The sequence below is a fragment of the Lycorma delicatula genome, chromosome 5 (genome assembly GCF_047948215.1).
Source record: "Lycorma delicatula isolate Av1 chromosome 5, ASM4794821v1, whole genome shotgun sequence".
Taxonomy (NCBI): domain Eukaryota; kingdom Metazoa; phylum Arthropoda; class Insecta; order Hemiptera; family Fulgoridae; genus Lycorma; species Lycorma delicatula.
In genome coordinates, this window is record NC_134459.1 from 14,843,879 (window position 1) to 14,954,847 (window position 110,969).

Consider the following 110,969-nt stretch of genomic DNA (forward strand, 5'->3'; position numbering starts at 1 on the left):
ACACTACATTTAAAACTATTAAAATTTCAAAATGCCTCAAGCATTTTTTTTCCAAATAAAATTTTGCAAAATTAAAAATTCAAGGGTTTGCTAGGCCCCCACTATGCTTCAGCCAGGTCTTTGATTTTGTATTCACACATTAAAAAAGAAGCGTTACACAAATTTTGACGGAGCCTCAAATACCTAACCTAAAATGTTTAACAGGTCTCCTAATAATAGATATGCTTAGGATTAGTTAATACAATATCTAAATGATAAATGGTTTGGATAACAATGATCTATACAAGGTCAAAATGCAAGCGGAGGATATCAATATTTTAGTATTGTTTTTTGGTTTTAGTTTAGTTTTAGTTTAGTTTTTTTAGTTTTGGTTTTTTGGGGCCAATTTTGCACAAACTTTTTTCATGTTTGATTCGGTTGTCAAAATTTGATGGACTGTGTTACAGTTCAAATTTAATTGTTCTGCAATCATCTGACAGTTAATCATGGTCGTACCATATCAAGCACAACATCGCTCTGAATCGCCCAGTATTGTCGTCACTTCTTGATGTTAACAATCTTCCAGAGCATGGATCGTTTGCAACTGACTCCCGGCCCTCCGAAAATGCTTTAAACTGCCTAAAAACATAGGCTCGTGACCTTAACGTGAGCGTTTAACACAAAACATGATTGAACAATGTTGCTCATAATTAGTATCACTCATTTTTGTAATGCACAACAAAAACATTTCACGAAAAGTTTGTTTACATCTCACATGGTGACAATAGAATAAAAATATTAATATTTAATATAAATCAACTGTTCCTATAACCATATGTTTACTAGTAACTTTATGGTGTTGCCACTTTGGATGCCAAAATAATTTGTAATACATTGTAATTGAAATAATTTCACATTAATTCACAATTACCTTTTAATTATCGGTTATTTTTAATTCTGCAGGTTACTGTCAATAAAGGAAACATCGAGGGAAATACCATGAGTTGTATTACTTGTAAGAGATGCATGAATAATTCAGTAAACGATGGAATTATAAACAAAAAATCCAGTGAATGTAAGTGTGTATATGGCGATGTAACTATAAAAAATTTAGTCGACAATCTGACGTCTTTTAATCAAAGTTCTGTTTTAAAATAACATTTAAATATTCACGCCAAGGAGAAAAATTTTATTTGTAACTTTTTTCAAAAGTCACTTGATTTCAGAAGCGATTTTAAAATACATGTTAATAATATTCACACAAAAGAGAAAAATTAATTTGAAACTTCTACTAAAAGGTTTTTAATTATCTTTCCAATTCAACATGTATATTTATTTACTTCCCCAAGGGGAAAATGATGTACATAAATTTTGTCAAAAGTCTTTTAATTGCAGTTGTGATAAAAAACAAAAAAAAAATTAATTTCCATGCTAAAGAAAAGAATTAATGTTTGTAACTTTTTATCAAAAATCTTTTAATCAGTTAACGTTTTAAAAAGACATCATAATAATATCCTTATTAGAGAATCATTCTGACTTTTAAAAATCTTATATTAAGAAAATTGATTAAGGGAAAAAATCGATAGCATTCTTTCAAGTGTGCATAATCTAAAAAAAGTATAACAAAATTTATCTAAGGTTTATAATTTAACATTACATTTTTCTCATTTTTGTTGTTACAACTTCAGGCAGGGAGGTTTCTGAAATTAAAGAAATCACTTTTGGCTTATTTTTGGCTACAAAGTAGTACTACGATTACTGTTAGGTATTGCATCAGAGAATGGGATAACGTAGCAATTTTGTAGCACGTGAAAAATACCATGCCTGACCAGGATTTGAACGCAGGACGACCAGATGAAAGGCCGAGATACTATCACTCGCCACAGAGACCAGCAAGGCTACAAACTACTTAAAAAAAATTTAGATTTATATATTATATTCTAGTTTATAATAAGCGGGTGACGTTTATGAACATTTTAGGCCCAGAACAGATGTCAGTTTGGATGATTTGGTTGGTTCTAAGGAATTCCATCGGTTCAGAAAAACCGGTTTAGAGAAATGCGTGTAAAGTTCACAAGCGAGACTTGTTATAAAAATCACATGTTACATGTGTTTTTCACAAATAACACCGGTCTTGAATGAATGAATGAATGAACAAGAAGTGTAATCTGATATCTGTGCCTGTGATCAATATCGACCTCAAAATCTTTATCGGTGCGATTTCTTTAAAAATGTTTTCTTTTATTGTTATTTCTGGTCGTGAATTATTTTCCTCTTTTTTTACATCAGCAAGCACGATTAAAAATGCTCCAACCCCTTAAAATAAACAAAAACTAACATTTTTAAATGTACGACAGATCATTGTAATAGTCCTATTAAATTGCCAAATATATTCTGTTCCCTATAGAAAAAGGTTTTGGAAGGATAGAAGTCTAAAGAGGACAAAAACTTTAGATGCCAGGTCTTTCACCGTGCTCTGAAATTCTCTCTGCATCTCTGTTAGTTTAAGTTATAATTTATCAAATATTATGAATTTATACGTGAATATTTATAGACATATTTTTGAAAGTATACGCTGTTAGAAAATATAAAAAATGTTTCTCGTTTACCTAACGATGTAAAAAACCCTTCCTAAAAAATTAAGAATCTGTAAAATAAAAAAAAAAATACTCTATTGCCACCGATTTGTTCAGTTAAAAAAAGTTTATCATTTATGTCCATTTCTATCGGCAAAATCGCATACCTTTTAAAATGTAATTACATAATTCTTCTATTTCACAATTCTATCTCGGATTATAAATTTTACACAGACTACTTGTTCCACACAAAATCTTCCCTTTCTAACCACCCTGATGTATTCTCCAAATAGTTCATCGATGTCCTCTTCTATTCTCTACAACTTTTGCAAGATTTTATAGATTACTGAAAGAAGAGAAATTCCTCTGAAACTATTAACTTCCATTTTGTCTCCTCTTTTGTGTAGAAGGTGAATTAGGGCAGACTGCCCGTTCTTGTGAGATTTTTTCTGTCTCCCAAATGTTTTCAGATGATTTCTCTAATAGATCATATATTGATTATCTAATCATCATAATTTAAAAAATTGCATTGTTATTCTCACCAGGTGCCGTATTAATTTTTTAGAAATATGATTATATATTCTTTATTTGGGGGATTTGAGTTTTTTAGTCGAGTTACTGGTTTCAAAAAGTTGAACTTTTCTTTGGGGTTCTTTGCCGTTTCAATAGTTTTTCATAATAATTTACTATCACAAGTTATATGACTTAATTAAAAATATTTTTACTTAAATTTTATCTGCGATTAATATTTTAGAAATTCATTTTGTTTGTGAATAGACTTATTTTATTGTAATAAAAATCTCAGTTTAGTTAAATTCAGTTTTAGAATTACACATATAAAATATAAATTGTAATTCTTACGCGATGTTAATATCATTTTGTTCATAATGTAAAATATTTCAGAATTATGTAGTTTGATTTTTTAATATATCTGTGAAATTGAAACTTATGGATTAAATGATAGTTTATATGTGTTTATTTTATTTTAAAAGTTGTATTTCGATTAATTTTCAAATGTACATTCCAAGCGATTCATTTTTTAATCTAATAAACAAAGTTCCACAGAAAAGAGATTGCTTTTTTATTTAAAACATACACCGTTCCTTTTTGTAAAAATAAGTAGATTGTATTAGTGTGACTGAATGCAAGTTTATCAAAAAATATTTTGTATTATTATGATGATTAAAACTAAACCGAGCTACCTTTTTTGCCCGACCAACGTGGTGAAAGTGTTACTAAAGTGTGTGTACATCCAGGTTTGGATTTCTGTACTTAACCTTTCCATTTTAAATGTTTGATTGTTGTAAAATTACTAGTTTCAGTTAACAGTATAAATTTATCTACTGAACTGCTTAATTCCGTGACCGGATTTGTTTGTAATATCGTTTAAAATTGTACCGTTAAAGAATAATAATTCGCTTACCGATATTTTTTTTATACTGGAATCTTTTTACACAAATAGCAAGGATAAGAGGTAGAAAAAAGCAACTCTATAAAAGCTCTACCGAAGAGACGAGCCTACGTATATTTCTAAATTTTGCTAGTAGTTCAAAATTGATAAATATATGATCTTCCCTATTGCCAGACCTTGAAGGTCATTGAATTTTTATATTGATTTTTTTTTAATAATTAGAAATTAATACATTTATATCTTAAGTTTTTAATTTTTCAATCGCTCTGTGTGAATGATATAAATAATGTAAAATAGAGAAAATATTCTCAAAAAAAATTTGGTCTGTTGTTATGCTATCATCCGCAAATGTGAGTATTTACTCTGTTGATCAAAACTTAAAAAATTTGCTTTGCAGGCGAATGAAGACTATCCAGCAGTATGAAATCCACAGTTAATACAAAATATCAAATTAAAACAAATCCGTAGTTAACACAAACTTATTTTCTCCTCTACCACAATAAAAATGTTTTCCTGGCGGTCTGATTCGCGATCGAAATTAGCGCTGATTTGCTAGTCTTTGAGATGAAGGCGTATTTTCAACTAATGAAATCAGATTTTTTAAACATCAGTTTATAGATTTCTGCTTTCCACAAGTAATACGTATTACTACTGGAAGGCAGAAATCTGCTAATCGTTTGTTTTTGTAGCTTACAATTAACTCTGAAGTACTGTAAGTTTTACATTTATTTACAGCTGTGATAAAAAATCTGATGTAGACACCACATGACTTCCTTGTACGCCTATTAAATTACATATACGCATTTTTAAAAGTACATAAAATTTTATTTTACTAATAATTTTTATATTCTTTTTTTTATTTTTGAATTATTATTTATCGTAAACATTTTTTTACAATTAGGGATTAATAATTATTAATAAATCGATATATTTAAATTTAAAAAATAAGTTAAAAAAACCAGATAAGTCTGATTCTAACCGATGTGCCTTCCTCTTGTAAGATCCAAATATTTCATTAATTAAAATTTTATTTGGCTATAACTCCGGAACCGATGAAAATAAGTACCGCTGAAAATGATAAGTACATATGTAGTTGAAAAGCTCTCAATGAGGGCTTATTACTACAGTTCAAAAAAGGTCCAAAATCCAATTTTTTTGGATTTTTGGCTTTTTTTGACACTTTTGTTTCAGTTTCAACATCCTGCGCCTAATCGTTTTTGAGTTATGCGAGATATGTACATATGTACGTTCAGATGTCATGCCGAACTAATCAAAATGGATATTTCTGTTGAAATCTGAAAACCGAAATTTTTCACGATCACAATACTTACTTTACTTCTTACAAGGAAGTAAAAATAATAACTGTCCTAATGGACCGACACAAAATTCCCATCACGGGTCTGCAGGAAATAAGGAACACTGACCAGGACGGCGTGGAATCTCAAGGATATATAGGTTGTACAACAAAGGTATACCTGGGAGAATTATGAAAAATGTCCCAGAGTTTGGAACAGGCTTTTTAGTCAGCCTCAAAATAATAATATATAAATAATAAAAATAAATTAAACTTCTAGCATTCAGGAATTACATTCTCCGCGTGTACGATAAAGTTTAAACCTCTGGGGATTTTGTAAATTGGAAAACAGAATTTAGTACATTATACGTTTAAAGTATAATTCTTTCACGAGGAGACAGCGCTAAAGAGATGAGTACCGGTTTGAACTATTCAATTAATACTTTGACAAAATCGTATAGTATATACAAAAACTATTCTATCCTATATTCTCTGAATTTTAAGTAAATATCGGTAAAAGTAAAAAAGAAAATTTGATTTAAAAAAAATAATATGATTTAATAAAAAATAATTAGGAATAAAAGTAAAAAAGAAAATTTGATTTAAATAAAAATAATTAATAAAAATTTGCTTCGTGAACAACCGGTCGAGTAAATTAAATAAAATTTAAAAAATTAGAAAATTAATCGTTACAGTTGTTAGAGTTTTTAATATTTGTAATTTATTTTAATTTTATTGTAAAATATTACTGTATAATAACCAAAGAAGTGGTAATTAATAATCGCGCCAAAGTATATTTAATCGGCGTAAATGTATAATCACGTGTTTTGGAATAAGTTGTAAAACTTTTTCTCTTTACATTTTGTGTTTGACGTACTTGTCTGATGATACATTTTAAGTCGACTTCTTTGCTTCGTTGACCAAAATTTTAGTTACTGTAACAATATTTTAGTAGCAATCGATTTATAAAAAGAGAGAAAATGAAAAAAAATTTTGTAGTAATTATACGATAAAATTAAAATAAATGACGAATGTTACAAACCTTTAATAAAAAAACTTATACTGTAACATATGTTTTAAACCGGTCTTACGTACTTTTTTCTTACCTGTAATAAGAAAACCTCTTAAAATAATTTATAAACATAATTTAACGATGTACTCGTATTTTCGAAATAAAATTCTATACGCGTAATTTTTTATTACTACAAACGACGTTGGAACTTTTCTTCTCGTCGGGAAAAATCTTTGGATCAGAGGTTAAATTTTACGTAAACTTAATTTACGTAACCGTTTTTTTGTTATAATTACAACGAGAAATTTTAATGCTTTTTCACGAACGGAAACGCATTAATAAATTTAAAAAGAGTCGAAAACCTTAACGGTCAATTTTTTTATTACAAAATTTTTGTAAAACTGCACCTTGAGTGAGAAAATTGAAAAAATACAAATATGTTTAAGTAGCCTACCGCATACAGAGAGAGAGCGATTGAGGGGGAGAGTTGGAGAGGGCGCGAGTGACGACAGTGCGGGGTGAGTGCGAGAGAGTGGGTGGGAGATAGAGCGAGGTTGATGGAGTGGAATTGAGAGAGGGGAGATAGGGGATCAGTGAAGGCGAGGGAGAGGAAGAGAGAGAGAGGTGATGGAGAGTAAAAGCGAGGGAGATAGACACTATTAATACGGGTTAAACAAGTAAGCAAGATGAATACAAAAAATCATTTTTAATAAAATTTTTATTATTAATTTTTTTTTAAATTTAATAACGAATATTATTATTTTACTATTATTTAAAAAAAAAAAATTAAATAAATTAAAATCGTGTTAAATTCTCTATTTGACAATAAGGTTGTACTATTAATGAACTGATTTGATATTTATCGTTTATGTATTAGTGTTAAAAACTTAAAAATCATACTTGATAACTTTTTTGTTTATTTTAATTTTTATGTTGTAAATACAGTTAGTAAAATAATCAGTTAGTAAAATTTACATAAATTATTGCTTGTTTTAAGTACTCGAATTATCAGAGAGATTTTCTCGTTACAAAATTGTGATTCAAATTAAATATAATATGAGTTAATACTCATTAACATTAAGGTTATAATACAAAAGTTACACGCTTGGTTATAAATTTTAGGTTAATCGGCCGATAAATGATTAACCAAGGAAATAGAATTATTATTGCACAACCTAAAAGTAGTGTACTCGTGGGGTAAGCAAAGCAAAAAGCAAAATTATCTTTTAAAAACATCATTTATGATAAAATAATTTCTTCACTAAAAGTTTTAATAAAATTTATAAATTCGATGAGACGATAAACTTGAACGTTTAACAAATGTAGACTGGATTACTCTCCTCTCACAGTGAGAAATATAATTTTTGTACTTATGAAATAATGTCATATAGTGTTATACAATATTCAAAAAAATAAATCAGAGATTAGAATTAAATTTGATTTGGCTATATTTATTCCTTACAATATTAATTATTATTTTAAATAAAATGTAGTAAATATAAAATAATCGACAAATCTTGATTTAATTTAATTATATCGAACGTCTATAAAAGAAATGTCTTTATAAGAAAACGTCTATATTAAAATTGTACTCGCACAGCTATACACATACGTACGCACACATATACACCATATACGCAAGTTTACAGTTGTATTTGAATTGTATCGCGTGATCATTACTGTCCGACGGTAGCCAATCAGAACGAAGGAAGCCACCTGTGTTTTGTTCATTGCCCCTCTATCCCTCCGCCATCATCGCATAGTCACAGTGATAGTTCGTCTTTACTTGACACGTCATCCCAAAAAATTAAATAAAAAAAAAGAATTACCTCTAATATTCCTCTTAGCAAAAGTCCTCTGTCAGCGTATAAAATAAACAATTTTATAAATTATTGTATTATTTTCTTTGACTAATTTTTTTTGTTTATTATTATTAAAGCATTTGTTACTATAAGAAATTTGTTTTATTACATTTATTTATCAAATCACATTTCGCTTTAATCATCTGATTTTTTTTAAATCTAGCACAAATGATGTATTATAATAAATAAAATACCTTCAAAACTAGATTGAACTAATATACTGGTTGATGAAGCTTTCTATTATTTAATAAAATGTAATATTCAATCTTGATAAAACTATATATGTAATGTCTTTATCAGTAATGCAAGATTTCGCACGCACACGCGTACAAATGAAGAAATATGTTACTACATAATTACAATTTTTGCTTTTTAATTCTTATTAAAATACTAGCAGAACCGGCAATGCTTCGCTATTGCTAGATTTGAGAGTATATATATATATATATATATATATATATATATATATATATATATAGAGAGAGAGAGAGAGAGAGAGTTTAAATGAACACTATTGAAAATTTGATAAAAAAATTAAAAAACTGAACTTCACAAATTTTACCTTTCACTTATTCTCTTTTCCCCAACCCCGAGACGCTCGGTCTTTCATTCAGAGTACCGGGTTCTAATCCCGGCCAGATACGGTATTTTTCATACGCTACAAATTTCCATTTTCACGTTCCCGCTTTAGAAGTTTCTTTGTAAGATTTTGCGGTGAATTATTTCATCGATCGAAAAAATAAATAAATAAATGAACTATAAACATTGCATAGATAGACACGATGGTAACAGTGGCGGATTGAGCATCACGCACGGCTATCAGGAAGTTGTTTGGCATAGTCTAATGTTTGACATAGCTGAACTGCGGTTCAAATTCAGTAAGTCTATTAGTAAACAATAGTGAACCGTCTCTTTGTAATAGCGAAACCAAACGATCTGCTACTATGTACCTCATATTAAAGCGCAAACAAATCATGCAAATTTTGAACCGGCATGCTGGTTCAAAACTTTCTTTTTCTTTTACTTTTTTTTTGAAGCAACTAACAATGGAATAAAATTATTTTTTTCACAGGTTCATAAGTACGAAATTTACTTCCCCCCCCCCTCAAAACACTTTATCTTTTCTTTTTTGGGATTCCTCAGACATAAAACTTCGAGAAATTAAAAAAAAACCATACCCCATTTTTGACTGATAACCATACTTTTCCTTCTTGCAGTATACCTTTAGATCTATGCCAGGAAAATAGAATGAAAAATATTTTCGATCGGTTTATATATATATTCTGTGTATTTTTACATTAAAAAAATTATAATAAAAAGTCATTTAATAAAAATTTCCGAAAAAACTTATAATATGATCATTAGAGAGAATTTATCTTAAAAAATAAAAAAAACCTAAAAAGTGATCCATTTAGTTAATAATAAATAAATAATTCAAAATGCATAAAAAAATAGTTTCTTAATACACAGAAAGTATTGTGATCGCGAAAAATTTCGATATTCAGATTTCAACTGAATATCTATTTTGACCATCCCTGAATCCAATTTGATTACTTTCGGCGTGACGTCTGTACGTACGTATATACTTATGTATTTGGCATAAGTCAAAAACGATTAGCCGAAGGAAGTTAAAAAATTTTGTGTTTAGGACTGTTGTAACATCTCGTTGTGCACCTCCCCTTTTGATTGCAATCCACTGAACCAAAAGTGTCCAAAAAAGCCCAAAATCTTGTTTCTAACTGCAGTAATAAGCCCACATTGAAAGGATTTCAACGATTTATCATAAATGGTATTTATTTATTTTCATTTGGTCCAGTTATAGCCAAATAAAATTTTAATTAATGAAATATTTGAAAGGGGAGCACAGCGGTTCAAATCTCCTTTTTCATCTACATTTTTTTAACTATTGTTTTAATTTAAATATACTGATTTATTAATAATTATTACCTTTCATTATAAAAAAAAATTTCGATGAATAATTATTCAATAACAAAAAAAAAGAAAAAATATCTACAATTATTAATGAGATAAAATTTTACGTATTTACATTTTTAAAAAAAGTGTGAGTGTAATTTAATAGGCGTACAAAAAATCATGTGTTGTCAACATCAGATTCTATGTAGTTAAAAATTAATAATATTTTTACATTAATCATAAATTTATTTTTTTATTTTTTATTAATCATTTAATGGTATTAATTTGTAAATTTATTACAATTTTTATACTCATTCATTAAAACAAGATTAATTTTATCTTGTGGTTTATGTTCAGCTCAAATAAAAAAAATTAGTTTTGTATTAGTATTTAATGTTTAAAGAGCATTATTGTTTGAAATTTCCTTTTAATTTCATGGAACAAGGATTTTATTTTTTTGCACTGTGAGTATGAGTGTGTGTTTGTGTGTGTGTGTGTGTGTGTGTATATATATATATGAAATCTGTTATGAAATAAGAGAAATACATTTATCTGACAAATATTCGCTCCAGTGAATTTTATACGTGTTTATTCTCTCAAAGAATCGGACTTATAAAACATATAACAGTATCAACGCATTAGGAACAAATGGTAACATAACACACGCACACAGAAAAAAAACACACACACACATATATATATATATATCGCATATATATATATATATATATATATATCGCATCTTCGTTCGCGTTGTTTGGTTTACTTGTGTTTCCCGTCACGATCTTCAGTAGTTTTTAATGGGCGTTCATTATGAATGACTTACGTCATGTTTTTATGTGTGTGTGTGTGTGTATGTATATATATATATATATATATATAACAAGTATTATTGAAATCTGATACCGACTGACTGAAATGTGCTGGGGCTCCATCGTGGTGAAACCACATATTTCTTTTTAATTGGAGAGTTTCCAAAAAAATATGATAATTTTCTCCATTTAAACGATTTGGTAGAATGAAAGAAGTTTAGATCCAAAGTATATGCACATTAGAATATTTTACACGTGATTAAAAATCTGTTAAGAGAATTTGTAATGACTACTAGACAGTAAATGCCAGAATACTTGACGGTTGAAATTCAATTAACCACAGGTCTCGGGAATTGTCAGCCTGAGTCACCTCATTTATATGTTATACATATCATTGGGTCATGGAGGATTGCTTATTATTTACTCGTTGAACATATTGTAATGTACGCTTTAGGAGAAAAGAGCAAATTATACATTAGAATATATTTAAGAATTGCATTATAATAGGAAATGTACGTTACATAGACTATATTTATACTTAAGGTGTAAGTTAAGAAAATATTAAAAGCTTAGTACAAGATTTTTTTAAAATGAGTAGTTACACTAAAATATTTTACAAGTATTACAGATATAACTAAGATAAAATGTGGATGATAGTATAGAAAAAGTTATTTTATGTATTAATATTTAGTTGTAAGAAACATTTCATCTAGTATTACTAATTGTAATCAACATGTGGATAAATACAGGTTATTTATATATAAAGCGCACGCACACAACACACACACACACAAATATATAAACTAGGTAATTTGCTGCATTGAACTTTTATCAAAACCCGATTAATTTTATACTTACCTTACATACAAGTTTAGTTCTAATTACAAATTAATAGTAATACCACTGTTAAACATATTCCTGAATAATATTTCACATTATAATAAATATAATAAAACCAGTTTATGATGTTTCAAACGAAAGCAAGATTTAATAAAAATGTACATGTTTTAACGCACCAACAACGTCTAGAAAGGTTGTTGTTCTAACTGACGTTCGTTAATTTCCGCGTACATTCGTTCAAGCCCGAAGCTGGCTACATACGACATCTGTTGTTACATCAGAGTTCATGAACTGCGTCGGAGAGATATATTTACCGACTACCTTTTTATAAAGTAACATATTATAAAACGGATTTTTTAAGATTTATGCATTATTATTACAGATAAAATTTATCTTTATTTTTTTTTAATTACTTATTTTTTTATTTCATGAATTAATTTACTACGACGTTTTATAGAGAAGCTTATGTATGGGAATATGGAAATGGAAATTAGTAGCGTATAAAAAGTGCCATGCCTAACGGGAATTCGAACTTGGGACCTCCGGATAAAAAACCGAGACGCTACCACTCCACCACGGAAATCGATGGGTAAATATATATTTTTAAATTATATAAATAATTAAAATATTATTATTATTATTATTATAAGTATTATTATTACTTCGTTTATGTTATGTATTTGTTTGAAACATTATGACGCGTAAATTTTATTTACTTTTTTAGGGTTACTATTAGGTAACATAGAACCTCATTATTTGAGTAATTTCATCTGTGTCTGGGGTAATGTTTATAAAAAATAATTAAAGCCTCGAGCCAACACACAATTTAACCTAACTTAATCCACTTGTAACGCATCCAATGTAAATCTTTTTATTACTTATTACTGATTAAATAATAAGTTTTATTTACTTTTTTAATATTAATACAATTTATGAAACGAGCCATCTTAAGCGATTAAATACGATGTCTGATACATAAATACGGCAATGATTTGTGCCTGGTTAACCTGTAAATTTGTAAAATTACGTCTAAACTGAGAAACGAACTGAGGCTTCCAGTATATTCAATTGGTTATTTTTCAAAATTTCTATTATGAACTTCTTTACAGATGTTTCTTACGTAAATAAACTAGAAACATAATACGATTTTAAATTATAATTTTCAATTAATATTAAATAATCAGATGTTTCACGAACATCAATTACATATACACACATTTGTAACACCTATTAAATTAAATTTACACATTTTAAAAGTATGTAAAATTTTATTTCGCTAATAATTTTTTCATTTTTTTTTTATTATCATTGAATTATTATGTATTGTAAATTTTTTTTTAGAATCACAGGTTAAAGATCAAACTATTTTATATTTTTACGTCACGCCGAAACTAGTCAAAATGGATTCAGTGATGGTCAAAATGTATATTTCCATTTAAATCTGGAAACCGAAACGTATCGCAATCGCAATTAAAATAAGTAAAAAAATTTAATATTAGACAACGTATAATGTAAAAAAATTGATGGTGAATGAAACAGTCTGTAAACTAAATTTTAGATGGAATAATTTTTCATTATTTTTTTTTGTTTAAAAGTAGGGTAGTTGGAAGATGTTATCGGTGAAGATTGTTGCCGTACTGAGGTGAAGCAGAGAAAAGTGAATATAGAGAAAAAATTGATGAAATCCGACAACACTGTTGTCGGGAAGTCATGGTATATTACGCAATGCTTCCAGGGAACAGTGTTCCTAACTAATCCATTCGTAACCATCCAATTTACATATTTTTATCGAGATATTTATTATAACTGATTAAGGTGAGTTTATTTATATTTTTAATATAATTACAATTTTTGAAACGATAATTTGTATCCTTTGTTTGTATTATTCAAATAAAACATGACTAAATTAAATAATCTTTGTAACAGAAATTCTTTCGTAAAAGGGTTAGAATTACTGAAAAGACACGTACTGTAAATGAACAGCTAACTTAAATAAAATTTCAGACACCGAAGATTTTATTAAGTGCTATATTACACCCACATAAACACGATAAATAAACTACATGTCATTGTATTTACTAAATTAGTGTCTACTCAAATATTCCATTTTTTAAATATTTATTAGATTAAAAATGTTAGAAACCAGTTTACACTCGTTTATTTTTACAAAATAAATTATCGACTCCCAAATAGCTTACCGTTTATTACACGAAGATTAATTTTTACTTGAAAATATTCGGAACGAGCGTTAAAATATTTTAAATTCTATTCGTAACATTTAAAAAATATTTACCGATAATTTTTTAACTGAATTTTCCTTTTAAAGTGTATTATTCAGTAGGTCGACTGGATCAAACAACATGCTAACATGTCGAAGGTTCTGGTTTGATTCCAGGCACGAATTTAGCAATTCTTATCAGCCGTGATTCATCTAGTTAATTATGTGTTTAAGAAGGAATAAAAAAAAAAATATTGAGATTATCCAGGATAAACTAATTGTGTCTTCATATAACTTACATAATGGTGTAAATTAAATGTAAATCCAACAATTAATATGTAGACTGAAATTTTTTTCGTTACGATTTTTTAAATGAATCTAAGAGAAAAAAAATCACATTAGTGGTCGGGTTCTAGGGTTCTATAACAATCGTCTGATGTACTAAAGGTCCTGTGTTCGATTCTGAACTTGGGTTCGGTATTTTTATGCGATTACCATTTCATTTCATTCATTACATACAATAATAAACGACGCGGAATAAAAAAATTACAAAAAACTATGTTTCTTTGGCTGATCAAAGGAGCACTGAAATTAAAAACAAATTTGATTAACAATTTAACGATGTACTTGTATTTTCGAAATAAAATTCTATACGCGGAATTTTTTATTACTAAAAACGACGTTGTCGCTTTTCTTTTTAGTTCATCCGCTTTGCTAGGACTAGCCTGGCAAAAGAGCTTGAAAACCTTTTGAAGATTCTTGGAACGCCGTCTAGCTGCCTACCCGTGTGATTGGAATGCGATAAGCAAGTGTTGCATTTCTGGCTTAAGAAAAATCCCCAATAATCGGTTATTTTTATTAATCCTTAAGCTTAATGTCAGTAGCCATCCCCCAGTTTATGAAAAAGATACGAAAATCGTTGTACGGAATTGTGCGCTTCACAGTTCCAGCGGCGTGGTTGTTACCTGTTGTGCGCATGCGCACATAAGAAACTGCCAGGAAGAGAAAGCACTGTCGCTCCCGCAGAGCCCACCCTGGCGTGTCGGCGGAAGATAGTTTTTTTTACGCCACGTGTTTACGGAAACTTCCTTTTTCGTTCGCTTCTCTAATTCGATCATCCGCGGAAGGAATTCTAAAGTGTTTATTTGTCTTTTCAGTAGCGATCAGAAGACGGCGGAAAAAAAGGGCACTTTGATCGCCAAATCAGAAGGGCTAAAGAGAAGGTAATTAGTAAAAACTAATCACGTATTTGTTTCTGCGTACATAGAAATTGAAATTAACCACCGTTGGAGTATAGTGTTTTTAAGCGGACATTTTATCGCCTAATATTACTAAAAAATGTTATCTGTTGACATTTTATTATTTATTCGATTAAACCGAATACGCCTTTAAGCGTAATGTGCTTAGAAACGGTGTGCCGTATTCTTAAATGTAATAAACTGTAGAATTAGATTATTATCCTGTTTCTGCTATCGATTCATTCTTGTTTTTAATTTGTCACGATAGGTGTAAGAGGCAAGGAGGTATGGACCTTAAGGGTCCTGTATCTCAAAATTTTATTCAAAGGGCAGAAGTGTTTCCTAGCGAACATATTTTCCGGTATTATTCAATCCCCTATAAAGGGATAAAAATATCCTTTTTTCGGTTTCTCGCGCGGTTGGCGAAAGGACCTGTTGGTCTGCCTAAATTATATTGAACTAAATTTCGACGAAATAGACTTTTCCGTTATCGGTCGAGAAATGTTAATCGCTGAAATTACTTAATTTTTCATATTTACTTATAATTCTAACGTTACATATTTGTTAAACTGTTTACGCCGTATCAAAACAGTACATACTATGAATATTATTAAGCGACGTCAGGAACTGGGCGAAGCGAAAGCACGGTAACACAGGCTACGAATTTACCCGGCTCCTGTCTGGACATAGATGTTTTCGGGAGTCGTCGCTCCTCGATCAACCCCTGGGGACGCCTTCCGGTCATACGGATTCGGATAGTAGAGTGCCTGCGTGATCATGCAGGGACTGTACATACCATATGGCTTAGATCCGGGCCCTGCACGATAGGGGGGCTGGTTTTTTTAGCGGGGGAGAACCCCGCACTCCCCAGTGCTGGCCTGACGGCGGCTGGCAGAGATTTTTCCTCCTCCTACGGAAAGAGAAAAAAAAATGAATATTATTAAAAATACTGGTATCAACATTTTACTTTTATTAAATTTCAACTCGACCCGTATTCTATTTTCCCATTTTTGACAGCTGTTTTTAAACGCTGTACAGAGAAGTGAATACAGTATAATAAATTAATGAAACTTATAGTAAAATCCAATATAAGTTACGTAAATTAGCGAGCGATTTAATAAATAAACCTCGAAAATGAGAAAACTATCTCACAAGAACGCAATATTTTTTTTACATTTGGTAAATAAAATAGCATACAAATGCTGCATAATAAATATGTACAACTTTATCCCGGTTTCAAAATTGCCACAATAAACACTTAAATTACTTATATACGCTATTACTATCTCGTATCAGACATATATATATATGTATAGGTTATCCACGTTAAAAATGTACATTTATTCCTACTGTGGAATTTTTAATCCCCATAATAATACTAGAAAGGCAACAACATTTTTAAGAAATTATATGCATAATAACTTTTAAAATACGAGTAATACATAATTTCTTATTTTTTACCGTATTTTACGATAATTTATTCAGTTAACGTAGTTTCTCAAAATTTTTGGAACTCTGCTTCAGATCGTGCTTAAAAGAAATTAACGTTTCGTTAATTATTCCGTTATATTCAATAAACGGATGTAGAAAGTTTAAACATTTTAAAAGATTTATTACTTTTTTAACGGGATTTAAAAAACATTCGGTAGAATAAATCCAAAATACATCCGTAGATCGATTAACTCATTCCAATCAGGAAAAGGAAAGGTGGATATCGTTTTGATAATAACCGTAAATTAAAAGAAGATTTCCATCTTTGAGTTAGTGGAGTTTATATTTCTGTAAACTACAGGTACGTAAAACTGATAGGCGACGGTCGTAAACGTATCAAACAAATATCACACCTTTATAAAACAATGCAAGCAAAACCGACATCAAAATCCGTTCAGCACGCAACACCCGGTCGGTTTACCGAAAACGATTTGGATGGATTTCAATTAAACAACAGATTTTTCTTTGAAATTACGAACGGTAACGTATTCCTTATAAAATTATAATCATTTCTGTCTTCGTTTTCTCAATTTATCCACCATCGTGTCATATTAGTAACGTTTTCATCGGTTTATTATCGTCTGCGAGTAAACAGTAATTTTATTTGCAATTATTTCTAAATTCGGAAAAAAAAATTAGGTTAGAATTACGGACAAAATTAATAGGATAGCTGCCGTAATTACAATGAAGTTAAAGTTAAAATAGAAAGTAAATGTAATGTTTACAAGCCGTAATTTTAACGATAAATATTGTTCGAGCTGGTTGTAAGTAATAGTTTAGATGAAAAATTAGATATTATTTGTAAATTACCCGTCAAGATTGCGATTATTATTTTAAGATAGGTAAATCGGATTCATATTTTAAGTTTTTTTGTTATTTTTGCGTAATAAAATAAATTTTATCCGTTGAAATGTTAATTTTTGAAAAATGCTTAGTAAATTTAAGGAAGGCGTAATTTGTTTTTTTCTATTTCAAGAAAAATTGCCCGTAATAACGAATAAATTTGAGCGGTGCAAAAAAGTAGATTTCTTTGCTTGCGAATTCCGAGTTTTTATAAAATGTTTATAGCGCCTTAGAAATGAAAGAAATCTGCATATCAAACGGAAATATTTATAAAACAATCGAACTTTATGTTTCAACCTGGCTCGGTTCTCTTAATCTTGGAGGTGGCACTACATCGTATCTCCTTAAATTTATTATTTTTATTTATGTTTTTTTAGTAAATTAACCGGAGGCAGGTGCAATTTTTTTTTTACCTTCCTTCATCCCTTTTGAAAAATCTAAGTCGGTTGTTATTTATTCGCGTGAAAATTACACACATCAGAGATCCAATCGATTTACCGCTAAAAGAAAAATCTGAAAAATTATAAATACGGATTTTATTATTTATTGTAAAAAAATGTTACGCGCTTTTTAAGTGTGTTAACATTTTCCGTTGAAAATACATTTTTTTAAAAATAATAATAAACGTTCTTCTGGTAGCGAGTGATCTTTATTTAAATATTCTACATTACATTACACAATTAACGATTACTAAAATTAAAAGCGATAACAAAATTCTAATAGATATTTCACTAGTAATTTTTTTTTTCTTTTTAACAGGTGACAAATTAATTTTATCTAATGTTTTTAAATTTATATAAAATTCTGTGCGTCGAGACTTATCAAAACTTAGTTCATTAAATAATTTTGGATGCCCGCGACTTTTATCGCATACTGTGGGTTATTTATTTATATAATTTTACCGTTATTAGGATCGATAAGATATATTCCTTAAAGTGTTTTAGTTATTTTTTACTTATAATTTACAACTTTTATTTTTACGTAAAAGGAAGTATTGTAATCGCGAATAATTTCGGTTTTCAGATTTCAACGGAAATATCCATTTTCACTTGTTTTTGCGTGACGTCTGTACATATGTATGTGCGTACGTAATTACCTCGCGTAGCTCAAAAACGATTGGCCGTAGAATGTTGGATTTAAAACAGTTGTAACACATCTAGTTGTGCACCTCCCCTTTTGATTACAATCGGATGAACCAAAAGCGTCCAAAAAAAAGCCAAAATTTAAAAAAATTAGATTTTGAACTTTTTCTTAACTGAAGTAATAAGCTCTGATCGAGAGGTTTTCTACGATATATCGTAAGCGGTACTTGTTTTCATCGGTTCCAGAGTTATAGCCCCCAATAAAATTTTAATTAATGAAAGAAAGCGACCCCACGCACTCGTGGGTAAGACTACAGTTTCCGGGGCCCAGTTAAGGGTGAAATTAAAAATTCGATTATATATTTAATAATCTGTACATCACACGAATTTATTTTATTTGTTTTTCCAAGTAACATTAACATTTAAATTACGGGTTCGTTTATTAACTTCATGTAGTTTTTAACTCTTAAGTAATTAACCGTTTAAAACAATATCTTTTTCACGTGTAAAGAAGGATATATTTTAGGTAAGAGGGCCGTATTAAAACCACGTGTTTTCGCGTCCCTCAGTTTTCTGTTTTTTATTAGGTATTAGGACATAGAGTATATTTTTGTGAACATTTTCAAGTGGTTTGATCAATTTTAGGACGATTCTGTGATTTATTGTAGAATTTTACGGTTTTTAATTTTAATATTAATTTTTAATAGCCATTTAAATGATGAAGCTATCTTTCTCGTTGAGAGTGTGTGTGTGCTGCCAGGCCAGCTGCGCTTCCCTACTCTGTTGCTATTGGTGCAGATGGGACACGTGATGCGCCATGCTGCTCTGCGCATCTCAGTCATTGCTATGTAGTTAGTGCAAGAATTATATAAAAATAAAAAACCTAGACTTTAACGTAATATCTGTTAGAATTACTACTATTCCAGGAATACGCTTGCATTTGCTAAATACTAACTCCTCCTTCCCCCAAAAATACCCGGGAGCTGCTGATTACAATACAATACATAAATACGAGCCTTATAAAAATTTAATTCGCTAACGTCTAAAAATCTGGATTCCTGCAACTCTTTCTTGCGTAAAGTTGTGGGTTATTTCTATATAAAATTTACTATTATTGGGGTCGATGAGATGCGTTCCTATTCCTTAAAGTCTTTTCGTTATAGTTTCCTAATGTTCTGAGAGGATCTGATGGTCTGATAGGTTAGCGGTTACGAAAGATAAAAGAAAAACATAATAAATCGCATAAACGCTATTTAAAGTTTGTTAAATTTATAATTATATACCAGGATCGCAAGAAGAGTTTACGCGTCAACTATAATAAAGGAAAACAATACGGTAAATAACATTTACGCTGCAAGAACAGAAGACTAAACAGAAAATATTACACTCTGCATCGAAAACACATTACATTCGCAAATACAAAAATAATAAAATCTAATTTTACCTTTTTTTATTATATTCCGGCAATCCAGAAACAGCCGCGAACCGTAAGTAAGAATTAAATAAAATATTTATATAACTTAAATCTTGTAAAGAGCTTAGCGCGATAATTTATCGATAACAAAAGATTTACACTGCACAACCAAAGTTTACGTACTCGCCTCACGAACAATAATGCTCGATAGATTGGTAAGTTGTTTATTACAACGTTCACATTTGTTGACAAATTCTAGCCGGTATTGCAAAATCGACAAAACTGCTGGCGACGTTGCTGTCTGCGACGTGTGTCCTTGACCACAAAATCTAATAATTTTTATTTTTTCCTTTTGCGGCACACTTGAAAAAAAATACTGCATCTCTGTTATATCCGTTTAATTAAATTTTAATTAATATCTAAAGAAACATATTTACTATTCTTACTTGTGTATCGCTAGATTAAATAATAAAATCTTCACAATTTATTTCTCGATCGATATTATTTCAAATGAACATAAATATTTCCATTAATTTTTGTTAGCACTATATAGGGAATCTTGGAGAGCTGCATCAAACCAGTCAAATGACTGAAGACAAAAAAAACTCGATTTTCCTAATTCTAATTTTTGTTGATACTATTCCAGTCGCATAAAATATCAGTTACATATTATTCATACAGTCGATTATTCTACTCTCTTTTTCTAAATAAGATACATCCCATATATCGTTTATTTTTTGAATTTTTAGTACTCAAAATCGTATTTTAAAATTTTAAAAATTAACTGAGATTACTAATTTTCCCTACTCCAATCCTAATAGCCCAGTCAAAGTTACACACCCGAGCTCAACACTATATCGAACAAAAAGGAAAAGGAAAATATAAGCGGATTTTTCGAACACTTTTAACCAAGCAGCGGCTTGGTTTGACAGTGGCAGAAACACGTTTGACATTCGTGTATCCTGACGCGGTGAAGGACAGGATCTTAAATCGATTTTATTCTCGAGCAGTTTTAATTCCTATGGAGTTTTTCTGTCCAGTCGTATCGATTCTTTTTTCTACAATCGATGAACGATTTACCACACAAGCTTACAAAGAAGTTATTACGAACGAATGTGAAAGTGGAAATTTTTAGCGTAAGCAAAATGTTACACCTGACCGGTATTCGAATCCGGGACCTCAGGATGAAATGCCGAGACGCTACCACAAAGCCACGGTGATCAGAAGAGTGGTACGCTTAATTTATTATATCGGTATATTTTTTAAACCTTTGTTCGATTTCTAAACGGTTTTTTAATTTATTTTTTTTAATATTAATCTATTTTCTTTTTTAAATAAACCTTTATTTAGCTACTTAATTTTTTATAATAAATCAAAGTATTTATATATAAAATTAATTTTAAATTACGTTTAACGCTTTATATTAGCAGGTAGTTTTAAATAGACATTGAGTGTATCTGTGAGGGCGCGCGCACGTGTGTATTTGATAATAAAACCGTTAACTATACGTTAATCTATATTATATAAATTAGCGTCCTGTAATCATACACCGAAGATCTCCAATTGTACGCGGAGATTGACGATCATGTATAATTAACTTGGTCGACCATCTGTCCGCTTACTGTTACGTGCAATAAGGTGTAATAACGTTTCGTTAATGTGTGTTATTTATTTATACATAAGAATCGTCTTTATTTTAACATTTTGGTATGTTTTTTACACATAAGGATATTAATTTAAAAAATTCAATACGCATATATTTCATTTTTAAGTAGTCATACATGTTTCGCTTTTTAATGATATGGTTAATACAGAATATAATGTATTACGTTATAAAAAATAGTATTGAATAACTTGTTTCAAACCTGGGGTTGTGTGTGTGTGTGTGTGTGGGTGTGTTTGTGTGTGTGTGTGTGTGTGTGTGTGTGTGTGTGTGTGTGTGTGTGTGTGTGTGTGGTGTGTGTGTGTGTGTGTGTGTGTGTGTGTGTGTGTGTGTGTGTGTGTGTGTGTGTGTGTGTGTGTGTGTGTGTCCTAATCCTTTATAATAATCAAATTATAGTTGATTTTTGTGTGAGTTTGCGTGCGCGCGCACATCTGTGTATGTGTATGTATTTAATTTATTCTTAAAACTGATTGTTAAACGAATGGATTTCGACTTTTTTTTCATAAATCAAGCATACCTTAAAACACTAATCATGATATATTTTTCAGTCAACCGGTTGTAAATTTTTGTTTTTTCTTCAGTCATTTGACTGGTTTGATGCAGCTCTCCAAGATTCCCTATCTAGTGCTAGTCGTTTCATTTCAGTATACCCTCTACATCTTACATCCCTAACAATTTGTTTTACATATTCCAAACGTGGCCTGCCTACACAATTTTTCCCTTCTACCTGTCCTTCCAAAATTAAAGCGACTATTCCAGGATGCCTTAGTATGTGTCCTATAAGTCTGTCTCTTCTTTTAACTATATTTTTCCAAATGCTTCTTTCTTCATCTATTTGCCGCAATACCTCCTCATTTGTCACTTTATCCACCCATCTGATTTTTAACATTCTCCTATAGCGCCACATTTCAAAAGCTTCTAACCTTTTCTTCTCAGATACTCCGATTGTCCAAGTTTCACTTCCATATAAAGCGACACTCCAAACATACACTTTCAAAAATCTTTTCCTGACATTTAAATTAATTTTTGATGTAAACAACTTATATTTCTTACTGAAGGCTCGTTTAGCTTGTGCTATTCGGCATTTTATATCGCTCCTGCTTCGTCCATCTTTAGTAATTCTACTTCCCAAATAACAAAATTCTTCTACCTCCGTAATCTTTTCTCCTCCTATTTTCACATTCAGTGGTCCATCTTTGTTATTTCTACTACATTTCATTACTTTTGTTTTGTTCTTGTTTATAAACCGTAAAAATTAATTATTTTTTCTTATCAAACTTTGGAGGTATTGAATCGACTTAAAAAAAAAAACATACGTCGTTTAAAATTTCGGTTTTTCTACCGGTGGTGGGCGTGCGATTTAAAAAAATTTTTTTTTGCAAATATTGTTATTTTTTAATGTTATTTCTAATAAAACGCCGGTTTAGGTAAGTGTAGGTGTTGCGACATATACGCGTGAGGTAGAGTAGAACGTGAAAAAATTTACTTTCGTAAAATGTTTGTGTTATTAATGTACAAAATACCGTAAAAATTAAAAACGGTAATTAATTAAAAGCGGAGTTTGAATTTGTTATTTGCCGCGATGCGGAAAATTTAACGTGAAAAAGATCTACTTACTGTTACATAACACAGAGTTTGTCATAGAACAAGATATTAAGTCTATACTGTACTCTCCTACCGTCATCTTTTTCACATACGTATTACATATTTTTTTGCGTTATTATAATATTCGTGTAATTTTCATCGCGTTATTATAATATACCTTCACTTTGTATTCTTTTCTTTTCAAAATGTCGATCAGATATCCCGAGCATTAAAAAATCGCAAAACGATGCGTTATTTAGAAATTCATGAACATTAACGATGCGAGCGAATAGTAAACTTTTTTTGTGATCGAGGAATAAATGATATTAATGAAGTTTACAGCGTACACAACTCGACTTGGACTTGCAAAACAGGAAGGCTGCAAAATGTTCTGTTTTATATGTATAAATTAAAAAAATATCTTATATTTATTTCAAGTACATAAAATAATTATACATCGTAGTTAGTAAATGCTATTAGGAATAAAAAAAAATCTTTAGGAAATAGTAAAAAAAACCCAAATACGTAACGCGAAAGAAAAACTATTAAAGTAATAATTATAATGTAAATCTAAAATCGCAGCTTTTAAGTGTAATTTGGTTTTAGGACGATTCGAGTCGAAAGCGAAATCAGCTAAAAACAGTCTTAAGCTTTAATATTGGAAGGACAGGTAGAAGGAAAAAATTGTGTAGGCAGGCCACGTTTGGAATATGTAAAACAAATTGTTAGGGATGTAGGATGTAGAGGGTATACTGAAATGAAACGACTAGCACTAGTTAGGGAATCTTGGAGAGCTGCATCAAACCAGTCAAATGACTGAAGACAAAAAAAAAAGTCTAAGGATTAAACATTTTATCTCGTAAGATAGAATCGAGGTTGGGATTACTTCACCCTTTAAGTTTATTAAAATCATTTCCTTTATTCGAGTGATAGGAAACGTTTGTCCATTTTCATTAACGGTACAATTTTTTATTAATCGATACGTAATACAGCCGTTTGTTTAAAAATGTTTCCGTTTAATTGCCGATTAAAGAGAAAACCGTGTATTGTGACCACTACTTAATAGAAAAGTATAATTTGTTTAAATAGACTTCGATAAATAATAACATTATTAGTTATTAATTTTGTCGTTGTTTTATATTATTAATTAATTATCGTTTATTATAATTTTACATTTTGTAACAGTCGAGTGTCGCCGTACATATTTTCCAATGTTTTTAAAGCTTAAAAATCGCTCCATAATGATGATGAAATAACAAGGTTGTTATGTTTTATTTTCTGGTTGTTTTTCTGCTTACCTATGCGGTTTCATTACATTATTGAATCGCGTAAAAATTAAAGGAAAACTAAACAAAGAAAAATAATTACGTTTTAGTGTTCTTTTTAACCCGATTCGACTTTACGCCTTTGTAAAACTTGGGACAGATTTTAAAATGTTAATAATATAATTAAAATTTTCTCATCACCCGATTTTCAAGTTTCGGGTCGTTGACCTTTTGGCTACCGACGGTTATTATAGTGATAGCTGTTTCTGTCGGTTATATTTACTTCTAATAAGAAAAAAAACATCTTTATAAGCCGAGTAAGAAAATCTTTTTCATTATTATGATCGCAACAGCAACCGGTACTTAAGTCAATACTTGGTAACTGAGATTCTACCTTTCCTAAACAGTAAGTATAGCTATTATTTTAAAAGAATTTAAAAAAATAGTTTCATTGTTTCCGTAATAACAGATATTACGAAAAGAATGAAACTATATATATAAAAAAATACAGTAGGCAACTAATATTTATCTACCGAAGTCATTTTCTCATTCTGTTTATCTAAAGTAATGATGTTTATTAATTAGATAACCATTTGGCGATCATTATAAACATTTTGAATCGGTATATCAGTATATAAAATATATATTCGTGTTTTGGTGAAGACAGGAATCTATTTAATTTCTCATTCTATAGTCCCTATTAAGCCTGAAAAAAAGTTTTATTTATTGAAATTATTTTTGTATTTGTTCGTACAAGAGTTATGTATATCTATCTATAAAGGAATTGATGAACAACCATAAAACTTTAACGTATATTTATATATATGTTATAGTCTAAAAATCTTTTTATAATTACACTGCCGCTTGTGCTAAAAAAAAAAGAATTCAGTTAAAACTGACAATAGTTTAAAACAAAAAGACAGACGCTATTATTTGTAATGCTTTCAAGGACAAGTGATACTATAGAAAAAAACTTAACAAATGGTTTGTACGTGACCGCTGATCTTGTCGATGAGAGGGTGAGACATGTAAAGTATTAGTCATCGTAAAAGTTTTTTTTTTCATCAGCCCGTAATGCTATCTAAAGAGAGAGAACTAGAATTAAGTTGTATATAGTTAGCAAAGATAAATCATTAATTTTAAAATTAATCTTTTTCTTTTTTTTGTAACAGCCTCTAATTGATTAAATTAAAATTTATGTATTTAAAATAAAGTAAAATAAGAATTTGAATTATGCTGCTTTTGGATTGCAAGTTTTTTTTAATATGTTTAATTTTCATTAGCGTATTTCCTTCATTAATGCGATATACTGCGGTGAAACAAAGTTTTGTGATGAAATGTTTTAATAAGTAACAAATAAAATTTTATAAATGGATATCAGGCAAAACACGACTTTAATAATGTAAGTAGAATATACGAAATATTTTGATTTTATTTATTTAGAAAATATTTATTACGTAAATGTATGTATTAATTTATTGATTCGTACGATTTCCTCGTACTGACGACACTCAGTCGTGTCACACAGCATCGAGATATCCTTTTGATTTATTAAATCGGAAAACAAATACGATCCATTATTTTGGAAATTATGAACACTGTTTCCAGTTTATTCCATAATAATTTTTAATTACCATTTTTATCGCTAATACAGTAAGTTTGCTTTTTATCGCATAAGTATTATTGTTTAGTGAAAATATCCTTGTATATTCATTAGTCGGAATAAGAGCTAACTTTTCTAGTTTGTGATCTGTTTTTTAATCTTTAATTAAAATTAATAATTATTAATTTTAATTATGAACGTCTAATTTTGAAAAAATAATAAAAAGGTAGAAGAATTTGAAATTAGTTTACTTATACTCAAAATGCCGTTATCGTATCAAATTACACTAACGCAAATCCATTTATCGAAATATACGTAGTCAATTTATAAATTTGCCTTTTGATTTTGAAACGAATTCATAGGTTACAGATTGTTTAACTAATACGCGATTGTTTTGTGCCGTTGAACCTAAATAAATCGTTCCTTGAAATTTCAAAATCCTTTACCGGTCTCGTAATAAAATCGATTTAATATTACACGTTTGTTTTTTTATTTTATTTGAAATCTAAATATTATCCCAAAAAACAATATAATAATATACACCAGAATTAGAAACACTACAATAAAATATGCCAATTTTTTTTTTTTAATCGATAGATTGTATACGGATAGATTAATTAAATATTTTAAATTGAACTATTAATTTATTACCTTAGTTATTATTTTATTATATAAAGCTACCGCAAACATTAAAAAGTACAGTATAAGTTGACCGATCAATAAATATATCTATAACAAAATGCAAAAAGGAGCCCTTAAAAATACAATTAAATGAAATAGTAAAATAATTTTTGCGTCTAATTATCGACATCATATAACACATTCGCTCGTAGACACACTCTCTCTCTTCTACCGAATAGATTTAATGAGGTTATGTGAATTAAATAACCGTACCTGATTAAGTAAGTTTTCATCCCTAAATGCAGCGTTCACTTTCAGTAAATCTTTTATCTTTCTCGTACGTTAAACAGAAATAGAATGCAAATGTTACGTAAAATTAGTATTGCGATATTATTTGATAAAATGACCCGAAGAAAACTATAAACAGATATAGATGTTTTTATAGCGAAATAGTATTATCCCCTATAAAGACTGTAAAACGGATTAAAAAACCGAAGTAAAAAACGATGAATAAAATACATTGATTCTGATATACTCTTTTTCATTATGTTTCACTATAATTGTGTAGGCGTTAATTTTTTAACGGGTAACAAAAAATTTAATATTTTACGTATTTAATTGATTGTTCAGATAACAGATATTAATTTTAGCCCGACAGAAATCGGGTATTTAAGATTTATTATTTAATTGTGTTGTTATTATTGCTATTGTGTTTATTTTTCATTTCTCATGAGACATGTTAATGATGTTAACTTAACTATTTATGCTGTTACGCCTTAAAATAATGAATTAGATGATTTGATAGCGAATGACTGCTACGATACAGTAGAAGTAAATGATTTTTTTAATTTTAATCCTTGATTGTATTTTAATCCTAAACGTAATTCATATGAACATAAAAATTACAAGAAAAATTTTTGATGGATTTGTTTTTTACTTAACTAATAGTAACGTTAAGTTTCAAATTATTATATCTACCGAACTTGATATGTGATGACATCGAGTTTAATTTCAGATTAGGTTATAACGTATTGATTCAGAATAATAAATTCACCAACAGTGACGGTATGTTTGACTGGTTTGATGCAGCTCTCCAAGATTCCCTATCTGGTGCTAGTCGTTTCATTTCAGTATACCCTCTACATCCTATATCCCTAACAATTTGTTTTATATATTCCAAACGTTGCCTGCCTGCACAGTTTTTTCCTTCTACCTGTCCCTCCAAATTTAAAGCGATTATTCCAGGATGCCTTAATATGTGTCCTATAAGTCTGTCTCTTCTTTTAACTATATTTTTCCAAATGCTTCTTTCTTCATCTATTTGCCGCAATACCTCTTCATTTATCGCTTTATCCACCCGTCTGATTTTTAACTTTCTACTGTAGCATCGCATTTCGAAAAAGCTTCTAATCATTTCTTTTCAGGTACTCCGATCGTTCAAGTTTCACTTCCATAGAAAGCTACGCTCCAACCGTATACTTTCAAAAATCTTTTCTGACGTTTAAATTAATTTTGTGATGTAAGCAAATTATATTTCTGACTGAAAGCTCGTTTCGCCTGCGCTATTCGGCATTTTATATCGCTCCTGTTTCGTCCATCTTTAGTAATTCTACTTCCCAAATAACAAAATTCTTCTACCTCGATAATATTTTCTCTTCGTATTTTCACATTCAGAGGTCTATCTTCATTATTTCTACTACATTTCATTACTTTCGTTTTGTTTTGTTTATTTTCATGCCGTAGTACTTGCGTAGGACTTCATCTGTGCCGTGATAATATTCGTAGATAAGAATGTTTATTATTATATTATAATTTATTTTCATAAATTTTATTTATATTAAATTTTTTTATTTTATATTTATATAAAAAAATATTAACACGCGATAATGAAAGAGTTACACAAAGTGCGAATTCAGTTGATATTAATTTTAGAATCGATAACAAGAACAACCTTAAACCGATTGCCGTTAATCGATCGCCTTCCCAGAACATACATTTTTTCCCTGATCGGCTTAGATTCTTATTTATAAAATATAAAGACGGATGATTACGTATTTTTAATACGAATTTGAATATTCACGATGATAATAATAACTTGATAAACGAATTTCTTGCTATTATGCGACTATATGAATTTTAAATTATACGTAAACATATCTACACGTTTACAAAACAGTCCCGATGACGTAATTCCGTCTACCGTCTGCACCGACAATACTTTCAAGAAGAATTTAAAGTACCTACTTTGAGAGAAATAAATATATGTCAAGAAAGTAATACTACACGTAAACAAAAATCTTTTCCTGACATTTAAATTAATTTTTGATGTAAACAAATTATATTTCTTACTGAAGGCTCGTTTAGCTTGTGCTATTCGGCATTTTATATCGCTCCTGCTTCGTCCATCTTTAGTAATTCTACTTCCCAAATAACAAAATTCTTCTACCTCCATAATCTTTTCTCCTCCTATTTTCACATTCAGTGGTCCATCTTTGTTATTTCTACTACATTTCATTACTTTTGTTTTGTTCTTGTTTATTTTCATGCGATAGTTCTTGCGTAGGACTTCATCTATGCCGTTCATTGTTTCTTCTAAATCCTTTTTACTCTCGGCTAGAATTACTATATCATCAGCAAATCGTAGCATCTTTATCTTTTCACCTTGTAGTGTTACTCCGAATCTAAATTGTTCTTTAACATCATTAACTGCTAGTTCCATGTAAAGATTAAAAAGTAACGGAGATAGGGAACATCCTAGTCGTACTCCCTTTCCTATTACGGCTTCTTTCTTATGTTCTTCAATCGTTACTGTTGCTGTTTGGTTCCTGTACATGTTAGCAATTGTTCTTCTATCTCTGTATTTGAACCCTAATTTTTTTTAAATTATATTTTATATTTAACAAACTGTAATTATACGCGCTATACTTTTTAAATTTCAGTTTTATCACGTTCTCGATTGTTACACGACTGCACAAAAAAGAATGTAATGTATTTAGGGTGTATGTTTGTGCGTATGTGTGTTCCATCTTTGCAGCTCAACGGCCAAACCGATTTAGATGTACAGCTCCACGTTGGAATCCTTTCTTTACCGGGAGCGTCATAGGCCAATGATTCCCATACTGTGCGCCGCGGCCTCTTCACAGCGGCGCCGCGAAATATTTTTAAAGTTTCATAATTAATTGAACGAAGACATTTATTAGTTAATGAAAAAACAAAAAAAAATAAATAATGAAGATAGACGAGTTTTTTTTATTTTTCTCTTACATACGAGTAGTCATACTTAGGGTAAAGCGCCATGGAAAAACTGTTAATTCATAAAGGACGCCGCGGCTCGGAAAATTTTGGGAACCACTGTCATAGGCTCTCTCTCTCTCTCTCTCTCTCTCTCTCTCTCTATATATATATATATATATATATATATATATTTTTATAAATATATTTTTATATAGTAGTATTCACGTGCGATTATTTAAAGTAATCTGTGGGTTAAAGTACTCAGTATTTCGTATAGTTTATTATTTAATTACTATTTGGAATTATTTTGTATTAAGTTTGTTACTTTTTATTTTTATCTTAGCGTGATACGTAATGTTTTATAAAATTTTCTGATTATGTGCATTAAAATTTTGGCGGGATATGATGTACTTACCAACAATATGGAGCAGTGTTGGCTGCGTGTGTGTGTGTAAGTGTATATATATATAATGAAGGATTTTTCTCTAATATTCTCCGTTTAGTAGGTGACACGTTAGATTAGCATCAGAAAGTTTTTTGTGTAAAACTTTTCTGCCGCAGGTAATTTTTACACTTGTACGTCGAATGAAATGTAATAAAAAAGCATCGGTATTTCAAACGCTAAATTCCAAATCCTCATTGTTACGGATTTTCTTACAGTTATTTGATTTACTTGATTTAACCCGTACTTACCGTTATTTCGCTTCCCAAGCGATGGGGAATTAAAAAATATATATATTCTGGCCTACTTTGACCGGGCAATGGAGTTTATTATTAAATAACTTTAGATCCGACTAATTTTTAAACTCGGTCGACCGATTTCAGTTATTACTTTTATGTGGAAAAAATTACGTCGCCTTTTTCGTGTAATTCGTAGATTATTCTTTTAACTGAGAAACTTAACTGTACAATAAAGGGTTTTATACTATCTTTTAACGATTTCGCCGATCGTTGAGTACGGCTATCTGAATTTTTACACGGTGCTCTGTTTCTTTCGCGTCTGTAATGTACGCATCTACTTCGTCGAATCAAAATCGTAATGCATTTTAAATCCAAGATGTTTCCAAATAGGCTGCCGCTAGGTGTAGAGAAATAGTCAAGTTACGTACTGTACTGGAATTTTTCTATTTTATTACAATTTTCTTATAATGAAGCGTACTAAATTTATCAAACGTTATTTTTACTGAATTTCTAATAGATTTTATTTTAATAATTCAAAGGTAATTAGCCAAACCTGTTTTATTACAACGAAATTCAGTTAAGTCATATACCTCGCATATTTTACTTCTTGTTTAGTAATTCTGTATGCGATTGTTTTACACTTTATACACTTTAATAATATAATTAAATCGATTCAATTATTTAATAAAATTAAGGTTCTGCTCGCGTTAGCAGGTTGAAGTATAACTTTGACATCGATCAGGTACACTCTCGATCGAACAGATCACGGTTATTCAAAAATGTTGTTATATCTTTGCGACCGATCTTTCGATTTCCAAAATTCAAACGGGGTATTTGCCGGTATAATAAAAAAACCAAACCGGAAAAAAAAATTGATAACTCGTAAAAATCGATTGGCCTGCGCTACGCCGAGACCGGCTTGAGCTCTGTGAGCGCCCGCTAACGGTGGGAGAGGTTTTGTAGAGTTTGGTGACGATACGATTAGAGGTAATGCTGTCGGCATCGGATTGAAGATCAAGCTCCTACGGTCGAATTTGATGCTTTAGGGGGATAGGGCGAAGGAGAACGGCGTATGCTACTGCTAATATCGTGTTCGGTTGTGACTGTGCGTAAACAACAAGGATACCTTAAACAGAGCTGTCGTAGATCTGTGCAATCGCATCTTTGCCGAGGACCAGACCTACGTAGCATCGAGTCGCGTAAGATAGTCGGAGAGTTTAGCCGTTAGTTGTTTGGATCCCAGAAAATTCCTGTACGATCGATCCGGACGATATAAAGTCTCTGGAGGACTTTAACCGCTTGAGAATCAAGCGGTCATCTATTAGTTGTAACAGATTTCAACAAATCTGTTTGTTATGTAAATAACAGAAGATTTGTTATGTTAACGGAAAAAAAAATCTTCTGTTATTTGCTAACGTAACAAATCTGTTATGTAACTGGCGTTTTGATATACGCCAGTTATATAAATAATTTGAAACGTTTACGGTTTCTTCATTTGACTCGGTACGTTAAATACGTTATATCCGTAAATTTTCGAATCGTAAATTTTTTCGACGATCGCTAAAACGTATTAAATAATAGAAACGATTATAAGAATTAAAAACCTCGATTGCCAGAAAAACAAATAAATCCGACTAAAAAAGAAAAAACAAGGTGTGTAAGTAAGGGACTAAACATCATTACGCAACCGATCGGCTTTCAGAGACTTAAATATTATAAATATTTAAAAATATTAAATATTAAAAAATAAATATAAATTTTACGTAGTAGAAATAGCAGGTATTTAAGTTTGTGTAATGATTAAGTTCTCAACAGGTCTTATATCGATAGGAAAATTCTGTCCTTCGAAGAAAATATTTAAATGCAGTCGGGGGAGCTCTTTAATATAGGACAACTACTGTTCAGAAATCTCTTTCGGATTACTCCTTCAGAAGCTGTATAAGTTACAAAAATGTTTGGATTTAATGTTGAAATTAATCTTGGTTTTACGATGCACCACCAGACTGTTGTTATATAGACTGTAGACGTTTTTGTAAATAGTACTGCGTACAAAGATATATTTTTATCGGTTTGATAAGGTGTTCTGACTTCGAGTGAAAAAGCGTCTTGATAACTAACGAAGAAAAAAGTCATATCAAATTCTAGAAATTTTTATTTAAGCGACTGTAATCTTTTAATCGACGTTAAATTCTACCCGCAAAAACAAAATCGTAAAAAAAGTCACAGTAAAACAAGATATTATTGAACTTCTTTTTTTGTGTATATATTTATAATTAGTAGTTTAATTACGAAGTAACAAATACGTTTGGACATTCTTTCTGATACTCCAGGCACGTTGCCATTAATTTAACCCTACAGTGAAAAGTAAACAAATGACGCTAACATTAAATCTAGCTAAAATTAACAGTAGTTTTTATCGGTTTTAAATCAGGATTCTACATTATCACCGATTAAATACAAATCGCGTAGAATACTAAAAATTATTTTCTATTAAAAATAAAATTACGAATTTTGAGTTTTAATAATATTTGTAATATAATCTAATTAATTTTAAATTTAAGTTAGGAATTACAATAACAGCATTGTTTCACCGATCGAAAACGCTATAACTATTTCAATAATGTTTATTACCTTTAATAAATTAAAAAATTCTGTACGTAATTTATATATTACCGATCGAGGTTAAAATTATTTTAAAGAATTTTCAATAAATTATTTATCGATATTTTATAATTGTATAACGTAAAACAGAAACCGGTTTTACTGAGAAAATTAACCGATTAATATTCCTTACAAACTGAGGGTAGTAAATATTAAACATCTAAGAAGAGTACACCGTTTTAGAAATCATAAATTATAATTATTTAGATTATTTCCTAGCTAGTAATTAGGCTTAAGCTTTAATAAAAATGTTCAATAGTATTTGATAAAATACTATCGATCGTAAAATTCACAAGCTGTATAATCAATTTTCACATTCGGTAATAGAAAATCGGCTTAAATCCATTATCTTCATAGTCCATTGAATTTAAATTAATATTCAAACGTGTTTCTAATCTCTCCGATAAATATATTTTATAGTATTTAGATCGATCCTAGCTACCGCATTCTTATCTTATTTACTGTCATTTTCTTAGAACGTTTTTTTAATAAAAATTTAGTCCTGCTAATTTACGCCTAATTTTTTATTAGTCGATTTAAATGAATTTTGAAAAAAATCATAGATAGAAAATTATTTAATCTAATCCTTTCAAAAGAAGTATTTGCTTTAAAAAATAAATGTTATAAGAAATATCTTTCCCTCTACGTTAAAAGTAGATGATAGTATTCTACAATAATAGTTTTAAACAAATCTAAATTAACGGTTATTGAAAAATATGAATTTATTTACAATAATAAAAACAAAACATCTTTCAACTCTCCTTTTTCTAACGTGTTGATCGTACAACTACATCTATTTCTATAAGCGTTTACTTATTTCACATTTTACGTCTGCTTTATTACAACTTAATCCGCTACATAAGCTCAAAGTTTTTGTAAGGAAATATGATATAAACATATTGAAGTACGCGTATAAATAACGCCGTGCCTGTTCAAAATCCAAACCGGGAGTCTTCTGAATGAGAAGTACAAAAATTCCATTGTGGAGCTTGAAAATACACAGAAAACATTTTTTTTGGCGACCGAACAAATTACATTTACTAGCGTTTGGGTGGTTTATTTATATCAGCCGAATGACTATTTTCAAAAGACGAGATAGTAGCTAAATTCAAAGTAATCAAGAGAAAATATTCCAAATTTAAACATCTACGCTTCAAATTATGTTTTCTGGTTCCAGACAACGTATTTGTTCAAAACAAGCCACCGGTAAAAAATAAATACTTTGAAACGGTTATTACTGCTCTTCCTTTAGTTATTTATTAATTTTGATATCGTACAATTTTTACATTAATATCAAAGCAAAAAAGTTAAAGTAAATAAGCGGCTTTAACCGGTACTATTTTGCAGATAAAAAAATAAAAAGTATCGAAATATTAAAAAAAATAAAAAAAATAAAAAATGCCGATCTCCATGGTGGAGTGTAGTATTTTGGTCGACCTTTCATCTGAGATGCCGGGTTCGAATCCCGGTCAGGCACGGCATTTTTCATTCTCAACAAATTTCTATTTTCATATCCCTGGTACGTACTTTGTAAGCTTTCTAACGGTAAAAAAATTTAATTTAAAATAAAACGATAGTTCTGTTAAATCAAAACGTTCTCTTTAATCGCTGATATCCTCACATTCCATGTTAGAATACAAAAATTATCTCTAATTAAAGAACTCGGATCTTATTAATAACCGTTAGATAGTTACAGTAGATCGTAGTATATAATAAAGCTTGTTTTTAAATCTTCAAATAGTTTCAGTCGACCGTATTTTAAACGGTTACAAAACTTCCTCTAAGAATTTTGCAACTGCTTTCCTTAGAAAGCTTTACAAACGGGCATTAGAACAAGACTGAAACTGAATTAGTGAAGTGTTGAAACGTAGGTGTATTAACAAATAACCGATATACATATAGAAAAAAATTAACAAGATTATTAATCTCGATAAAATCTAATTTTTGTCATTTTATTTTGAATAATATTTTATTTATAATTATTTTCTGTAATTTTTTGAAAATTAGAAACACACAAAACAGAAATTAAATGTTAAACATAAAAAAGGTATAATTTTTTTAAATTTAATATTAAAATATAATTTTGTTTATAAGAAAATTAAATTGTGAAATTATTAATAATACGTGTAGATCCTACATATAAGGATCAAATTTAACTCACCCCCCGTTATGACCCAAGCGCATAAGAAAAATATACTATTATCATAACAACATAACCTCGCATTGAGGTTATCGACCTAAAATCGGGCGCAATTTTCGTCAGAGTTTTACATGCACAACATTAGATAAAGTACTATAGCATATCTAAATGTCAAACCGATGTAGTTTTGAGATTTCGAACCGCAAAATTTTATACGTAAATGACATTTTTGTAAATCTCATAGTTAAAAAGGTAATGAAAATTCATGCGACCGAAAAAAGATACCTCAAATTGAGGTTATGTTGTCTATTATCGACTTTAAATTTACTGTAAATTAGGAACGATCCAAACAATCTTCATCTAATTTTCTCACGTATAACTTCAGGTACACTACTGCAGCATATATATTTCAATAAAACCGATCGAGTAGTTTCGGAAATTTTCGGGTCATAGATTTTATATATAGGCGTATATACTCTATAGTATTATATAAAGAGGAAGAAGGTTTTGTTTGATCGGGATAAAAAAACACTACTCGATCGATCGCAAGTAAATTTTTACCCGTTTCTCTTGGCATTTTTTTTTAGACTTTAATGAATCGAATTAATGAACCGTGTATGTATCGCTGTGCTAGCCGGGTTTGAACTGAACGATTCGAATCGATCAAATAATATCACAAAAATAAGAAAATAAAATAATATTAAAGAATTTAAAAAAAATATATTTTTAGCAATACCGGGCTTACCGTGGGAACTACGTGTGAGGCTAGAACGGTGAGGTAAGCGAGAACCTCATGGGAGAGTAAACCGATTATCGCCATTAACCGGTAACAAACGGGGTGCCCTTGGGCGCTGAACCCGACCGTTTTGGGAGGTGCAATGGAGTGATTTTATAAAATATCTGCAAACAACTGTCAGATTTTGAAAATTCAAACGGGGTATAGTTGAAGGCTAACTTCTACATGCATCAGTATACTCTCCGTCTAACAGATCACGGTTATTCGGAAATGTATATAAATGTACAGGGGGGGACCCCTCTGTCTAGATGGGAATGACGATGGAAGTAAGCTCTACGGATGTCCAGGGCATCGATTCCCCTGGAAAATTGGGAATGGCGAGCGTAGCGAGCTCTGCGGTCATAGGGAAGGCCCCGAGGAGCCGCTGAGTCGGCTCCTGGGCCGACCTTAGCCCCGAGGGTTCAGTCTCTGTCTAGACGGGCCGCCTAGTAATACGTACAAGGAATTTACATTTTAAACGAATGGTATTTTCATACTCCTCATACCGCAAAACGTAAAGAAAAACAATTTCACCCCCGATCCCACTGTGCAGCCGAAATTATAGGGTACTTTTCTTCAAAAAGTCTAAAAAAAAAAGTTCTGCTCAAGTCTTAAGGACCGTAAATTTGAAATTTCCATTTTTAAATTCATAATAATACTAAATTTTTTTTATTGCTGTTCAGAACCGACAAAGTATTTTAGAACAAGGGATTAAAATCCCGTACAAATTATTCACTCTTTTACAAAAGAATCATCAAGGGAAATTGTTTACCGTAATACAAAAAAAAAGAGGTTAAGGACTGTATAAAAGGAGTTAACATCAGCCGACAATAAAAACTGTTTCTAATGTTAAGAACCGCTTTAAAATACGGTTTAACTCCGTTTAATACAATAAATAAAAATAAATAATAAATAAATAATAGCGTACTTAAACGGCAGATTTTCAGTTTTCCCTAATAGTAATAAAAAATAAAAATAATTACAAATAGGTAGGAGAGCCGCTCCCTTCAGACCACCCAAACGCAATCATCACAATAAAAAATCCCAGCATATAGCACTGATATTAAGAGGGTATCCGCGTAATACAACGAGATGATTTAACAAACACAAAACATGCTAATTCGTGTGTAAGCTACCCCCTCCCGACAATCATTCCGCTCTTCTTTATAGCATCTAACCGTATCGGTCTTCTTATGTACCTGCTCTAAAACCACGTGTTATGATCGTTAACCCCGTAACCGAGCCGATTCGATGTTGTTTCTTTTTTCTTTTCATTTTGTCGCCAGACTCGAGTCCTTTATCGAATTATTCAGTGACTATCACGATACAAAATTTTTTTCTTCATCTAACGGTATTTGATTTGTATACTTAAAAAATATATAAATGTTTTAAGTGTAGAAGTGAAAAAGGAACTGCGGTAAATTATTTTCTGTAAATTCTATACGTTTTATAAAATATAAATATTTGTTATAAGATTATATCGTAAATTACTGTCTTTTTACTTTCCCGGCGAATATAAGTAAAAACAGCTACATTAAAAGGGAAATTATGGTTATCATATCAAAAATGAGGTATCGGGTTTTTTCAACTAGGTCATCTGACAAAAAAAAAGATATTGTATCGCATTGCTTTTGGCTTATGTTTCGGGATCGACAAAACTATTTTCCTTCAAATTTGGCTCAAATGTTTTTATACGTGGAAAGAACGATCGCATTAGTTTCTTTTACGATATTCTTTAAGGAATGGAAGGATGTCGCGAAAAAACCAATTTCGATTCTCCGACCTAATATGTATATATACAAAATCCAAAAAGAACGCTTCCAAAAAATAAACCTCCACCTCGTAAAATTTTTTGTTTTTTTATTGTTATCTCCATTCGGTTTAAATAATTTTTAATAATATTGTGAATGTTTATACTTCATACATAAAACTATAAAGAAATCTCTACAATTTAAAATTTAAAATTTAGGTCCGAGGTCTATAATTTAAATAAATTGCAGAAAGGTTTTTGAAAATTTTCTTTTTCTTAATTATAAGGGGTTTTTGATTTAGAGAAAACTTTACTTAAGAAAACTGATAAACTTAATATGAATATTTTCTTAAAATTTATTCCCGACTTCTGTAAAATAATTATTATGTCTTTCGATTTGGCTCTAACTCTTAATTTTTATTATTAAATCTGTTCTTGTATTTTTCTTCATCGCTTAAAGAGCTATTATTAAAATTAGAATAGCTTGGCACCTATGTTATATTCTGGACCCAAAATGAGAGGCGATTTTTTTCATTACTTTCATAAAAGCTATATTTTATTTTTTCTGTTATTACTTTGTAAAAAAATTTGATGTGGACAAGACAAGACTTCCTTGTACTCCTATTAAATTACATTTTTTTAAATGAAAAGTACATAAAATTGTATTTCGTTAGAAACTCTTTTTTTTTTATTATTCGTGGTAAATTTTTTTTACAATGAGAGATTAATAATTATTAATAAATCAATATATTTAAACTAAAAAGAAAAAATGAAAAAAAAAATGAGATGAACTCTCATTCGAACCGATGTGCCTTCCCTTAAGCTCCAAATATTTCACTAATTAAAATTTTATTTGGCTATAACTCTGGAACTAACAAAAATAAGTACCGCTTGTGATATATCGTTGAAAAGCTCTCGACGAGGACTTATTACTGCAGTTAAGCAAAAGTCCAAAATCCAAACTATTTTGGATGTTGGGTTTTTTAGTCAAGTCGATGGCAATCAAGAGGGGAGGTGCACAACTAGATGTTAAAACAGCCCTTAATCCAAAATTTCAACATCCTACGGCTAATCGTTTTTTAGTTATGCGAGATACATACGTACGTACAGGTCGTCACGCCGAAAGTAGTCAAAATGGATTCAGGGATGGTCAGAATGGATTATTTCCGTTGAAATCTGGAAACCGAAATTTTTCGCGATCACAATAATTCCTTTACTTTTTACGAGGAAGTTATAATGAAACTATTTTATTAAAAAATAAAAGTCAGGTCCTGAATATTCCAACTTACAAAGTATTGTGTGACTTACTGGCTTACCCGGAAAATTTAAAATGCGATAACATTCTTGTTAATTTTTTTTTATAGATTACAACTTTAAACGATTTAGGATTTATTTTGAAAAATAAAATCTACTAGAACAGAAACGGCTGGCATTTAAAAAGTTGCGTTCTTTATGGGACACCTTGTCCTCGCATTAGCACCATGCGAGGACCAAACAACCGATTTTTTTCAAATCTGAAGGGTAGATTTGTATTATCTCGTGGAAGATTTTAAGCCGTAGATCGAGGCCCTAGCCCCCTTGGGGTGAAGTTTTGAATTAAAGATATTCATTAAAGAAAAAAATTAATCCGTTATTATATTTCTGTCATCACGGGAACTTAGAATGATTGTGGAGTTTTCCTCGTCAAAGGTCTGTGTATTTATTACTATAGTTACTACTATTCTGTCTTTTGTAATTTATTCTCACAACCGTGATCGTAACGAATAATGCGGAGATCCAGACGAGAATGGCGGGCGAAGCGAGCACTGCGGCCTTAGGTTCAGCACCGTGATCTCAGCAGACCCCGGAGTTTCAGGAAGCTCCAGCGTCGGCCCCCAGACTCGCCTGGAACAACCTAGGCTCTGGGAGTCCAGGGGGCGGGGTCCCTGGCTAGACGGTCGGGCGAGCGAAGCTAGCTAGTATCCTTATAAATTTTTAACATAAAAAAACTTACGTGGAAGAATTACATAAAACATTAAAAAAACCAGTAATTTCTTCCAGATTTTCTAACGACAAGCAGGATTATAAAAATTATTTTTATTACAAAAGTAAAGTTTTAATCGTGAAAAGGCTTCATAATCTCAAATTAAATCTAAATCCCTCAAGCGGAGTATTTACCTACTCTTTCCTATTTTACTTTTAATAAAATACAACTCGACAAAAAATGAAGTAAAACCATTTTAAGATAATAATATTAAAATATTAGAGTTTATTTTAAAATTTAAAGTTTTTCTTACTGCGTAATCTTTATAATATTAATGTTCGTGGTTGCACAAAGTACTTGGTGAGAGCAATTTAAAACATACAATTTTTTTAAACATATTATAATTATATGCATTACACAGATGTGGTTTTTTTTTTAAACGCTATTTGTACTTAGTTAAATGACAATAGTTTAAATTAAAAGGTAGTGTGAAAAAGCTGTGGTAAAGTTATTAAAGTAAACTATACAATATAAAATCAGTTTAATGTATAACTAAATAACCGATCGATTATTATAACTAACTAATCATTATTAGTAGATATTGAGAATATAATAAAATATAAATTAACCTCTCGCATACCGTTGGGAACGCAATAAAATACTCTCCCGTAATCCGAACAAGATTATAAGTAAATTATAAAATATATTCTTTTGATTCAACACATTTATAATAAAATCCCATAAAAAAATCTGTAGCCGACGTTGTCACATAAAAATAAATTACCTTGCTTCAAACCAATGCGGGTTGTAATCTGTAAATTGCAATAGTAAACCTTTTACTCTCTCAAAACTTATATTAATGAGCCATTTTATAATCGAGTCATTTTCGGGCTTATTTTTACGGCTACATTTTGTACACATTAGCAGTATAAGCCGATGCAACATATATTTGCGACCGAGAAAGTTTTATTTTCCCTTTTTTTCAAATATTGTATAAACTACTGCGGATAAATATTTATGGAATTTCATATCCGTTAGAAAATCACCCTCGAAGTTAGTTTCATACCGCCGTGATAAGTTTTATTTTTTGGCATCAAAATAAGCATTTTCCTTATTCTTTCTTCCCAACTTTAGGTTGTATATTTGCAGGTAAGATCTTCATTAAATCCATCTGTCCTCTAAAAGGTAAATCTTTATATTTTGGTAAGCGGATCGGTCCGGAATATCTCAAACTGAATTTATCCTTTCCGGTCGATAATAAAAAACCGCCGAAGTAATTGCCGGGATAAACAGGGGACACTTAATGTACAAATCATCTAAGATGATAATCAAGAGATTGCAGAAGAAAATTAATATCTAATTTACGAATAATACAAGAAATTGATATAATTAGAAATAATCATAATTAATTATATAATAATTATTTATTAATTACTTTAATAATAAAGTAATAATTAAATAAATTCAAAACAATCATAATTAATTAATAATTAGTTAATCGATTCTAATCGTTCAGTTACAATCGATAAATTAGACACGGTCGAATCTTTATGCGTCGAAGTTAGTTTAAGATTTGGCAAACTGAAAATACTTACCGGCCAATATGTAATTGAATATCTCGGAACAATATTTATCCTGACTCAGGTTAACCGTACCTGGACTTGTAGTCGATTGAAACCAACCACCAAAGAACGAGATGACGTGTGGAGAATTACAGGGGTCGGCTCTGGAGCCGTTGTTGTGGGATTTGGTATATGAAGTCCTCCTGACGATGGAACTACCGGAAGGGGCGGAGGTAGTCGCATATGCCGATGACCTGGCCCTCTTGGTCGCCGGCAGTTAGAGCAAGAAGTGGAAGACGTTGCCGATGCTGTGGTTTAGAGGGTTGAGTGGATAGCTGCGGGGGAAGGGCAAAAGGCTTGCCCGCCGAAAAACGGCGACGTTGGCGATACTTGGAAGGCGCCAATTGCAGTGGATATTGATGGAGTAAGAGTGTTGGAGCAGCGCAGCGCGAAATACCTCGGTGTTTGGTTAGACCGGTCTGGACTCTTCACCACCCATCTTTGTGAGGCGGCGGCGAAGACTGAAAAAACCGTTGTGGCACTTGGACGACTGATAATGACACAAAAAGGACTTCGAGCCGGCGAGAGGAAGTTACTGATGACGATGGTGATGTCTTGAGTATTGTACACCGTGCCGGTACGGATTACAGCGCTGGACCGACAAAGGAATGTAGATCGGTAGGCCTCTCTGCAGCGTCGTGTGGCGATTCGGATTGCGGCTGCATACCGCAGTGTGTCGGGAGATGCGGTTGGGGTAATCGCAGATATTCCTCCGGTTAAGATCAGAGCTTAGAGCTAACCCGTGTGCAGGGCGGGACAATGAAGAATGTCGCACAAAAACTGATGGAGCAGGAGCGGCAGGGAGCGTGGTACGCCTCCAAAAAGGGTCCATGGATAAGAAGGCTTATTCCGCTCCTGGCCCCGTGGATCCGGAGGAAGCACGGTGAAGTCACACATCACCTTACGCAATTCCTCTCGGGACACGGGGCATTTTAAGCTTACTTGCACCGCTTTAAGATCCGGCAAACACCGGATTGTATCTATAGCGGAGAGGTAGATACCCGCTTCCTACTTTTTACGAATGTAACTGATGGGCCGGGAGGCGTAGGCTCGCAGGCCTTGATCGGTTAACACCAGATAATACGGATGAACACATGCTGAGAGGCTGGGAGCCATGGACAGGGGTGTCTACGCTGGTCTCAGGCATCCTACGGACCAAGTCGTTGGAGGCTGCGGAATAATAATCTTTTGTTTTGGTGGATTTAAGAAAAAGCTTTTCTTTAATTTTAATAAACGGTAAAACGATTGAAATAATGGTTTTGTTATATTCTTAATTCATCTTTCAATTAATTATTATTAGATATGAAACACCTCACGTAATGGTGGATGGACACATAAATTAATTCCGAGAATAGATGTATGGGTGCAGAGAGGACTGGGTGAGGTAGGTTTCTATATCACGCAGCTCCTTTCCGGGCACGGAGAGTTTGGCAGGAGAGCGTTTCCGCTATGCAGGTACTACGATCTTAACCCACCGGGTCGGTCTAATGGTGAACGCGTCTTCCCAAATCAGCCGATTAGGAAGTCGAGAGCTCCAGCGTTCAAGTCCTAGTAAAGCAAGATATTTTTACACGGATTTGAATACTAGATCGTGGACACCGGTGTTCTTTGGCGGTCGGGTTTCAATTAACCACACATCTCAGGAACAGTCGAACTGAGAATGTACAAGACTACACTTCATTTACACTCATACGTATCATCCTCATTCATCCTCTGAAGAATTATCTTAACGGTAGTTACCGGAGGCTAAACAGGAAAAGAGAGAGGTACTGCGATCTTGAAGATACCGTTTAGCACACCATCTACCAATACCAGCAGTGGGACGTGGTCAGACAAGATCTCACGTTAAAGTTGCTTTCTCCGGAAGAAACAGTTCGACACATATCGACAGGAAGAGTTCGTCTTGAAAGGAAGAGAGGAATGGGACAAGGTAAAACGGGACAATCAGTTGCGTATAAAAGATCTGACTCAGGCGAAGAAAGGGGCCTGAGGGGGATGGGGAGAAGGAAAGCCCCCTGCGGAGTCGTGCGTATGGACGACGGTGATGAAGCACGGGGACTCTGGACACCTGGAGGTGCCCTTAGGGACCGGAAAGGCCACCTCCTGGGACCGCGCAATGCTTTACTGCAGTACCGGCCCCGGAGGGGGAGAAACTGTGAGATAGGAGTTTTAGTCGGTAGGGTGCGGGTACACATAGGATCTTATAACATCTAGCCGAACCCGTGCGAGTGCCACTCCCCCATTACATAGATTTCAAACAAAGAAATTTTAAACCGTCAAACACCACGGTTTAAATACAATCAGAAGTTAAATTTATACAAAAATTAAATAAAATTAAGAATTTTTAATAGTTTCTATTAGATTATTTTTCATTATCTAAATACTAAAAATAAATGAGATACCAAGCAAAAAATTACTTAAAACGGACGCTACAATATCAAAATGTAACTTTAATAATTAAAATACTTAGTAAACTCTTACGTATTTTATTACGTTTATTAGTTTTTTTAAATGTTATTAAACATTATAAAAATATCTGATAAAATTTTAGATTATTATCACATACTATTATTACTATTCTCAACTTAAAAACTGTACTCGGCTTACCTAACCGCTAGGATTTATATCTGTCAGACCATACAAACTGACCGGGAGGAAGAAAAATGAGTTCGTAAATTTATAACAAGGATTTCTCCAACTTTGAATCGATACTTAAATTTTAATAATGTTGTTATTCCAACTATATGATTTAAAGGAAACGGAATACAAATTTCAGAAAATAAAACAAATACTGTATTTTTATTAAAATTATAAGGCTTATCGTAGCGATAGATTGGAATATATAACGTACAGGTATGAAAATAAATGACCGACAAAGTAAGTGATTTCACATAAGAAGGTAACGAAGGTTGCTGGTAAACACAAATATTTAATATGTAAATTAAAAATACGATCGATTATTCCAGAAAAAGGAAAACGGATTAACCAAGTACTAAAGAAAGTAAATTATAGAAGATAGATATGATTTATTCGATAGGTGAGGCGCATGGTTGTACATGATTTCAAAATTATAACTGCTTTCTAATATTAAGAGAACTGTAATAATTAATGTTTAGACTTGGTTATAACTTTGCTAATGGATTAGTCATTTTATAGTATCGTGTAAACCAGAGGTTCCCAAACTTATTCATCTCATAGACCGCTTTCAAAATTTTGTTGGTTCCGGTGGACCCCCTGCAGCTACATTTGTACCGTATTTCCGGTCGACGGAAAACGTGAAGATTAGATCTAACTATGAAAATTTGCGTTACGGCTGAGTTCCACGAACTAACAGCTTCCGAAAAAAACTGAGAATCGATCGGTTAATTTTTGATCGACTGTGCTGTGAGTGGATGTCAAAAAAGTAAAGTTGGCCGATCAAAAAAAATGCTTCCATCCGACTTTACATTTTTGACATCTACTCGCAGCACAAGAAATCAATCGATTCTCTCTTATTTTATTTAGAAAACTTACCGTTCAGAGTGGTAAAAAGCAAAAGAAAAATAGTATATTTTTTTGTGTCGCATTTATGCAAATATGTAATCATTACGCTATTAATTATTATTGTTATCGTATTGCAATGTAATATATAAAATTGTTGTAATATAATTAAAATTAATCGTTAATAACGTAATGTAACTTCTACAATGACGATCGCAAAATATTTACAATTTTAATGGGAGGGATGTACTTGATGGATTGACAGCAAATTATCATTATTTGGCTTCAGTTTTGTTAGGAATAAGCGCAAATCTCCCCGTTCTGTGATATTGAATCTGCTCCTTTTTTTGATAAAAGGTTTGTAACAACAATAAAACTTTTTTCGATAAGATATGACGAGGAAAACGCTATCAAAAGCTTTCTCGCAATTCCCCACAGTCCAGGATATTTTTCTGGTATTTCTGCCTGCAGCCGAAATGTTTGATACCCTCTTTTAAATTTCCCCTTCAGGTCCTCATTAGTGCTAAGCTCGAGTAGCTCCTCTTGTAATATCACATTCTCCACTTCCGTTTCATCAAATGGATTTACGATCCGTGGTGGTATTTCCATCGCCAGAATATCTTCAAATCTGATTTTGAAGTCATCATGCAGGGCGATTAAATGTTGAACGTACGTCTGAATATCCTCATCAAGGCATTCTACCTGTGACAAGTTTGAAAACCGCTAGCTTTGCAAGTCTCGACACGTTCGTCGTACTGAATATGGAATATGCAAGTTTTTACAAGTATCAGTCGCTGAGCTTCTCAAAACATTATCTGCCTAGATCGATACGCAAAGTCAAGCCGACATTTTAGTTCTTCACTATCGAAACCAGATGAATTTTCGTGGACCCCCGCTTACGAATTGTGAACCCCCATTTTCTTGTCACGCCAACGTAGACCCCCGTCGAGTCTTAATGGTGTAAACTGTTCAATTAAAAGAGCTGCCCTGCTCTCATTACTCAATAAAGCCATACAGTATTTCATCATCGCAGCGCTCAGCGACAACACTTTTTATTACGCATTGTTTTTATTTCCTGATACGGTCCGTATTATTTATCTGTACCGTTAAAAAAAAATTGCGGTGATAAATACGGATTGTTTGTGCAGCCGGTATCAATATCATACACTTTACGCAACGAGTAGGAAATACGATTAAAAATACGAATGAATTCAGTAGGATTACTTATGATTATAACCGGATCAGGTTCTTTTGGGTGTAATCTTCACGCATTATAATTATAAAGTTCTATCCAGGATTAAAGAGGGAAAATCGCCTGATAAAATCAACGCTCGGAATTAGGCAAGTAGCTCAAATAGGTCGAACTTAAAATTTTCAATAAAAATGTCATTATTCAGTTTTGTCGAGAACATCTATTTTTATCACAGTAATGACAATCGGTTGAAAAATAGAAGCTATAATGAACAAAACATTTTTTCGTATTTTGGCAAAGGCTAATTTTTAAAATTCGATCAAATTATATTTCTTATGTAGTTTGAGCTGGGAAATATGATAAAACAGTTCCCGGAACTATAAATCCAGTTGTTTTTAAGATATTCGACGTAAAACAAAATCGGGTGTCGAAAAACAATTTTTTTTTAGGTTTGTTAAACGTTTAGCTTTGTTAAACGACTAATAAATGCGGAAGATTTTTTGAAAAAATTGTAGAGAATTTAATATTGAGAAAATTAATGTAAATACAGTTAGTTATTTTTACAACAAAAAGTAAATGAAAACTTTTAAATCGGGTTTTATCGAATCAAAAGAGACGAAAAACGGACAGAAAATCGTATTATTCTTTCTACCTAATAAACATAGTAAAAAAATAAAGGATTAACAGAATAACAAACCTCATTTACAGTAATTGTTTGAAATTTCTCCTTCCAAATGTACATAGCACTCTGCCCGACGTAAAGTATTTACGGTGGCTTTCCGCATCATCTCAGGATCGTATCGTATAAATTAAATAACAGTTCGTATTCTAACGAGTAACTCTTCTTTAGTATTAACATTTTGTCGGTATACTATAGTTTTCATACGGCTTGAAACGAAGTAATCTTAGTGGCGTAAGTCACGCGATCGTGGTGGCCGATCGATCGGTCTACCACTTCCAATACGGTCGGAAGAAAAATGTGGCGTTGCACCATCGTGCTGGAAAATAATTTGCAATCTAATTTGTAAAGATACGTCCTCCAAAAGAGCCGGAAAATTAATTTTCAAGAAATAAGCGTATGTAACTCCCGGTTACATACGTTTTCATCGAAAAGAAACGGTCCCAGAATTTAATAATACATCAAACAATGTGAAATATACGTCGGAAACTAGTTTCCATAGAACCCGTAGATTCTGTCGCTCTATAAATGACTATTTTTAGAACTGAAGACTCCGTTTCTTGTAAAAGCTGTTTATAGAATTGAATTTACCTTATCGGCGTTATCTAGAAGCCGATGACAAGTTTAACCGCTGGTAGTATAATCTGTTGGCCGCAAATTTTGAACCTTTGCAGGTGGAAAAGACAAAGATTCTTTTTCCTTAGGATGCGCAACATCTTTTTTTTGACAAATCAGTGCGACATGAAATTCGCCTGGGCTACGCTTAATATGCTGAATCCTATCATTTACTTAGCGTAGCGGTTTTTCTTTTTAAAAGAATGTTTCTTAGGTACAAAAAGAATAAAACGTACGGAAAGAATTTTTCGTCTGTCTTTATTCAGTAAAAAAACAATTTTAAAAAGTTTCATTTACTTATTTTTGGTTGTATTTACATCAATTTTCTAAAAATTAAATTCTGTATTAGTTTTTTTACTAAATCTTCCTTATATATTAGTCATTTAACAGAGCTATTGTACTAAAAACCTAAAAATACTTGTTTTCCACGCCGAATTTTGCGTTTTTCATCGGATATCTTAAAACTACTAGAAGATTTACAGTTGTCGGACCTATTTTATTCAATTTCCCAGGTCAAATTACATAAAATATTACCGACTTTACTTTTTAATTTGGGTCCAGAAAATTACAGTAGAAAATTTAAAATCTTTTTATTAGAAAATTTGAAATCCGGGCGATACCTTTCGCTAGACGTAACTTGAAAACAAAATTTTTTCCTGACCTATATTTATATGAACTTTATTTTCACCGGTAGAACATGTCCTGAAAGTTTCTTTGTTTCTTGGTGGGACGTTCTGTATTATAGTCGTTGAATAAGGTATAAAAATAAATTAATTTTGGTACAATTATTTAAAAAAAAAAAAAAAACGAGTCGCGCTAAACGGTTACTGAAATATAAATAAAGGTTGGAACCGTTAAATTGTTTCAATTTTTTTTTTTTTTTTTATTCAAATTACAATGTAAATGTGATAAAATCTACATCTTCTTCAATTATGTCGTAATTTTTTTTAATTACTCACTCATTCGGATAGACAATTAATTACAAATGGAATATCATTTAAATCGGTTTAGCTTATCTCAGTTTATGCGCAACAAAAATAGAAAGCAACATAATGTCGAACAAATCGGCCCTTTGTTTAAAAACGTTTTTTAAATTAGTCTAAAAAAAAAATATTCCGAATGAAAGTTGATAATCCACTGTGTAGCTGTATTATTTTTAAATATTACCGTTGTACATTTACGGAGGGAGATATAAAAACTTTTCGTAGCTATTTACAAATAAAATTCAAAAAAGGTGATTATATTCTTTGTGGAAAGGCGAGTCTCTTTGAAATTAAAGTACCAAAACATACAGCGAGATAATATTACCGTCTAAATTCTCGCTTGGCTGCTTTCACGCTGAATACTGTAACGGAAATTAGAAATGAAGATCTTCCGCTATTAATTACTACAATGCCTTCGTACGTACGAAAAGTAACAAAAGGAGGTTTAGAAAATGTAACTTTATGTAACTTTAAATGTAACAGAAATCTTAGATTTAAATGACGGTTCAAATTACACGATATTCAAAAAAATAAAAATTATTAAAATTGTAAGAAAACATGGATGCTTGAACACAAACGCGCGCGCGCACACACATAAAACCGGTACGACTTAAATTGTATAAGATATATTGAGATAAAAATATTCTAAAGGACAAGGGAGAAGTAAACCGTTAAAAAAGGGAAAATATGATTGTATAAACCCGTTGTTTGTTCGGGTTCGTTATTTTTAAAATTCACATAAAAAGTAGAATGCGACCCGCTGTTTTTTTAATTTTTTTAGTACTGAATAACAGATTCAAGGGGTAAAATTACAAACCGATGAAACTGTTATCCATTGTGTAACGTAAAATTAGTCTTCTAAGAATAAAAAGCACACAACCAATAATAAAAAAATAAAATAAAATAAATTAGTATATTTATAAAAAACAGTGTTATAAAAAATTACTTTCTACCAGTATTAATCAGAAAATTTAGTTTCACGTATCGTGACTTCATCATAATTTCAATACTGACTCATTAATGCGTTAAAAGGCATACAAAGAAATTATTTTTTATCTTTTAAAGCTCACTTTTTTAATATTTGTAGGAGTTCTTCTATGCAGTTACGGCAGTTGGCCTAACCAATAAGTAGGGAATGCAGTATGGATATTTTTAGCAACGATATTTTATATTATAATTATTACATACCTGACCGAAATTCGAACCGGGTGCCTTGCGGCTGAAAGACGTACAACGCTCCATCAGGCGGTCGGCAGAGTGGCAGGGATTGATAAAGATTGGAATATATATTTAAAACCATTGCGCGCGCACACACACATACACATACACACACATTACGAATGTATTAAAATTATATAAAACATATTGAAATAAATTTCGGTAAGTTTTAGTAAAAAATTTTAATTTTAATTGTAATTTTTAGTAGATGTTTTTCAAATTTTAAAAAAATTTGACGACTAAACAAAATATGTATGTTCTGTAAATGTTTAAAATTTCTTATATTTTATTCAGTAACAAAAGTTATAAAAAGTAACCAAAGTGTAAAGACTTTGAATAGTAGTTATATGTGTAAATTTAAATCAGAAAACACTACTGATGGTGGACTATGCCCAAAACCGCTCTAATGTAAAGTTACAGATAAAAAAAAAAGGTAATAATATTTCTTAAATTCTGTACTTGGCGGATTGGCTAAAAAAAATTTAGAAGATTTTTTTCAATATATATAGTTTAAATTTAATGTACTGAAGAATTATGGACAATAAAAAGATTAATTTAAATAAAATTGATGTGTTGTGTATATATATATATATATATATATATATATGTGTGTGTGTGTGTGTGTGTGTGTGTGTGTGTCTGTGTTTGTGACTGAGTGTGAGAGAGAGAGTGTGTGTGTGTATGGTATTTTTTAATATTATTATTATTATTGAATTATTTATTTATTTGTCTGGATTCGAACCGGTGTGCCTTCCCCTTGTAAGATCTAAATATTTCATTAATTAAAATTTTATTTGACTGTAACCCTGGAGTCAGCGAAAATAAGTACCACCTTATGATATATCGTTCAAAAGTTGTCAGTGAGTGCTTATTACTGCAGTTAAGTCCAAAATGCAACTTTTTTTGGATTTACATACATACAGACGTCACGCTGAAATTAGTCAAAATGGATTTAGGTCCTGAAGGCATCGCCGGACCATCCTCCGCGGATATCCCGCAACTCCCCGCTCCCGAGGAGTCGTGAATATTGTCTCCCAGCTCAGAGATTTAAAGCCATTCTGGACATCCAGCAAGATGATCGCTGGGAGGCAGCCTCGTTCGAATCATTCACCATCCGAATCACAGCTTTCACTGCTTCAGTAGCCGATCGTTCTGTCCTGAAGCCGTTCTGGCTGGGGCTAAGGCCTCCTGGCTTTCGACATTGGCTCGAAGCCGGTCCTCCAACATCTGCTCGAATAATTTACAGACTTTGTTCAACAGACAGAGAGGTTTTGGCGATTATGCTGCCGTAGGCTTTCTGATCAGAACCAAATTCTCCCACTTTCAGTCCTGCGGTATGTATTCGTGCAGTAACAGGTAGTTCATTCCACCCGGCAGCCCCACCGGCGTGATGTCGATCACCATCCGCACCTCTTTGACTTGGATTCCGTCTGGGCCCGGAATCTTACGGAGTTTCATCTTCTTCCTGCTCCGATGTGTTCGCTCAGTTGAAACAGAATGATATCGTCAGCCGCTATGTCCTCTCTTCAAGGATCATCACTGACCGGGAGAAGTTCCCTGAGGTAATCTGTCAAATGTTGTTCTGCGAGTCCTTCCCAGCCTACCAGCCACTATTTTATATTCCTCGCCTCATCGGTCAGGTCAATATCTGCACAGAGCTTCCTCCAGCGACTGTCCTTGGCCGAGGAATAGCAAATATTCTGTATCAGGTTATTAAGGAAAATAAGAGTGAGGTGCTTTCTTGTCGATTTCTTAATCGAGCCGATTGTGTTATTGGATATTCGTAACAAAATGCAGTTAATGTGTCACTTTAAAAATGAAACCTTCACTTTTTTTTATTAAAGACAAATACGATAAGAAAGAAGTTATCGTATGAGAAAACAACTACTAAGTTGTACCTCAGGTAAATTTCTTGCATCAGAATGCGTACTGAGATAAATAGCGAGAAACAATAAAAAAAAATCTATTACCATAAGTACAGAAAAACAAGTGGGAAAATATATTACTTTAGATAACTTATACGAACATAAGAGTACCCGTTACATGTGCACGGGCAAGGAAGACATCCATTTATTTATATAATAATTCTGTTTTCTCCAGAAAACATTTAAATGTTTCTGTTAGGATTGTAAAGCTGTAATAGTAAGAGTAGTTTAGAGATTTTCGTTCAAACACAACCTTTACTTTTGACCCCGTGATGACATCAAGGTCAAAGGTCAACCCACCTCCCCTTTAGATCAAGGCGCCATCTTATATTTCATGTTGTAACAACCATGACGCGTTGAGATTTTTTTTATTAACGATTGAAATCTCAAGAAGGCCTACTAAAAGACACTCGACATTAATTTATTATATATTTTCATTATTTTTTTAAAAATCTTTTATTATTTTCAAATAATTACAGTCTCATTTGAATAGTGTGCGTCTTCCCACCATCTTTTAATCCAAAATGAACCGGTTTCATCGAATAAAATCTTGCATGTCTTAAATCTTTATCGCTAAACCGATTTACATAATCGGAAGGTAAATAAAATTGATACAGCTCGTTCTTTACCACATCAAACAAATTTTCTTTATCCTCGATGTCGGTATATCGAGACGAATGCAGACGATTAGCCGCCCTGGAAAAGGCTTTTGATGATACCTGCTGAATTACCCAATCAATATATAGAAAGTTGTTCTACACAGTGCACATTTCTCGATTTTGTGGAGAGGACAGATGTCTGCATTTGTGAAATCGGGTTTTTTTAATCGGAAAGGTGGACTGGTGATACATGATTTTAATGGAACAGTTTACGAAAAAAACGATGGCAAAAATCGTTATTCGATAAACTTTTCCTGTTTTAAATTATAAGCAATCAAAGTTGCAAAAACCGAAAAAATCGCCGTAGTAATAAAAGAAGATAATCGCCTCGTAGTAACTTTTCTATATAGTATTTTCTCGAGAAATATCTAATAATAAAACATAAACAGTTAGTTTAAATTAATGACCCGCTAATAACAATAGCCTTCAAAATAACAGATTATGCTAATTATACGTAATAACTAATTATGTGCGATAGTACTGCAAATTAAATAGCTAGGTCGATACTTAAAGTATAATAATATTTCATTTCAAAATTCTGTTTTATTTCTTCGGTTCTAAATTACTTACCGTTATAAAGTAAATTTTGAAAAATTTTTAACAGTTTAAAAAATATATTACAGTTGACAGTAGTAAACCAGTTGTTCGATGCAACTTATTCTAATTTTGACTTCTTACTTCAACATACAAAGTACAGTATTTGATTGTTTCAAAATTAATTACGTGTTGGGTAATTAAGGTGTAACGGTTCACCTTTGTTTTCTGGTGAAAATTTTATTATTAAAACCTGAAAGGTGTATATTTCTACGGAAATACAAACATAAACGTTTGTCGGTAAACACTTAACAGTACATCGGTTAAACTACATAGCATATTTAATTGGAAATAAGTAAGCAATAATTAATAAACAGAAAATTTCCTCTCGGTATTACGGTTCGTAATTATAACCTGTAACGCGGAATAAGAACAATAGCTTGACATCTGATTTAGCTTGACCTACACAGTTCATATCTAAGAGTAATTTAAGTAAACCGTTGTGGGAGGTCGATAATATTAATTACGGTTACTGTTACCGATTTCAATAAGTAAATTATAAATACGATGTGGGATTAAATACTAAGCGTTCTCGTTATGTACAATAACTTCTACGTATTATTAATTTCTGTTGAATATTGAACTATAAACGAAGAAGTTTAAAAAAGTAATACGGCAATTTGCGCCGATGCAGTTCTGAAGTCCTTAAATCCTACCCGACTGGCTGTACCCTCCTTTAAGTCAGATGTTATAAGATCGTACTTACTGTACTGCAGTTTAACTTGTCTCACTCGTTTATCAAGAAATCTCCAAGCGGATCAACATTTCTCTACTTTTGTGTTTTGTATTTTTTTTTAATCTTAAACCTAATCCTTGAATAACAGGTTTACAACTTTGGTAAAATATTTATAAAAAAAGCCGATAAAGATTTAATACTTCCCTGGCGCCGGTTATTTATTTTCAAATCGTAGAAAAATAATAATACGTGAAAAAAGTACCTAAGATTTATTTTTAGGGGTGGGGATTATGTACGATGAAGTTTTTTTTCTAAGCTTGTCATTATATGTTTAAATAAACAAAAAAATCTGATTTGGACACCAGATGACTTTCTTGTACCCCTATTAAATTACATATAATTTTTTTTTTTTAATGAAAACTACATAAAATTTTATTTCATTAATTTCTGATATTTTGTTTTAATTTTTTTTATTGTTTTCATTAAATTATTACTTATCGTAATTTTTTTACTATTAATAAATCAATATATTTAAATTTAAAAAAAAAGGAGATGAAGTCTGATTCGAACCGATGTGCCTTCCACTTGTAAGATCCAAATATTTTATTAATTAAAATTTCATTTGGCTATAACTCTGGAACCGATGAAAATAAGTACCGATTATGATATATGATTGAAAAACTCTCAATGAGACATTATTGCAGTTAAGAAAAAGTCCAAATCAAATTTTTTTTTGGATTTTGGGTTTTTTGAACACTTGTTTCAGTCGATTGCGATCAAAATGAGAGGTGCACAACTAGAAAAAAATAAAATAAAATTTAGTTAAAAAATATACAATAAATAAAAAGATATCTTTATATTTATTGTATATTATACAATAGGTGGAATTTTGGCGCAATTTTTTTTAAACGGTAAGATAAGAATGCGTGCATGCACTGAGCTTAATATTTTATTGTTATGTTTGCTAAATTTTGAGAAAATTGATCCCCAAAAGCTATCTATCCCACCCCCTGGAGATACTGACCGCAAAATTTGAACATTGAAATATCCCACATACACGAAATTTCATGAAAACCGATAAATCCAGATATCCAAGCGAGTGCCGTATGGTACCACGCTTTTAGGTTAGCTCTACTAGCTAGTTAGGACACTGTTCGCTATACTGTTTTGAGGCTCAGTAGCCGTTTGCGGCACAGACATTCGGTCTTATGCCTTAGGGTGGAGAAATGCCAAGCAAACCGAACCGAACCAAGCGCCCTGCGGTTCGGTTATACGGTGTCACGATACGGTACGGTACCTGAGCTTTTACCTCGATCGTTTGACGTGGAGGAATCGCATCGAGGAGAAGAGGAAGTTACTTGAAATTAAACTTAAGAAGATGTACCGGTCGTTAGGTAAGAGATCTCAACTTTCTTTGTCCAACAAGGTTCTTCTCTACAAGGCTTTCTTGAAACCGATATGAACGTACGAGATTGAACTCTGGGGAACCGCCAGTAAGAGCGACGTGGAGGTTCAACGGTTTCAGAACAAACTTCTACGGAACATAACCCGCGCGCTGTGGTTCGCGAAGAATACTGACATCCACGATTGCCTTGGCATTCCATACGTTCGAGAGGAAGTTGGACATCTAGTTTCAAGGTAAGTATCCGGGTTGGATAAGCGTATTAACAATCTCGCTTTGAATCTGCTAGAACACAGCGTGGACGTTAGAAGATCAAAAAGGCTCCGACGAGTGCTTGATCTTGTTGATGGCCCGTTATGATGATCGGTTTGGCGGCTTAGCGCTCATTTTTATTGTTTCTTGGATGTTTCAAAGTTACCGTTTCGTTTACGTTCTATTTAAAGTTAATATTTATTTTGTTGTTTTAATGTTGATGTCGACTGGACATTAAAAGGTGCTATTAAATGTTATGTTATTTATGTTATACTATTGTTTGTTCGTTATGATACGCTGTTGTTTTTGTATTACTTGACGTTTATCATCGGGAGGTCCTCTTTCACGTGATGATCAGTCATACGACTTGCTTACAGCTTCGTTGTGAATAAAGGAATTCAGCAAAATACTTTAGTCGACTAAATCGTTTATCGATTTACATTAATGCAGTTTGTAGTGTGTTGAAACAGTGCAACTTATTAACTCCTAATTTCACTTTTTTAATTCGGCATACTTGTAACGGTAAAATTTGATAGCGCTAGTAAAAATTAAGTTTTATCCGGTATGGAGGACAAAAATTAGAAACCACCATAATGGAGATTTTTTTAACATGTAGAACCCGATTTCTTTCTGCCTCCCAGTATCTCTTAGATACGCAGTAGAAAGCCGTTTCCATAGTTAAATACCACTGTACGTATGAATAGCTTGATTATAAATTTACTAAATCGGTTTTTTGCCCCCCTCCCAAATTACCGGACAGTTAGGACTGTAAATTTTCTATTATTAAACACGTGAAAAAAATCTAGAGTTTCAGCGCTTGTTAGGTCGGTTCAGAAGAAAGTTTTTTACATACCTTGTTTCTGTAGTATATAACAGATTGAAAGTATTGTTATCGTTTAAATAATAATGTTTACCTAAAATTTTATCTCTTTTCACGTTTTTATCTTTCTTTTTCAAAACCGCTAAAACCTTAGATAAAACATTCTGCATATATGCATTTACACGTGTACATATTTTATACTACCGGTTTCAGGTAGCGGTAAAGATTTAAATAACAAGATAAGTTACGATAAGATTTAATAAATAAATGTAATTCAGTTTAATATTTTCAGTCAAAGTTAAACCGCTTCCGTGTTGAAATTATTTACAGTTTTTATCGCGTAACAAACTTGTATTTATGATTCATTTAGTGGAAAAATATTTAACGGAAGAAAGTTTTATACATATTGAAAAAGATTTAATTTATTACAAGGAAGCCTGTAAAAATTATGGCTTGTTATATATAAAATTACTCTGTTTTCCTGGTAATATAGCATTTATGTTCGGTAACTTACTTGAAATTTTTAACAAAAAAATTGATCGATTATTTGAAAACAAATTTTTATTTATTGTTTCCGTAAATTATACGTTTTCCGAAATTTGGTTTCCAAGTGGCAACGTATAAAAAAAAAATCGTCAAACAAAACTCAGTAAAGATATATATTTTTGGACTAAATTTGGTTTAAAAACATTGTTATCGGACGTAATTTTAATTAAAAAGATGGAAAAATCCATTAAAATCGCGGCAATCGATCCATAAGTGGATTATAAACAGAACAGTCGCTTAAGGGAAAGCGGCAACCTTGATGTTTGTACAGCTTTTTTCTCGTGGCCAATTTTGTATACTGTTTACCTACTAAATATTTTTCAGAATAAATATTAAGGATCTGAGTTTTACATTTTTATAATTTCTTATTTAAATTCAATGTAAAACTGATATTCTCTGAAATTAATAACAGAAATTTTAAACGTTAGTAGTTCTATTAATGTAACAGGATCTTAGCAAAACTCCATTCGAAATTGTTATTATTACGTGCATTTCATATTCAATTGAATTCTTTATTTTCTTATTATTTAAAATAAAACTTTTATTTGTTTTTAAAAGAAAATTCAAAACCGGATCGCAATTAATAAAGACAATATTTTATTTTTAAACTCCCCCAAGACGACCAGCCCGCGCTAAAAAGCTTAACACAGTCGCCTCAGGGTGTCGTGGCAGCGCAGTCTGCCCTCCTTAGCTCGTCCGAACTCGGACATCCCATCGGGGTCTCCCGTGCCTCCTCGAAAACGTACTTATCACCTGTTCCGGTGCTCAGAATGTTTCTCCACAGAGGAGCTACCCTTCCCGTCCCTATTATACCTGATCCAGACACGCATTTCGCTTGCCCTTCACGGTTACGCGTTCCCCCGTACACACTTCGAGGGTCCCCTATGCCATCATCGGGGAGCTCCGACCCACCCGCTCTTGCGCGTGACTAGGTCGAACACCCTAGGCGTAGAGGCTGCCTCCCTGGTCCTACAGGCACCTGTCCTCGATCCCCAACGCATTTCCATGACCCCTCGTTACTTGTTGCGCCATGTCCCCCTCGGCGTCAGCGGTAGAGCACCGCACACAATATCTCCCCGCTCCATGACCGTCGGTATATCCGGCATAGCATATACAAACAACAACACGAGTAAAGACGCATAATACCATCGTAAATTCCTAACCTGTCAAAGTACATTAACAAATACAAAAATAAAACACATTTCGACGCCTCTGATGACATCGAGCGCCGTGTGCGCGTCAAGGGGGTTCCTTCTCACTCTTTTCTGTTAGTACGAGACCGGTCACTCTCTCTACCTCCCTCCATCCATTCTCACTCTGGAGCATCTGTCTGACAACGTTATCTGGTATTACGGCCGACGTAATCGAATCAGAGCATCCCGGTGCATAATTACTTTTTATATTTCAAATTTGTTTCAAATACAAACATAAATTAAACGGGTTACCTTCATAAGTTACAAACTTTTTCGACTTTTCTATTTAAAACAGTTAGATTATGGATTATATTAATTACAGCTATGCGATATTTTGTTTACGTGATACTCAGATTTATTTTTTAGTTTACAAGTGTAATATTGATTTTCAGAAAAATTCATTTACATTTTGGTACTTTAATTAAAAAAAATATTAATCATAAACGTATCTACTAATCGATTTATTAATTACACTCGATCACTTGTGAAATATTTTTTAAGGAATCTGACACTATAATACTTATAGAAAATAGTCGATTGAAACCGGATTGGTTTTTTTCTTACATTTTGCTAAAAATTGACATGGACGCCATCAAACTTTTGCATTCATTTTGAAAGCTTTTTCATTAGGAAAAACATCAATGACAATGTTTTTATTTGACTTTTAAACCTTTACTGATGAATGAAATGTTCAATAAATAATTCTACCTATATTTAACATTTTGTTTTATCACTGAGATCAGAGTCTAACGACGACACCGGGATAACACGTGTTGTTATACTTTGTACGTGTCGTATTGGGAATGACGACATCGGTGTAGGTTTTGTTCTCTGCGCCAGATCTTTACGGTCGATGGAAATGGGGATTCATTTGAACAAAATTGTTTGAGTACCTGAACTCCATCGGCCCGGTTAATTTGACTTCTCCGTCAGTTTTTTAAATTATTCTGTAGCGCTAGATCTGTTAATCCATCATCGATTACAAAATTCAATTTTAAGGAATAACTTGTTAAACCCTTTTAAAATATTAAATTATATTTTTTATCAAAAATTGTAAAAAATATACATAATCTTTTTTAAACTTTATACGTTTTTATTTTTCTTATCTTTATTGACATTTTTATTATTATTAAATTTTACTAATTTTTATGTTTTTTTAAAGCCTAATGTTTATCCAAAAAAATAACAATGAATTTGTAAGAGTCTCGCAGATATCATTTCTTCCGCTCAAAAAACAGAAATTCTGTAATATAAATATAACTGTTTTTAACAAAACGATACTAATATCAAAAAGGTAAGACACCACATTTCTATTATAAAAATCTGTTATTTAAAGTCTAGTCAATTAAGGTCGATTTTGGAAGAAAATTAGTCAAATTTAGGGACGTAAAGGGATTTGTAGATTAGGATTAGTATAACTTGTTTATATGCGACTGGACAAAATGAGGACCTTTGAAGGGTGATGAAAAAAGTATTTTCAGTTTTTTAGGCTAAAGTATACTTCCTAGCCGTAAAAGTTCTGAATAAAGGTTGTAGGCATTTGTAGTATCTATAATTTAGCCCTTAAACGTTCAGTTTCATTAATTAGTTACTGAAAAAAAAAATGGTCTCGATCCGTCCAAAATTTGCGGAGATAGTGCGATTTTATTGCTTCCGCTGATTTGAAGTTACGAATTCAGCTTTATTCGCGTGCGGCTTCCTCGAACCGCTTCCCGCTCCACGACTATCGCGCGAGCACCCTCTATTATTTAGCTCATTTTTTCGAAGAAGTTTAAACAAGTTTTACATTATTTTCTGGTCTAAAACGTTTCACCGTTTCAAAATAAAAATTTTGAAGAATTGATCGCACTTGAAATGGACAAGAAAACAGTCTTAAAACATAAAATAATTCCAGTTGTTTGAAGAGTTTTTATACAAACAAATTAGAATACCTCAGCAACGAATAAATAAATTTTCTTGTATAACCGCTAATTGAATTCGGAATTCCAAGAGCTAGCGTTTCAAATAATAAAAATAGAAAAACTTTTTTTGTAATAAATATCGACTTTGCAAAAAAACGCGTCATTTTTAATGAATTTTCGGCTTTTCTGCAGTAACTAATTAACAAAATTCAACGTTTAAGGGCCTAAACTGTAGGTACTGCAAATGCCTACAACCTACCCCCGTAGGAGAAGACATGCTCCGCCACCCCCCCGTTCCTAGCCCTTATGGGCTTTACCGGAGGTCATCTTCGAAACCTCAGCTTTTGACATATTCCAGTCCGCCTCGGCCAGGATGCCACGAGTGACATTCCCATCGGTGTACTACTATTTAACGAACTTAAAACAAAATACATCTTACCGAGTAAGATTGAAAAGAATATTATGAAAACCTGAGGTTTAAACTTCAGTTTGACTTTTGACCCGTTGAGTCAGAACTTCACGCTATGTGGGATTACTCAGACATATCTTTCATTAAATAAAAACAACAGCGTATCTCGCAAACGGTGCGTCCTAGGCCGATTCTGATGCGTTAAGAGTTAAACGAAAGGGTACTTTGCGATCGCTCAGAACGATAGGTCCTAGTCCCACGTGTCTATCGGACATCGTTCTCGAGATACTAGCGCGAGCGAAATTCACATATGTCAATTCACTTCAAACCTACTTTTTACTATGAATTTTTCAATAAATCTACTCCTTCATCTTGTCAATTTAAGAAAATCTACGATGAGGTTCTGCATCGATCGGTCATCATTACTTTCAGAAACACCACAGAATTACCGAAACAAAACAAAGGACGGAAAAAAAAAACATAATTTATAACACAAAAATAGAATACAAGAGAAATCAACGCAAGGCTCTAGATCCCCTCAGCAATCCTTTCCTTTATGAAGTACACTATGAGACTTTCCACTATTGCCCATTCGGCCTGACTCCTTCATGGCCGGAAAGAAATTGCGTCACATATTTATTATGGTATACCCAAGAGGCGCCCCGCAAAACAACAACATTTGGAAAGAGATCGACTTTTATTGAAAACTTTTTCGCCTAGCAAGTATACCTTGGCCTAAAAAATTAAAAAACCGATTTACACACCTTTCAACGGCCGCCATCTCGTCCAGTTAACGAAAATTTTGTCCAGTTGCATATAAACAAGTTATAGTTATAGTAATTTACAACCCCACGTACTTCCCTAAACTTTACCAACTTTTTAGGCAAAAAACCGTATTGACTGGAGAAAATATTTTATCACTTTTTTTATTACGAGGTGTTTTAAGTTGGCGTTTTAACATAAACCTTAAAACGGAGCAACCACTTACAATTTACTTAACTTTATTTTGATACCGACATAAAAATATTGAAAGTGAAAAATAGATGAAAAAATTATTATCGATTTCTTTTTATCGCATTTTATGTTATTTTGGTTTAAATTTATTTTATTTTAATTTAAAACACGAATAGACTCACAAAACTGACTGCTAATAAGCGCGAACTAAGACCGTCTGCAATGAAGTAACTAATACTCTACGTTTAAGAAATAAATTTATTATATTTTTAAGAGTAAAACTTGTTTTTAATTGTATAGTTAAAAAAAAATGTTTTGACGTATTTTCGTTTTATTTAGGGCATATTGAAAATGTTGTTTAAGTTTTAGGATTAAAAGTACTTTGAATATATGTAATTTTGTTTTGATAATCTATTAATTCTGATCGCAAAGAAATAATAGATTATGTAATTCTCCGCGTAATGTATCTTTCACCGTAAGTGAAACCGTAATAGAAGAAAGGTGTATTACCTACGGTGGCTAATTTAGCATCCTTCTGCGTAAAGTTAAAATTTAATTGAAGTCGGAACATTTTATTTATTTTCTGCTAAAATTAAACTATACCTTTTTTTGTAGAGGTGAAGAATCCATTTTACAGACGCCGTATGACAGTGTCGGGGTCGCTAACAGGTACCGCTAGGTTTTAGGAAGAGCGTATGTACACCTGCGCACTACCGACTAAACCTACACCCCTCGCTACCCGCCCTTCCAGGAATCGCTTAAAGAAACAGTACTTCCGGAAGGGGGGTGATGCGCCCACTCACACATTCACACACCACAATGCAATAACATTACGTTAAGAAAACGCATCCGACGACAGACAATATAAATCACGATCAAACAAAATCAAATCAAAACAAAACATATATACGACAAATCTAACAAAGAAAATTCAGACCGGTTCACGAGCAAAGAACATAATCGCAAACAGTACGTCAAAACTAATAAAATCGGCCCCTTTCAACGGTCATCATATATACAAAGTCCCATCAACATCCAGACAGATCACAACAAGGTTCCCGAACAAAGAAAAACTAGATAAAAAAAGACATCAAAATAACATAATATACTAGCGTAATAAATCAACATCATAATTCATCAAAAGGGACATGTCAATTAGATCGATCATACGAACAACAGAGATAGCAAAATTATACAGAAGACATCTCAAAGTCACAAAACAATGCACAGCAAGATAATAATAAAATGTAGCGACTATGAAACCCCACCGGGTTGGTCTAGTGGTTAACGCGTCTTCCCAAATCAGCTGATTTGGAAGTCGAGAGTTACAGCGTTCAAGTCCTAGTAAAGCCAGATATTTTTACATGGATTTGAATACTAGATCGTGGATACCGGTGTTCTTTGGTGGTTGGGTTTCAATTAACCACACATCTCAGGTACGGTCGAACTGAGAATGTACAAGACTACACTACACTTCATTTACACTCATACATATCATCCTCATTCATCCTCTGAAGAATTATCTAAACGGTAGTTACCGGAGGCTAAACAGGAAAAAGAAAGAAAAGCGACTATGAAAAGAAAACGTCTACATACAAAGTATATTAAGTGTAAATAACATAACAAATTACCGTCTCCAGCAAAATATTACCCGTTCTCCACGAGGCAGGATTTTTTTTACGGTCAAAAAACAAATTAAACTATATCTAAAAAAATTCGCCATCTTTTGATGTCAGTTAAATCGTCGACATTTTGTAGACTAACCTTACAATTTGAATATTGATTTTCGAACTTTTATAAGGTTTTGAATAATCAACTATATTTACTACCGCCTTCGTCTGCCTACATTCCGATTAGAAAAATAACCTTAAAAATATAATTTTTCTATTTGTATTTTTTGGACGAGGGAATCCCATAATTAGAAATCATATGATTCTCTGTATTTACATTATTTATATATATTTTTTTTATCTCCTAATATATATGTTGCAATCTGTTCAATTAGTGAATCATAAACAACCCCCTTCCCCACCGTCGACCGATTGGATGAGGATGATAGGTATTACATGTAAATAAGGTACGGTCTGCAAACTCAGTCCGACTATTCTTGAGATGTGTAGTTAATTGAAATCCAACCGCCAAAGTACACCGGTATTTATCGTCTAGTATTTATATCCGTATAAAAGCAACTGAATTTTACTAGGTTTTAAACCCCAGACAGAACCTTCGACTTCGAAAGTCAGCCGTTAAACGATCGATTTGCGACGAGTTAATCGCTAGACCGGCCCGGTGGGATATTATTTATATTTAAAAATAATTTATATCCTTTGGAACGGATAATTTGTTAAAATTTAATAAACATCGACTGTAATATAGAATTTTTTGTAACGGGTTTCTTGTTAATTTTGAATGTAACACTATCTATGTGTTTGAACTCGTAAAAATACCGCAAATCTATATAAATAAAAATGTAAATGTTCGTTTGTTAAAAATCTTAAATCTCCGAAAGTTCTTCGTCGATCGCTTTGAAATTTTAACACGACATCGCATTCGAATACACGCGTGTTTTTATATACCTAATATTAATATTCCTAAGATATCACACCTGTGACAGGTAAAGGATGCTTTTTTTGAAAAACAGCGGTATCTGTTGGACGTAAAAGTAAAACTCGCTATACTAAATATTTTACGACTTCATTTTAGCGTTTCCGATGTGTGTTCACTATAGACTAAAAAACTACTGGACCGTTTTACGCGTGGGGAAATAGAAAAAATCGGTAAAGGAAAAAATCGAAAAAGGTAAAAGGATTAAGGATTAAGGGAAAGAGAAATGGGAAAATGAACGAGATAGAAAAGGGAGAACTGAGGAAGGGAAAAGGAAATGCTAAAAATGAAAACGGGAAAAGAAAAATGGGGAAAGGGAAAGGGGAAAGGAAAAGGGCGAAAGGGTAAAAGAAAAAAAGGAAAGGATAAATTTTGTGGAGTTCTGTAATGTTCCTTTTGTTAAGGTTTTATCAAACTTTCAATTCTGTTCATTTAATCTATATATATATATATATATATATATATATATATATATATATTCTAAAATCTGCAATAGTGAAGCATTGCCGGGTTTGCTAGCAATTTATAAAATTTATAGGCTTTTTCAAGCAATATTTAATATTATTTATATTTATGTAAAAATATATTTTGTTTATTTAATTTTGTCAAAATTTTTCGTAAATATTTATTTAGGATAAAAAACTTTCCGTTTACTCGAAATATTTGATGATTTTTATAATTTTTTTTTTTTAATTAATTGATCTTATGAAAGTGTTTTTTTTTAATTCCGAGAAAATATGAAGAAATATTTTTCTTATTGATGAAATAAAAAGTGTGTTATACTAAAAATAAGTAAAAATTAAATTATGTTTGTAGAGGTATATATGAGTAAATTGTATCTTACTTAATTATACCGTTAAGCAAATGATGTAAGTAAAACGTTTGTTATATATATATATATATATATATATATATATACATTTTTTTTTTTCAGTTTAACTGGAAAAAAATTTCAAATAAATGTAACATAAAACGTAGGTTTTTGTTCACGAGTAAAAAGACTACTATACCTCAACCCACAAAAGGCTTTCTAGTGTTCTAGTGTTAATTTTTTATTCGAGTAAATTTGGGTAATCCCGTTATTGAATAATTATTCAATTTCCGTTCCGGAGGAAAACAAAACTTTTCGAAGTCCATTTAAGATCGTCAATATAAATTTCTCCTAGGTAAAAAAGGTCCATTCTTCATCGTAATGGAATAAACGCCTGCTGTCTAGACGATGCTTTGCTAACCTCTGGTTGAAATCTTTTTGATTAATGCTAGATCCGCCGATAAATTACCGTTTTGATCCATTTTTTTACTTATCTTTGATCCCTTTTTACCCGTGTTGGCTCATTTGTGTATAACTCGGATCTCTAAGTCTTTATCAAGGATACCTGATCGGTAGAAAGATTTATCATCGGGCTTACCCAAAGCAGATCTCCCGGTAATTCCAAAATAAGCCACGTAATAGCTAAATCGCCTATTAAGGAAATCCGGGTCTATAAATCTTAAAACTAAGATACGATAGATTGATAGATCGAATCTAAAATACGATACAAAGAGAATTAGATAAAAGAGAGTAGCGACATTCATATTTTACTAAAATAAATAACAATATTTTGTAATTTATATATTTTTTTTTTTTTTGTCTTCAGTCATTTGACCGGTTTGATGCAGCTCTCCAAGATTCCCTATCTAGTGCTAGTCGTTTCATTTCAGTATACCCTCTACATCCTACATCCCTAACAATTTGTTTTACATATTCCAAACGTGGCCTGCCTACACAATTTTTCCCTTCTACCTGTCCTTCCAATATTAAAGCGACTATTCCATTCTAAAGCGACTATTCTATTTGCCTTAGTATGTGGCCTATAAGTCTGTCTCTTCTTTTAACTATATTTTTCCAAATGCTTCTTTCTTCATCTATTTGCCGCAATACCTCTTCATTTGTCACTTTATCCACCCATCTGATTTTTAACATTCTCCTAGAGCACCGCATTTCAAAAGCTTCTAATCTTTTCTTCTGAGATATTCCGATCGTCCAAGTTTCACTTCCATATAAAGCGACACTCCAAACATACACTTTCAAAAATGTTTTCCTGACATTTAAATTAATTTTTGATGTAAACAAATTATATTTCTTACTGAAGGCTCGTTTAGCCTGTGCTATTCGGCATTTTATATCGCTACTGCTTCGTCCATCTTTAGTAATTCTACTTCCCAAATAACAAAATTCTTCTACCTCCATAATCTTTTCTCCTCCTATTTTCACATTCAGTCGTTTATCTTTGTTATTTCTACTACATTTCATTACTTTTGTTTTGTTCTTGTTTATTTTCATGCGATAGTTCTTGCGTAGGACTTCATCTATGCCGTTCATTGTTTCTTCTAAATATCCTTTTTACTTTCGGCTAGAATTACTATATCATCAGCAAATCGTAGCATCTTTATCTTTTCACCTTGTACTGTTACTCCGAATCTAAATTGTTCTTTAACATCATTAACCGCTAGTTCCATGTAAAGATTAAAAAGTAACGGAGATAGGGAACATCCTTGTCGGACTCCCTTTCTTATTACGGCTTCTTTCTTATGTTATTCAATTGTTACTGTTGCTGTTTGGTTCCTGTACATGTTAGCAATTGTTCTTCTATCTCTGTATTTGAACCCTAATTTTTTTAAAATGCTGAACATTTTATTCCAGTCTACGTTATCGAAAGCCTTTAATTTATATATTAAATAACAAATGAAACGTACAATTAAAATTTACGCTTATAAAGTAATAATATTTTACAAAGTACGATATTTATTTTCACATTTTCAAACGTAAATACTACGGGGGATTCCCTTTAGTAATTAACTGAAAAAATAAATAACGGAATTCATTTCCGAATGCGTAACATTAAACAAAAATATTAGCATCATTTCAAATTTATAATTATACATTAATATAAATAAAAAGGTTATATAAACCTGGAAAATATATGCGGGGGTGTAATAAAAATAACCATATGTATATATATATATACTCGGACATAACATCCCTCATATACATACTCGTATATATGGGGGATGTAACAAATGCGGGAAGAGATATTATAATAATTTTATTTTAATTATTCATTTTCTGGGTTCTGTCAAATAAAATATGTGCAATCCGCTAGGATTTTTACTTAAGACTTCCTTCTTGACACCAAACTAAAAAAATAATTTATCATTATTTAAATTGAAAAAAAAAAAAAATACATATATAAATTCAGGTCGTAATTAAGAAAATGCAACACTTCGTATTATTACGTATATTTAGTATTCAAAAAGTAAAGTCTTTTTCTACAGATAAATTTTAATATAGAAAAATATAAAGAAATTAATTTAAAAAAACAACGGGGATTAAGATTAAGTACGAAAACGGGTTGAAAAATCTAAAATAATGCTCGGCTAAAGTAAGGAAAAAATTAATTAACAATCTGTATAGTTTATAATCTTGTATTGAATATAATTCATAGTAACTTTTTTTTTGTCTTCAGTCATTTGACCGGTTTGATGCAGCTCTCCAAGATTCCATATCTAGTGCTAGTCGTTTCATTTCAGTATACCCTCTACATCCTACATCCCTAACAATTTGTTTTACATATTCCAAACGTGGCCTGCCTACACAATTTTTCCCTTCTACCTGTCCTTCCAATATTAAAGCGACTATTCCAGGATGCCTTAGTATGTGGCCTCTAAGTCTGTCTCTTCTTTTAACTATATTTTTCCAAACGCTTCTTTCTGTAACTTATATTCTGCTGTTAAATTTAAAATTATCTCTTTAATGATGATATATAGAGGTTAACATAAATGTCGGTATAAGTTATCTTATTTCAAAGTCGACGATATACAAGGTGGTTATACGGATGGAAACACGATCAATTTTTAATACATATTCCTGGTGTATTTAAAAAATTATCGATTTTATCATTTTTTATTATTTTTATTACATTTATTAAATATAATGTATATATTATTTATTTTATTTTCCTAATTTGTCCGTTGCAATCTGTTCAACTAGTAAACAATAAGCACCCCTTCCCAGTCCACAGTGGGATAAAGATGATATGGATGACATGTAAATGAAGGGTAGTCTAGTACAAATTCTGGCTGACTATACCTGAGATGAGCGATTAATTGAACCCCAACCACCAAACTACACCGGTATCCACTGTCTAATACTTTAATTCATATAAAATAAATGAACTTCTATTAAGATTTTAACCTTAGAACCTTTGACTTCAAAAATTAGCTGTTGTTCTACTACTGATAATTTAACGACGACGAGTAACCATTGGATCAATATATATAAAGTATATATAAACTAAGATTTCCTTATTTGAATATATTGTAAGTTATCAATATATCCAGCCAATATAAATTCATGACGTATTCGGTTACACAAAAGGCTCCTTCTATCTGTTTATAATGAAAGTAGTTGTATAATGAATATCCACCGTCAGCTCAAAAGTTTATATATACATTTATATACTCGTATGTATATATATATTCTTTTTTTTTCTTTGAATTTTTTGTGGATAACATAACTGCTGTAATTTTGCGCCAATCAGTTTAAAATTGTTTCTTAAAAATAACTCGTCCCAAAATCTCGGTCGAGGTTGTTACCGGCAAAAATCGGACCATCGGGGTGGGAATGGAGGGGGCTTTTTCGAAAAACAAAATATCGCTATAACTTTCTTATTAAGTAAAATAACGAGTTCGTTTAAAGGTCCTACTATTTTTTGGTTAAGGGCCTAAAATTTATTTAAGTAAAGTTTGGCACAGGGGATGGAAAAATTGGGGTTTCAAAGGCAAAAATATCACACCTTTCTTCTTAATAGGTTTAAAGATCTTTAGTCCTCTAAACATTACCTAAAACTTTTGTCTAAAACAAATTTTGATATGACCGACCCTTACGGCAAGGGATGACCAAAATATAGCTGGAATTGTAAGAAGATGGGGCTTGTCGTATATTAAACATGTAAAACGCGCAACTATTTATTGTCTTATTGAATAAATTAAAAATTTTTCTTAACGTTAAGGTGGAAATCTTTTTTATCCCCTACTTAGCACCGGTGAAATCTACCTCCACCTTCCGGCGCGCCGAAAGGGATTTTTTTTTAACGGTCTGTGAGCGGTGAAGGTTTTCTAAAAATTCTGTGTAATAATTTTGTTCCTCAGTTTCTTACGATAGGGTTTTAATTAGAAAACGAGTGGTTCGTGCTGGATGTCGCCAGACCACCTACAGCTAAGTTCTTCTAGACTTTCTGCGTGAAACTTTTAACGCAAATGTCATTTTAAACCGATTTCCTAATCGTTTTGCGCGCGTATAGAACCGGCTCCTGAACGGTCCTGATTTGAATCCGTGTGATTATTTTTTTGGGGGATTTCTAAAGGAAAATGTTTTCCCTAAATATCCTCGTACAGTGATGGAACGCGAGTGCTGATCGTTGAGGCGTGCAACGAGATAACAGAGAATATGTGTCGTCGAGTTATTAAGAACATAGTAGTTCGTGTTGAAGAGGTTGCTAGACGTGATGGTGGTCATATTGAACATCTGATAAGCAGAACGTAGTCTCCAGGTATACAGTAAACGCGTTATATTTTACTTTTCTGTACTGCGATTCAAATAAATATCGGATCGTTTTGCGCGGTACTCTGTATATTTATTAAATTTTATTTTGACAAAACGATTAGTATTTCAACAAATTATCACTTTTATATAAAATGACTTAAACCGTTATACTGTGTTATACCATTATATTTAAAAAAAACAAAAAAAACATAAATCTGTATTCTTTAGAAGAACTAGAATATCTTTTCTTTTTTTCATTAATTTTTTTTTAAGAGAAAATCTATTTAGGCGCGCCGCGCAATTTTTGTTGAGCGTTGAAAAAGTCTGATCCGTCTGTCTCCGAGGTGAAACTCTCATTCAAAAACTCGGGGAAACCGCGTTTAGCCGAGCGTGGGAGAGTCGGCTGGGAAATGCATAAATATGATGCGTAAAACTTGTTATGTTTCACTAATTCGGATAAATTCGGGTGAGCCGAGTCTGTCCGAGCGAGAGAGAAACGGTTAGTAGTGTGTGTCTTCTGTGTTGATTGTTTCGTTTTACATTAAATACAATTTATAGTTGTTATCGTATCAGTGCATCATCGTCCTAATATCGATTGCGTTTCGTTTTATATTAAATACAATTTACTATTGTTATTGCATCAGCGCATCGTTATTCTAATACCGAAAAATATTATTCAAGAGTATCTCAGTCGATGTTGTATGTAAGTAAATTTATCTTTCTCTCATGCATATGGAGTGCAACAGGATGAGATTTCAAAGCGTACTTTTCATTCCATTACGCAGATAGCTAATTTAGTGCAATCTTTATATATATTAGTAGAAATGAATGAATTAATTACTATTTACTTAATTTAAAAGTAATTAATAAGAGGTTTTTACTTCGGGATACAGTCTTCAGCACGCACAATTTTTTTTAGTATTCTAATATTTTGCAGTTTATTGTGAAGTATACTGTTTTGACATTATACCACTTATTAGACTAAGTTTGAATTTTTCTTTTCATTTCTATTAATTTCTTTTACTAGTCGTGTAAAGATGATAATTTCTTAGAAGTAGTTTTTTAAGTATTCAGGTATCTACCCAAATACCATTTTATGAATAAATATTAGAATATTAAAATTTATAGTTAAAAATAAATTAACGTTTTTAGTAAATTCGCTATATGTATTCTAAACACTTTTAATTATTATTCTCTTGAATCTATTTTCTAATAATTGAGATTTATCTAACGGTTCATACTAAGTAACGGAATTATTGTAGAACAGTACTCAAAATACGGAAAAATTATACTTTTGTACATAGAATATTTTAATCCAAAATTTAAACGTTCCTATATTCTATAAAAATAACCAATTTTTTTTTACTGACTTTCTTATAAATACAGAGCGTTTACAAAAGAATTCCCCGGTTTCAAGTATTATTTAAAAAGCATTATATTTAAAGTATAACTTTCATAAATATATTCTGGACGGGTAAATTATGAACTTTATTTTGGTGTTTAATTTACTTCGATGTGTGCATCATTCGTTGTCCTGCACACTTCTAGAGCTGGATTAATCCAGTTCTACCGTGTACTTGCCAGCACGTCGGGTGTAATAGGTGCTACTACCGCAAAAATTCTCTCCCGTAGGTGGTTGATGTTACGGATTTTCTCCGAATAAGCAATGTTTTTCACTGGCCCCCACAAAAAGAAATCTATTGCGGTCATGCCTGGGCTCGTCGGTTGCCATGTAATCGGTCTGCTTCCAATCGCCTGCCTTGAAATCGAATGTTTAATGCGGCGAGGCGCCGTCTAGCTGATAAAAAAATAATCCTTTTTCTTTTTCAATATCGTCAGTCTGTGGAAAGCCGTAGTAAAGTTCAAGAATATCGCAGAAAACAATGCCGTTAATTGTGCTTTCAGCAAAATTGAACGGGCCCACACAATACGGTCGTTCATCAGCCGGTACCAGATATTGAATCGGGTGAGACACGCTGATGTTTAATAATTTCATTAGATGTCTATTCCAAAATCCTGCAATCGTGTCGATTTACTGACCGCTAATATGAAATCTTGCCTCGTCTAAAAATATGACATTTACAGGCAGTCCTCGTTTTCATCAATGATATTAAGCATTAAATCTGCAAACTCCAACTTTTTCATTCTGTCATAACGTACGCAGTCGGAACCTCTTACACACCGTTTTTACACTGTAGATTTAGATATTCGAACTGTAAATTGCGCCTTCGTAATGACTTTTTTGGGCTATGCGTACAAGATGCTCGGATCGATTTCAAATTCTTTTCAGATGCGAATGACCTGCCTGGTGACTTCGGTTTAAAATACTGCCCTTTTCCTTAAACCGATTTAACTACTGGATTATTGTTTTATTCCTAGGCGCGGTACCTCGTTATAAATATTGAAAAAGCTCAGCACAGTATGATGCCAAGTTTTCTATTTCGATGTAATTGTAATTAAAAATGTAATAAAAATATAATTAATTAATTGAGGTTTATACCGTTAAATATAATGAAATTTTATCGCGTGCGTTGTAACATAACTTGAAGTTCATTTATCATTTTTAATTTTATGGAATTGCGACAACATTGTTTTTCTTTGAACCGAATATGAAGAGTATAATATTGAAATACAAAAACGTTTCAGTGTTATCTTCATTTTATTTAATTATTTTATGTAAAGGGTAAATGTTTTTAGAGGTCTCGAACGTAGTTGGAGACCTTCACTGACCTATTTCTTTATGTTACTACTATATTGCCGTTAATCCCTCTCACAATCCGAAAAAAAATACACTGATATAATATACTCTTAATTTATTTTTTAACCTATTTGAAATTTCATATGTTGTAAAAAGGAGAACAGTATGAAATAAATAGTATGTCCGTCTAGTAATTACAAAGTATTTCTGGAAGGGTTAATCCGTAATCATATGATACAAAACAGGATTTATATTATTAGCTTAGGTCTTATTTGAAAATAAGTTAAATCCGTTTAGAATCTAATCCTGTTGTTCCAGAGGATTTTTGTCTCCCGATTAATTTAAGTAAGTAACTTCACGAATGCCACTTCTTGTTAATATTACTTTTTTATTTTATATTCGTGTCTATTTACCGATATATTTACTTGATAATAGTATCGACTATTTTGCGTTACTAGAGTATCAGAAAGTGTGTACAATATACTTAATACGTATATATTTTTTTGATTACATTATTTCAAGTTAATCAAACGTAGTTGTCAAGACAGAGTTTTGAGCGTGAAATACTCTTGGGGTGAGTAGTGTAAAGACCGAGTCCCGATCGGAGGTCCCGTGTAGTGTACCTCTGATTTGAGGCAGGCAAATAAAGACCAAGACCCGGTTAGGGAGCCTCCTTGGGGGACCCCTGATTTGAGGCAGGCGATTGAGAAGATCTAATCCCGGCTGACCGGGTGGTACCCTGTGCCGGTGACGGCATAGCCGGCTTCGGCATGGTCGCCCGGAAGGTTAGAGGCAGTGGCACCCCTAGGACCGAGTGTGCTTCTGCGGCGGGTCCAGTCCTAAGGGGATGGGATTAAAAAAAAATATGCACGATAAAGTATTTAAGCCTAACCGCTAAAACTAAAGACTGAAAATTAAACCTATTTAAAAGATTTATTGTATACGTCTATTAGAAAATAGGGAAGAGAGATGTCGGGAGGGCAAAATAAAGTCGGTTGTCCTGGCCATTTTCGGTACAGACATGGTAACGACGTTTTATTCACATCATTTTTCTTGTCTTTAAAATGATGTATTACACAAAGGGTGTTACCGTTAAAAATATTTGAGTACAAACCCCTGGACCACCCTCCACCCGCAAGACGGGGTTGAAATTTTATTTCTCGTCATAAAGTAAAGCGGTTGACCGACACCTTATCCTGAAAGATACAGTAATCAATCTGTAACGGTTTTAATGTTGTTAAGGGGTTTCCATACTTTTGACTCGCTCTGTATCTGTCAAAGGATTTTGTTATAGTATATAAAATGTTCAAGAATTGCTAAGTAACGAAGATATTATAAATTAAATAATAAAAATCCACCTTTAAAAATTTATTTTTTTAAATTTATAAATTGTTTCCAAATTAAAAACAACTTCAAACTACTCAGTAACCCGTAATACAAAAATTCTAAATATAATGATTAAAAAATAATTTTATTTTTAAGGTGACTTTTTTGTAGTTTGATCAGTTTTTTAAACTTATTTTGTTTATCGGTTTAAATTATATTTAAAATTAGAATAAGCCCACAATAAAACGTTACTATTAAAAAAAAATGTTAGGAAAAACAAAAAGATAAGAAAGATGCGTCATTAGATAATGAAAAGAATACAGAAAAACAACTTGAGTATGCTACCAAGTATAAAATGAGTTCCTATGCAATGCGGAAATATATTTTTTTCATCCTAAAATTTCAGGACTTTCTTTAATTTTTACAAAAAAAAAAGTTAAAAAGAAAATAACTTAATCTGGTATATTTATACGGGATCTGGGGGAATGGTATGCCTCGAGTTTGTTTTTAAGGGCAGTGCCCAGGTGCTCACCAACCGTGTTAATTTGAACCAATATCTATTTCCGTTCCGCCTGGCACCTGATGAGCTGTGCGTAGGTCCAGTCAGATGAACACCTGATGTTTGACTGCCGTGCTCTTGAGGGTCCAGAGACCGGGCCACCCTGGAACTTAGAGATCAAGGGGAAAATTGGCCGCTCACATGCGGCGAATCAATGTGGCGAGAGCCGCATTGACGGACCGTATGGGAGTCCTTGATGCGGTTGCTTTGTTCAGCCGACATCAGTAGTTTACTTAAGGAAAAGACTCCTACCACACTGCTGTGGGAAGCTAACCTAGAGATATATGGCTGATCACCAGCCAATTACGGTAGGCAGGTACTCGCTGGCATTCAACGACCTAGGCGTGGCAACGAATTGTTGCCTAGACGAAATACATTTTATTACGGATGTCATATATATTTGTAGTAGTTGACGGGGTTCGCCTACCCGTTTTAGCAAATATATGATAAGCGAGCGGTTGGGACACGTAAGCCGGTGGTGTATGGCACCGCGCTTAGTCCGCTCACGCTGTTAGGTAAGCTCTAGGAGCTTTTTAGGACAGTGTTCGCTAAACTGTTTCGAGGCTCAGTAGCCGTTTGCGGCACAGTCATTCGGTCTTATGCTTTAGATCGACCGAACGGGGGGGTGGCGGGAGAAACGCCATGAGAACTTCATCTCACATGTAGTAAATTTTTAAACGCTAAAAAAATCAATATCGATCAGACATAACCGGTTGTACTTGCTACTGTTTCGGTTTTAATGTAAAACTAGATTTTTTTAAGGATTTAATTTGTTTAGTTTAGTTTATTCTAGTCGAGGAAAGTATTAACAAAATCTTTTTTTACCACCGTTTCCGTAAGTAGCCAAGTAAGATTTTTGACTTCGTTGTACGAAGTCCAAGGAAGTATTGTAATCGCGAAAAATGTCGGTTTTCAGATTTCAACTGATATATTCATTTTAACCATCGCTTAATCCATTTTCACTAGTTTCGGCGTGACGTCTGTACGTACGTATGTATCCCGTATAACTCAAAGACGATTAGCCGTAAGATGCTGAAATTTTGGATTTAGGACTGTTGTAACTTCTAGTTATCCCTCCCCTTTTGATTGCAATCGACTGGACCAAAAGTGTCCAAAAAACCCATAGGAATTGAATTTTAGACTTTTACTTAAATGTAGTAATAAGTCGTTATTGAGAGTTTTTCAAGGATGCATCATAATTTATTCTAATTGGTTCCAGACTTATAGCAAATAAAATTTTAATTAATGAAATATTTGGATCTTGAAAGGGGAAGACACATCGGTTCGAATCAGACTTCATTTACTTTTTTAACTTTTTTTTTTATAAATATATTGATTTATTAACCTGTGATTGTCAACAAAAATTTTATAATAAATAATAATTCAGTAATAACAATAAAAAAAAAGTATGAAAAAATATCAGTAGTTAATGAAATAAAATTTTGTGTAATTTTCGTTAAAAAAAAAAAAATGTATATGTAATTTAATAGGCGTACAAGGAGCCGGCTTCCGTGGCGCGAGTGGTAGCGTTTCAGCCTTTCATCCGAAGGGTCCCCGGTTCGATTTCCGGTCTACAGTAAATCATTCATCTCATCCTCTGAAGCAATACCTAGTGGTGGTCTCGGAGGTTAAAAAAAAGTCGTACAAGGAAATCATGTGATATACACATCAGATTTTTTTTTATCGAGTAATATTTTTATATTCTATATAAAATTAATCATTACTCATATAATTGCTGTGGTTGGTTTTATTGTATGTTATTTGTCGTTAATAGAAAAAGAAAATTGCAAAATACCTTGCAAGGATATTTAAATTTGTGTCGATTAACTCGACATTTCCTTTGTATAGTTTATACGGTATATAGTAAAATCGGTAAAATTATTCATAGGAAAAGAAAATTAACAATTAATTTAATTAAACAAGGCATAGTAATTTACACCGTTAAAATCTTATCGAAATCTATTATTTCTCGCTTGAAATGTTTGTAAGTACGTCTTCTTTCTTTCTCGATGAAAAATTTATTTTAGTAGAATAGCGGTGAAAAAAAAAAATGAATTATATACGAGTGTGTAAGCTAAGAAATAACACCTATCAACTCTCATTTCCCGTGATGTACTAAAACTTAAAAAAACTTTTATATTTTAGTATAAACAAGACACTCTTATATAATCGGTTAGACTTTCGAAATGTTTGCAAACTATTATTTGTAAAAAAAACCCAAAAAAAACCGAATTATTCTCTAATTCAGTATTTCAGTTTATAATGAATGTATTTAAGTGAAAAAGAGATATTCGGTACACTTTAATGCTGAGGAATCAAATGCAATACATTATGAAAAAAAAAATTGATTACAGTTTAATTCTTTGATAAGATTTTTAAATGGACGTCTTGTTTTTCTCTTTGTAAATACTAATTATTAAACACTCCGACAGGCGTGTCAGAAGAAAATGTAAATAGAAATATGCTGATTATTAAATACACATATTTAATAAAAAACATTTTTTTTCAGTGTTAAAACCGTTAAAAATTAATCGACAAATTTGTTAAAAAATCAGCAACGTGTTATAAATTCTATTTATGTTTGATAAAATGTGAATTAAAATACTGATACTTTAAAATTTTACGCATTACTTTTCTTCTTGGGAAAACATTAATATTTCTCTAAGTTAACGGCAATATTGTTAATAAAATAACAATTTGTTAATTATACAGAGTGTCTCACGAAGAAATGTACAGGACATGTTCAAATGGTAAAAATAATGAAAAAAATTCGGATAAAAGTTTGAAAACGCTTTGTTTTTTAGTTACAGCTACCGAAAGATTTCGCCCGGATTCCTGTTCTACTAATAATAAGAAGCCTACTGTGATTTTTGGCAACCAAATTAAGGAGTAAATTTGGTGGTATCTTATGTAATTTGAGCAGGGAAATAGGGTAAAACCGGTCTCAGAACTGCAAATCCACCAGTTTTTAAGATATCCGACGTAAAACACAATTCGATGTCAAAAATAAGTGTTGTTTAGGTTTTTATTACAATAGCTTTGTTAAATGACTAATAAATGCGGAAGATATAGTAAAACATTTATAGAGAATTTAATTCGGAGAAAATTAATGTAAATTAAGCCAATAAAAAGAAAAATAAAAACTTTTAAAATTGTTTTTTTATTGAAGCACCAGACGAAAAGTAGATACAAAATATATAATTCTTTCTATATCTAATAAACATTATTCTTAATATTTTTTGTTGTCTTCAGTCATTTGACTGGTTTGATGCAGCTCTATCTATTGCCATTCGTTTCATTTCGGTATACCCCCTACAACCTACATCCTACATCCGTAACAATTTGTTTTACATATTCCAAACGTTGCCTGCCTGCACAATTTTTTCCTTCTACTTGACCTTCTAATATTAAAGCGACTATTCCAGGATGCCTTAGTATGTGGCCTATAAGTCTGTCTCTTCTTTTAACTATATTTTTCCAATTTCTTCTTTCTTCGTCGATTAACCGTAACACCTCTTCATTTGTCAGTTTATTCACCCATCTGATTTTTAACATTCACCTATAACACCGCATTTCAAAAGGTTCTAATCTTTTCTTTTCATGTACTCCGATCGTCCAAGTTTCACTTCCATACAAAGCTACGCTCCAAACATATACTTTCAAAAATGTTTTACTGACGTTTAAATTAATTTTTGATGTAAACAAATTATATTTCTCCGACTGAAGGCTCGTTTCGCCTGCGCTATTCGGCATTTTATATCGCTCCTGCTTCGTCCATCTTTAGTAATTCTATTTCCTAAATAAAAAAATTCTTCTACCTCCGTAATCTTTACTCTTCCTATTTTTACATTCAGGTCCATCTTCGTTATTTCTACACATTTCATTACTTTCGTTTTGTTCTTGTTTATTTTCATGCGGTAGTTTTTGCATAGGACTTCATCCACGCCATTCATTGTTTCTTCTAAATCCTTTTTACTCTCAACTACAATTACTATATCATCAGCAAATCGTAGCATCTTTATCTTTTCACCTTGTACTGTTACTCCGGATCTAAATTGTTCTTTAACATTAACTGCCATTTCTACGTAAAGATTATTCTTAATATAGGAAAATAAAAAGAAAAGATACATGAAATGATAAATAGTATCGGAATAACAAAAGTAATTGTTCAGAATTCCCTCCTTCAAAATGTAAACAGCACTCTGTCCAATGTAAAATATTTCCGGTGGGTTTCCGTATCATCTCGGAATCGTTTCGAATAAATTCAATAACATTTCGTATTTTAATGAGTAATTCTTCTTTGTTATTTATTTTTCGTTGGCATACTACGGTTTTCATATGACCCCAAATGAAGCAATCCAGTGTCCTTAAGTCAGGCGATTGTGGTGACCACTTCCAATCCATTTTAAGCCATTATCATTCAAGTGACTTAGAGTTACTAAAGAAAAATGTGGAGTTCCACCATCGTACTTGAAAATCATTTGCAATCTAGTTTGTACAGCCTTCAAATGAACCGGAAAATTATTTTTCAAGAAATGAACGTGTACATCTCCCATAAGGTTTTCATTGAAAACAACTGCTCCCGCAATTATATAATGCCACACAAGTCATTAATATAAAATCTATGTTGAAAACTAGTTTCCACAGTACCATATGAATTGTATTTGCTCCATAAATGACTATATTTATAATCGAAGACTCCGTTTCTCATAAAAGCGCCTTCATTAGTAAATAAAATTGAACGTACCTTATCAGCGTCGTCTAGAAGTCAACGACACAAGTTTAACCCCTAGGGGTAATCTGTTGGCCGAAAATTTTGAACCTTCTGCAGGCGGAAAGGATAAAGATTTTCTATCCGTAAGATGCGCCATATTTTGTTTTTTGACAAACGAGTACGACATGAACACTACCTCCTACTAGTGCCTGGGCTATGCTGAATATGGTGAATCGTACTATTTTCATCATTAACGGGATTATTCACTTGGCGTTCAACAGAAAAAGAACATGTTAGAAATGATCCTTTCGTAAATGCTGATACACCGAAGAAAACGTTTTCATATTTGGAATCCGCCTTTGAGGAAATCTCTCCCGATATTCGCATCGAATAGTTTCAGAATTTCGTTTACAAAATCCTTAAAAATTATATCTGCATATTCCTCGTTAGAAAATTGAAAGTGCATTTTTACTGTACGAAATGGGAACATCTCGATTCCCCCCCGAGGGGAGAAGAACACGCCATCGTAGCGTGTTCGGTCGCTACACCCCCTCCCGTTCGTAGACAGTAGTGGGTTTATCGGAGGTCATCTTCTTGCCCTCGTACTGATCACATTCCACAGTGTTCATTCCGGCCTCGGGGACGAAATGGGAACACTTCCTTGATAATCTATTATAATAAATTCAAACCAAGTACATAATTTTCGTTGTTGACTAGCTGTTAGTATTGCCAGCCTAAAAAATAACTTTTTTTTAACATTTCTGAAGTAACGTTTATTTCAATGTAGTTTTTGCATAATTATATCGTTTTACCTGAAAAATTATTGAATACACAACTAAAATATTGTATTACTGTATAAATTTTCTACTATTTTTAAAAGTATTTTCATTAATTAGGATTTTTGTTTTTTAAAAGAATGTTTATTAGGTACAGAAATAATAATACGGGTTTTTGTTTATTTTTCGTTTCGTTTTTTGTTGCATCAATAAAAAACCGATTTTTAAAAGGTTTTATTTACATTATATTGGATTTATTTACATTACATTTCTCAAAAATAAATTCTCTACAAGTTTCGTCAAATTTTTCGCATTTATTAGCCATTTCGCAAATCTATTGTACTACAAACCTAAAAAAAATTATTCTTCAACACCGAAGAGTATCTTACTTGTGGTATCTTATAATCTAACCCACCGGGTCGGTCTAGTGGTGAACGCGTCTTCCCAAATCAGCTGATTTGGAAGTCGAGAGTTCTAGCGTTCAAGTCCTATTAAAGCCAGCTATTTTTACACGGACTTGAATACTAGATCTTGGATACCGGTGTTCTTTGGTGGTCGGGTTTCAATTAACCACACATCTCAGGAACGGTCGAACTGAGAATGTACAAGACTACACTTCATTTACACTCATACATATCATCTTCATTCATCCTCTGAAGAATTATCTAAACGGTAGTTACCGGAGGCTAAACAGGAAAAAGAAAAAGGTACCTTATAATCTATTGGAGTTATAGTTCTGAGACCGGTGTTATCGTATGTTCCAGTTCTTCATTTGTCACTTTATCCACCCACCTGATTTTTAACATTCTTCTATAGCACCGCATTTCATAAGCATCTAATCTTTTCTTCTCAGATACTCCGATCGTCTAAGTTTCATTTCAATATACAGCGACGCCCAAACATATACATTCAAAAGTCCTTTCCTGACGTTTAAATTAATTTTTGATGTAAACAAATTATATTTCTTACTGAAGGCTCGTTTCGCTTGTGCTATTCGACATTTGATATCGCTCCTGCTTTCTCCATCTTTAGTAATTCTACTTCCCAAATAACAAAATTCTTCTACCTCCATAATCTTTTCTCCTCCTATTTTCACATTCAATGGTCCATCTTTGTTAATTCTACTACATTTCATTACTTTTGTTTTGTTCTTGTTTATTTTCATGCGATAGTTCTTGCGTAGGACTTCATCTATGCCGTTCATTGTTTCTTCTAAATCCTTTTTACTCTCGGCTAGAATTACTATATCATCAGCAAATCGTAGCATCTTTACCTTGTACTGTTACTCCGAATCTAAATTGTTCTTTAACATCATTAACTGCTAGTTCCATGTAAAGATTAAAAAGTAACAGAGATAGGGAACATCCTTTTCGGACTCCCTTTCTTATTACGGCTTCTTTCTTATGTTCTTCAATTATTATTACTGTTGCTGGTTGGTTCCTGTACATGTTAGCAACTGTTCTTCTATTTCTGTATTTGAACCCTAATTTTTTTTAAATTCTGAACATTTTATTCCAGTCTACGTTATAGAATGCCTTTTCTAGGTCTATAAACGCCAAGTATGTTGGTTTATTTTTCTTAATCTTCCTTCTACTATTAATCTGAGGCCTAAAATTGCTCCCCTTGTCCCTATACTTTTCCGGAAACCAAATCGGTCTTCTCCTAAAACTTCTTCCACTCTCGTCTCAATTCTTCTGTATAGAATTCTAGTTAAGATTTTTGATGCATGACTAGTTAAACTAATTGTTCTGTATTCTTCACATTTATCTGCCCCTGCTTTCTTTGGTATCATGACTATAACACTTTTTTTGAAGTCTGACAGAAATTCCCCTTTTTCATAAATATTACACACCAGTTTATATAATCTATCAATCGCTTCCTCACCTGCACTGCGCAGTCATTCTACAGGTATTCTGTCTATTCCAGGAGCCTTTCTGCCATTTAAATCTTTTAATGCACTCTTAAATTCAGATCTAAGTATTGTTTCTCCCATTTCATCCTCCTCAACTTCCTCTTCTTCCTCTATAACACCATTTTCTAATTCATTTCCTCTGTATAACTCTTCAATATATTCCACCCATCTATCGACTTTACCTTTCGTATTATATATTGGTGTACCATCTTTGTTTAACACATTATTAGATTTTAATTTATGTACCCCAAAATTTTCCTTAACTTTCCTGTATGCTCCGTCTATTTTACCAATGTTCATTTCTCTTTCCACTTCTCTTTAATCCACTCTTCTTTCACCAGTTTGCACTTCCTGTTTATAGTATTTCTTCATTTTCGATAGTTCCTTTTACTTTCTTCATCACATCTGAAACCCAAGGTTTTCTACCAGTTCTCTTTATTCCGCCCAAGTTTGCTTCTGCTGATTTAAGAATTTCCTTTTTAACATTCTCCCATTCTTCTTCTACATTTTCTACCTTATCTTTTTTACTCAGACCTCTTGCGATGTCCTCCTCAAAAATCTTCTTTACCTCCTCTTCATCAAGCTTCTCTAAATTCCACCGATTCATCTGACACCTTTTCTTCAGGTTTTTAAACCCTAATGTACATTTCATTAACACCAAATTATGGTCGCTATCAATGTCTGCTCCAGGGTAAGTTTTGCAGTCAACGAGTTGATTTCTAAATCTTTGCTTAACCATGATATAATCTATCTGATACCTTGCAGTATCGTCTGGCTTTTTCCAAGTGTATATTCTTCTATTATGATTTTTAAATTGGGTGTTGGCAATTACTGAATTATACTTCGTGCAAAACTCTATAAGTCAGTCCCCTCTTTCATTCCTTTTGCCCAGCCCGTATTCACCCACTATATTTCCTTCCTTGCCTTTTCCAATGCTTGCATTCCAATCTCCAACTATTATTAAATTTTCATCTCCTTTTACGTGTTTAATTGCTTCATCAATCTCTTCGTATACACACTCTACCTCATCATCATCATGGGCGCTTGTAGGCATATAGACATTAACAATTGTTGTCGGTTTAGGTTTTGATTTTATCCTTATTACAATGATTCTATCGCTATGCGTTTTGAAATACTCTACTCTCTTCCCTATCTTCTTGTTCATTATGAAACCTACTCCTGCCTGCCCATTATTTGAAGCTGAGTTAATTATTCTATAATCATCTGACCAAAAGTCGCCTTCCTCTTCCCACCGAACCTCACTAATTCCTACTACATCCACATTTATCCTATCCATTTCCCTTTTTAAATTTTCTAGCCTACCAACCTTTTTTAAAGTTCTAACATTCCACGCTCCGACTCGTAGAATGTTATTTTTTAATTTTCTGGTGGTCCCTCCCTTAGTAGTCCCCAACCAGAGATCCGAACGGGGGACTAGTTTACCTAATTACATGTTACGCTTATAAAATGTGAGAATGAAATATTTTATTTAAAAAATTAATAAATCCTATCCGCTTTTAAAATACTTATGATAAAAAACTTATGAAGCTGTAGAAAAGATTATAAATGAAATATTAACATTCAAAATTTAAATAACACCGGCTGTAGTTTAATCGCATGTTGTTGGCCTTTCATAGCCAAAGCAGAGAATACCAGAAAGAAAAAACAGGTCAGATAGTAAAAAAAAAAAAAATGTTTTTATGTTTAAAAAACCTACATAAACAATTAATCAAAAGCAGCTGATCTGCTGCATTCAGTTAGTATGCTTGGTTTTTAGATTAATTGTTCGTACGTTACATCCATGGCAACAGTGTGGGAACTTTTCACCGATGATAAATACCGTTCATGTTATTTACCGTATGTATATCGTTTAATAAGATATATTTCTGATTGCTATATTTCTCTTTTTGTACCTTTTTAGGTTATATGATCTTGTATACATTTATTGTGTTCATTTTTTAATTAACGAATTAATTATATCATTAATTTATTCGTAAATAAGTTAACCGAAACATAATAATTATAATATAAATAGACATTAAATCATCTAAGACTACACGCATACATATTACATTGTATATAATAACAGTTGAATATTAAGTCCGTGATTTTAGCTGGTAGGACTGATGAAATAACTCGTTTATGTATTGTTCTCCTGGCCTTGATCAGAACAGTTCTTATTGTTGACAATTGTTTTAATTGTTTTACAATAAAATTAGCCAAGGAAGCTTTCACTCGCATATCGAGAAATCACTTGTAGATAATACTATAATTAATTGTTCATTTAATTATCCTCAGTTTTTCTGTTCAACCGTTCATAGATTATAAGATTTTTGTTCTTATTATATAACATACATGATTTCCTGGGTTATTTTGAGAATATTTTATAAGAGATTAATTTTGTAATTCATCGCATTACATGTTTAATCAATTTTTTCTCTAATCCTCCACTGTTACAATTTGTTTATTATTTTTTTTTACTATTTAGTATTTGTAGAAAAAAAGAGATAATAACAAATAATAAAATTTGTACTTCTGTGTTAACGGGGACCACTCGATTTTGATTTTTGTTGTTTACTTTTATTTTTTGATGGTTTACTAGTTTATACTTATGATTGTGAAATAACGATCTAACAACCCATTTCCGTATCCTAGAAACTTGTTTTGACTTTTTGAAGGAGCCTCCTTCAAAAACAGATGACATATTTCAGATAAGGATATTCATAAACATAATATAGTAGTTTGTCATGGTTACAAGTTTTATTAAGGTGTTTTAAAGCAAAAGAATAGGAAAAAAAATCGATTTGATCCTAAGAGGATTTGCCATCTAATATAACAACCAGAAATTTCACTTTATGGGCTATGATAAATATTATCATATCATTAATGGGAATTCTGCTAATACAAGTAACAATGTTAGGTTAATGCAAAGGTTATCCAAGTTTGAAAATAATTATCATCATTTAGTGTATCCTAACCGTATAAAAATATTTTATTTCATTTCCACTAAGTAAAATAAAGTAATCTTTATTCTCATCAGAACAGAATAATACATTATATAGATCAATAAATTAATATAAAACCAGATTATAAGAAATCAGTGTAAGATAAGTAATATAATAATAATAATAATATATAAGTAATATATAATAATTTGATTTAAGTCCGTGTTAATTATTTAAATATATGAAAAATGTTAAGGTAAATACTTTAAACAAAAAATTACCACAAATTGATTCACAATTCAGAAGTTGCAATTGGAAATTAATTTACGTACATGCTGAACAAGATGCAGATAAATCAATTTCTTTTTAATTTTCTTTTAATTAATATTATTTAAAAATGAATCGACAGAATAATATTTATTTATACAAAAGAAAATCCTTCAGGCATCTTAAATAAATTGGTGGAAAGATTTTTCAAATTTTGTAAAACTTACAAGAAAGTTGTATTTCTTGTAAGCTGAAGCGTGTAGTTATAAGAAAACAGTTTTGTTGTATAGTTTGAAAGTAGAATTTTAACTGATAAATCTGTATTAAAGAAAAATATGTATTTTATTAAGCTCCTACTTATAGAAGCAAAATTCACACTCCAATTTTTATCAAAATTGAGTGATTTATTATTGTTGGCAGCACTAAACTACGTATGTTATGATTAAAAAAATTAAGTTGCAGAAGTATACCTTCATAATGTGGTTATGAACAAAGTATTGCATTGTAGTTGGCTAGTTCCGAATTAGAGAATTGTATTTTCATCAATTAAACTTGAAAAAGCACGAAAACGTAGGCTCTGTATAGGCTCTTATTACCTATTCATTCAAAATAAAATTAAATGATCTTACTTCACAGAACCAATGTTAATCGGTTAAAAAAAAACTAGAATATTCTGCATCTTAAATTAATATGTACAAATGTTATATAGTTAAATGATTTTCATTAACGCTTTCTAAATTGTATATATTTTATAAACATAATAACTTCACATATTTTTAAAGGTAATTATGCCATTTTTTTATGCGTCGTTGAATGACGTATTACTCAATTCCGCTGTGTTCTACTTGTTATATACCAACTGCAATAAAAAAATCATTTAAATTATTTGTTCTGTTAAAAAAACCTAATCTTATGAAATACAATAATTAAAAGAGAGTGAAGCATGTTGTGTATATATATCTATATATATATGCTAAGCAAGAAAAACATTCCCATCAGTAGCGTTGTCAAAAATATACTGGTCTACTAAAGCTCCTGGGTTTGACTCCCAAGCAGCTTAACGTTTATATACCGATTTCAGTTATGTTGTTAATTATTCATAAATGAATATATGCTCAGGAATAATACGAAAAATAAAAAACAATCTTTTGCTTGTAAAGAAAGCAACAAAAATAAATAATAATATTAAAATGTTCAGGACATCGCCTTAAAAATAAACAAATCATGAAGATCCGAATAACCGAGTGGTAAATATATATTTGTTTCCAAAATAATTAATTCCATCCAGACATTTAAACGTAATTTTGGTTATTAAAAATAATTTTTTTTTTTTTGGGGGGGGGGAATTGAAAGCCACGCAGCATTCGGATAAATGAACATTAGAAGTCCGGTTAATTGCGAACCATCTAATTAAATACTTTATTATAATTAAGGGAACGCGCATTAAAAGTAATTCAATCGATATATGAAGTTTGAAATTTAAAAAAAAATTCTTTATTCTGATAAATTTTCGCGTCTACAGTGGCAGAGTTTAGAGTTTTTAATTCAAGGATATCAGGTTCGAATCGTAATCAGACTCATTAAAAGTGGTTGTACTGATGTACAGTTCCCGTTCAACCAAATTGTAACGGACACGTTATCTACTGCGATTAAAAAAACCATTCGAGGGTCGGAGTGGATTCATCACCTTCTTTATGCGCCTTTGGCTGCGAATTGTAATAGCTCTATGTACGTTGTCCCTTTTCTTCTCCTTAGGAAAAATCGTTAGATCAGAGATTAAATTTTATTTATACTTTTAATTTAACGTTAACAAGTTTTTGTTGTAATTATAATGAAAAATCGTCCTATACTTTTTCACTTACGAAAAAACATTAAAAAATTTAATCGATATTTTAGAAAAAATCATCAAAAATTTTATCTGTAATTCTTGTAATTACAAAGTTTTAACAAAAATATACTTTGGGCGAAAGAATTAAAAAAAACCACAATAAATGTGTTTGTTCAAACAGCCTACGGTATTATGCGCGCGCGCGCACACACACACACACACAAAATAAATAAAATTTATTTAACTGAAAATTATCGCTAAAATAAATAAATAATTTTTCTTTATAGAAAGCTTAGAACTACTGAAGACGAATAAATTTCAGTATAATAAATTAAAAGTGCCACGATTTTATTGGATACTAAAAATTAATTATTTCTTAAACTTGTAAAATAAATATATTCCTATACTTACATAATTTCTTTAAAGTAAATCGTGTATTAAGGGTCGGATAATCGACTATTACACAGATATTAATTTCAAAGATACGGTGCCCATTTCGATGTAAATATTTAACTGTTATTTTGATTAAAATAGGTAAAGTATATTCTTTAACCGATTTTTATTTATTTATAGAACGCCTAGAATCACTGATGAAGAAACTTTTTACTACGTAATAGATTATAAGATACCACGACTCTATCGAATAACAGTATACTAACAATGAAATATGTAAAATAATATTATTAACATATGTACCTAATTCCATAAAAAAATAAACTAGGTATGAAGAACCCGATAATCAACTGTTCCGTAGATATTAATTTCAAGGTATATTTGTTTTGATGGAAATATTTATTTATTATTTTCATTCGATTAAATTAAATATTTTTTTATAACATAATTTTTTTTTTATTGAAAGCTTGGAATCACTGAAGAGGAACATTTTTCAGTATAATATACTTGAAGCTATCGATTATATCGTAGAATCATACGGTGAAAATTAACTATTTTTGTAAAATATTACTATATATACTTAATTTTCTTAAAGTTAAATTGTGTATGAAGCACCGAACAGTAAGTAGACTGTAACATTGATATTAATTTAAAAATATATTTATTTTTATATAATTATTTAATCATTATTTTGGTCGTAATAAAATTCTTAGATGTTGGCAATAACTTCAAAATTGAAAACGACACACACTTTTGGATAAGTGATTATTAGAGCAACCGGTTAATTGATAATCGTATAATTAACATTACTAATGTAATTAATTGAACCTCATATATGTAAATGAATGAAAGAAAGATATTTTCATACAATTTTTAAAATTTGAAATTCTTTAAATATTTATAATTTTTCTCACGATCGGCTGAAGCGTACAAGCTTTTGTGTACAAGTGCAGCGCTTTGGGTTCTTAATTCAAGGATCGGGTTCAAATCCACTAACAGTCTTGACCTAATGGATATTCCTGTAGTCGACTCATGCAATACGGATACCTACCCTTTATTATGTATCAAGGAAAATAAGGCTATTTTCCTAGATTATGACAAAGGCCGTCGGGCGTCGTTATGGATTCATTACAATCTTGCGTACCCCTTGGCTTCGAAATTTGTAGCTCTAGTTATTCACTTTTTTCTTCTTCGTAGTGGTTCAGGGAATAACTTTAATTTTAACTTATAATTTTCAATAATATATATTATTATTTTTTAATTCTAGAGAATTATATCATTTTTCATAAGAAAAGGATCGATCTACCAATCAAATTTTAAGGGAGAAAAAATAAATTTATACTTATATAGGAATAGTATATTTAAATTATATATATATAATTTAAATTATGGGCGTGTGAGTCCGCGCACGCGAATAAAACACACACACACACACACACACACGCGCGCGCGCGCGCTAATAAACAAATTAATGTATTATTTATTAATTTTAAATTAATTAACATTAAATTAATTTAACATTAAATTAATAATGAAACAAAATTATTTAAGACTACCCTTCTCGTTGGTTGATTAACAGCGTGTACTATTCTTAATAGGTAGGCTGTATTTGAAAACTCATTCATTTTACAAATGAATGTAATTGACAAGTGGCAGGTGCTATTTTGCCATTTAAACTGATCATTTCTTCCCTCCTGGGACCACTACCTTCTTAATTCGGTATCAAGGTAAATCGCTACTACGCTGCGTTTGTCTTTTTAACAGATTTGTATGGAATAGATCTTACTAAGCTAAGGACAATGTAAAAAAAAAAAATTGTAATATTTGAGGTAAAGTGTTGGTATTATTTACTTTTTTTTTTAATTTAACAACGATTCAGTTTGTAATTTTATTATTCTGTAATTTTTGTAAGTTCTGTATTTATTTCATCTTTTAACGCCCAAATTTATAATTATTATTTTTTTCTTATGTGACAGTACGGTAGATAAATATTTTGCTACCTAAAAAAATTAGCGGAATTCGGATTCAGAATTTTCCGGATATAAGTCGGGGACGTGATAGACCTAATCTGATAAAACGTAAAATGAAATTCTAATACGATAAACGTTCTTTAAACTACCCTTTTCGTACGTATTTTAGGCCGATGAAATCAAAAGGTCGATCGTTAAGTTTTGAGTGTTGTGTAATTAAAGAATAATGGAGGGTGCTCACACACGGGACATATACATAGTTTTTTATTTATTTAACTGTACTGTAGTTTTTATTTATGTTAACAGTGTGAGGGCGACGTTGCATGTGAAGAATCTTTATTCCGCTCTAATTCACACGTTTTTCTACTAAATCGGCACAGTATTATATATTTAGCGTCAATTATTGTAATATATATATATATATATATATATATATATATATATATATATTTTTTTTAACCTCCGGATCCACCGTTAGGCATTCTTCATGTGTGAAGATGCCATGCCTGACCGGGATCCGGAGGTCCCGGGTTCGTATCCCGGTCAGGCACGGCATCTTCACACACGCTTCAAATCATTCATTATATATTATAATAAAGATATATAATGAAACAGGCAGATAAATTATAAGGTAATATTAATTTTATTATAGTAAACGATATGAAAATAATCGCGAGAGGACGTTACTGTCGGATAAAACGTTCTGGGTTCTACTTACGGTTTTGTATAGTATTTATGGTACGGTGTAAAATTAATTACATTAAAAAATAAAAAACACATAATGCAAAAAAATGTGATCTTTGTCGTCGGTACGAATAATTTAATAAAAAGATATACCGGTTGTAAATATTCGTTTAATAATGTTAACAATTTTCTGCTTGCCGAAGCACTGTCAATAACTCTCCCCTCCACCAAAACAATCAGTGCCCTTTCAAGGTTAAACAATTTCACTGCTGCGTTCCGTTCACGCAGTAACGTAAAGCACGTTTCAACAAATAATTAAATAATAGTTTATAATACCGGGCGACATTTGAAAAGTTACCGCATTTATTATTCAACAGATATCAGTCCAATTGTATTTCTGTTTGCAGGCATGTATACCATTCTCAGGAGGAACCTATCTAAAATGATTTTCAAAGGGGTGAAACATATTCTCTCCGCTACACTTACCCCGACTCAAAAATCTTATATGGCAATAGCAAAATTTAATTCTATTAATTTACAATAATTGACAACCCGAAAAAATAATGAATTTTGGTGAAAAGAGAATTAAAATCCGCCCGCTCCTTCATTACATTACATTATTTTTTCGGGTTGTTAATTAACGGAATTAAATGTTACCGTTGCCAAATAAGATTCTTGAGTTTGGGGTAGGTGTAGCAGAGAGGGTAGGTTTCATTCCCTTTGAAGATAACTGTAGAAAGGTTCCCCCGACAACGGTATACTTGCCGGCAAATCGAAATACGAAGAGACTGAAAGCTGTTGAATAACAAAGGTCTATTTACACGCATCGGTGTCAGTTCAGTATCAGTGTTCTCCGCGGTCGATCAGTGATGCCAATTCACACACATCCGACATCATTCTTTCTTTTCTTTTCCTGTTTAGCCTCCGGTAAGATTACCGTTTAGATAATTCTTCAGAGGATGAATGGGGATGATATGTGCGAGTGTATAAATGAAGTGTAGTCTTGTACATTCTCAGTTCGACCGTTCCTGAGACGGTTAATTGAAACCCGACCGCCAAAGAACACCGGTATCCACAATCTAGTATTCAAATCTGTGTAAAAATAACCGGCTTTACTAGGACTTGAACTCTGAAACTCTCGACTTCCAAATCAGCTGATTTGGGAAGACGCGAAACATCCGACATCTATCCGTAGTACATATCACACAGTAAGTACTGCAGTCCTAATTGGCGTCGCTGATCGATCAGGATAACATCGATACTGATGTGCGTAAATAGACCTTAAATGTAGTAACTTTTCAGATGATCATCCGGTACGTAGAGGTTTAAATGTAAAGGGAAAGATTTCTGTATGAATCAGAACATTATAATCGGTCATTAATCGCAATTAAATGTCGAAATCTGTCAACCGATTTATAAACATATACTGTTAAAAGTAATGACGTAATATGTTGATAAAAATAAATACACATGGAAATGTTAAACGATATGCGATATCGATTGTAAATATTTCATTTCCTTTTCCCACGGCCGACCGTGAAATTGCGATTTTTACTTCCTTATACGAAGTAAAAGAAGTATTGTGATCGCCAAAATTTTCGGTTTTCAAATTTTAACAGAAATATTCATTTTGACCATCCTTGAATCCATTTTGACTAGTTCGGCGTGACGTCTGTACCGACGTAAAATATCTATCTCGCATAACTGAAAAACTATTAGCCGCAGGATCTTGAAACATCGGTTTAGGACTGTTGTAACATCTAATTTTGCACCTCCCTTTTTGATTACAATCGACTGGACCAAAAGTGTCCAAAAAAGCCCAAAATCCCCAAAAAATTAGATTTTGAACTTTTTCTTAACTGCAGTAATCAGCCATAATTAAGAGCTTTTCAATGATATATCTTAAACGGTACTTATTTTCACCGGTTCCAGAATTATAGCCAAATAAAATTTTAATTAATGAAATTTTTGGGTCTTTCAAGGGGAAGACACATCGGTTCGAATCCGACTTCATTACCTTTTTTTTTAACTTAAGTATATTGATATATTAATAATTATTAACCTCTGATTGTAAAAAAAAATGTTAACTTTTCTAACTATTTTTTAAAATTTAAATATATTGATTTATTAATAACTAGCAGATCCGGCAATGCTTCGCTATTGCTAGATTTGATTTCTATGTGTGTGTGTGTATATATATATATATATATATATATATATACTTTCAATTGTGTTCATTAAATCTATGTGTGTATATATATATATATATATATACATATATACACACATAGATTTAATGAACACAATTGAAAGTTTGATAAAACATTAACTAAATGAACATTACGGACTTCGCAAAAGTTAATTTTTCCCTGTTACCCTTTCTCCCTTTCCCCTTTCCTCCTTGTCACAATTTTTCTTTCCCCATATTACCTTTCCCCATTTCCCCTTTTCATTCCCCTTTCAATTACTTTCTCTTTCCCATATTTCCCCTTCCTCTTTCCTTTTTTCTCCTTTCCCTTTTCCTTTTCTCCGTTTTCTTTTTCTCCATTTCCCTTTTTAGATTTTTCCCTTTCTTCCTCTTTCTCCGCGCGTGAATCGGTCCAGTAGTTTTTTTAGTCTACAGCGGACACACATATCGGAAACATTGAAATGGAATCGTAAAATATTTAGTACAGCGCGTGTTGCTTTTACGTCCAACAGATAGCGCTGTTTAAAAAAAAAAAAAAAACATGTTTTTACCTAAAACAAGTGTGAAATTTTAGGTATATAAAAACACGCGCGTATTCGAATGCAACGTCGTGTCAAAATTTCAAAGCGATCGGTGAAGAACTTTCGGAGTTTTAAGATTTTGAACAAACTAACATTTACATTTTTATTTATATAAAAATGCGTATATGTAATTTAGTAGGCGTACAAGGAAGTTATGTGGTGTCCGCATCAAATTTTTTTTTAAAAAGAATAATACGTACTTCAAGTCATTTCCTTTTCTTAGCCGGCCTCCTTGGCGCGAGCGGTAGCGTCTCGGCCTTTCATCCGGAGGTCCCGAGTTCGAATCCCGGTCAGACATGGCATTTTATAAATCATTCATCTCAACCTTTGAAGCGATACCTAAGGGTGGTCCCGGAGGTTAAACAAAACGAAACGAAAAAGTAATTTCCTTTTAAACATCTGTCTTACCTAAATGTAAATGTTTTTATCTTGTACAGATTAAACTTTTTAAGTACGTTTGTTTTTTATTTTATTTTATACTCCCTTTAACGTATTTTTTGCTGTAAATAATAAAATAAAGAACTACGATTTGTCTATGTAAGAAAGTATTTTCGTTATTTTGAAAAACTTTGTTAACAAGGAAATTTAGTTGTTTTTTTATGTATTCTACCATTTTGGAACTTTAAAAGTTAAATTATTAATTTAACGCGTGTTTTATTACGTACATGGAATAATATTTTTTAGGTAAATGTTTATTTTTGTTTCTTCTCTTACAAATATTCATATAAAAAAGTTTAAACCACACGCACTACGCGCATGTATGTATATAAAATTAAATTTTATTGTGTTTTTTTTTTTTACTTCGTAAAAATGGTATAATTAAGAAAATATTAGTTATTGACGTAACTAACTTTATCGATAAGATGGTACGCCTAAATATTAATTTATCTATCTTTACCTGGTCCACTTGTACAACGTTTCTCGTTGTTCTTAAAATATCGCAAAACTGGAACAAAGCACAACATAACGCGACTAAAAAAGACGCTTTTACAACATAACCAAACGTAAACGGAAAACAACTAACCGACTAATCTATATTTCGATTCCGGTATAGCCCAAATACACAGCATTTTATTATTAACAGAAAGAACGGGGTTTTTCTGAGAAAAAAATTACAAACAGTGTGGAAAAAACATTCGTTTACGGTTTCGTATAATTTTTACTAGAGTCCTGATAAACGGACGTTGGCACTAAAAGTGTTAATAAATATATTTGGCTGCCCGAGATTAAAATATAGGCTAAGAAATAAATAAATATATTTTATTACTTTATTAGTAAAATTGAGTTTTTTAATCTGTTATCGTTAATGAAATAAGTGCAGCTTAGTCGTGCATGATACTCGATTTGTATGCACCAGCTTAGCCTATTTGTACTACGACCTCGTAAATAAAAAATAAAAAAATACATTATAAATTCTATTTTAGTATATAAGGAAAAAACACGAATAATCAGTAAGCGAATAACATTTTAAAAACAAAAGATCCTTTTGCAAAGTGCGTTTTTAATGAAGAGAAACGTTTTCCCACGCGAGGGATTTACGTTTGTTTATATGTGACTTTTAATTTATCGGGTCGTTCGCTAACCTCATGGACTCTTCGAAACAGCTGATCATCGTACTTGGCAACTGGCTATTGTGTCACTACCTGGATTGACTGACTGACTACGTATCTGAGCTCCCGTTAAAGCCCAACTTTCCGTTGTTGACCTTTCCTCAGTTTTTTCTCGAAAAATATTGTATTTGATGTACGTCTTCTATTCCATAGTTAATTGTTCCTTGAATTGAAAAAAAAATTCCTTTTCAGATAATTTACTGTAACTAACATGTATTTTTTTAAACGACCTTGCTATTTATAAAGTATTACTAATTCCGTAATCAAACATGCCACTCACCTGTTCGTTAGGAGGGATATATGCCACTATCGCGTTGTATTTGTTCGTACAGATTGACACTTTTGTACTCCATGTAAGTTCGTATAAATTGGAATCTATCATTGCTCTGTTTGTTTCGCACTCTCGATTGTTTTTCAGCGGCCGAAAGCGATAAAATCCTTTTTGGTATTTGGGCCCTTAATACTACCGACGAATTCTCAGAACGATTGACATGGCAGTTATTAAAATAATAATTCCTATTATATTTTCTGCTAAGTTCACTATAGTTTCTGTGTTGAATACTGCTTACCTTTTCTTAGCTTTATTCTTTTATCGTTTGTCGACGCGTTTCCGAAATACTTCATTGTCAAAACTTAATTTTAAATTTCTGTTAATCTTTATATAACGTTTAGTCAGCGCCCCTCCTTATATTTGACGTCATGCCTTATCTTTATTTTCTGTTTAGCTTCCGGAACCACCGTAAGGTATTACTTCAGATAATGATATGCGTGAATGTAAATGAAGTGTAATGTTGTACAGTCTCAGGTCGACCGTTACTGAGATGTGTGGTTAATTGAAACCCAGCCACCTAAGACACCTGTATCCGCGATATAATATTGAAATCCGTATAAAAGTTACCGTCTACTAGGACTTGAACCTAAAAACTCTCGACTTCGAAATCGGCGATTTGCGATGACGAATTCACCATTAGACCAACCTGTTGCCTTATCTGGCCTTCTTCTTGTTTATTTGTAATTATTTTTTATACTTATCTTTTAATTTTATTTATCTATTTTCTGCTTTTAATAAATTGAGGTTGAAAAGGACACACGCTTGTCTGTATCCCCCCCCCCCCCAATATATTGATTGACTTAAAACTTTGGAATTTTTAATTCAGAATGGCAGCAACTACCCTCCCTTTTTTAATTTTCTCCAAAATTTAATGGCATCTAGCCCCTTATGTAGAAACTTTTTGGGCCATTTTCGAAGAAAATGTTCGTTCAGCCGCTAATTACACTTAGATATTAATCAAAATACAGGCCAACAAATGTACATACATCTTTCCGAAATTTCCACGGATTTTTAAAAAACCGTTTTTTGGACTCGGGGGGTTATGAAACGTCGACATTTGCAAAAAAACCCGATATCGAAATTTTGGACCGATGAATATGTTATACAAACTCTTTGTAGTTGTAGCCTTTACATAGAAGCAATAAAGCTGCAGTCGATAAAGTAAAGATACCGGTATTTCTAAAAATATGTTATAAAACATGCCCTAATAAAATAATAATTGAAAAAAAAACAAAATAGTGTTTAGTGCAGAAGTATGTACACAATTTAAGTATGCAAGTGAGCATACTTCCCATGATTTACTGTAGAAACGGTATAGGCTGCAATGAACCCGTTCTGTTTATCAACCTTCTGTCTCATGCCGTCCTCGCATTACTTACTCGCTGACTAATCTTTTCACCTTGTACATCCAGCTAACACAAAAAATTATTACCTCTAAAATACCTCTGCAAAATATTCCTCTGTCACCGTACGATCAAAAAATATTTTATAAATATTTTGCAATGCCTATTGAACTATATTATTTTTCATTTATTAAATACTATTTATTACTTTAAAAAAAATATTTTATTACTTTTATTTATTATTAAACATTTCATTTTAATCACAATTTGAATTTTTTTGTTTAAGTTTGTACATACCTGTTAGCATTATTCTTGTTTACATTGCTTTAAACAAATTGTGGTCTATATCTTATAATATTGCATCTATAAAAACATCGGTGAGCTTGCTAAACTCGCATAAGATTATTTTTTTTTTTTGTTTAACTTCCGGGACCACTGTTAGGTATTGTTTCACAGTATGTTATGAATGATTTGTAGCATGTGTGAAAATGCCATGCCTGACTGGGATTCGAACCCGGGACCGCCGGGTATGTACTATTCATTAGAAACCGATTACAAAAACGGTGGCTGGGTATAGTATTCAGCCTTGAATTATCAATCTCCCACATGCAGTTAGGGTTAACAATCTCTGCCAATCTAACACCTAAAATGCATCGGATAAACAATATAAAACATTTTCTGAAATGATCCAAAGATAGTGATCACAAATGACCCAGGCTAAATTAAAGTTTGATATGACGGTGTTGAAAATATGGCAAAATATAATTTTCTTGGTAAATAAGTAAATTTTGTATATTTATTCTCTTCAATTGATTAATTACTTTCATCGTGAATATTAAATGTATTTTATTTCATGAATATTATATACATTATTTGGGTAGTTAATTAGAAGTGGCTACTTAATAGTGAAGTGGCTTTCTCTTTTTGGGTTGTTAAAAGTAAATAGTTTCATAAGGTAAATAAGTTGTAGTGTTTTGAATTATTGATGTAAAGGCAACCTTTTGATTATTGTTTATCCATTGATTATTTTGCCTGATTTTCATGCGATTATCATTCAAATGTATCAAATTCATTTTTACATCTCTTGTCATGTATGATTTCAATTTTTGCTTTTTGTTGAACCGGTTTGAAATTGTTGAATTTGATTGAGTAGCTTTACCTACAATAATGTGCTTTTTCATTCACACTTACTGGCTTTTCACTGCAACTATCAATATCATGTTTAATTATGGAATTTTCAGAATATTGATGTTTGACATCGATGAATTAATGTTCACTGAAATAATAAATTTGGGTTTTTTCATTTTCAATATTGTATAATTTTGTTTTTTCACATTTTTTAAATTTTTTTAGGGGATGATGCCTTTTGGTTGAGCATATTCATTGGTTTCGGATTATCTTAATACATTATGATGTAAGGTAAAAGTAATACTTCATTTCTTTTGTGAATAGCAACATCTAATCTGATAAAATTCACATTCAAGTCTTTAGGAAAATTAACAATGTGTTTTTTTTTACCATTTCCAGCAAATCCTTTTGCATTTTGCTAACAGTGAATGTGACTTTTTCATGTTTTATTCCAAATACTAGTGATATGCCACAGTCAATGTACAAGTTTATTGTTGAAATGTTGGAAACTGAACTGATCATAGAGTAAAGTTGTGGAAAATAAGTTGTGTAAAGTTGTGGCCAATAACAGTTTCTTGATCATGGTCCAATCATTTTCTATTTAAAGAATCATCAGTGAAAACATTGCATTTTCCATCAAAATAACACAACATACCCGATGATGTTAGAATGTAAAATTTTTAAGTAATTTGTTAGAACGGAAATTACAAGTACAACCTATCAACATGGTCATGTAATGCTAGTCTTTGAAATCTGTATGGTGTATTCTTATGGTGTATTCATATTTGTTTCTTTTGGAACTTTGATTTGCAATATTTTACATATTGTTGGTACATTTAAAAGACTGCAATTCTTTTGTTCTTATGACTTTGAAGAGTAGCTGTAAGGCATTTTGGCAGGCAGGCTCTAACAAGTTCAATGTGGAACTTGAAGAAATAATATGGCACTATATATAACATATTGATAATTATCAAAATTACCAAGCAGCACCTAAAACTAAACAATTTAAATTAGTTTTAACAAATAAAAAGATTTAAACAAATATGCAGTGTTAATTGTAGTATAATAATAATAATGGCTGAAGCTAAGAAAAAATTATGTTTGTAGGTATGTCAGTTTGACTCAAGAGTGTGGTAGATTTTTGAGCCCTATGTATTTTAAAAACATATTTATCGGTGATTCATGCAAACATGATAAACCTTCCAAGATAAAAAACTTATAACAAACAATTAGTTTAGGAAAAGTATGAAAAAAAGCACGCTATTCAATTGTTAAGAACATTTATTTAAAGTAACATTATTTTGGTATTTATTATTTTGTAATTGAATCCAAATGTAAAAAACAAATGGTTTAGAAGAAACACGAAAATGTAAGCTACTCAATCATTAAAATCTATTATTTTGCTATTTTATTATTTAGTATTTAAAACAGTTTGTTTAACTTTAATCCCCTTTATTCATATTGGCCATTCACTCCAAAAGTGGAATGATTCAGGAATCATAAGAGGTGTTTAATATTTTTACTCGGTTGTTTAAACGATTATTTTGTTTACTCTTTAATTTATTTATTGTATATACAGTGAAAACAAATACAAAATGTAATAAAATGAGTAGACCTGGAAATGTAACCATTCTTTATAATGATCCTGATCTGACTTCCACTTTCAGATCACTACATTGATTGGGCACTATGGTCATGGCTTATCGCAGATTATGTATAATAGAAAATGATTTTGGAATCGAACTTACACCACAATTATAACTGGTAGTGTGGCAGCCAGAGTTGATGTGATAGCAGGTGTAAAGAGACCCTTCTCTACTCACTATACACTTTACTATGTAATGTTGAGAGTAACAAATCGTATTCAGTCTCTTTGTACATCAATTTTTTTTGGATTCAGAACAAACAATTGTTTTTTTGGGTCTTTTTTCAACTAAAAATGTTTTTTTTTTTTTTGGAAGAGGATAAAGTATTATTTTTTCTGGTAGTAAATTGGAATTGATGTGATCTATTCATATTGAGTTAAGGTTATCTAGACAAATTCTTCTGATTTTGGTTTGGTTATCATGCTTAGTAGTAATCCATAATGCAGATAGTGTGTTCAGATATTTTTTTGCTAGAATTAATGATTCATCTATTGTATTTATATTAAAATCACTGCTAATTTTTCCCCTGATTTATTTCAATTTTCAGATATTCTTCTAGTTCTTCAATAAATTCAATTATGCTTCCTGATAGTGGTCTATGTATTACTATTAAGTGATGTTTTTTTTTTAACTCTTGATAATTTCAATTTCTATAGATTTTGCTTTTTATAGTTTTGGCTTTTGGATTGTATACCTTACATTCTCTTTTATAAATATTATAATTCCATTTTCTTTTTAATGTTCTCTGTTTTGATATTTTATTATATCCATTTACATTATAAACATTACTTTTACGTAAATTGACTTCTGATAGACAAATTATGTATTTTTCAATTCTCATTCTTTTTAATTGCATATTTAGTGTACACCAGTTTATATTAAGCGGTTTCTGTTTAATGAGGATTATATTTAGATTAGGCTTGTATTTATTATTTGTACTGTTGTATTTTCCAATTTGTATTATACATTTTTTCATTATTATTTATTAATATTTCATGATCTTGGATTTTCAGATTCATTTTTGTTTGATTATGTAAATAAATTTTTATAGTGATATATATACTTTTTGTCCAATGAAGAAACATCAAAACCAGTATATATAAAATTGTGACTAAGCTTGGTCCTTTTCCGGTGAGTGGGTACCACTTTTTTCAAAAAGTAACAAAGTACCCATATTTTTTTTGTTTTTTAATAACCAAATTAACCTCCAAAACATAATTTTTATTAAAATAACCCAATAGCTGTTTAGGGTCACATTCCTTCTTATTGTGATTTTTAGCTCACCACCATAAACTTTCATTACTTTGGGTATATGCATCTGTTTTTGGATCAACAAAGTTTTCACTATGATTTTCTGTATCACGTTGGTAATTAGTCAAGGTTAGCGAGCAAAAAGAGTGTAGGATAAGTTTGGTTAGATTATATTTATAATTTCTCTACAAATGCCCACTGATTTGAAAGAATTCTGCCCGTATTGCACTTTATTTTTGAAAATGAGGACTTGTCTATATCTACTGTCATTTGTGTAAGTATATAATTCATACCTTCTAAATCTTCTATACAATCAAATGCTTTTCATGAATCTAATATGATTTTAGTACCTGGTTCAATACATGCTACAACTGTAGACATTAATGTCTCCTTTGTTCTATCAGGAACAGCACACATGAAACAATTTTTTTGTTTCATGATAAATTTCTCCAAAAACCCGCTATTGTGGTAACATTCAATCTCTATTGTATTTTCTTTTAGAAAACAGAGACTCATCAATACTACAATTGTTCCAGGTCCACCTAGTTTTGTAATAATTTAAAGCCACATATTTCAGTAATAAATATATTAATAATTATTTAAAAAATAATTATTAGCCGAGAGTAAAAAGGATTTAGAAGAAACAATGAACGGCATAGATGAAGTCCTACGCAAAAACTATCGCATGAAAATAAACAAGAACAAAACAAAAGTAATGAAATGTAGTAGAAATAACAAAGATGGACCACTGAATGTGAAAGTAGGAGGAGAAAAGATTATGGAGGTAGAAGAATTTTGTTATTTGGGAAGTAAAATTACTAAAGAAGGACGAAGCAGGAGCGATATAAAATGCCGAATAGCACAAGCTAAACGAGCCTTCAGTAAGAAATATAATTTGTTTATAGGAGAATGTTAAAAATCAGATGGGTGGATAAAGTGACAAATGAAGAGGTATTGCGGCAAATAGATGAAGAAAGTAGCATTTGGAAAAATATAGTTAAAAGAAGAGACAGACTTATAATAGGCCACATACTAAGGCATCCTGGAATAGTCGCTTTAATATTGGAAGGACAGGTAGAAGGGAAAAATTGTGTAGGCAGGCCACGTTTGAACTATGTAAAACAAATTGTTGGGGATGTAGGATGTAGAGGGTATACTGAAATGAAACGACTAGCACTAGATAGGGAATTTTGGAGAGCTGCATCAAACCAGTCAAATGACTGAAGACAAAAAGAAAAAAAAAAAAAAAAAAAATTTAAAAAAATGTTATTTGGTTATTGTTATATAAATGTAAAAATGTTTTTATTATTTTTAAAAACAAAAAGAAAAAGGTTGTACCCACTTACTGAAAAAGGTCCTTAAGCTTTTATTTGCTTTATATAAAAATTATATTTGGATTTAGTTGGATTTGGAGATGGTTTTACTATATGTTCTTATCAGATGTATAGTTTTGATTTCCAGAAAAATCTTTTTTGTTGATTTGTAAAGTTTTTGATGTAAGTAAATCTTTGGTTTATAGATACATATTTTTTTTTGTCGATTCATTTCCATTCCTCTTTTTTGACTGAGATATGATCTATTGTATCTCATAGTCCTGACCATTAAAAAAGGACTTTTCCTTGAAGAACTAAATGGATTCCTTCCCAAAAGAATTTTTTTTATTGATTTGTGAAGCTTTCATGCATAACAAATATTCTGTTCATCCAGTTTGTTCTCTACATCTGAATTTGTTATAATTGTTTTTCTTTAGTTATAAATTTTAATCCTTGTTTGAGTTATATATGAATTTTACTATGATATTTCCTTCTCTTTATCTTTAATTTATTTTATTGGGCATGTGTCTGTAGATTTCCTCTATGTCTTTTCCCCCCACTTGTTCATCATGTTTCTTTTCTATTTTATAAATAATTTGTTGTAGGTTTTTGTTGTTTTGCTTCTTTATATGAGGATTAGTTTTTTGTTGGTTATATTAGAATATTTTGATTCTATCTGACGTTTCTTGCATTTTTATTTCTTTCTCTTTATTTTCTTCTTCTAGTTTGGTGAATTGTTTTTTAAATTCATAGATTTCTTTTTTATTAATATTTTCGGGAAAGTTGTTCTTGTATATTCAATTTTTGTCGATAGATTTTTGTTTTGTTATTCTATTTTCCTTTTTAATTCTTTAAAGGACTGTTTGGAGTTTGTGTCATGACATTCAGTTTCTTGTTTATTAATTTTTCATTGCTGAACAATCTATTGTAACTTAGGGTACACGTAAACCCTCTCGTTATGAACCAGCCGTGTTGTCAGAGGTGAAAAGAAAAAAGAGGTTTAAATAACACGTGTTCATAATGAGGCAAGGAGTTTGCAGAGAGCTGTTAACTAGAAGAGTTCACTCAGACCTTAGTACCTGGTGATTATGAGGGAAGGTGGTAATTTAGCGAAGATAAGCCTTTTATTATTTTTCATGAAATAAGTAGTTATGTGTTAGCTCAATAAAAAAAATCATAACTACCAAAAAAACATTAAAAAAGTAACCATTATATAAAGAAAATTACATAACGAAGCTGTTTTACTGGTTATCATGTTAGTTATGTTTTTTTGGTGAACGAAATGCTGTGACTTTTCATAAGAAGCTTAATAACCATTACTGTAAATAATTCCATTTATCATTTTCTTGCGTGTTTTCTTCACTCTTGTGTTTGAGGTTTTAGTGGAAATTCACTTGATTCTCAAATGGGAAGTTTTGCTGAGTATTTACTTACATGAGAAACTTTACAAATACATTCAATGGTTGTTTGAGTAAATTTAAAATTCTTTTGAAAGAAAATAAAAATGCATCTGACAGACTAAAAAACCATATAAAATTGAGGCTAAGGTTCAGGTACATAATCCACCAGATGAACCAGTTATGAAAGTAATTTTTTGAGAACCTCCTCTAAAGAGCCTTTGATGCCATTTTCTTCTCAGGTGATCTTACTTACCAAACCAGAGAGACCATTTAAAACAACATAAGGGGTGACTGTTTCTCCTTTTTCACATAATTTTAGACAATGAAGCAATTTTTAGGATGGAGAAGAAGATAAAGGGTTGGCCAAAAGGCAAAGTCGGAAATTAATCTCTTACATAAATAAATTGATTTGCAGTGAAGCATCAAGGATATTTGAGTCCTTGAGTTTCTATGATTGTTAAACGATCTGAACCCTATTTGTATATATCTGTAAGAAACCCATTTTCCCCAAGATGATATTTTAAATTAAGAAAGTGTAATATTCATCTGTGAGATCAACCTTCAAGTGTAAGGGTCAGAGGTCACAATCAGAATGAAGTACCCATTAGATTACTCTCTGCAACATACACTTACCAAACTTTCACTGGAAAGAGGATGACATAATGCAATTAATTGCCCAGCTTCTTCCACCCACTACCCTATTACTAATGGGTAACTAATGCACATAATGCTCTTTGGGGATTAGACTGAATAAATCCCCGAGGAAGAGAGTTGGAAAGGCTCCTTTTAAATACTGAAATAGTTATATTAAATAATGGCTCAGGAACTTGTTTTAATGCCAGAAGCTTAATGAAATCCTGCATAGATTTATAGTTGCATCGATTGCATCAAAGTTCTCTTTCAAGGTTTTGAAAAAACCTTCACAAAAGTGACCACTTTTGGAAATTCAACTTGTGCAAATTCAACTGGTGCTCTAATGAAAATGAATCCCGTCTGTAAAAGATGGTTATTCAACAAGGCAGCTTGAACAAGCTTCATTGCTAACACAAACCTCCCAGAAAAAACTAGAGTTATTGAAATTGATGTCATCACAATAACTGATTTTATATTTGACTCGGCTTTAAGACTTATTTACAGAACATCTGGGAACCCAGGAAACCACCGTGAATGGTGGAATAATGAGATTTGTGAAGTGATCAAAAAAAGAAAAAAACATACAATGCTTTCAAGAAATGTCCAACATTAAAAACTTTAGTTGCCTTTAAAAAATACAATGTTTGCAAAAAGGTGTAGAGATTAAAAAAAAAGATTGTAACAATGTGTTGCAATCAACATATTAACAGAAATATGACTGCGGTAGACATTTGAAAGAAAGTGAAGGCTTTCTGTGAGAATTCATACTTTAACCCAGGCCTGGCCCATGGCCAACAGAGGGCCCGTGTAATGAATTTATGCAGCCTGCGAAAAATTTTTCAATATTAGCTTTTTTATAAGCAATTGAATAATTGAAAATATAGAAATTTAAAAAACTTTTTAAATTTTTTTTAATTTTTTTACTAAGCTCCTGTACTTCAGAAGCATATGTCATTATTTTATATTGTAGACATTAGCAGTTTGACCCTTTGATTCTGTCTGATTTCTTTAAAAAAAATCAATAAGTTAAAAACTTTTATAACTTCTACTTTTCATAATTTTATAATTTATACTTTTAAATGAAAATTGTTTTCAGTATAAAATGAAAAGCAATTTTTTTCATGTTATTAACTTCATCTGTTTTGACTATAAATGTACCATATTTTGGAAAAAAAAAGTTTTATTCGACTCAGAACTTTCTTTATCCAGCGTAAATATCATTGTCCTTCTGTTCTGTTAAATATTTGAAATTGCAGGTGTTCTAATAACATTTACTTTTTAATTTTGATGTAAACTTGTCACTTTCCATAAACACAAGTACTCTTAAATAAAATATGATCATTTTATTAAATTATATTTTAGTTTGAATTGACTTCAATGATCAAGTCATTTTATAAACTAATACATAAACGTAACATTTTTATGTTATGACATAATGTTGTTATAACATTGTGATACAATACATAAACAAGAAATGTTTTCATAAATATTATTATTTTTATCTTTTACGATCGCACAGGATCACAGTCAATTATCCAAGTCTCTTCGATAGGAATTTTTGGGCTTTGCAGTTCTCCCAGTACTCTTTCATTCTTTCCAATTTCCGTGCCCTTTCAGGTGTTGAAATATTTATGTTGTGTATTTCTTTCATGTGAAGTGAGTGTTTTTATCTGTGATTTTTTAATTTAATTTTATCTTGTCTGTTTAGTGTAAGGTCAATTTCCTTCAAATCCTCTCTTATTTCTCTGATCCATCTGCATTCTGTCTTGGAGTTTTTTTTGAGTTGAGATGTATCAGTGATGGGTTCTAACTCTTTACACATGACGTTGTCAGGCACGAACCATCACCTTTGTTTTGTTAGTACCTTCTTTCTGGTACTTTTTGTTGATGCAGATTCTTCCAATTCTTCTTTCATTTTTCTGGGTCTTTGATTGTTCATTCAAGTAGAACTGTTACTGCTGCATTTGTGGCTTCCGGTTTTATAAATGTGTTGTATCTTGTTTTTGCGTTTATGGATATTCCTTTTTACTTCAGGTGTACCAGGATAATAGTTATTGTTGTTTGGACTGAAGTTTTTTTCATTTAGGTTGTTTGTTATTATTTCTCCAAGTCAGTTAAATCGGGTTACTATTTTGACTTTACTACATTTATGTTTACTTCTTTTAATCATTTTGGTTTTTGGAGCATAATTTTTGTCTTTTTGAATGATATTTTGAGGCCAATTTTTTTTCAATCTATTAAAGTTCATATATCTGTGATTTACCTTTGTCGATTTCATTTGCTTATCAGAGCCAAGTATTGGCAAAATCAAGACAGTTTGTTTTGATTTTGGTGAGAGCCCATCACCTTGGCATAGTCCTGTTTTGATCTCAAATCGTTCCGAGAGCTCACCTCTGAATTTTACCTTCATTTATTGTTTGTTCATAAATATTATATATAAAAGTTAATTTCCATGTAAAATATAAAAGAGTATGTTAAAAAAATATATAAGCACAGGATAGATGATGAATTAGAAGGAGTTTACTGTTACAACAACAATAATAAATATAAAAAAAAACAATCTTACCTGAATACATTAATGCATTTTTTTGGGAAGTATAAATTTAGTGAATTCATTATCATATATGTGGATCACAGTGTTCAGTGGCCATCTTAAAAATATATGTTGGCATCCCGGTATATAACAGTATGTTTGGCTCAGTGTGGAAGGCAACTTCCGCTTTCTTAGTACGCCTGGCATGAGATTGTTTACTTGAGAATGACTATGCCTGTTTAAAGAGCGGTATTTATAAGTTACGAGTAACATGCTTAGTCACCTACTATAACCTTTTTGGTATGGCACCTAATATAAGAGGTTTGTTCAGACAAGAAATTAAAGTTTTTGAAATAGCATGTCGATGTGTGGTTTGATTTTTTGATAGTGGTGCTGAATAGTGGAGTTTTTTAAAAATAATATTTTATTTGCTGTGCATCATTCTGTATTGTTTGACGACTAGGTAAGAGAGTTTGTTTCACTTTTGCTGCAGTTTTTTGATTTAAAAAAATGAAGGTTCTTGAAGAGTACTGTATTTAGGTGAAATTAACTCTGGAAATTATTTAAGAAGCTTATGGAAAAGAATTATGAATTGTATGTATTGTTGTGATTGTATGTTATTTTAACATCTTACGTTAATCAAATGTGTGAAGGTTATAGTAGATGAGAATGGTGTATCATTTGAATCAGTTTTGAGTTTGTTCCATTTGAACATACATCAATAAAATTTTTATTTTAAATTAAGAAGAAACCTAAATCGTGAATGAACAAGAAATGCATGTATTATTAGGTTAGAATCTTTTCAAAACTAAACAATTAAGTATGTATTACAAAGTTACTGATTTTATCATTAAGTTTAGAAGAATACCAATAAAAATTAAAGAAGGGAATTTGATCAAAAGAATTGTAAAAAAAAAGGAAAAAGATTGTTGAAGTAGGAAAGTCTGTTAGAAATCAAAAATTTGCTATTGTCAAAGGATTAAGAAACCATAAATTTCATTAAGGAAAAAAGGAAACATTATTTTTAACAAAATTCAGCTAGAAAATGTGTCTATTCATGTTAATCAATAGTGAGAAGAAAAATGATGTCGACAAACTTCTTATAAAAATACTTGGTGAGAACCGGGCTGGCAAGCCCGGTGAACAATTAAAGTGATACAAAGAAATAATTTTTGGTCATCCAACAGCTGATGAAAAACTGTCTAAATTGTGATTGATGTGATATGCACATTTAAAACAAAGATTTTGAAGAATTGTTTGGCCTATTATTCTAAAACTTAGGACATTTTCTTGCCCTTCATTTTTATTTTTTTCATACGCAAATAATATGAATTGTTTTACAGGCCTGTTTGATATAATTTATGTTTTTACAGAGTTTTTTTGAATAGTATTAAAAATGTACTACCTAATAAACAACATTTTCAAATTAAGTTTGGCCTAATGCATTTCATTCAAAATGTGTTTTACCCAACTTCTTTTATTATTTTCCCAGATTGCTTTTGAAGTACTATTTTAACATGAATTATATAAATGAAAATATTCTTTCACCACGGTAATGCATCTGAACATTCATCTCAGATTGTTGCTGCAAAGCTTTACAACCTACATTTCAAAATGTTTCCTCTTGCACCATATTCATGAGATTTGGCTTCTAGAATCTACATCCTCTTCCCAAAGCCGAAGAAATAAACAGTTTCTTCAGGTTTACTTTAAACGTTGAAATCAAAGCTGAGACACCACTTATTTTTCAGACTTGGACAAATCACATTTTACTGAGAGTATTAAAAAGTTAAAAGTCGTTCGTCTCAATGCATCAAATAGCAATATGAATACGTTAAAACATAATCTTGTTTCCTTTGTCAATTTGAGAACTTTCCAAAATCTTGACAATGACTGTTACTATAGATTTCCATTCTATATTTTATAATAAATTTGTGCATTTTTAAAATATAATTTACCCTTTTTTATAAGTTTTTTGCTGTTAATTAATTTTAATTACTTCTACATTTACTTTAATTTTGTTTTTCAAACTACTGCATCATCGGTGCCTGATTTTTTTCGTTAAGTTAGGAGCCATAAATTCTATACACCTTGTAATGGAGTCAAATCGTTAACTAAAACTTCAAAATATCTGTTATGTATTAAAATTATTAGATTCACCAACATACTTATATGACTACTTCTTATGTTATTTGTTTACAGGTAATAGATACTTCATTGAAAGACAAAACATTTTTACAGCTTAATTTTAACATGAGAAAATTGAAGAAGATTGTTTACAAACATAAAATTGGAGGAGATTGAATTAACTAAGTTTTGTGAATAAAATATTTCCATTATGTTGCAATTTATTTGGTTAACAGTTATTTATATTTACTAGCCTGTAATTTCATTATTAAAAGTAGTTGATGTGGAAAAATTAGTGTTATTTATGCTTAGGCATTGGAGAGTTTTTGTTATTCTGAAAGTTAATTCCTATTAATGTGGCAGATCGGTGGTATTTTTGGCAGTTGTTAAAACAGACAGTGTGAGAATGAGCTTTGTTGTGAAGGACTAAATCAATCTTAGTTTTCTCCTTCTTGCAGAATATGTTGCTTAATTCTTTTCTTTTTTTAACATTATTAAATAATGTTTCCCATTAACAATTTCTTAAATGAAAAGGAAGACCAAGATAAATAGTGGCTGTTCTTAAATCCTTTGGTTAGAGAAGAAAATGTTACTTTTTTAATATTCTAAATTTCTATTCCACACTCAATTTATTCTACTCAAGATTACAATGGTGGATTATATTTCCTCAGGTTAAAATAAGTTTAAGCAGATTTTTCACATTTTTGAAATATTGAATCCAAGTAATGTTTGTTAAATGTAAATATCTTTAACACTACAAAAGTGAAATGACATTTTTTGTACTTCAACATTTTAATATGTGCATTGAAAATAATCATCCATGTGATATATTTCTACATTATTCCTATGAAATTACTAAATTTTTTATACATCTGTATGCATTAACTTGTAAAACTAACAATAAATACCATAAGTAAGTGCTTTCATCTATTTGAAACAAATGGATAATATTTTTGCTGAAAAATTATATTTAATTTCTTTTTTGAGTGATATAAAAATTTATAGAATGCTGTGAGGACAGTTGGTTTGAGAACATCCTCTTATTTTTTGAAAATGTTAAAAATCATATGAGAATGAATTAAAATATCTGGTCATGATCACAATGGTTGTTGAACAGAACTTCCTTCTAGGAGGCATTAAAAAAATTAAAATTGGGTTGTCGATAGGCAGATTAATGTGTATTGCATTGTGAATTGAACTTCATCATTCCCTGCCACATAAAATTTTTCCTTTCTGCTCTCCTGACAAACTTGTAATATGTTTTGGACTTTAAATCTCCTTCCTTTTACGATGACACTAGCAGTTATCTATAAAAGCATTTTATCAAGTTGTAAAGTAGTAAATATCTTATTATTACCTTTGTAAACGATTGTGCATATATTTTCATTTGGCAGTTCAAGTACACCGTGAATATCTAGTGCATCGTACTGGGAATGTTGTTCCACATTATGTAGTCTGGCCGTAAGTCTATTATTAATTTTTAGAGTGTTAATCTTTTATCAGTTAGCTGCTGCACCTCAACCATAGCTTTATCATTTGCAAACTAATAAAGTCCCCTGAAATATGTAAAATAAATCAAAGTAATCATGAGACAGTTTTAACTTCTGATAAAGCTAATAGATAACATTACTAGAAGTTATAGCTAGCTATCTTTGTGTTATCAATCGTAAGTTGTTTTGCAGTGAGTTTCCAGAACCTCTTTTATGGTCGACCTGTGACTGTACAGACTAAACTTCATTTACATTCATACATATCTACCTCATTCATCCTCTGAAGTAATAACTTATGGTGGTTCCGGAGGTAAACAGAAAAAAAAGAAAGAAAGCCCCATAAGGCGCTAAATTTCAGCATGGAAGGGATGTTTTGCCGTGACATTGAGTTCCCAGAAATTACAGAAGAGTTGCTACTGCTGTCAGTCATGTCTGTCTAGAACATTATGAAGGAGAATGGTGTTGATGTGCCAACATCCTTGCTTTTTCTACTCTGACTGAATAAAAGTTGGTTACCTCTCTGTCCATATGCAATTATGTATACCAAACCCCAGACATTGTTTCAGTGTCAGGAGTTTTTTCAGAACAAAATTGATTAGATGAAGGAACAAATTTTTGCGCGTTGCAGGTGTACTAGACATGATGATAGTACATGAGCTGAAATAGAAAAATGTTTAAATGTGTAGGTCCACATTTGGCAAGGTCTTGATTATATTCCCCTTATAAGGAAGAAAAGCCTGTATTAAACATCTGTACTGAGCACAAATTGTCCTTTTCTGTGGCTCATGAGGAATACAGAAAATCACCCAGCATGAGGAATCTTGTACAACCTGGTGTTAGTCTCTTCCAGGCTCTCTCTAACAATGTACAAAAAGAGAATGAATACTCATTGTACAAAAAACTAACCAAAATGGTAAAGGATCTTTTAGACTAAGTAAAGTCCCACACATCTGCTATTGCAACATTGAGCACAGGCAAGGAGAATGGTTACTTCTGCTACTAAGACCAATACTGGTTTACTGAAAACGACTTCAATCAATCGCTATCATATAAAATTCAATACACCAATTAACACAGCAAACAACCATGATCTTTGTGAAGGGATCTATTAAAACATTGCCTCTTTTCCCAGAGAAAACAAAATGCATCTGCTTTTCTCGGTTGAGGGAAGATGTTGACCTCATCTGTTTTTATGTGGTGAACCATGCACCCAGATAAGAATTTTAAGATTTTGTTTTGACCAGTGATTGTCACATTTAAAGGAGCTGAAGGTAAAATATGTAAAAATGCTAGACATGCTGAGACTTCTGTCTAATATTCGTTGGATGGCTGATCAAGTATGAATGTTACGATTCTACCAAGCTCTGGTCCGTCCCTGTGTGGCTTATTTGTCTGCACTAGCCACCGCTCGAACGAGAATGCTCACTGCAGTCCATTATTCATTTGCCCATTGTGCTACTGGTGTGTTTGGTTCAAGCACTGTTGTATGTATTTTAGTGAACAGTAGTAAGCCAACTCTTTGGTATAGACAAGCTGAATGATGTGCTCCCATGTAGCTTAAATTAAAGTGCAACCAAATTATCCAACCCCTTTGACATGGTGTTCTCCATCCCACATCGTAATCAAGATGAGGAACACCCCAGACTAGTGCCATGCTAGGCATCAGCTTAGCGCCTAGGTTTCTATAGATATATAATTATCTACAGATCTCAATATTATTCTCTTTGGCAGCTCTCTCACTCCCCTTTTTTTATAAATTACTGTTTTAGTTTTTGTCAATATCATAAAAAGTTATACGAATCAGATTATCTTACGACAAGAATTTTATATTATTTTAAATAATATGAATCCGGATGCTATAGTTTATAAGATGGCTCTAAACACGATAATTCTGTTGGATGTGCTTTGTAGTTGTCAAACTACAAAAGCATGTCTATTGTCATTGAACATACATGTTTGGCCTTACCAGCATCGTCAGTGTTAAATCTTCAGAAGGTAATTCATCCCTTTCTTATTATTTTATTTTATCATGGCGGTGACCCACGTTCAGAAATATTTCTGGGGCATTTGTAACATATTTGGTTTTCCC

The 110,969-nt window shown here is 31.6% G+C and overlaps 1 long non-coding RNA gene across 1 annotated transcript; it reads left to right on the forward strand.

The window, feature by feature from the left end:
- Positions 1-12,043: 12,043 nt before the first annotated feature.
- On the forward strand, positions 12,044-107,624 carry LOC142325830 (uncharacterized). Its single transcript, XR_012756598.1, has 3 exons — positions 12,044-12,289; positions 13,296-13,515; positions 107,466-107,624. It is a non-coding gene; the product is annotated as an uncharacterized LOC142325830 (long non-coding RNA).
- The last annotated feature ends 3,345 nt before the right edge of the window (positions 107,625-110,969 follow it).